Raw genomic sequence first — 144,179 nt, 5'->3', positions numbered from 1 at the left:
TCCTTGTCCACATCTCTTCATGGAAACTGATGTAGAGGAAGATGATTAGAAAGCATATGATAAAATTTTGTCAAACTTCTCTGCTACGCTGATGAAAAGAATTAATGTCTACTGGAAGTGGCTTATATTAAATAGTGGATAATTAATCAGGCATAATTTGTGTAGACTGGCCTACAAATGACCAAGACAATTCTAATATATATAAATGGTGTGCTTTTCACCCTAGGATTCAACCAGCAATAAAACAGCTTTTCTGGTTTAGAAAATTTCAGGTTCACATTAATATAATCCCGTCATAAATCATTACTGTTCTTTCTTTTCTCCAGTACATAATTCATTTTATTTAGTTTAGCTAAAGATTTCTTTAACCAATTTAGGAGAAATGGGCAAAATAAGGGTAAAAAGTTTAGCAAGAAGACTAGCAATCTGTCGTAAGAAACCAGGAGAACATGTATTTAACTACTTACTGACTAGAATTTCCTACAATGATATAGTCAAAAGAATACTGCTTTTGGTTTACCTTTTATAAATTAAGCAAGGTAATTAAATTATGTGGAGCACAGTGCCCTAATCTGCAAAATGAGGGCAATAATAGCTTGATAACATAAGAATGTCTAGATAATGTCACTCAATTTAATCCTCATTTTGTTTCTCTCAAATATGACATGTGCTAACTCTACCCTTGATGTCTCCCTCAATGTTCTACAAAATTATATTCACATTGCAGAGCAGAATTTCCAATTCTCAATGAAAGCCAGACTTTCTGTAGCCATTGAGGCTGGATAAACCCCTGAATTTATCACCCTAGTATTTAAACATTAAACCAAAACTATCCCTGGAAGACTTCTTTGAATCTATATATATATCTTAATAAATGTGTCTACCTTCAGCATTGTACTCTTTTAAAGAATTATCTATGCAGGATCAAATTGACAACAGCAACTCAAAAGGTTAGATAAGAAGCTTAGGGGGCAGTGAGTCTAAGTGGTGGAATAATACCAAGAAGCTTTCTCACCAAGAATGTTTGTACAATTTGAAGAATGTAGTCAATGTTACTGAGTTGTACATTAGAAATTGTTGAACTGGTGTGTGACCAAAGTAAAATATATATATATATATATTCACATTCATCATGCTAACCCCCACTCCAATGCTGACCATTCTTTCATTTGTATCTTTCTAGCTACTCAAAATCATTCTGCTTTTCTTTTTGCCTGGAGAGTTGGGTTCAGGAAAATAAATTCCAGTTGACATCTGTTCAAGCTTAGCCGGATAGAATGCCCTGATCCTTTGGCTATGCTCATCACTGGGCTGGCATGAGGAAGCAGTGAAACATGCACAAGACCTAATTCTAGATTAGGGTGAGGTAGATGTAGAGGGAAGGGTGGAGAGAGGTCAGGAGAGGGCTGTCAATTCAAGGAAACTTAAAAAAAAAACATTAGGAAAAGACAAAAAAAGGATATTGTGTCTCCACGGGTGAGAGAGTGGTGACCAATCGGATTAGAATCAGCTGCTGTCTTGTAAATTCTGACTCACGGCAAGCCCATGTGTGTCAGAGTAGAACTTTGCTCCAAAGGGCTTTCAATGGTTAATTTTTTTCAGAAGTAGATTGCTAGACCTTTCTTCCTAGGCACCTTTGAGTAGACTTGAACTGTCAATCTTTCAGTTAGCAGCCAAGTATGTTAACAGTTTGCACCACCCAGTGACTCCAATTTTATTATATGAGAGACTGGATGCTGGGGAGAAGTCGATTACACATTGGGAAGACTGTAGGGAGTGGATTTTGGTTTTTTTTTTTTTTTTTTTTTTATAAGCATCAGCCAAGAAGGATAATATTGGCTAAAAAGAGAGAGGTCCATTTTTAAATCCCTGTAAATGGAATAAGAAGGTGGAGAAAAGCTCATTTTTTGCTCGCAACAGTCAATAAAAGCTAGGAGATGAAAAATGGGTATTAACAGAATTAATGAGTTCTCTCTTCACCAGCCCCTTAACTCTCCCGATCGGACAGAGAGCCTCATGTGTTCTTAGGAATGAGAAGAGAGTCCTTGACCTCGTCAAAATGCATTTCTGTTTGAATCTGGGCATGGCTATTTATCTTGTGAGATAATCTTCCATTAGGGTGTCAACGTTTTCTTTGTGGATTTTGATGACTACCTCCTTTCAAAGACAACTCCCCAACGATGTCATTCTCCTATAAGAGAGTGTTTTCACACACAGGGCTGTAAGTTGTGAGACTGCCCAGAGGAGTTTAAATAAATCGTTTTGACATAGTCTCAGAATCCTCTGTCAATTAAAGTGAGGATCTGTTCTCTCAAATCCACAGGCCTATAAACAAGGGTTGGGTTTATTTTAATCTAACAAAAGATTAGCTATTAACACACAGTGTAAAAGTCACCTGGATTCTAGAATGTAATTAGGAATAATTGTTCCTTCTTGGTTCAGGCAATAATAACCAAACCAAACCAAACCCACTGCCTTCTAGTCGATTCTGACTCATATTGACCCTATAGGACACAGTAGAACTGCCCCATAGAGTTTTCAGACAATAGATTCCCCCTTTTTTTTTTCTTAGCAGTATACCACAGACGTATATTAAGACTTTTTTTATATTAAAAAAAAAAGAATGAATGAATGAAAGACACTTCATATGATATTGGAATTGTGTGTTCTCATTTTGTAGACTTAGGCCGGACATCGAGGCTGTTTTATTTTTAACTCCAGAAGTAAATAACAAAATCAATGTTACTTGATTATGTCTTATTTTCTTGCTTTATAGTTTGCAACGACCTTGTCTATTTCCTGTTCTCAGAACTGTGTTCGCATTGCCCTTCCTCCTCTCTATGACAAGCCCTCATCTGGATACCTGGAATGCTCTTCATTTCTTTCTAAATCTTACTGAGACCCCAAGGATAACCTGAGTTGCCAGCTTTCCTTCAAAAGCTGCCCTGACCTGTCCAGGGAAGTGCTCTCTCCTTCTTCTCAGGACTCTTCAAGACTCACTAGAAACTTACCATTTTCTACCCTTTAGGATTACTAACTTACATGTGTGCACAGTGGTTGTATGCTCCAGTAGTTCATAACCAACTCCTAGACAGGGGCCAGACAATATCAGCCATTAAGGTCTTGAAAATCGTACCTTGCTATGGTTTTCATATTCAGAGAAACCGAATCTTCTAATACAACCTGTGCCTCAAGGCATCTATGTGACTTTTCATCTCTCTGAACCTTAATATTATCACTTAAAAATTATACGAATAACAATGCCTACTTATTTTTCTTTACTTTGATGAGAATTCAATATGATCACACATGTAAAAAACACATTGTAAGCTGTAAAGCACCTGACAAATGTTAGCTATGACTAGTTTTGTAGACTATGAATCTCTGTCGTTGGAGGTCAATAAAGTGAAATTAAATGTGCCTAATGTAAAAATGTATTTAGATACCATCATTAATGATGACAAACACATTGATCCTGAGAGGAACCTCCACTTACTGAAGCCTATTTAATGCAAAAAATCTTATATGCTGTGTCTAAAAAAGCTTAGGGCCTTATTCAAGTTGACTGAATGTTCTCAGATTTCATACTCCAAGTGTGGCCTTCTGGCTACAGTATCCAGGTCACCAAGGTAATTGCTATAAATGCAGAACCTCAGGCGTAGTAGAGCAGTTGTTCTCAAAATTTATTCTATGTAAGAACCACCTGGGGATCTTGTTAAAACGTAGATACTGATTCAGTATATTTGGAGTGGAAAAGCAAATTCTCAGCAGTAGGTCAAACTGAAATGAACCAGCATGAATCCTGGTTCAAACCACTGACCTTTTTGGTTAACGGCCAAGTGCTTAACCACTGAACTACTAAGGCTCCTTTAAATAGATATAGTAATTAATAAACATTCTTATAACCAGCTGCATGCAATATTGAGAAAAGCCCAGGCTTTTAAGCAGGGCAGATCTCATTTTCTTTTAGATTCTTTTTGTTATTGTTGTACTTTAGATGAAGGTTTACAGAACAAACTAGTTTCTTATCAGATGGTTAGTACACATATCTTTTTATGACATTAGTTAACAACCTCACAACATGTCAACACTCTCCTTTCTCAACCTTGAGTTCCCTGTTACCAGCTTTCCTGATCCCTCTTGCCTTCTAGTCCTTGCCCTAGAGCTGGTGTTGCCCCTTTAGTCTCGTTTTGTTTTAAGGGCCTGTCCAATCTTCGGCTGAAGGGTGAACCTCAGAAGAGACTTCATTACTGAGCTGAAAGGGTGTCCAGGGGCTGTACTCTCAAGGTTTCTCAGGCCAGCTGGTTTGACCTTTCTTTTCGAGTTTGAATTTTGGTCTACATTTTTCTCCAGCTCTGTCTGGGACCCTCTATTGTGATCCTTGTTAGGGCAGTCAGTCGTGGTAGACAGGCACCATCAAAGTTGTACTGGACTCAGTCTGGTGGAGGCCATGGTAGATGTGGTCCGTTAGTCCTTTGGACTAATCTTTCTCTTGTATTTTTAGTTTTCTTCATTATTCCTTGCCCCTGAAGAGGTGAGACCAGTGGGCTATTCTAGATGGCCACTCACAGGCTTTTAAGACCCCAGACACTACTTACCCATGTAGAATGTAAAACATTTTCTTTGTAATTTATGTGATGCCAATTGAGCTAACTGTTCCCCGAGACCATGGTCCCCGGAGCTCTCAGCTCAACAATTTGGTCCCTCAGGGAGTTTGGAGGTGCCTACGGAGCTTCCATGACCTTGCCTCGTACAAGCTGTGCTGGCTTCCCTAGTATTGTGTACTGTCTTACCCTTCATCAAAGTTACCACTTGACTGTTTAATGTATATCCCATTTTCAATCTCCTTTCCAGCATATAGTCACTTCACACATTGTCTTGGCTTCGTACTGCTGCCATAATAAAAATATGGCAAAGTGAGTAGTTTTAAAGAACAGAAATTTATTTTCTCACAGTTCTGGAGGCTAAAAGTCAAAATGAGTATCTCACCATGTTGATTCCTTCTGTGGGTCTCTCTCCTAGTTTCTGGTGATCACCAGCAATCCTTGGCATTTGTTTAATTGTAGACGATGCTCACATGATGTTGGTCTTATCCCTTATGTGTCTATTTTTTTCTTTTTATAAGACACCATTTGGAAGTGATTAGGTTTAGGACCCACTCTTCTCTGGTAGGAAAACCTGGTGGTGTAGTGGTTAAGGGCTACGGCAGCTAACCAAAAGTTTGGCAGTTCAAATCCACCAGATGCTCCTTGGAAACTCTATGGGGCAGTTCTACTCTGACCTATAGTGTCGCTATGAGTCAGAATCAACTTGATGGCAACAGGCTTGGTTTATGAGTTTCTATTCTGGTATGGCATCATTAACATAACAACAAAACGACACAAAACCCATTGCCGTCTGAGTGAATTCTGATTCATAGCTACACCATAGACAGAGTAGAGTTGCCCCATAGGGTTTCCAAGGAGCTGCTGGCAGATTTGAACTATCAACCTTTTGGTTAGCAGCCGAATGCTTAACCACTGCACCACCAGGGCTCTGCATAATAAAAGAAACCCCCTGTTTTCAAGTATGGTCATATTAACAGATACAAGGATTAGGACTTCAAAACATATTTTGGGGGAGCACAATTCAATCCATAACACTATGGCATGCCCTCAAATGTGATGGCTTACCTTGAGATGTTTCAACAAAGAGATACAGTGCTGTAAATGCTCACTTGTCTATGTCAAGAAATTTGGAAGACAGCTTCCTGGCCAGCAGACTGGAAGAAATTTATACTTGTGCCCATTCCGAAGAAAGGTGACCCAACAGAATACAGAAATTATCAAACAATACCATTAATATCACACTCACGTAAAGTTTTACTGAAGGTAATTAATTAAAAAATGGCTAGAGCAGTACATGAACAGGGGACTGCCAGAAATTCAAGCAGGATTCAGAAGAGAACGTTGAACAAAGTATATCATTGCTGATGTCAGATGAGCCTCAGCTGAAAGCAGAGACTACTAGAAAGATGTTTACCCATGTTTTTTTGACTATGCAAAGGCATTTGACTGCAAAGGTCATGGTAAATTATGGACAACATTCCAAAGAATGGGAATCCAGAACATTTAATTGTGCTCATGAGGAAACTGTACATAGATCAAAAGGCAGTCATTTGAACAGAACAAGGGGATATTGCGTGGTTTAAAGTCAGGAAAAGTGAGTGTTAGTGTTGCATCTTTTTATCATACCTATTCAATCTGTATCCTGAGAAAATAATCTGAGAAGCTGGGCTATATGAAGAAGAATGTGGCATCAGGATTGGAGGAAGACTCATTAACAACCTGTATTATGCAGATGACACAACCTTGCTTACTGAAAATGAAGAAGACTTGAATCATTTACCGATGAAGATCAAAAATTGCATCCTTCAGTATGGATTACACCTCAACATAAAGAAAGCTATCAGTTCTTGTTCATACGCTACCTCCTGACCAATAAGTAACATCATGATAAATGGAGAAAAGATTGAAGTTGTCAAGGATTTCATTTTACTTGGATTCACAATCCACGCCCATGGAAGTAGTGGTCTGGAAATCAAAGGACACTTTGCATTGGGCAAATCTGCTGCCAAGGACCTCTTTAAAGTGTTAAAAATCAAAATTATCATTTTGAGGACGAAGGTACGCCTCACCCAAGTCATGGTATTTTCAATCATCTGATATTCATGTGAAAGCTCGATAATAAATAAGGAAGACAGAAGAATAAATGGTGCTTTGAATTATGGCATTGGCAAAGAATATTGAATATACTGTGAGCTGCCAGAATGAACAACTATGTCTTGGTAGAAGTACAACCAGAATGCTCATTGAAAGCAATGATGATGAAACTTTGTCTCACGTACTTTCAATATGTTATCAGGATGGACCGACCATTCCTTGGAGAAGGACATCGTGCTTAGCAGAGGATCAGCAAAAACAAGGAAGGCCCTCAGCAAGATGGATTGACACAGTGGCTGGAACAGTGGGCTCAAGTTTAACATTGATTTTGAGGATGGCACAGGGGCAGGCAACATTTCATTCTGTTGTGCATAGGGTCACTTTAAGTCAGAACTGACTTCAGGTCACCTAACAAAAACAACAAAAAAAGAAGCATAATAGTATTTAATGTGCATGGTCTCAGAGAAGGATGAGAGATAATGTATGTAGTCCAATTCTAATATAGCAGGTACTCAATATCTGACATCCTGAATTTTAAACAAATGCACATTCTACCAATTTATTTCTGATTAGTTAATCACTACACAGACAGAAATCAGGTTTTCTGTGGGGGTGGGGGTATCTTGATATCAGAAGGAGCCAAGGACATTTATTTGTGAATTTCTTCCTAGAGAAGGTAAACTAGAGGGATTTGATTCTCACCATCAGTGTGCCAATATCCTTGAGAAAGGTCTCAGAGTTTCCCTGCAGCGAAAGTCTTCCTCTGGAAAGATGTAACTGTTCCTGAGATCTGGCATATGGTTCAGCAACACCTCGTCTGTCTCAGAAGCCACGGTGGCATTCATACACAGAAAGATGACACTCACTTCGAGCTCTCCCTGGGAAACACCTCTTTGCAATGCAACCAGTTCATGCATCATTGAGAAGAAGCATTTCATTCCTGCAGAGACTGTTTGCACTTGACTTTGTTATTTTGATCTTTTGAGCATCTTTTCAATGGCAACAGAAATCAATACATTCTTCTGGGAGAAGCCATCAGAGCATCTATAATGATCTGTGCAAGAAGCCATGCCATCAGCTCACACTGGGGGAATAAAGGCGCTTTGTTCCCGGAGCTCACATGGTGTGACTTGCTTGCTGTGTGAAATGCTTGTATTCTGTTTTGTGCTAGGCTCCTGATGTCACTGCCAACAGGAAGACAGCTTTTGGGGAGTTTGCTGTACATTTTGTGAGCTCCGCATGGAACCAGGCCAGATGTCAGTGTGTGAATCAGAGCATTTCTCTAGAACTCGTGACTGTTCATTTTCGTATTTCTTAGCACCTCGGCAGAGGCTCAGACGTATATGTTTGGAGATAATGATGTTTGCTTTCTCGTCCTGAGTCGGATGATAGGATCATGTGGTGGAGGGGTGATGACAGCAGTCAAAGGTTACTTTCTCTTGCTAACTGCAGGGAAATACTCAAAATACAGGACTGTCACCTTAAAGTCTACCAATATCTTTTTCTATCAAAGTAGCTTCAGTTTTCCCAATGAATCCAGAGATATTGGTCTATTCTATTCTGCTCTTTTTAAAACTTGATGATTCTCTATTCTTTCATCCCTTTCTCTCATTTTCCTTCCCTCCCCTCCCCTTTTCTTTCCTTCTTTCCTCCCAAAGCTTTCATTTAATTAAAAGTAATCTCTGGGTTCAGTGACAATTGTATGAATACATACATACATACATATATATAGTATATAAAGTAAATTGATATTTATTGTAGAATAAAATGTAAAGCAACTGGCACAGTGCTTGACAAATACTTGATTCTCCTTTTTTACCCCACCCCTTGTACCTTCGTGTACCTAAAAGAAAAAAAAAAAGTTTCCACCAAGTCAATTCTAAGTCACGGTGACTCTACATGTCTAAGAGTAGAATTGTACTCCATAGGGTTTTCAATGGCTGATTTTTTGGGAAGTAGATTGTCAAGCCTTTCCTCTGAAGTGCCTCTGGGTGGGCTTCAACCTCCAACCTTTTGATTAGCAGCCAAGAAAGTTAACCTTTTACATTACCCAGGACTCACCTCCCTTAGGGACATTCTAATATGCTTCTCATACAGAGTAGATAATACACTCAGTATATTCAGGAAAATGGTCAGGAATGGAGAAAGTAACTGGGATAAAGATGAGGCAGACTGGATGAGGTGTTGAGACCACAAACTAAATATTGCCTCCAAAAAGGCATGGATCCAGACCAGTCCTAGAGGAGGGAGCAGCATGAACTTTATGTGCTGTTAGGCAGTGCCATTCAGTAGCAAAGCAGCACAGCCAAATAGGACCACAACTTGAAATGGGTAGTCCAGGTTACCATTCATTGTGATGGAAGTAGTGGGAGGAAGCTATTAAAATGACAATAATATTTTTAATAATGATAATTCATGCATCAGTGAAGTTCTTTTCCTATTTCAAACCTACTCCAGATATTTAGAGGAAGTATCTGTATTATCTGTAACTTTCTTTGAAATACCTCACAATATAAAATGGACTGATGAGTGGTCAGGAGGATGGACAGATGGAGAGATATGTGATAAAGGAAGTATAGTAACCTGCTAATGGTAGACTCTAAATATACAGCTGTGTGGATATTCACTGTAAAATTCTTTCAGCTTTGCTGGATGTTCCAAAATTCCATAGTAAAATGTTGAGAAAAGTGATTTCACAGACTTGTCCTCATGCCATTGCCTCTGCAATCATGGGAGCTAATTATTATCTTCCTCATTTCCATTCTGAGGAAATTGAGGTGCAAATAAGTGGTGTGACAAGTCTATTATTACCGGGTGGTAGTGAGGAGAGTTGAAATTCTAAATCTAGTTTCTAACACAAGGTCCAAGTTGGCTGGATTTCTGCAATAGAATCATTTCAGGCTTTGGAAGTGGCCTAGGTTGCAATCCCATCTCTATACTTGTTATCTGTATGACTTTGAGCAACTGTCTTGTTAGGTCCTCTGAGATTCAGTTTTCTCATCTATCAAATGGGTCTAATAATGCCTGTCTTATAAGGTTGTGTGAACATCAAACAAAATAATATATGTAAACGACATTAAAAAAAAAAAGTGTTGCAGTCAAGTTGATTCTGACTCATAGTGACCCTACAGGACAGAGTAAAACTGCCCCATAGTGTTTCCAAGGAGACACTGGTAGATTCAAACTGCTGACCTTTTGATTAGGAGCCTGAGTTCTTAGCCACTGTACTTTAAAATTGTTGAAATAACATCTTTTTTTTTCAAAACATGCACACTGTGATACCCTACTTTACTCAAATCCACCCCTCCCTAACCCAGATGTATACCTGGTCCTTCTATTTTCAGAGTCAAAGTGACTCAGGAGAAGGAAAGAAGAAATGAAGATAATTTAGAAGTAAACTAAGAGGCTACTGTTCTTGGATTTTGCATTTCCAAGGTAAGTATCAACATTTCTTTATTTTTCAGGTTGTTCGTTTCAGGTAGGGACCCGCTTTTTTTTTACTGTTTGATGACATATATACATATATGTTATATATGAATATATATGTATATTCTCAGTTTAACCTCTTCCCGTCACATTTACATTATTTCTGCTCTCCTAATTTGTGTCTTTAGCACTTCACAATTAAGTATCCACAGCAGGTTTCTCTTCCTGTGTTTTCGTTCCTGTTTAATCCCTTTTCCATGATTTTTAATAAAGAAACGTTAAGATCTAATCCAAAACCGACCTCATGTTCTCTTTTTACTTAATGCTCTAAGTTTCCTTCTAAGCACCCCTGCCTGTAACTAAACATGATGGGATTTCCAGTTATTAACAAAGACTGGGTTTAACTTCTTAGTCAAGTTTGTTCCAATGACTTGAATGTCAAATGTGGTATGTGGAAAAGAGCCAAAATCAAACCAAACCCACTGCCATTGAGTCGATTCCGACTCATTGCGACCCTATAGGACGGAGTAGAACTGCCCCATAAGGTTTCCAAGGAGCACCTGGTGGATTTGAACTGCTGGCCTTTTGGTTAGCAGCTGTAGCTCTTAACCACTATGCTACCAGGTTTCCACGTGGAAAAGAAAGTTGCCCTAAACTTGCAACATTGGCTCAACCTGCTTATATAAAGAATCTTAAAATGCCTTCATCTACTAAACCTGCATCTTATTCCTCTATGCTTAGAATGGATCCATTCCACCTTTACTTCTCAGCTCTCATTCTCCCTGCCTTTACAATTCAACTGTCCTGCTCCGCACTGACCTGCAGGTTACTATCTGTGATTTTCAGCCTGGGTCAGGGGTTCTCCATTGTGGCTGCGCATTAGCAGTCTCTGGGGGAGATATTTAAACTGGTACCCCCACTTCCCCACACTCTGATTGAGTTTATCTGAATGAAAGTTGTGCTTAGGAGTCTGAAAATCTTCCCAGGCGATACTAATGAGCAGACAAGATTGACAACCCTGAAGTGGTGAATCACATTTCTTGGTAGTGGAATCAGTCCATCAATGAGCTTTTTTTAATAAGCCTCTCAAGTATTTCATACATCTAAAAAAAATGTGACCCACTGGCATTATTTCTAAGTTGGAGAATATAGTAGAATTTATAACATAGAATTGTTTTGAGCATGTAAAGATTAAATAATACATGTCTATAACTTAGAACATGCTTACACATAATAACCTCTGAATAAATATAGACTACTATTATTTCATTCTCCCTTATGATTACAAGTTTTAATTGTCTGAGGAAAAAAATCTCAAAGGAGCTAACTGATCCAAGGTTACAGCTACTGAACTAGCATAATTAGCACTCAAACCCAGAACTCCTGCCATACTCCTCTGTATAACCCAGTTTTCATTTCCATTTCTTATTTTCACCTCTGTATTAATTACTTAATGCTGCTATAACAGAAACCTGGTAGCATAGTGGTTAAGAGCTACAGCTGCTAACCAAAAGGCCAGCAGTTCAAATCCACCAGGTGCTCCTTGGAAACCTTATGGGGCAGTTCTACTCCGTCCTATAGGGTCGCAATGAGTCGGAATCGACTCAATGGCAGTGGGTTTGGTTTGATTTTGGCTCTTTTCCACATACCACATTTGACATTCAAGTCATTGGAACAAACTTGACTAAGAAGTTAAACCCAGTCTTTGTTAATAACTGGAAATCCCATCATGTTTAGTTACAGGCAGGGGTGCTTAGAAGGAAACTTAGAGCATTAAGTAAAAAGAGAACATGAGGTCGGTTTTGGATTAGATCTAGTTGCTAAATAAAAGTTTGCAGTTCAAATCCACCAGCTGCTTCTTGGAAACCCTGTGGGGGCAGTCAGAACTCTGCCATATAAAAAGCTTGCTATAAGTCAGAATTGACCCAATGGGAATGGGGTATTAACAGGTATAACAGAAATACCACAAGTGGATGGCTTTAACAAAGATCAGTTTATTTTCTTGTAGTTTAGAAGGCCAAATTCAGGGTGCCAGCTCCAGAAGAAGGCTTTCTCTCTCTGTCGACTCTGGGGGAAAGTTTTTGTCTTCAGTCTTCCTCTGGTCTAGGAGCTTGTCAGCACAGGGACCCCAGGTCCAAAGTACACGCTCCAATCCTGGCTATTCTTGCTTGGTGGTAATGAGATCCCTCTCCTCTCTGCTCGCTTCTCTCTTTTATGTCTCAAAAGAAATTGAATCAGGATACAACCTAATCCTGCAGATTGAGTAGATTGAGTCATGTCTCGTTAAAATAACTTCCTCTACTCCTGTCTAATTAAGTCATAGAAGTTAGGATTCACAACACGTAGGATAATCACATCAGATCACACAATGGTGGACAACCACACGGTACTGGAAATTACAGCCTATCCAAGTTGATACATATTTTGGGGGGTCACAATGCAATCCGTAACAACCTTTCTATGCCATTTATTTGCTTTATCGACTCGATGGCACTGGGTTTTGGGTATAGTAAGTTACCGTATAAAGCAAACAAATGGCAGTGGTTATTATTATAAACTCCAGGTAAGGAGATTTCAATACAAAATATCATATTGCTTTGTGTCCTTTGATGGATCTTGGCTAAAAGCAAAGAATATCAGAAAGATGTTTAACGGTGTTTTATTGAATAGTCAAAGGCATTCAACTGTGTTTATCATAACAGACTGTGGATAATATTGCAAAGAATGGAAATTCCAGAACTCTTAATTGTGTTCATACAGAATCTGTACATAGAATAAGAACCAGTCATTAAAACAGAATAAGGGGACAGTGCATGGTTTAAAATCAGAGGTATGTGTCAGGGCTGTATCCTTTTGTCATATTTATTCAATCTCTATGCTGAGCAAATAATCTGAGAAGCTGAACGATATGAAGAAGAATAAGGCATCAGGATTGGAGGAAGACGAATTGTGATATGCAGATAACACAACCTTACTTGCTGAAAGGAAAGAGGATTTGAAGCACTTACTGATGAAGATCAAAGACTACAGCCTTCAGTGTAGATTACACCTTAACATAAAGAAAACAAAAATCCTTGCAAATGGACCAATAAGCAACATGATGTTGTTGTTGTTGTTAGGTGTTCTCAAGGTAATTCTGATCCACAGCAACCCTATATACAACAGAACGAAACACTGCCTGGTCCTGCACAATCCTCACAATCATTGTTATGCTTAAGCCCATTGTTGCAGCCACTGTGTCAATCCATCTCATTGAAGGTCTTCCTCTTTTTCGCTGACCCTCTACTTTACCAAACTTGACGTCCTTCTCCAGGGACTGGTCCCTCCTGATCTAACACGTCAAAAGCACGTGAAAAGAAGTCTCACCATCCTCGCTTCTAAGGAACGTTCTGGCTGTACTTCTTCCAAGACAGATGTGTTCTTCCTTCTGGAAGCCCATGGTATATTCACTCTTTTTTTTTTTGTCAACAACATAATTCAAAGGCATCAATTCTTCTTCGGTTTTCTTTATTCGTTGATCAGCTTTCAGATGCATATGACTTGATCAAAAAGACCATGCCTTGGGTCAGGTGCACCTTAGTCATCAGCTTAGACATCTTTCTTTTTTTTTTTTTTTTTAACACTTTTAAGAGGTGTTTTGGAGGTATTGTGAATACACTTACGAAAAATTCCATCTCTGGCCTTAGGGGCATATGCATTGGTGGAAGGGAGGCAAATAAGCACAATACCTCTAAAGCATGCTGTATGCAAATAATAAGTAAATGTTTCGAGTAATGCGGAAACCGTGGTGGTGTAGTGGTTAAGTGCTATGGCTATTAACCAAAAGGTCGACAGTTCAAGTCCACCAAGCGCTCCTTGGAAACTCTATGGGGCAGTTCTACTCTGTCCTGTAGGGTTGTTATGAATTGGAGTTGACTTGACAGCAGTGGGTTTGTTTTTTTTTTTTTGGTTTGAGTAATGCAGTTATAGAAAAAAGGCATTTAAGACAATTGGAGGAAGTCACTGAGTTTTCTCAGATAAAGTGCTGCCCGTGTACATCTCACATGATAGGTATGCAAGATTAGGCAATGCAGAAGTATTTCTCATCAAGAAAAAAACACGCGAGCAAAGGCAAAGTGATAGATACACGAAAAGTGTGTCTTAGGAACCGTTGGTGGTGTTGGAATGGGGAAGACAGCAATAAAGGAGAGGTAGCCTGGGGTGGGTCAGGAACCTTTGCATTCCCAAATATATATTGTGATCCTATTCTGTGTCAGGCACTATTTAAGCAATTGAGGATCCAGCAGTGGACATGGTAAATGAGCTCCTTCCCAGAACTTGCAAAGCATAAGAGGAGACAGATGGAGAGGCGTAAGCCTAAATTAATGAGGGCATTTGAAATTGTGACTCAAATTATGAAGGAAATAAATAGGGCAATGCAAAGAAAGTGATGGGTGCTGGAGAAAGAGTCCTTCAGAAAGTACATGGGAGTCCAGCTTTTCTGAAGTGATGTGAAATTTGAAGGAAGAAAAGGAGAGGGTCATGTGAAGAATCAAGGGAAGCGTGTGCTGGAAAAAGAAAACAGACGTTTAAAGGCCATGAGGAGGGTTGGAAAGGCTTGAAGTACTTGAGAAGCAGGATGCAGACAAGCAAGGGTGGAACACGGAGGTGAGAAGGAGAGCGGTTGAAGGTGAGGTCAGAAAGGCGGGTGCCAGTTAGATTTTTCACAGTTTCATGAACACATCAAAGGCCTCCAATTGTGGCCTCATTGTGGATGGAAAGGCTTAACACTTTTCAAAGGGTTGCTTTGGTGGCTCCGTGGAGAATGCACTGTAAGACGGCAAGTGCGAACAAAAGGAGACTGGGTGTGAGGCTGCTGTTGTTCAGGTGGGAGCTGATGATGGTTTGGACATTTTCACTGTGAGCCAGAATCAACTGCACTGCAACGGGTTTTGCTCTGTGAAAGGTGAAGGAGGACTGTCACATGATACCGCCACAACCCCGTAGGCTGCCACAAGAGTAAGGTTGACATGAAAAGAAGCACATTGCTAGAAAGAACCAAGAAAGCATTCCCTCATTTCTGGTTTTTATTTCCCTTATTCTGCTGCTGACAGTCTGCAATCACCTTGCTCCAGTAGACAGACAATGGAGCAGAGGAAGCACATTTTCAATAGATAACCTGGAACACCGAGTATTTAGGTAACTTCTGACAGGATAACTCATCTAACGTGTGGATTAACACAAACCTGAAGACTGCCTGACTTCACGTTTGGTGTTCTCCGCACTACTGCACAGTTACCATCTATAATACGCGATAGTACAGGTTACTGTTTAGAGGCTGAGTCAAGCTGCCAAAATGGGGATGGTAGGGTAGTTATTGATAAACCCTTAAACTTTAATTCCACTCAAGGATCCACCCCAAGGCCAATGTTGTTGTAGTTGGGTGCTCTGGAGTCTATTTTTGACTCATAGTGACCACATGTTACAGAGTAGAACTGCCCCATAGGGTGTGTGTGTGTGTGTGCGTGCTTTAAGTGAAAGTTTACATATCAAGTCAGTCTCTCACACAGAAACTTATACACACCTGGCTATGTACTCCTAGCTGCTCTCCCTATAATGTGACAGGACACTCCTCCTCTCCACCCTGTATTCTCCATGTCCATTCAAGCAGCTCCTGTCCCTCTCTGCCTTCTCATCTCACTGCCAGACAGGCCTGCCCATATAGTCTCATGTGTGTACTTGAGCCAAGAAGCTCACTACTCAAAAGTATCATTTTCTGTCTTACATTCCAATCCGATCTCTGTCCTAAGAGTTGGCTTCAGGAATGGTCCCAGTCTTGGGCTAACAGAAGGTCTGGGGACCACAGCCTCCAGAGACCTTCTAGTCTCAGCCAGACCATTAAGTCTGGGCTTTTTACGAGAATTGGAGGTCTGCATCCCACTGCTCTCCTGCTCCATCAGGCATTCTCTGTTATGTTCCCTGTCAGGGCAGTCATCAGTGGTAGCCAGGCATCATCTAGTTCTTCCAGTCTCAGGCTGATAAAGTCTCTGGTTTATATGGCCCTTTCTGTATCTTGGGCTCATATTTACCTTGAGTCTGGTGTTCTTCATTCTCCTACGCTCCAGGTGGGTTAAAGCCAATTGATGCATCTTAGAAGGCTGCTTGCTAGCATTTAAGACCCAGATACCATTCACCAAAGTGGGATGCAGAACGTTTTTTTAATATATTTTATTATACTAATTGGCCTAGATCTCCCCTGAAACCATGACCTCAGACCCCTGTCCCAGCTACTCTGGCCTTTGAACCCTGTGGTTGGGTGCATAAATATTTAAAATGGTTATATCCTCCTTGTGTATTGTCCCTTTAATCATTGTATAGTGTCCTTCCTTATCCTTTGTGGTGGATTTAACTTTAAAGTCTGTTTTGTCAGAAATTAATATTGCCAGTCCTGCTATTTTTTTTTTTTTTTATTGTTGTTTGGTTGATACATTTTTCTCCAGCCTTTGAGTTTTAGTTTGTCTGTGTCTTTAAGTCTAAGGTGTATCTCTCGTAGGCGGGATAGAGATGGATCTTGTTTTTTAATCCATTCTGTCATTCTCTTTTTCTTGGTGCATTTAATCCATTTACATTCAGCATAATTAAGGATAGGTATGAATTTAGTGCTGTCATTTTGATGTCTTTTTTGTGTTGTTGACAGTTTCTTTTTCCCACTTAATTTTTTGTGCTGAGTAGTTTATATATTGTCTTTTCTTCTTATTTGTTGTTGTTGATTTAGTTTTTGCTGTGTCTTTATTTTTCTCTTGTACTTTGTTTTGATGAGTAGAATTGTTAGTCTCCTTTGTAACTAATATTTACCCTTATTTTTCTAATTTTAAACCTAAATTTTATTTATTTATATCGCCTTGACTTCCTCTCCATATGAGAGATCTATGACCACATTTCTTAGTCTCTCTTTATTGTTTTAATGTTGTCATCTTTTACATAATGACATTGTTCTTTCCCTGTTTTGAGTGTTTTTCTACCTTGATTTATTTTTGTGATTTCCCTACCTGGGTTGACATCTGGTTGCTCTGTCCTGTGTTCTAGTCTTGAGCTGATATTTGATATTATTGATTTTCCAACCAGAGAACTCTTTTTAGTATTTCTTGTAGTGTTGGTTTGGTTTTTACAAATTCCCTAAACTTCTGTTTATCTGGAAATTTCCTAATTTTGCCTTCATATTTGAGAAACAGTTTTGCTGGGTATATGATTCTTGGCTGGCAACTTTTTTTTTCCTTCAATGTTTTGTATAAGTTATCCCATTGCCTTCTTGCCTGCTTGGTTTCTGGCCAAGTAGTCTGAACTTATTCTTATTGACTCTCCTTTGTAGGTGACTTTTTTTTTTATCCCTCGCTGCCCTTAAAACTCTCTCTTTATCTTTGGTTTTGGCGACTTTGATTATAATATGTCTTGGTGACTTCCTTTTGATATCTACCTTATGTCGCATTTGATGAGCATCTCGGATAGATATTTTCTCATCTTTCATGGTATCAGGGAAGTTTTCTGCCAACAAATCTTCCATAATTCTCTATTTTCTGTTATCCCTCCCTGTTCTGGTACTGCAATCACTCGTAGGTTATTTCTCTTGATAGAGTCCCACATGATTCTTAGGGTTTCTTTGTTTTTTTAATTCTTTTATCAGATTTTTCTTCAAATATATTGGTACCAAGTGTTTTATCTTCAATCTCACTAATTCTGCCTTCTATTTCCTCAATTCTGCTCTGACTTTCTACTGAGTTGTCCAATTCTGTAATTTTATTAATAACCTTCTGAATTACTGATTGTTGTCTCACTATGGATTCTTGAAGCCTATTAAATTTTTCATTATGTTCTTGAATAACCTTTTTAATTTCTTTAACTGCCTTATCTGTGTGTTTCTTGGCTTTTTCTGTGTTTTACTTGATCTCGTTCCTGTTGTCTCGAAAAGTTCTGTATATTAATCTTTTGTATTCTACATCTGGTAATTCCAGGAAGACATCTTCATCTGGAAGATACACTGATTATTGTTTCAAGAGCTTGTTGAGTGATCATGGTCTGCTTCTTTATGTCGTTTGATATTGACTGTTGTCTCTGAGCCATCTATAAATTACTGTATTTATTTTGTGTTTGCTTACTGTATCCTAGCTTCTTGCTTTGTTTTGTTTTCATATGCCCAAATAGGCTGCTTGAGTGAGCTGGCTTGATTATTTTCACCTTTGACGCTCTAGTGTTCTGTCACCAGTGGGCTAGAGCTGTTACCAGGTATATGACCTTAGGAGTCCATTCACTCTTCTTGAATGGATTCAGCTCAGGTGTCCAGGTAGTTGGTCATCAAGTGTGTGGTACAGTCTCTATCCTACAGTCTTAGAGGGGCAGGGGTGATTGGTGTAGGCACAGTTATCTGGTTTCAGCAGGGGGTCATGCTCGGAACAAGTCAGGGGTCTGACAAATGTCCCCCGAGTGTCTGTGAGGAAAGTGTGCCCCTGTTCCCTATAGCACACCAGTGGGTGGGTTCTACAGCTGGACCATGGGCACCCAATGCTTTTGGTTGTAAGGACTGGGAAGTACCACTTATCCTTGAACCCCTGTTGCAGATGGCTAGGTACATGGGTGGAGCCACCAGTCCTTAGGCCCCTGATGTGGGTCAGTGAAGACCCTGTTTAATAGGCAAGTGGCGTGAGATATCAAAAACCCACCTCTCCACCGCACAGCTGAAACTGTTTGATGTCTGCCAACAAGGGCATATTCTCCTGAAATGGGCCCACACAGGTCCACACAGGGTTGAAATGTATTCAAAGTCCATGGACCATTTGTGCCTGGACAGAAGCTGGTTCTGTCCTGAGCTCCCCAGCTTAGTGGAGGTGGCATATTATCTTTTCCCCCAGTTGTGAATTTATTCCTTCTCCAAGGCCAGGAGAATGGCTTAGAGCACTCAGCAGAACCTATCTCAGGCCCAGGGAAATTGACAGCCACTGAAACCAGCTTGGGGGCTGGAGGGGTGGTGAAATAAATGCAAGTACTTAGCTTTTGCTAAGAACACTGTTCTTCTCTTGTGGGTATGTGAGTAGGCCATGTGGCTTGCTGTCTCTCCCTGAGAAAACTGTGTCCAGAACACTACTGCCAGCCCTGCCATGGATGCTTCAGGGGATTGTGCCTAAGGGTTCCTGCTGAGTCAGGTCTGGCATCTCCTCACCACTTCTGAACCATCTCTCCCTCTCCCTGCTGCTCAGTCCATTTTCTAACTTTGCCTTTGGTGGTCAAGACTCCTACCTTGTCATACATATTATACTTTCACTTGTTTTTTTCAGGTCTTTGTTGTAAGAGGGATCACTGGAAGCACGTGACTGCTCCGCCATCTTGGCCCCACCTCCCTAAATCTTGTTCATTCTTTTGGCAGTCCATAATATAGTCAATATTCTTTGCCAACACCATAATTCAAAGGCATCAATTCTTCTTTGGGCTTCCTTAGTCATTGTCCAGATTTTGCATGCATATGAAGTGATTGAAAACACCATGGCTTGGGCATTTAAGGACAACTTAGTCCTTAAAATGATACATTGCTTTTTAACATGTTAAAGAGATCTTTTGCAGATTTGTCCAACGCAATGTTTCCTTTCATTTCTTGACTACTCCTTCCATGTGTGTAGATTGTGAATCCAAGTAAAATGCAATCCTTGACAACTCCTATCTTTTCTCCTTTTATCATGATGTTACTTCTTGGTCCAGTTGTGAGAATTTTTTTTTCTTTATCTTGAGGTGCAATCCATACTGAAGGCTGTGGTCTTTGATCTTCATCAGCAAGTGCTTCAAGTTTTTTCACTTTCAGCAAGCAAGGTTATGCCATCTATATATCGTAGCTTGTTAATGAGTCTTCCTCCAATCTTGATGCCCTGTTCTTACACAGTCCAGTTTCACTGATTATTTACTCAGCATAAAGATCGAATAGGTATAGTGAAAGGATAAAACCCTGATACACACCTTTCCTGACTTTCAACCATGCAGTATTCCCTCGTTCTGTTCCAATGACTGTCTCTTGGTCTACATACAAATTCCTCTTGAGGACAATTAAGTGTTCTGGAACTCTCATCCTTCACAATATTATCCATAATTTGTTATGATCCACACAGTCGAAAGCCTTAGCATAGTCAATAAAACATAGGTAAACATCTTTCTGGTATTCTCTGCTTTCAGCCAGGATCCATCTGATATCAGTAATGATGCCCGTGGTTCCATGTCCTCTTCCAAATCCTGCTTGAATTTCTGGCAGTTCCCTGTCGATATATGGTTGTAGACACTTTTGAATGATGTTCAGCAAAATTTTGCTTGGATGTGATATTAATAATTTTGTTCAATAATTTCTGCATTTGGATGGGTCACCTTTCTTGGGAATAGGCATAAATATGGATCTCTTCTAGTTAGTTGGCCAGGTATCTGTCCTCAAGTTTTTAGGCATAGACCAGTGAGCACTTCCAGTGCTGCATCCATTTGTTGAAACATCTCAATTGGTATTCTGTAATTTTCAGAGCCTTATTTTTCACCAATGCTTTCAGTGCAACTTGGACTTCTTCCTTTAGTACCATCAGTCCCTGATCACATTACCTCCTGAAATGGTTGAACGTCTACAAATTCTTTTTGATATAGTGATTCTGTGTATTCCTTCCATCTTCTTTTGATGTTTCCTGCATTGTTTAATATTTTCCCCCTAAAATCCTTTAGTATTGCAACTCAATGCTTACATTTTCTCTTCAGTTCTTTCAGCTTGAGAAATGCTGAGTGTGTTCTTCCTTTTTGGTTTTCTGTCTCCATGTCATCATAATACACTGCACATCTCATCATAATACTTTATTTTTCTTCTTGAGCCACCCTTTGAAATCTTCTGTTCAGCTCTTTTACTTCATCATTTTTTCCTTTTGCTTTAGTTACTCAACTTTCGAGAGCAAGTTTCAGAGTCTCCTCTGACATCCATTTTGGTGTTCTCTTTCTCTCCACTCTTTTTAATGACCTCTTCATGCATGATATCCTTGAGGTAATTTCACAACTTGTGTGGTCTTCAGCCATTAGTGTTTGATGCATCAAATCTATTCTTGAGACGGTCTCTAAATTCAGGTGGGATATACTCAAGGTCATGCTTTGACTCTCGTGGACTTGCTCTAATTTTCTTCAGTATCAACTTGAACTTGCATATGAGTCATTGATGGTCTGATCTGCAGTCAGCCCCTGGCCTTCTTCTGACTAATGATATTAAGCTTTCTGTTGTCTCTTTCCACAGATGTAGTCATTTTGACTCCTGTATATTCCATCTGGTGAGGTCTATGTGCATATTTGCTGTTTATGTTGGTAAAAAAGGTATTTGTAATGAAGAAGTTGCTGGTCTTGCAAAATTCTATCATGTGATATATCATGATATTTAGCGGGTGTAATGGTTTCAATTTATCAGATGATAAACCTAAGTCATTGAGAAGTTATCTAACCACTGAATGATAAATAGCTAGCAAGTGAAGAGACTTAATTAAAATCCCTAATGACTCTAACAGTTATGACTTTTCACCCTTAAGTCTGTAGTATGAGTCTGAAGCCTCAACAGTCTGTCTTTGTTTTCCTCAGCTCCCTTCTTTAGCATAGTGGCTTATATAGAATCAGAAACAAAGCCTGCCTGTGAGCATTAATGTAGTTGGAAAATCTGTCTAACATGCCACACATATGAGATTAGTTGCAATTACAAAGAGCCAGTCCCCATCCCCTGTAAACCCTGTGACATGGTTTATTCCCCGCTGCACCCCAGAAGTTCCAAAACAAAAGAAGGACCAGTGATCCTAGCTCCACTCTAGAACACGTCCAAGGAGCTCTGTAAGAATGGCTACAATCAGCCATGTTGATCATGATGGTTTCTAAATAGAAGGCTAGGTTCATTAATATATAGCTTAAATGCATAGGTAAGTGCTTGATTGCTAACTGAAAGTCAGTGATTGAAATCCACCAAGCAGCTCCTTGGGATAAAAAAAAAACCTGGTGATATGCTCTCGTAAATATTATAGTCTAAATATATATATATATTTTTAAGAAAGCCTATGGGGCAGTTCTAATCTGTCACATAGGATCACCATGTGTTGGAATTGAATTTGAAGGCATCTGACAACATCTATATATGTATATGTATACACTACAATAGAAATCAGTATTAGCCCCTGACTCCGTTCATAGATATTTTTGTGAACAAAACCAAAACCGAACTTGTTGCCATCAAGTCAATTCCAATTCATAGTGACCCTATAGGACTGAGTAGAACTGCTCCATAGGGTTTTCAATGAACGGTAGATTCAAACTGCCAACTTTTGGTTAGCAGCCGAGCTCTTAACAACTGTGCCACCAGGGCTCCTTGTTGTGTACAGTGGACCCTAAGTACCAGCATGAGAAAAATGATGGTAGATATATAGTTTTCACCCCTGGAGATTTTGATTCAGTATACTGGTATGTGACTCGAGAGTCTATTTCTAAAGACTCCCAAGAGATCGTTACCACAGCCACATTTGAGCGTTACTATTTTAATGACTCTTTTTTCATACCTTCTACGAACACATTTTTCTCTTTTGGGTTTATCCACTTAGGTGTTCTCTTGCTTTGGCTACTCCAAGTCTATGTTGCTGTTTTTGCTGTTAGGTGTCATCAAGTCATCCCAACTCATGGCAACCCTATGCACAGCTGAATGAAACACTGTCTGGTCTTGCACCATCCTCACAATTGTTGTTGTGTTTGAGCCCATTGTTGCAGCCACTGTGTCAATCCATTTCGTTGAAGGTCTTCCTCTTTTTTGCTGACTCTGTACTTTATCAAGCTTGATGTCCTCCAGGGACTGATCCCTCCTGATAACATGTCCAAATTATGTGAGACATAGTCTCACCATCCTTGCTTCTAAGGAACATTCTGGGTGTACTTCTTACAAGACAGATTTGTTAGTTCTTTTGGCAGTTCATTCAACATTCTTCACCAACACCACAATTCAAAGGCATCAATTCTTCTTGGGTCTTCCTTATTAACTGCCCAGCTTTTGCATGCATACGAGGCAATTGAAAACACTATGGCTTGTGTCAGGGGCACCTTAGTCTTCAAGGTGACATCTTTGCTTTTCAACACTTTAAAGAGGTCTTTTGCAGCCAATTTACCCAGTGCAATATATCTTCTGATTTCTTGACTCATAGACTTGAGAAACATGGTTTTTCTCTCATTTCTACAATCAATACGCCTTGGTGTTGAGCCTGTAGTCAATCATTTTCTGGTTCTGTCTGCTCATATATTGAACTAACCACTGAACCTGAACCTGGCTAGCCTTAAGCCAAGTTGTTGGGGTTCCTTGCTAATCTGCCAACAACCCATCTGAGGAGGGAATTCTATCTTCCTCGGAGAAGTCTTCTCGGAAGGTAAACATCCTATACTTATGATCTCTTCATATAAGAAAAACTGCAACGGGCTATTTCAAAGGGGAGGAGCAATATGTACTAAGTAAGTACTGAACACAAGGAAGAATATGGGAATTTTTCCAGCTATTTCATAGTATATCTGAGACTTGAACTCAGTCCTACCTACTTCCAAAGCTGGGTTTCTTGGTCTGGGTTCTTAGAGAAGCAAAACCAATGAAGCGTATATAAATATAAATATTCAAAGAAATGGCTCTTATATTTGTGAGAAAATGGTTCTTCTGATTGAGTGGGTTGGCAAGTTCCAAATCCATGGGTCAGGCAACAGGCTAGAGACCTCTGCTGGTTCATGTGGTTGCAGGGGGCTGACAAACCCAAAATCCGCAGGTCAGGTGGCAGGCCAGAACTTCCTGTAGGTTTACACCCACGAACAGGATGTCCAGCAGTGAGAAGACTGCAGGGTGGGAAAAAGAGTGAGTTTGCCAGACCAACCATTTATATATTGGAGGTAGGCCATACTCTCAAGGAAACTCCCCTTTCATCTGATTGGCTGCTTACATCAGATCACAAAATGGAAGGTGATTACATAGTGTCTGCCAAACCATTAAGAATAATAGCCCAGCCAAGGTGACCCCAAAAAAACTTATAACATTAATGATGAGATGACTGCTTTCATAATGATTGACAGATAAAGGATACAATATTTATTTCCAATTGCTCAAGTTAAAAAGTAGGTAAAAAAAAAAAAATTCCTAAAAATTCTTCAATAGAGACAAGCAAGGGTCATATTAAAAACATTTAACAGTTGGAACTGACATACATGACACAACTTGTGACTAATCAGAAGAAACATTGTGATCAATCAGAATAGACTCTGGCTGTTAATGACCAACATGGACATAATGGTGTGGAGACGCTGGGCACCATCTAAATAGGAAATTTATAAAGTGTGGAACCATTTATGCAAGTTAAAAAAAAAATCATTATTCCAAAAATTGGTATTGGTTTGCCTTTCTTTTGCTCCTTACTTTTATTTTATGTTATAATGCTACATAAATCATTTTTCTGTGCAGTTTTTGGAGTTACAGTGTTGGTTGATCATGTACCTGGGGATTAGAGATGAAAATTCTCAGAAGTTATTTATTCTAATGAAATATAACTAGCCCGGTCTTATTTTGAAATGAATTTTATGTGTTCATAGCCAAAACCAAACCAAACCCTTTGCCGCTGAGACAATTCTGACTCATAGGGACCCTGTAGGACAGAGTGGAACTGCCCCATAGGGTTTCCGAGGAGTAGCTGGTGGATTCAAACTGCTAACCTTTTGGTTAATAGCAGAGCTTTTAACCACTGTGCCACCAGGGCTCCTATGGATTCATAGATCTCTCAATTGCCAGCACTGAAAAGGCCTTGTTTGAAAAACTGAAGGGATGGAGTAAAAAAAGTACAGACATAAGTTCTAAGTTTACCCACTAAATAGCAACGTGGTCAGTGTTACCTGCTGACTTGCCACATTTCTTTGTGCTGCCTAGTTCAACAGAGATAATTTTTTTCTTTTCTTCTCTCTCCCTCTTTTTTTTTTTTTCACTCAGTCTAGCCATTAATTTTCAAACTAATCCAGAGCATTTTACCATCACATTTTCTAGACAATGCTAATTTATTTTTATTACTCAGATTTTTTCTCCATCTGAAATGTGTGTATGCTGAAAAAAATAACATAATTAGCTGTCTCTCTGCATTATTCAGGTATTCAACTGATGGAAAATTCTGCTCACCAAGGAAAATAATCAAACAATTCATTAATAAGAAATAAATAATGAATAATGTGTAGAACAAATTCACAGGCATTAGAGAAATACTATGAAAAATTACTTTTTAAGTTCTGAATACTGTTCTTCCTTGGGTGGATAGACAAACAGGGCTTCTAGGGCCATCCTTTCCCAGTAAGAACAGGACACTGACCACAAAGACTTACCAGACTTGAATAAAACCCACTACCATAAGATTACCATAATGATTGGGTCAAATTCTAAAGTTCCTTTATCTAGGTGACTATGACATGTCTTTCAGCTTTTCCTTACCTCCTGAGACTCACTTGGATGCCGTGCCTTCATGGGTCTGTCGTACTGTGGATAATAGATTAGATAGGTAGATGGCAGATAGATAGATAGACAGATAATACATAGGTAGGTAGGTAGATAGATGATAGATAGATAGATGATAGATAGACAGATGATAGATAGATAGATAGATGACAGATAGACAGATGATAGATAGATAGATAGATGATAGATAGATAGATAGATAGATAGATAGATAGATAGATAGATAGATAGATAGATAGATAGATAGATAGATAGATAGGTAGGTAGGTAGAGAGAGAGAGAGAGAGAGAGAGAGATAGATAGATAGATAGATGATATGTAGATAGGTAGATAGATAGATGATAGATAGGTAGGTAGATAGAGAGATAGATGATAGGTAGATAGGTAGATAGATGATAGGTAGATAGACAGATGATAGATGGATAGACAGATGGATAGATGATAGATAGATACATAGATAGATGATAGATAGATAGATAGATAGATAGATAGATAGATAGATAGATAGATAGATAGATAGATAGATGATAGATGATAGATAGATAGATAGATAGATAGATAGATAGATGATAGGTAGATAGATGATAGGTAGATAGATTGATAGATGATAGGTAGATAGACAGATGATAGATGGATAGATAGATGGATAGATGATAGATACATAGATAGATGATAGATAGATAGATAGATAGACAGATAGATGATAGATAGATGATAGATAGATAGATAGATAGATAGATAGAGATAGATAGATAGATAGATAGATAGATAGATAGATAGATAGATAGATAGATAGATAGATAGATAGATAGACAGATAGATGAGATGCCTTTGAGTGATCTCCGACTCATGGAAACATTATGCACAAGAAAACAAATGCTCTTGGGTCCTACATCATCCTCACAATCACTGGAATGTTAGAGTCCATTGTTGCAGCTAGCATAACAATCCATCTCACCAAGGGCCTCATCTTCACCCTTGTGGGCCCTCCATTTTACCAAACTTGATATCTTCCTCCAGCTTCTGATTGCTGCTAATAACGTGTCCAAACCAAATGAGTTGGACAATTTTTTTTTTGGTGATCCATAAGGTTTCATTGGCCAATTTTAGGAAATAGGTGACCAGGACATTCTTCCTGTCTGTTTTTGTCTAGAAACTCCCCTGAAAACTGTCTACTATGGATGACCCTGCAGGTATTTGAAATACTAGTGGCAGAGGTTCTAGCATTACGTAAGCCACCACAGTACAACAAAGCTGACAAAGAGGTAGTCAAAATACATAAGCAGTGAAATATAAATGGTGTCCATCCATATGTCACCTAAAATCTCATCACCTATAACAAGTGATTCAAAACTTATGGCAAGGCCAATATCAAAGATGCACATACCATGTTGTACACTACCACAAAGAGAAAGAGACTGACACCCATTGTAAGCAGAGGGGTGTCAGGAGCACGTTTGTGTTTTAGAACAATTGCTCATCAGCAGAGTGACAAACATATTGCAGGAGTGAGTTCGCAATTCCGCTTAAAAGCCTACTGAAAATGTCTCTCAAAGTGCTAAATGGTGGCTTCTCTACAGCAGCATTAGTGAGGATGGTCCCAAAATAGGCAGATACGAGAGTTGTTCGGGTGATAGAATCATCAGAGTTGGGTATCCGCTTAGCCTGGAGTCAATGCATGATGATAGTGTGCTTCTGGATTTGTTGGGCTGGGTGATGTGTGTATCCTTAAGACGGAGTCAGACAATCAGAAAGAGGAGTGGACCAGGGGTAAGGAGCGGGCCAGTGAAGATCAAGAATTTTTTTTCTGGAGAGGTGGAATACCAGTAGTGCAATGGTTAAGCACTCGGCTATTAATCAAACGGTTGGCGGTTTGAACCCACTGAGCAGCTCTGTGGGAGAAAGTGGGATAAAGGCCTGGTGATCTGCTTCCATAAAAATTACAGCCTAGAAAACCCTATGGGGCAGTTCTACTCAGGTTGCTATGAGTTGGAGTTGATTTGATGGCCTCTAACAGCAAAGGCATTCGACTGTGTGGATCATAACAAATTATGCATAACATTGCGATGAATGGGAATTCCAGAACACTTAATAGTGCTCATGAGGAACCTTTACATAGATCAAGAGGCAGTTGTTCGGACAGAACAAGGGGATAAAGTCAGGAAAGGTGTGCACCAGGGTTGTATTCTTTCACCATACCTGTTCAATCTGTATGCTGAGCGGATAATCTGAGAAGCTGGACTATATGAAGAAGAACGGGGCATCAGGATTGGAGGAAGACTCATTAACAACCTGCCTTATGCAGATGACACAACCTTGCTTGCTGAATGAAGAGGACTTGAAGCACTTACTAATGAAGATCAAAGACCACAGCCTTCAGTATGGATTGTACCTCAACATAAAGAAAATAAAAATCCTCACAACTGGACCAATGAGCAACATCATGATAAATGGAGAAAAGATTGAAGTCGTCAAGGATTTCATTTTACTCGGATCCACAATCAACAGCCATGGAAGCAGCAGTTGAGAAATCAAAAGATACATTGCATTGGGTAAATCTGCTGCAAGGGGCCTCTTTAAAGTGTTGAAGAGCAAAGATGTCACCTTGAAGACTAAGGTGTGCCTGACCCAAGCCATGGTATTTTCAATCGCATCATATGCATGGGAAAGCTGGACAATGAATAAGGAAGACCGAAGAAGAGGTGATGCCTTTGAATTGTGGTGTCGGTGAAGAATATTGAATATATCATGGACTGCCAAAAGAATGAACAAATCTGTCCTGGAAGAAGTACAACAAGAATGCTCCTTAGAGGCAAGGATGCTGAGACTGCGTCTTACATACTTTGGACATGTTGTCAGAAGGGATCAGGCCCTGGAGAAGGACATCATGATTGACAGAGCACAGGGTCAATGGAAAAGAGGAAAGACTCTCAACAAGGTGGACTGACACAGTGGCTGAAACAATGAGCTCAAGCATAACAACGATTGTAAGGATGGCTCAAGACTGGGCAGTGTTTTGTTCTGTTGTGCATAGGTTTGCTACGAGTAGGAACTGACTCGACGGCACCTAACAACAACACAACAACAACAGCAACGAACAGGGCTTGATTAGCTTAGGTTGCAGCTAGATGGGCAGCCCCTTAAACATTAGGAAATAGCTCTTTGAATTCCTGAATACAAAAAATTTTATACAATAAGGGAATAATCTTAAAAATCTCAATCTCAAATAATAATTAAAAAAAAACAATCTCACTATTAATAGAAAAATGCAAATTAAAGAGATCACTTTTTACTAATATTTTACTAATCTCTGGGATATCTATCTTCAAATGTTCCAGTTTAATTTTTGACAACTTCTAATTTTTGACAACTTCCAATTTTCCTAGATTCATACTTTGTACATTCCACGTTCTGATTATTGATAGATGTCTGCAGCTGTTTATTCTCATTTTGAGTAGTGTTACATCAGCAAATGACAGTTCTGGAAGCTTTACTCCATACACATCACTAATGTCAACTCTACTTTGAGGAGGTAGCTCTTCCCCAGTTATATTCTGAGTGTCTTTCAACCTGAGGGGCTCATCTCCTGGTGCTTTATCAGGCAATGTTTCACTGTTATTTATAAACTTTTCACTGGCCAATTTGTTTTTAGCAGTAGATTTCCAGGACTTTTTTCCTAGTTGGTCTTAATCTAGAAGCTCCACTGAAAACTGTCTACCATGGGTGACCCTGCTGATATTTGAAATATCAGCGGCACAGCTTTCAGCACCAAAACAACACTCAAGCCCCACAGTATGACCAGATGAGTGGTGGACTGAATGGTTAAAAGCAATATAAACTCCTCCAGACATTTGTGAGAATACTTGTTTTCTCTCACTTTTGCTGAATTTGGGAATAATAATTAAAAAAAAAAAGTTCTGACTCAAATAAAAAGACATTTTGTTTTAATTTGCATTTTTCTATTAGGAGTGTGATTAAACTGGAAGTGCTCACTCATCTACGTCAAGAAATTTAGACATCAGCTACCTGGCCAACTGACTGGAAGACATCCGTATTTATGCCCATTCCAAAGAAAGGTGACCCAACAGAATGCAGAAATTATCGAACAATACCATTAATATCACACTAAATAAAATTTTGCTGAAGATAATTTAAAAATGTTTGCAGTGGCACATTGACAGGGAACTGCCAGAAATGTAAGCCAGATTCATAAGAAGATGTAGAACAAAGGATACCATTGTTGATATCAGATAGATCTTGGCTAAAAGCAGAGAATAACAGAAAGATGTTGTCCTGTGTTTTATTGCCTATGCAAAGGCATTCAACTATGTGGATCATAACAAATTATGGATAACACCTCAACATAAAGAAAACAAAAATCCTCACAACTGGACCAATAAGCAACATCACGATAAATAGAGAAAAGCTTGAAGTTGTAAAGGATTTCAATTTACTTGGATCCACAATCAATGCCCACGGAAGCAGCAGTAGAGAAATCAAATAAGTATTGCATTTGGGCAAATCTGTTGCAAAAGACCTCTGCAAAGTGTTAAAAAGCAAAGATGTCACTTTGAGGACTAAGGTATGCCTGACTGAAGCCATGGTATTTTCAATCCTATGCATGGGAAAGCTGGACAATAAATAAGAAAGACCGAAGAAGAATTGATACATTTGAATTATGGTGTTTGTGAAGGATAATGAATATGCCATGGACTGCCAAAAGAATGAACAAATACGTCTTCCAAGAAGTATAGCCAAAATGCTCCTTAGAAGGTAGGATAGCAAGACTTCATCTGGCTTACTTTGGACCAGTCCCTGGAGAAGGACATCATGCTTGATAAAGTAGTGGATCAGTGAAAAAGAAGGAAACCCTAAACGAGCTGGACTGACACAGTGGCTGCAACAAGGGGCTCAAGCACAACAAGGATTGTGAGGGTGGCGCAGGAGCGGGCAGTGTTTCGTTCTGTTGTACATGGGGTGGCTATGAGTCGGGGTACCTAACAACAACAACCACCTTTCAGTGAAACATTTTGTGAATGGATATCCAAGGCTGTAAAGGTGAGCAAGCATGCTTTTTGACCCAGCAAATACACACCTAGGAATTTATTCTAAAGAAATTATAAGCAATATAGGCAAAGATGTATTATTAAGGATATATTTCACAATTTATAATTATCAGAGATTGAAAACAATTTCAAGATGGAAAAATCATTAAGCCAACTGTGGTATATTCTTCTGATGGAATAATATATGAATACAATAACACTAAATGATGCAAGAAAATATAAGCAGGACTTTACTAGATTAGAAACAAAATCCATGCTGTAGAAAAGCATATAAAACCTGTTCTCTCTTTTACTTTAAGAGGTAAATTTTTTTGTGAGTAAATAATAAATAATAACAAAGCTTGTCTATAACCCACAAAACCAAAAAAATTTGGTTTTGTGGGTTTTGTCTATAGAGAGTAATAAAAAAAAAGGTAATAGAGAGTAATAAATGTATTAGTTTTATAAACAGAAAAAAAAATGTGAGAATATCATATACAACATGTATCTAAGTCAACAAAATGTTCCTACGGTGGAGCTGGGCAGAAATAGGTCCTGGTCTGATCTTCCTCTGGCCTGAGTCCAACTCCATTTCTTGGGTGGATCTCGTTAATATCATGAATGGCGTTGGGATGGAAGATCAGCACTTTTCTCCCTCCTGGCCTAGAGGACAAGCCCCAGGCAGGAGGTTGGAGTTCCTGGCATGGATCAAGCACTGAAACTGGATTCAAAAAGCACTTATTTGTTCCCTACCCTCATCCCTTGGAGCCCTGGTGGTGCAATGGTTAAGAGTTCGGCTGCTCACCAAAATATCAGCATTTGGAATCCACCAGCTGCTCCTTGGAAACCCTGTGGGGCAGTTCTACTCTGTCCTACAGGGTCGCTCTGAGTCAGAATTGACTTGGTGCCGACAAGTTTGGTTTGTTTTTTGTTTCTCATCTCTTAGCCTAGTTCCGCTTACCCAATCTTCCTCACCCAAGATAGTCTATAACCAGAATAATAGAATAACTATAAATGATAATAATTTTCTAAATATTTTACTATTAAAGCAGCTGTAAAAATTGCTTACCATTATTATCATTTTGATTTTCAAGTACTGTGCAGTTTGTGGAGCCCTGCTGGCACAGTGGTTAAGAGTTCGGCTGCTCACCAAAATATCAGCACTTGGAATCCACCAGCTACTCCTTGGAAACCCTATAGGGCAGTTCTACTCTGTCCTCTAGAGTTGCTATGAGTCAGAATCAACTAGAAGGAAATGGGTTTCATCTTGGTTCAGTGTATAACTACCGCCCATCTGTAAGTTTGTCATGCTATGGTGGCTTGCGTGGTGTGTTGCTGGAAGCAATGCCACCAGTATTTCAAATACCAGCAGGGTCGCTCATGGTGGACAGGTTTCATCCAGTGGAGCTTCTGGCCTAAGACAGACTAGGAATAAATGCCTGGTGATCTACATCTGAAAATTAGCCGGTGAAAACCTTCTGGATACAATAGAATATTGTCGGATAAGATGCTGGAAGACAAGCCCCCTAGGTTGGAAGGCAACACTAGAGTCATCCGTGAGGGTGATATAAGAGTGGGCAGTATCTTGTTATGTTGTCCATGAGGTCACCATGAATTGGAGTGGATTCAACAGCAACTAACAACATAGTTAATAAAATATTCTTATTGAACCATCTTATTCAATCCTCACAGAAATAATTGAATGCATGTTTAGTAGGCCTGTTTTTAGATGAGCAAACTGAGAAGTTAATAACTTGCTCAAAGCCATCTGCTAATAATTGACTTATGTCACTTCTGGCTCCAGAGTGTCCCTGATGTTTGGGCATGGAGGAGCTACTGTACTTACCATCTGTGAAATCCCAGAAAAATTCCTTAACCTCTCTGCCTCAGTTTGCTTCTTTGTAAAATGGGTATAATAATACTTTCAATGAATTAGTGTTGTTGTGAGGATATGGAGATAGATAGAGCAGCATCACAGTGTGTTGTTGTCAAGTTCCTTCAAGTAGACTCTGACTCATAGAGACCCAAGGTACAATAGAATGAAACACTGTCCGGTCCTGTGTCTTTCTCAAAATCATTGTTATGCTTGAGCCCATTGTTGCAGTCACTGTGCCAATCCATCTCCTTGAGGGTTTTTCTCTTTTTGTGACACTCTACTTTACCAAGCATGATGTCCCTCTCCAGGGGGTGATTTCTCCTGATAACTTGCCCAAAGTATATGACACAAAATCACGTCGTCCTCGTTTCTAAGGAGCGTTCTGATTGTACTTCTTCCAAGACAGATTTGTTCACTCTTTTGGCAGTTCATGGTATATTAAATATTCTTCACCAACACCACAATTCAAAGGCATCAATTCTTCTTCCATATTTCTTATTCATCATCCAGTTTTCACATGCATATAAGGTGAGTGAAAACACCATGGCTTGAGTCAGGCACACTTTAGTCTTCAAGGTGACATCTTTGTTTTTTAACACTTGGAAGAGGTCTTTTGCCGATGATTTGTCCAATGCAATTTGATTTATTGACTACTGCTTCCATGGGTGTTAATTGTGGATTCAAGTAAAATGAAATCCTCGACAACTTCAATCTTTCCTCCGTTTATTATGGTGTTGACTATTAGTCCAATTGTGAGGATTTTTGTTTTCTTTATGTTGAAGTGTAATCCATACTGAAGGCTGTGGTCTTTGATCTTCATCAGCAAGTCCTCTTCACTTTCAGCAAGCAATGTTGTATCATCTGCTTAATGCAGGTTGTTAATGAGTCTTCCTCCCATCCTGATGCCGAGTTGTTCTTCACAGAGTTTGGCTTCTCGGATTATTTGCTCAGCATCCAGATTGAAAAAGTATGGTGAAAGGGTACAACCCTGACACACACCTTTCCTGACTTTAAAGTATGCAGTATGCCCTTGCTCTGTTTAACAAGTGTAGAGACCCACTTTTAGCGCAGACGGTTGACCCAATAGAATCCTACAGGTATTTGAGAATAAGAGGGCAGGTATCCTTCAGGACACTCTGCCTGAACTAGCCTTTCAAGTGTCCTCATAAATACAATGTTCCCATTATGAGCCAAGATTGTCCTGGCACATGGAACATATAGTCACCCGAGGTTTGGCGGCCATCCTATCTGTCCCTGTGGCATTTCCTCTATCATAGAACACAGCATACTCTGTTGTACTGGTTGATTGATCTCCATTCTTCTGCAGCTTCATGTCAGCTTCTTGGTAGCTGGACTTAAGCTTTCACATCTGCCCTTCTGCCCTCTTCTGTTAGCAGTGCCCTGTTACATTCCAGGCTCCAGATGAACAGTCATTGAATAAAACTGTTCTGTTGAGCACAGGCGCGTCTGCTCTAGCTTGTAAGGTGACAGTAAAATCAAGGGATCCAGCCAACTCAGGTGCTTTTCCTCAAAAGACCCCAAAGGAGTTAGGTGTAGAAAATAAAAGTAAAAAATTATATTTAAATAATGGAAACTTGGCAAATGAGGAAAAATATAAGGAAAAAAATTCCAACCACCCATATTTAGGGAAAATTGTTCTCATCTCCATCTTCTTCACCACCCTAACTAAAATTTATTGAGTTCTGTCTATGTATTGGAGCCCTGGTGGCGAAAGTTGTTGAGAGCTCAGGCTGCTAACCAAAAGGCTGGCAGTTCAAACTCAACAGTTGCTCCTTGGAAATCCTATGGGGCAGTTTTACTCAGTCCTACAGGGTTTTTATGAGTCAAAATTGACTTGATGGCACATAGAAATAACAACAATATCTATCTATCTATCTATCTATCTATCTATCTATCTATCTATCTATCTATCTATCTATCTATCTATCTATCTATCTATCATCTATCTATCTATCTATCATCTATCATCTATCTATCATCTATCATCTATCTATCATCTATCTATTGTTGTTGTGTGACAAAAAAGTCAATTCCAATTCATAGTGACCCTATAGGACAGAGTAGAATTGGTCATGAGTTTCCTAGGCCGAAATCTTTATAAGAGAAAATTGCCAGGTCTTTTCTCTTTCAGAGCAGCTGGTGGGTTCAAGCCACTGATTTTTTGGTTAGCAGTCAAGAGCTTAACCATTGCACCAACACAGACACATAAACATATGCATATCCTGTACATAAATACATAAAGGCCCTGTTCTGAATTTTTTCTGTACATTAAATTATTTAACCCTTACAATCCTATGACCTAAGTTTTATCATTATTCCCATTTTATATGTGAATAAATTAAAGCACAGAAGTGAAATAAGTTGTTCAGGGTTACGCAGCAACTGAGGGAGCAATTGGCAGCTAACAGAAAGGTCAGTGGTTTGAACCCATCAGCTGCTCTGAGGGAGAAAGATGTGGCAGTCTGCTTCTATAAATATTACAGCCTCAGAAGCCCTATGGAGCTATTCTGTCCTTCAGGGTCACTATGAGTCAGAATTTGACTCGTCGGAAATGGGCTTGGTTTGGTTTTTTGGATACAATAACTGTTTTTAATTAGAAACCCCAGGGGAGATGATGAGTGAGCAAATGAATACACACTGTTGGAATTCCAGTGGGACACCAGGCAGGAAAGGTAGATTTGGAACTCACTGTAATACAAGTGGTATTTAAGACACTGCGGTAGAATAAGTTATCTATGCAGGTACACAGATAGATGACTGAGCCATGCTTTTGTCAGTTGTATGTAGGGTCACTATGTATGGAATAGACTTGATGACACCTAACAAAACATAGATGAGTAGAGACAGAGCACAGGACCAAATCTGTGTATTTAAAGGACATAGAAAACATTTTCTTCGCCTGCTATCCCAAAACCCCGTCTCTCCCCGCTTCTCCAGATATAAGGATGGCTGTGATTTTGGTAAAACTGCTGCATGCCTTTTAAATCTATTTTTTTTTTTTTTTAAATTTTTATTAAGCTTCAAGTGAACATTTACCATTCCAATCAGTCTGTCACATGTAGGTTTACATACATCTTACTCCCTTCTCCCACTTGCTCTCCCCCTATTGAGTCAGCCCTTACAGTCTCTCGTTTCGTGCCAATTTTACCTTCTTCCATCTCTCTCTATCTTCCCATCCCCCCTACAGTCAAGAGTTGCCAACACACTCTCCCGTGTCCACCTGATTTAATTAGCTCGCTCTTCATCAGTATCTCTCTCCCCCCCACTGACCAGTCCTTTTCATGCCTGATGATTTGTCTTCGGGGTTGGTTCCTGTCCTGTGCCATCAGAAGTTCTGGGGAGCATTGTCTCTGGGATTCCTCTAGTCGCAATCATACCATTAGGTGTGGTCTTTTAATGAGAATTTGGGGTCTGTATCCCATTGGTCTCCTGCTCCCTCAGGAGTTGTCTCTTGTGCTCCCTGACAGGGCAGACATCGATTGTGGCCGGGCACCAACTTGTTCTTCTGGTCTCAGGATATTGTAGGTCTCTGGTTCAAGTGGCCCTTTCTGTCTCTTGGGTTCTTAGTTGTCGTGTGACCTTGGTGTTCTTCCTTTGCCTTTGCTCCCGGTGGGTTGAGACCAATTAATGTATTTTAGATGGCTGCTTGTTGGCATTTAGGACCCCAGGTGCCACAATTCAAAGTGGGATGCAGAGTGTTTTCATAATAGAATTATTTTGCCCATTGATTTAGAAGTCCTCTCAAACCAAGTTCCCCAGACCCCAGCCCCTGCTTCGCTATCCTTTGAAGCTTTCATTTTATCTCGGAAACCTCTTTACTTTTAATCCTGTCCAATTAGGCTGACCTTCCTTGTTTTGAGTGTTGTCTTTCCCTTCACCCAAAGCAGTTCCCATCTACAGATTGATCAATAAAAAGCCCTCTCCCTCCCTCCCTCCCTCCCTCCCCCCTTTGTAACCACAAAAGTATGTGTTCTTTTCCATTTTTTCTATTCCTCAAGATCTTATAATAGTGGTCTTATACAATATTTGTCCTTTTGCAACTGACTCATTTCGCTCAGCATAATGCCTTCCAGATTCCTCCATGTTATGAAATGTTTCAGAGATTCGTCACTGTTCTTTATCGATGCGTAGTATTCCATTGTGTGAATATACCACAATTTATTTACCCATTCGTCCGTTGATGGACATCTTGGTTGCTTCCAGCTTTTTGCTATTGTAAACAGAGCTGCAATAAACATGGGTGTGCATATATCTGTTTGTGTGAAGGGTCTTGTATTTTTAGGGTATATTCCGAGGAGTGGGATTTCTGGTTTGTATGGTAGTTCTATTTCTAACTGTTTAAGATAACGCCAGATGGATTTCCACAGTGGTTGTACCATTTTACAATCCCACCAGCAGTGTATGAGAGTTCCAGTCTCTCCGCAGCCTCTCCAACATTTATTATTTTGTGATTTTTGAATTAATGCCAGTCTAGTTGGTGTCAGATGGAATCTCATCGTAGTTTTAATTTGCATTTCTCTAATGACTAATGATCGAGAGCATTTTCTCATGTATCTGTTGGCTGCCTGAATATCTTCTTTAGTGAAATGTGTGTTCATATCCTTTGCCCACTTCTTGATTGGGTTGTTTGTCTTTTTGTGGTTGAGTTTTGACAGAATCATGTAGATTTTAGAGATCAGGCGCTGGTCTGAGATGTCATAGCTGAATATTCTTTCCCAGTCTGTAGGTGGTCTTTTTACTCTTTTGGTGAAGTCTTTAGATGAGCATAGGTGTTTGATTTTTAGGAGCTCCCAGTTATCGGGTTTCTCTTCATCATTTTTGGTAATGTTTTGTATTCTGTTTATGCCCTGTATTAGGGCTCCTAGGGTAGATCCTATTTTTTCTTCCAAGATTTTTATCGTTTTAGTCTTTATGTTTAGGTCTTTGATCCACTTGGAGTTAGTTTTTGTGCATGGTGTGAGGTATGGGTCCTGTTTCATTCTTTTGCAAATGGATATCCAGGTATGCCAGCACCATTTGTTAAAAAGACTATTATTTCCCCAATTGACTGACACTGGTCCTTTGTCAAATATCAGCTGCTCATACGTGGATGGATTTATATCTGGATTCTCAATTCTGTTCCATTGGTCTATGTGCCTGTTGTTGTACCAGTACCAGGCTGTTTTGACTACTGTAGCTATATAATAGGTTCTGAAATCAGGTAGGGTGAGGCCTCCCACTTTCTTCTTCTTTTTCAGTAATGTTTTGCTTATCCGGGGATTCTTTCCTTTCCATATGAAATTAGTGATTTGTTTCTCTATTCCCTTAAAGTATGACATTGGTATTTGGATTGGAAGTGCGTTGTATGTATAAATGGCTTTTGGTAGAACAGACATTTTTACTATGTTGAGTCTTCCTATCCATGAGCAGGGTATGTTTTTCCATTTAAGCGTGTCCTTTTGAATTTCTTGTAGCAGAGTTTTATAGTTTTCTTTGTATAGGTCTTTTACTTCCTTGGTAAGATTTATTCCTAAGTATTTTATCTTCTTGGGGGCTACTGTGAATGGTATTGATTTGGTTATTTCCTCTTCGGTGTTCTTTTTGTTGATGTAGAGGAATCCAAGTGATTTTTGTATGTTTATTTTATATCCTGAGACTCTTCCAAACTCTTCTATTAGTTTCAGTAGTTTTCTGGAGGATTTCTTAGGGTTTTCCATGTATACGATCATGTCATCTGCAAATAGTGATAGCTTTACTTCCTCCTTACCAATCTGAATACCCTTTATTTCTTTGTCTAGCCTAATTGCCCTGGCTAGGACTTCAAGTACGATGTTGAATAAGAGCGGTGATAAAGGGCATCCTTGTCTGGTTCCCGTTCTCAAGGGAAATGCTTTCAGGTTCTCTCCATTTAGAGTGATATTGGCCGTTGGCTTTGCATATATGCCCTTTATTATGTTGAGGAATTTTCCTTCAATTCCTATTTTGGTGAGAGTTTTTATCATAAATGGGTGTTGGACTTTGTCAAATGCCTTTTCTGCATCAATTGATAAGATCATGTGGTTTTTGTCTTTTGTTTTATTTATGTGATGGATTACATTAATGGTTTTTCTGATATTAAACCAGCCTTGCATACCTGGTATAAATCCCACTTGATCAGGGTGAATTATTTTTTTCATGTGTTGTTGGATTCTATTGGCTAGAATTTTATTAAGGATTTTTGCATCTATGTTCATGAGGGATATAGGTCTAAAATTTTCTTTTTTTGTAATGTCTTTACCTGGTTTTGGTATCAGGGAGATGGTGGCTTCATAGAATGAGTTGGGTAGTATTCCGTCTTTTTCTATACTTTGAAATACCTTCAATAGTAATGGTGTTAAGTCTTCTCTGAAGGTTTGGTAGAACTCTGCAGTGAAGCCATCTGGGCCAGGACTTTTTTTTGTTGGGAGTTTTTTGATTACCATTTCAATCTCTTTTTTTGTAATGGGTCTATTTAGTTGTTCTACTTCTGTATGTGTTAGTTTAGGTAAGTAGTGTTGTTCCAAGAATTTATCCATTTCTTCTAGGTTTTCAAATTTGTTAGAGTACAATTTTATGTAGTAATCTGATATGATTCTTTTGATTTCATTTGGTTCTGTTGTGATGTGGTCCTTCTCGTTTCTTATTCGGGTTATTTGTTTCCTTTCCTGTTTTTCTTTAGTCAGTCTAGCCAATGGTTTATCAATTTTGTTAATTTTTTCAAAGAACCAGCTTTTGGCTTTGTTAATTCTTTCAATTGTTTTTCTGTTCTCTAATTCATTTAGTTCAGCTCTAATTTTTATTATTTGTTTTCTTCGGGTGCCTGATGGATTCTTTTGTTGCTCACTTTCTATTTGCTCAAGTTGTCGGGACAGTTCTCTGATTTTGTCTCTTTCTTCTTTTTGTATGTGTGCATTTATCGATATAAATTGGCCTCTGAGCACTGCTTTTGCTGTGTCCCAGAGGTTTTGATAGGAAGTATTTTCATTCTCGTTGCTTTCTAAGAATTTCCTTATTCCCTCCTTGATGTCTTCTATAACCCAGTCTTTTTTCAGGAGGGTATTGTTCATTTTCCAAGTATTTGATTTCTTTTCCCTAGTTTTTCTGTTATTGATTTCTAGCTTCATTGCCTTGTGGTCTGAGAAGATGCTTTGTAATATTTCGATGTTTTGGATTCTGCAAAGATTTGTTTTATGCCCTAATATGTGGTCTATTCTAGAGAATGTTCCATGTGCGCTAGAAAAAAAAGTATATTTTGCAGCAGTTGGGTGGAGAGTTCTGTATAAGTCAATGAGGTCAAGTTGGTTGATTGTTGTAAGTAGGTCTTCCGTGTCTCTATTGAGCTTCTTACTGGATGTCCTGTCCTTCTCCGAAAGTGGTGTGTTGAAGTCTCCTACTATATATGTGGAGGTGTCTATCTCACTTTTCAATTCTGTTAAAATTTGATTTATGTATCTTGCAGCCCTGTCATTAGGTGCGTAAATATTTAGTATGGTTATGTCTTCCTGATCAATTGTCCCTTTTATCATTATATAGTGTCCTTCTTTATCCTTTGTGGCGGATTTAAGTCTAAAGTCTATTTTGTCAGAAATTAATATTGCTACTCCTCTTCTTTTTTGCTTATTGTTTGCTTGATATACTTTTTTCCATCCTTTGAGTTTTAGTTTGTTTGTGTCTCTAAGTCTAAGGTGTGTCTCTTGTAGGCAGCATATAGATGGATCGTGTTTTTTTATCCAGCCCGTGACTCTCTGTCTCTTTATTGGTGCATTTAGTCCATTTACATTCAGCGTAATTATAGATAAGTAAGTTTTTAGTGCTGTCATTTTGATGCCTTTTTATGTGTGTTGTTGGCCATTTCATTTTTCCACATGCTTTTTTGTGCTGAGACGTTTTTCTTAGTAGCTTGTGAGATCCTCATTTTCATAATGTTTAACTTTGTGTTTATTGAGTCGTTACGTTTTTCTTGGCTTTTTTCTTGAGTTATGGAATTGATATTCCTTTTTGTGGTTACCTTTTTATTTACCCCTATTTTTCTAAGTAAAACCCTAACTTGTATCCTTCTATTTCGCCTTGTATCACTCTCCATCTGGCAGTTCAATGCCTCCTATATTTAGTCCCTCTTTTTGATTATTTTGATCGTTTAGCTATTGATTTCCATGATTTCCTGTTGTATGTATTATTTTGTTTATTTATTTATTTTTTAGAATTAGTCTTAATTTGTTTGTTTTTGTGCTTTCCCTGTTTGAGTTGCGTTGATATCAGGACGTTCTGTTTTGTGTCCTTGTATTGTGCTGGTACCTGATATTATTGGTCATCAGGCCAAACAATCTCCTTTAGCATTTCTTGCAGTCTTGGTTTAGTTTTTGCAAATTCTCTAAACTTGTGTTTATCTGTAAATATCTTAATTTCTCCTTCATATTTCAGAGAGAGTTTTGCTGGATATATGATCCTTGGTTGGCAGTTTTTCTCGTTTAGTGCTCTGTATATGTCGTCCCATTCCCTTCTTGCCTGCATGGTTTCTGCTGAGTAGTCTGAACTTATTCTTATTGATTCTCCCTTGAAGGAAACCTTTCTTTTCTCCCTGGCTGCTTTTAAAATTTTCTGTTTGTCTTTGGTTTTGGCAAGTTTGATGATGATATGTCTTGGTGTTTTTCTTTTTGGATCAATCTTAAATGGGGTTCGATGAGCATCTTGGATAGATATCCTTTCTTCTTTCATGATGTCAGGGAAGTTTTGTGTCAGGAGTTCTTCAACTATTTTCTCTGTGTTTTCTGTCCCCCCTCCCTGTTCTGGGACTCCAATCACTCGCAAGTTATCCTTCTTGATAGAGTCCCACATGATTCTTAGGGTTTCTTCATTTTTTTTAATTCTTTTATCTGATTTTTTTCCAGCTATGTTGGTGTTGTTTCCCTGGTCCTCCAGAAGTCCCAGTCTACATTCTAATTGCTCGAGTCTGCTCCTCTGACTTTCTATTGCGTTGTCAAATTCTGTAATTTTATTGTTAATCTTTTGGATTTCTACATGCTGTCTCTCTATGGATTCTTGCAACTTGTTAATTTTTCCACTATGTTCTTGAATAATCTTTTTGAGTTCTTCAACAGTTTTATCAGTGTGTTCCTTGGCTTTTTCTGCAGTTATCCTAATTTCATTCGTGATATCTTTAAGCATTTTGTAAATTAGTTTTTTATATTCTGTATCTGATAATTCCAGGATTGTATCTTCATTTGGGAAAGATTTTGATTCTTTTGTTTGGGGGGTTGGAGAAGCTGTCATGGTCTGTTTCTTTATGTGGTTTGATATGGACTGCTGTCTCCGAGCCATCACTGGGAAACTAGATTTTCCCAGTAGTCAGCTAAAAAAAAATGCAGTCAGATCCCTATCTGAATTCTCTCTCTGGCTCCGGGTATTCGGATGTTAATGGGGTCGCCTGGGGAGGGTGGGGGAGGGATCTGAGAGCTAGGAGTGTAGCACCACAGAATATAGAGCTGAACACCACGTTCACGCTCCGCCCCCGTTTGCCAAAATCCGGGCTGGACGGGTCCCTGGCTAGGACACTGCTTTCCTTGCTCGAAAACCAGTCCCTTCCTCCTGGGGACTTCCTCCGGTGCGCGGCACCGCTCGTGGGCACTGGGTGGGCGTTTCCCGCACGAACGGGTGGGCCCGCCCCCAGGGTCTATTCAGGCGATTATAATTAGATCCCGCGGTCACGCCCCGCCTGTGCGCGCGCCCAAATCCCAGCGGGATGACTTCCGGGTTGAGACGCTGCTTTCCCTGTTCGGGAACCAGTCACTTCCTCCCCGGGACTTCTCCTTCCGGAGCGCCACACCTCTCGCGCGAACTGGGTTGCGTCACCTGCACGGCCAGGTGGGCCCGCCCCCTGGGTCAATTCAGGGCAATAAAAATGGACTCCGTGCTCACGCCCCGCTCGTGCGCGCGCCCAAGCCCCAGCAGGACGGAACCCCGTCTGGGACGCTAGTTTCTGCGCTTCGGGACCAATCAGTTCCTCCGCACGGCCAGGTGGGCCCGCCCCCTGGGTCAATTCAGGGCAATAAAAATGGACTCCGCGCTCACGGCCCGCTCGTGCGCGCGCCCAAGCCCCAGCAGGGCGGCACTTTGTCTGGGATGCTACTTTCTGCGCTTTGGGACCAATCAGTTCCTCCCGGGGACTTCTCCTTCCAGTGTGCCGCACCTCTCGCGCAAACTGGGAGGGCGTCACTCGCACGACCAGGTGTTCCCGCCCTCTGGGTCAATTCAGGGTAATAAAAATGGACCCCGCGCTCATGCCCCGCCCGCGCTCGCGCGCGCGTGCCCAGATCGCAGCGGAATGGCTCCCCGTCTGGGATGCTGCTTTCCCTGTTTTGAGACCAGACACCTCCGGGGATTTCTCCCTCTGGTGTGCCGTGCCACACGCGCGGACTGGGTGCGCGTCCTCCCGCACGAACGCGTGGGCCCCGCCCTGGGGTCACTCCAGGGAAACACAGCTGACCCCCCCCCCCGCGTGCGCCCCGTCGGCTTCTCGCCTAACTCCCGGCGGACAGCAGGGCACCCCAGCTGGGACGCTGTTCTCCCCCCTCTCAGATCAGTCACTGCCTCCCGGGTGTTTCTCCCTCCGGCTGCGCCCCTACGCCGCCCGCGCCAACCTGCTAGGCTTCCTCCCGGGATGGGTTCGGGGGGGAAGGGGTGGGCCCCCTTTCTGTGCCGTCTGCCCCCCTGGGCTCTGCCCCAGATCGAGCTCCGAAGGTCACCTGCCTGGTGCGCTGGCTCCTAGTTCTGAAAACAGTCGCTGTCTGCCCGTATTTGTTCGTCCTCCGTCTCTAAGTCTGTGCTTGTTGTTCAGAGTTCATAGATTCTTATGTATGTGATCGATTCCCTTGTTTTTCCGAGTCTTTGTTGCAAGAGGGATCCGCGGGAGCGTCCACCTAGTCCGCCATCTTGGCCCCCTCTCCTAAATCTATTTTTAAAAAATGAATCTTACAATATTTCATAAATGTGAAATCTTTATGAAGGATAATGTCATAAACATATGTGTGTATTATCCTTGCTGAAGGAATAAAGCATCGCCAACATAGTTGAAGGTCCCTCTGTTCTCTGCCCTAAAATCTCACCCCTTCCTCCTCACAAAGGCATAAACTCTAAAGTTAACATAAGCATTCTGTCAGTGTCTAAAACAGTATACTGTTTAGGTTTACATAGCTTTGAACTTTATATAAAGCTCAGTGCTTTATATAAAATCAGTATAGACAGGAAGTACTTATGCGGATTCTGCTCCAAATGACTAAGTTTATGTCTTGGTCGTCTGGTACTGCTATAACAGAAATACCACAAGTGGATGGCTTCAACAAAGAGAAATTTGTTTTCTCAAAGTCTCGTAGGCTAGAAGTCCAAATTCAGGGCACCAGCTCCAGAGGAAGGCTTTCTTTCTCTGTTGGCTCTGGAGAAATGTCCTTGTCATCAATCTCCCCCTGGTCTAGGAGCTTTTCAGAACAAGAACCTCAGGTCCAAAGAACACACTCTTCTCCCGGTGTTGCTTTCTTGGCAGTATGAGGTCCCCCCTCTCTGCTCACTTCCCTTTCCTTTTTATCTCTTGAGTGATAAAAGGTAGTGTGGGTCACACTCCAGGTAAACTCCCTTTACATTGGATCAGGAATGTGACCTGGGTAAGGGTGTTACAATCCCACCCTAATCATTTTTAACATAATATTAGTCACAAAATGAAGGACAACCACCCAGTACTGGGAATCATGGCTTAACCAAGTTGACATATTTTTTGGAGGGACACATTTCAATCCATGACAGTTTAGGAACTTGTTTTCAAGTTCCTCCCTTTTTACCTTCTGAGTATTAAATCTCTACCTTTCACCCTGACCCTGACACAGCAACCTTGTTATTTATGGACAGATTTCTCAGAAACCCACTGCCAACCTGGACTTACGTGTATCACTAATGGCTATCCAGTCTAAGATGGCAGCTGACTAGCAATGACTGATAGGCTCCCTCCAAACCTCCTGTAAATATTCCTGTGAAGGGACTCACAAACAGAATAACTGTTGAACATAAGTAACTGTGAATAAAAGAATACTCGGGCCAAACTCCAATCAAAAAGCCAAACCAAACCCATTGCCATCAAGTCGATTCTGATTCATGACGACCGTGTGGGTTTCAGAGTAGAGCTGAGCTCCACAGGATTTTCTTGGCTGTAACCTTACAGAAGCAGATTGCCAGGAGTTTCTTCTGTGGTGTTGCTGGGTGGAATCGAATTGTAAACCTTTCAGTTAGTAAGTGAGAGCAAACTTTTTGCACCACCCTGGGACCTTAGGCCAAACTCTCATCCTGTTGCTGTCAAGTGGATTCCAATTCATAGCGACCCTATAGGAGAGTAGAACTGCCTCTTAGGTTTTCCAAGGTTGTAATTTTTACAGAAGCAGATTGTCACATCTTTCTTCCTTGGAGCAGCTGGTAAGTTTGAACCACCGACTTTTCAGTTAGCACCTGAGCACTTAGCCACCATGCCACCAGGGCTTCTTACGCCAAACTCTAAAACCCCAACCAAACCCGCTGCTGTTGAGTCAATTCTGACTCACAGCAGGCCTATAGGACAGAGTAGGATTTCCAAGGCTGTAAATCTTAATGGAAGCAGATTGCCACATCTTTCTCCCATGGTGGCTGGTGGGTTCTAACTGCCAGACTTTCAGTGAGCAGCCGAGCACATTAACCACTCTGCCACCAAAACTCCTGGTCAAATTCCAGGAGGTGTGAATTTCTGATGACTGCATCACCTATAAAGTTTTATCGTGAAGCCTCGGTCTCTGCCCTTTAAACATAGTGTAGAGAGAGCACTGTGGTGAATCCAGCTACCTTGTTACTCCCAAGAGCTCTATGGAGGTGGACCTATACTGTCAACTCAGTCTGACTGCTCAGAGCCTGGATCCCCCAGGTGGCACGATTACCCCTTAACTCTTTAATCCCCAACCTTAGCACTGCCTCAAACAATTTTTAGCTTCTTGTTTCCTTTGATACAAATGAGGCAAGCTTTAACCTTGTAAAAAATATACTACTAATAAGGGAAACATATGAGAAATGAAAGCATGGGACAGCCTGAGAAGCTCACCTCTGAAGACAGAGATACCTGTATTTTCAAAGATTATTCACAACCTCTTGGATTCTTCTCCTGTGTTCATTATTTTCAAGGTAAAAGGTACATCTGAAACAGTTTGAAAGTAGTAGTTGAGTCACAGAGTTAATCTGGGGCATTTGGGAGAGATCCCAGGAAGCACTAGTAGCGGTTGGGGATGTTAGGCAAGTAGGGAAGGAAGCAAATAAAAGGTGTGCTTCAAGCAGATTACCACCTGTGGACAACCTGAGCTAAACCTTGCCAGGGAATACACCACAGGGCGATCCTACCTGGGGGCAGAGGAAGCTGGGCTATTTGTCTCTCAATTTCTATTTGTCATTGGCAGAAGGGTGCTCCCAGTACTTCTGGCCTCTAATGAATGCTGAGACAAAGCCCTCAGGTATAATCTTAGGGCCTTGGAAGGTACAAGGAAGGCGAATACCAGGGAAGGTGAGCAGGGCACTGTCAAAATATGATACAAAGTGCCCTTTTACAAACTCAAACTAAAATCTCTATTCTGGACATCCTGCTACCTTTGGGAGGCAGTGTGGAGTGACAGAGAGAGCAAGCTCTTGAAACCAGAGAGAACAGATTTGAGTTTGAATCCTACCTCTAACCACAACTCCGTAACGTATAAGTACCAGTCACCGTTAAACCAATTCTGAATCATGGTGACCCCATGTGTATCTGAGTAAAGCTGTGCTTCAAAGGGTTTTCAATGGCTGAGTATCACTGTCTTAGTTATCTAGTGCTGCTATAACAGAAATACTACAAGTGGATGGCTTTAACAAAGAGAAGTTTATTCTCTCACAGTCCAGTAGGCTGGAAGTCCGAATTCAGGGCTCTAGCTCCAGGGGAAGGTTTTCACTCTCTGTTGGCTCTGAAGGAAGGTCCTTGTCATCAGTCTTCCTTTGGCCTGGGAGCATCTCAGTGCAGGAGCCTCAGGTCCAAAAGACCATGCCCTGCTCCCAGCACTGCTTTTTTGGTGGTATGTTCCCTTGTCTCTCCACTGGCTTCTCTCTTTTATATCTCAAAAGAGATTGGCTTAAGACACTATCTAATCTAGTAGATCTCATGAATATAATTGCCACTAATCCATCCCATTACATCATAGTGATGGGATTTACAACACACAGAGAAATCACATTGGATGACAAAATGAATGGTAGACAACAATTATACAATACTGTGAATCAGGACCTAGCCAAGGTGACAGATACTTTTGGGGGACACAATTCAATCCATAACAATCACCAAGCCTTTCTTTGGAGCACATCTGGGTAGACTCAAACCACCAACCTTTCCGTTAGCAGTTGAGGGCTTAACGGTTTGTGTCATCCAGAGAGTCCCAACTATGTTAAAAAAAAAAAAAAAAAAAAAAAAACTTATTACTGTCAAGTCAATTCCTTCTCAACTCTGGGGAAATTACGTAATGTCGGTGAGCCCCAGTAAGGGATAGCCACAGTGATATCTTCATGGGATCGTGAGAATTCAGGGAAATGATGCGAGGGCCATGCCTGGCCAATAGTAGGCTACTGCCTTGATGATGTTAACACCCTCCCTCTCTGTGTGATGATCCAGGCTGTGAAGCTCCTGCTCCAAATTCTGCCTAGGATTCTCCTGCAGTTTCCATTTCCAGCTGGAAGCATTTTTTCTCCAGGTGATGAGTACACAGAATGGTGCCACCTTCCCAAATAGCTTCTTCCCATTCCCTGCCTCAAAAGGGAGTTTCTTTAACCTTTAGACCAGCAGAAAAGTCATAGATGAATGCATAGTGGTGCTCATACAATATGAATGTCATAGATACACCCTGAAACCCCACTTCTGGCAAGAACACGGGAGTTTCGATGTTTAGAATTTCAAAGTGCTGAGAATAGAAAAGGACATTTCTGACATTCCTGAATCAAAAAAAAAAAGAACAGTAGAGCGATTGAGGTGTGAACAGGGATGACATGTTTAAAGAAATGTTTAAGCCAATAGACACGAGGTGTAAATCTGAATTTTTCATTGAAATAAATACTTTGACAAGAGCATGTAGAGAGCTACAGTGTGGAGTCAGAATGCAATCCAAGGTGGGTGTGTGAGAATGGGAGCAGGATATGATTCAGGGGGTGGGCTTACACTGCCTTCTTCATACTTACATCCCTCAGCACTTAGAACAGTACCAAAAAACCCAAACCAGTCACGGTTAATTTTGACTCATGGCAACCCCGTGGGTGTCAGAGTAGAATTGTGCTTCACAGGGTTTTCAATGGCTGATTTTTGGAAGTGCATCACCAGGCCTTTCTTCTGAGGTGCCTCTGGATGGGTTTGAATCACCAGACCGTTCACTTAGTAGCACAGCACTTAACTGTTTGCATTACTCAGAGACCTGGCCTTGGTTATGACCCAGAGAAAGTGTTATTGGATGAATTCTCTGAGGGTGCTCTTTCTTGAGAGTATTTGGGACGGTTGGTGAGGGGGGGGTGGAAAACAGGAATAGAGTTATTAGCAGCAAAAACAGCAGAGCATTCTCTCATACTTTGTCTAACCAGTTGTTGCCTTCCTATGTATCAGCAGTGCTCATCTTCTCGTCATTCCTTAAAGGAGCCCTGGTGGTGCAATGGCTAAGCTTTAGGCTATTAACCAACAAGTTGGCAGTTTGAACCCACCTGACAGCTCTCCAGGAGAAAGACCTATCGATCTGCTTCTATAAAGATTACAGCCAAGAAAATCCTATGGGGCAGTTTGACTTTGTCACATGGGGTGGCTATGAGTTAGAATTGGCTCGAGGGCACCCAACAACAGCATCATTCCTTAAACAGGTCTATCACTGCATCAACTTTCCACCTGTGCACCTTGTGTTCCCATTGCTGGAGACTTTCATTCTTTTCAATTCTCCAAACACTTTTGGTAAAAGTGATATCTCTGACCTACAAACCACTCTGTCTCCATAATGTTTTCGAACACACTTGCAACCTCCCATCACCACCCCCCTCAACACCTGATCCCGCAAAGATCCTCCAGCGCTTCTCTAATTGGTGAGCTTCTCATCCATCATCACCATGGCGAAGCTGACACTAGTACTCCTTCCATCAAGCCAAATCAATCATGTCGGCCATTGTACTTATGTGGCTCTGTGTGCGCAGCTCCATTATTAGCACTCTCTGTGTTTTTCGTTCTGCTTTTTAAATAATGCAACAAGGATCAAGGTACTGGAAATATCCAAGGTAATCTTCAGATCCAACATTTATATTTAAGTATAAAAAATACACTACATAGCCATGTAAAGCTGATCCAATCGAATGTGGAAATTATAGAACAATTTTTTTTTATGGTTTTATCATTAATATCACAAGCAAGCAAAATTTTGCTGAAGATCATTCAAAAACGGCTGCAGCAGTATATCAACAGGGAACTGCCAGAAATTCGGGCTGGTTTCAGAAGAGGATGTGGAAACAGGGATATCATTGCTGAAGTCAGATGGATCCTGGCTGAAAGCAGAGAATACCAGAAGGGTGTTCACCTGTGTTTTATTGACTATGCAAAGGTAATGGACCGTGTGGATCATAACAAATTATGGATAACATTGAGAAGAATGGGAATTCCAGAACACTTAATTGTGCTCATGAGGAACCTTTACATAGATCAAGAGGCAGTTGTTTGGACAGAACAAGGGGATACTGATTGGTTTAAATTCAGGAAATGTGTGAGTCAGGGTTGTATTCTTTCACCATACCTATTCAATCTGTATGCTGAACAGATAATCTGAGAAGCTGGACTATATGAAGAAGAACGGGGCATCAGGATTGGAGGAAGACTCATTAACAACCTGCCTTATGCAGTTGACACAACCTTGCTTGCTGAAAGTGAAGAGGACTTGAAGCACTTAAAAATGAAGATCAAAGACCACAGCCTTCAGTATGGACTGCACCTCAACGTAAAGAAAACAAAAATCCTCACAACTGGATCAATGAGCAACATCACGGTAGACGGAGAAAAGATTGAAGTTGTCAAGGATTTCATTTTACTTGGATCCACAATCAACAGCCATGGAAGCAGCAGTCAAGAAATATAAAGACACATTGCATTGTGTAAATCTTCTGCAAAGGACTTCTTTAAAGTGTTGAAGAGCAAAGATGTCACCTTGAAGACTAAGGTGTGCCTGACCCAAGCCATGGTATTTTCAATCACATCCTATGCATGTGACACCTGGACAATGAATAAGGAAGACCGAAGAAGAATTAATGCCTTTGAATTGTGGTGTTGGCGGAGAATATTGAATATACCATGGACTGCCAAAAGAACGAACAAATCTGTCTTAGACGAAGTGCACCCAGAATGCTCCTTAGAAGCAAGGATGGCGAGACTGTGTCTTATATAATTTGGACATGTCAGGAGGGATCAGTCCCTGGAGAAGGACATCATGCTTGGCGGAGTACAGGGTCAGGGGAAAAGAGGAAGACCCTCAACAAGGTGGATTGACACAGTGGCTGCAACAATGAGCTCAAGCATAACTACCATTGTAAGGATGGCGCAGGACCGGGCAGTGTTTCGTTCTGTTGTGCATAGGGTCCCTATGAGTCAGAACTGACTTGACCGCATCTAACAACAACAACAACAACAACAACGCCATGCCTTTATGATCGGAGGTTGACGATATTATACTCGTGTTTGGGTAAATAGTCTTTGGGGTATTATATTGTATATTTCATAACATTTATAAAATTAATTCATGTTCAGAAAAACAAAAAAGAAAAAGAAACACAAAAATAAAATTCTCATGAATTACCACCACCCAGAGATGAGTACCACTAATTTGGTGAATGTCTAGGAAATGAATATTATATATTTCTTTGGGCACTATTCGTTTCTGACATTTAATTAGATACGACCTTGTCTTGGAGTCCCTGGGTGGCACAAACAATTAAGCAATCAGCTACTAACCAAAAGGTTGGCAGTTTCAGTCTACCCACAGGCACCTCGTAAGAAAAGCCTGGTAATCTACTTCCAAAAGATCAGCCATTGAAAATCCTACAGAACACAGTTTTACTCTGAAACTTATGAGGTCACCAGGAGTTGGAATCCATTCAAAAGCAACTCATAACTGGATCTTGTTTTACTATAGTCTGTTGTTGTTGGTGGGTGCCCTTGAGTTAATTCCAACTCATAATGACCACATGTGACAGAGTAGAATTGCCCACTAGGGTTTTCTTGGCTATAATCATTACTGAAGCAGATAGCCAGATCTTTCTTTTGCAGAGCTGCTGGGTGGATTCAAACTGCCAATCAGTTTGTAGCTGAGCGCTTGACAGTTGCTCCACCAGGGCTCCTTTCCTGGAGCCGTTGTTGTTGTTTCATGACTTCAAGTCAATTCTGACTCCTAGTGACCCTATAGGACAGAGTAGAACTTACCCAAAAGGCTTCCTAGGCTGTAAACTTTACGGGAGTAGATGGCCAGGTCTTTTATCCTTTCAAGCAGCTGATGCCTTCAAACTGTCGACCTTTCAGTTAATATCTGAGTGTTTAAACTTTGCACCACCAAGGCTCCTTTCAGGAGTCCTAAAGCGAAGGACTGTGTTTCTCCTGAAGTTTATTGCACTGTACTCTGGATGATGTTGTTAGGTACTGTTGAGTCAGTTCTGGCTCATAGCGACACCATGTACAACAGAACGAAACACTGTGCAGTCCTGTGCCACCCTCACAATCATTGTTATGCTTGAGTCCATTGTTGCAGCCACTGTGTCAATCCATCTCATCGAAAGGCTTCCTCTTCTTCACTGATCCTCTGATTTACCACACATGTTGCTCTTCTCCAGGGACAGATCCCTCCTGGGGATCTGGCTGTAGTATCTGCTAAACATATTATTTTAATTAATTAATCAAGAAATCAATGGGGTCTCTCTATCTAGGCATGCATTAGTGCTCACTGTTCTTCCTTATTCTCAGTCTTGCTTCGCACTTAGGATCAACTGAGTAAAAAATGATTTGGAAACACACAAAGTTCTGTACTCATCTCAGAACGGCTATGAGAAGTAGGGCTGATGGAATGGAACAGATACTCAAGGTGATTCTAATTCCAGCCACTCTGCTTCTATCTGTGACTACAGAACAGTAATCTCATTCCTCAAAGGCAGGGGTGCAGTGGGTACAGCTCCCATTGGGTGACTCCATCAGAGGGAGTGACACAAAAAAACCATCTGTAAAATTTTTGTGCAGTGTTTCAGCAGAAATTTATTATTTTTATAAAAATAGTTACAGCAACAAAAAACATTTTTCATAAGCCCGTCTTACGTGTATCAATATACTTACAAGGCTAAAACTCTATGCTAAGTCACTTTTTGAACCTTCTAAAGTGCTCTGGCAGGAGCTGCCATTATTACTCATTTACCATGATGCTTCGAATCACTTGGTTTCGTCCGCACACGCTACAAGCCTGTGCTATTGTTTTTGCTATGACTGGTGCTTTTATAGTCACTGATTTTGTAAAAAATTCTGGTGTTTTTGCTACAATATTGTGGTAAGTAGTATTTGTGAACCTATATCAATAACTTTTTTGAAAATGAAGTAATTAAAGGAAAAGAAGGAGAGATACAGGAATTACAATTTATGAGTAAAATTAGTACAAAAAATATTAATAAGGATTCTGTGTGGTCTACTATGAGAGGAAGTCTGTGGGGGGTGGAGGTGTGGTGACACCATGAGTTACCGCACTGAGTGACACCAACCACAGTGACGCCACTGGTTTCCTCTCCTATAAAATGTGTAATTATCAAAGAAAATACATCTTCCTGTTGACAGTGTATTCAGGAATCCTTTAATTCTTTACTTCCATGCTATTTTTTTCACAGTCTCAAGAGCACTACATCTCACCAGCTGGACTCCTGCCAAAGTAGCTAAATAGGTTTGTTTTGATGCTGCAGTTCAGCTTAAGCTGTTCCTTTTGACCGACCAACCCCGAGGTGAAGGCTTGCTGTTCAGAAACGTTGCATCTCTCCTTTTTTTCCAAAGAGCCTCTATTTTTAGCCTTAGCAGAATCAGTAAGATTTTGTGTCCATTAAAATATATTCATGCAGCAGAGAGCCTTTGATTAGAATGTTGGAAGCCAAAATTATTTCCTGAAGAATAAAACTTTGCATCTTTTATTTTATTTTTTCCTCTATAAGTAGTTTAAAGAAATAAAGATACCTAACTTATCTAGTAGAAAGAGCGGAGAGAGATGTAAGAAATTATCTAGTCTACCTCCTCTATTAAAAAATGTGGAAATTGAGGCCCAGAAGCTAGCGTTCTTCAAGGTCACGTAGATACCTAATTTCAAAACTGAGATTAACACCAATTCTTATTAAGTCTAATTATATCTCACCAAATTTAATTAACACCAAATTAGTCCACAGGACCAAAAAAGGGTAAAAATTTTACATGAGACCAGAAGAACAAGTTGTTGCCTGGCTACCACTAGTGACTGTTCATATCAGGGACACAGTAGATGGATCCTGATAGAAAAGGAGAAAAATGTGGAACAGAACTTCAAATTCATACAGAATTCAGACTTACTTGACCTAGTGAGGCTAGAGGAGTACCTGAGACTCTCTTCAATCGAATTCATTCACTGGAATCACCTTTAAACTAAGTAAGAGTTTATCTCAAAAAGTAAAGCTTGTCACCGTTGAGTCTTTCGTTCTTTAAAAATATATACCTATATAAGACCAAATGGACAATAGCTGTTTTAAAACGTAGATGAGAAGCTTGTGAGACAGGGAGTTTTAAGTCAATGGGAGTGTCATGTATTGAATTGTGTCTCCCAAAAATATGTGTATCAATTTTGCTAGGCCATGATTCCCAGTACTTTGTGATTGTTCACCATTTTGTCATCTGATGTGATTTTCCTAATTGTAGTAAATCCTATCTCTATGATGTTAATGAGATGGTATTAGTGGAAGTTATATTAATTAGGTAGGATTCAATCTACAAAATTAGGTTTTGTTTTAAATCAATATATTTTGAGATATAAAAGAGAGAAGTGAGCAGGGAGACATAGGGGCTTCATACAACCAAGAAACAAGAGCCAAGAGAATAGTGCATCCTATGGACTCGGGGTCCCTGCGCTAAGAAGCCCCTTGTATGGGGAAGATTGATGACAATGACCTTCCCGAACAACAGATGGAGAAAGAAAACATTCCCCTGGATCTGGTGCCCTGAATTTGGACTTCTAGCCCACTAGACTGTGAGAGAATAAATTTCTCTTTGCTGAAGCCATCCACTTGTGGTATTTCTGTTACAGCAGCACTAGATGGCTAAGACAGGGAGTGAAACAACTAGAAGAAAAATAACGAGAATGTTAATACAATGTAAGAACATAATCAATATCATTGATTATTATATCTACAGATTGTTAAATGGGAGTAGATTTTGCTGTGTATATTTTCACCAAAAATAAAACATTAATAAAAAAATAATACATGTGAAATGTATAGGAAAAATGATGTAAATTAGCTGAACGTAACTGCTCATGATATGAAGTAATTGATAACTGTTAGGTAAATGCATAGATTCTGCTCCCCTCTCTCCTGGCCCCACTGAGGGGAGGTTTCCTAAATTTCAAGACCTCTGATTGGGCCTTTTTTTCCTAAAGGTGTTGCTTTAGAGTTCGTACAAATTGGAATGCATATAAGTGTGGGTTTTCTTTCAACTTTTGTTACCATGTGAACAGAGAAGTAATAGTACAAGGGCTCCAGCCACCTTAGATAATTATTTTCTTTTTAAACATTCTCTATTCTTGTATGTAAAAGTTGAACCCTGGTTTCTGCTTGGAGATGGGAAGGTCTGGATCAGTCTGGAAGGGGACAACAGTGGTGGTTCCATGGTAAAGTTCTCGGTTTCCACGTGGGAGACTTGGATTCCATTCCTGGCTAGTGTACCTCAAGCGCAGCCATCACTGTTAGTGGAGGCTTGCGTGTTACCGTGAGGTTGGATAGTTTCAGCAGAGCTTCTAGACTAAGACAGACTAGGACAGGCTTAGTGACCTAGTTCAGAAAATCAGCAAGTGAAAACCCTATGGATCTCAACAGTCTGATTCCCAGCAGCTAATAAGGATAACAGCCACAAGACCAATCTGGAGATATACATAGGCACAAATTCACTCTCTCATGCTTTCTCCCTCTCTGTATTCATTTTTCCCATCACTGCTCAGTGAACCTTTGTACTTGTGTGGTAACTTCCAAGATGTAAGTTTGAGGTTAGGGAGAAAGAAGCCATTCTTTTCTTGCCTATGCAAGACATCTTCACATGGTTTATGAGAGATTGCTCCAATATGCCTTACTACTTGAGACAAAGACTCAGCTATTAGTGAAGTGTCACTTTGCTTTTTATCTGTCTCTTCCCCCCCTCCCCCATCAATGGTGTGGAGGAGAGGAGAAGGGGCTGATTATTAGTATTCCTGGATCCTCTGCACTAACCCGTTTCACCATCTTCCATTCTCCCAAGTTTACATTGGATTACCAGTAAGAAGCATCTATAATGTATCAGGCACTACCTGAGCTGTGCTATATAAATTTATTCTAGTCATCACCAACCCTACAAGAGAATTAACATCTGGGATTGAAGAGTGAGATCCTAGGTCACTGGACTGTCAAGGTGGGGTTCCTCATGCTTACTAGCACTAACAGAGGGAAACAAATGCTTACATTAAACAAATGATGGCTTTTATTTTTGTCTTCATCACCACTATACACAATAATGTAGGATAACATCATCTATTTTACGGTTGTGAAAAATGAGGCCCATGGACATTATATGAGTTGCTCAAAGACCAAAATTTTAGTTGTGACATAATAGAGTCTAAAACTGAGGGATTGCAATTTCACGTATAGCTCTTCCCATAACAGCAGGACTCTATATTTGCCTTGAGAAATGATCGATGTTCCTTTTGAGAAAATGCTTTTTAAAGACACACATATTTATGCGTGGGTGGGTCTGAAGTTCTGGGAATTCAATACAAATAGATTAGTCAAATGGAGCCATGAAGACCCAGCTCTGGGGGAACCAGGAAGTCATTAAGAGTCTCCATTCTGACCTCACCATGACTAGGAAGAATAGAATATTTCCTTAGAAACTTCTGGAAAGAGCCAGAAGGAAGTGCTGTGAGTAAAATGCCATGAATTCCAAGGGCTTAATGACTAGATGGGAAGTTCACACACAGAGTAAATAGAGAAAGCCAAGTGTTGTTGTGTGCTGTTGAGTTCGTAGTGGGCCTTATAGGACAGAATAGAACTGCCCTGTAGGGTTTCCCAAGCTGTAATCTTTATGGAAGAAAATGATCAGGTCTCTTTTCCCGAGGAGCAGCTGGGGGTTCTAACTGCCAGCGCTTTGGTTAGTGGTGGAATGTTTAGCCATTTCTTCAGGAGGAGTCCTTAGAGAAAGCCTAAACCTGTTGCCATCAAGTCAATATCGACTCATAGTGACAATATAGGACAGAGTAGAACTGACCCATAAGATTTCCAAGGCTGTAACCTTTAAGGAAGCAGACTGCCACATCTTTCTCCTATGGAGCAGCTGATGGGTTTGAACTACTAACCTTTCAGTTAGCAGCCAGGGGCTTTAGCCATTCATTACACCACCAAGGCTCCTAAGAGAAACTAGTGGGCACTAAAACACATAAGAAAATACCAGCTACAGTCTGTAGGGAGTGATTTACTAAAACAACTGTTATGGAAAGAATTGTGTCCCCCAAAATATGTGTCAGGATCCTAACCCCTATACTTGTGGGTCTATTTGGAAATAGTGTTTTCATTGTTATGTTAACTGGATCACACCCAAGTGAGTAGCATGTAGCATGGGTTCTAAATCTAATCACTTCTGAGTGTAAAAAGAATAGATTAGACTCAGAAGCAAGCACAAACTGGGGGAAGATAGATGTCACATGAAGATCGCCAAGGAACTGAGAAACACCAGGGCTACAGAACCTAAAAGAGACAAGGATCTTCCCCCAGAGCCCACAAAGAAAGAGCCTACCCCTAGATCCAATGCCCTGAATTTGGACTTCTGGCCTCCTGAACTATGAGAAAATAAAGTTCTGTCCTTTAAAGCCATCCACTTGTGATATTTGTATTACAGCAGCACTAGGAGGCTAAGACGGCAGGGTTACCTCAGATTCAGCAGAAATGATGCTATTTGTTCTGCCTCAAGTGCCATTCTCCTTTTTTCCTGCATTGTGAAAAAAAATATCTACTGGTTAACGGAATCCAGCTAAAGTGTTACTTTGGTGAAAGCTTTCCTCATTCCCTTTACATATCTTTACATGATAATGCATATTATTCTGTATTATAAGCATAATAATCAACTCATAACACACTCCCTAGATTAGTTATGGTTCTATCAGGGAAGGTGACCCACTAAGAGTGATATGAAATAAGGGGTTAAGCCATACCCAATTGTGACTGGTGATGAAGAAGTCTAAGGAAGGCTGTTGCCTCATCATCTGGTGGTAGGTCTGAAGTTGCTGAAAGTCAACAAGACCAGCAGTTGGGAATACAAACTGGAAGTGAAATTGGAGAAAGAGGGGCAACTTGGAACCTGTACAGGAAAGCAGAATCCACGAGGACAAATTAGAACTCGTATCTGTCACTGTCTCTAACCTCAATAATACAGGTGCCCTACAGAAGGAGCAGACTTTTTTTTGCCACAAAGCCGAAGACTCACCTGATCTAAGACTTGGAGAAGATGAAAGAGGCAATCTAGCAGAAGCCGGAGGAGCTGCAAGCCCAGCTTCTGTCTGATGCCAGTACTTAGCAGATTAGCAAAAATATGCACACATTGCAGTGGTTTTTGTCACCTTAAGCCAACATTTGGAAAATAATAACTGCAGTTTCACTTCCATATTCCAAGTCATGCTCAACTTTTCTTATGTCCAACCTTAATCTGAATTCCTAAAGGAAAAGGAATTCTGGAAAGTTCTGGCTTATGTAAGTTGAAAGAAACAGTGTAAAGTGACCCTAGACTGTAAAGTGGCCCTAGACTCAAGGAAATGCTACATACCTTGTTCACTTTTACAATGTCTAAACATGTATAAAGGAGTTCTGATGAGGCAGTGGGTAAGTACGCAGATGCTAACCAAAAGGTTGGAGGTTTGAACCCACCCGCCACTCCACAGGAGAAGGCTGCGGCAGTCTGCTTTCATTGAAGGCACAGCCTTGGAAACTGTATGGGGCAGTTCTACTTTGTTCTATAGGGTATCCTTGCGTCAGAATAAATTTGATGGGGATGGGATTGGCTCGGTTTTGAAATATGTGTAACATGGTGTCTGGAACACAGTAGGAATTTATGAAAGTTTAAAAAAAATCCGCCCCCAAGTACTTTGACATTCGGTGAGGTCTATCCTTCCAGTTGAATCTCAAATCTGTTATTGCTGGAATAATACATTATGGCAGAAGTACCACTGTGCCAGTTACTGGCCTCAGAGGCTAAGAAAAACGTAGCTTTCACTTTCTGCTTCTTGGGATGCTTGCTCTCAGAATTCAGCCATGCTGTGAGGAAGCCCATGCTATATGACAAGGTCATGTATGTATGATCCAGTTGAAGTCCCAGCTGACAGCTAGAATCAGCTGCTAGGCATATGAGTGTGGAGGCTTTTCCAATGACTCGAACCTTAGTTTCTCTCTCACTGCCAACCTCTGAGAGATTCCAATTAAAAACTGCCTAGCTGAGTCCAGTTAATATACAGAATGCTAAGAATACTAATAAAATGATATTTGTTTAAGCCATTAATTTTTGGCTATTTTGACGTAAAGAAATAGATGAGTTGCTGCCATAATAAAGCAAACATATGGATTGGGTTTGGAATCAAACAGTAGATGGCAGCTGGAAAGACCTTGAGGAGAATGCTTGTAAAAGCCTGAATGACCTTAAGAAGGTTGTGAATGAGGGCTTAAAGTAAAATAAGTGTTATGGATTGAATTGTATCCCCCCAATACAGATGTTGAAGTCCTAATCCATGGGATTTTCTTTTATTATGTTAATGATCCCATACCAGAATTGGGTGGATTTTAAACCTGATTCCTTCTGAATGGTGTCTTATAAGGGGGAAAACAGACATGAAGAGACAGGCATTCACAAAGAACGAAGACAGACGGCATGTGAAGATACATCTACAAGCAGCCAAGGAATGCCAAGACACACCTGGAGCTACAGAAGTTGAAAGAGTCAAAGATCTTCTCCTAAAGCCTGCAGAGACAGAGAGAGAACCTAGCCCTATTGACACCTGGAATTAAGATTTCTAACTTCCAGAAATGTAACCAAATACATTTACTGCATTTTTACCCAAATAACCACAGCTTCTATATTTGTTTGCCAACATTCCCGCCTGCTGTGAGGTATTTTTGAAAGCGCGCTTTGCTAACTTTTTTTGCTGGGAAATTAGAAGAGTGAGCTAAAAAAAATTAGCAAAGCATCCTTACAAAAATGCTTTGTGGTGGGAGGGAGCAGTTGTCAAATAAACGTAGAAAGCATGCGTTATTTGCATAAAATATGGTATGTTCTTTAAAGCCACTCACTTATTATTTTGTTATGGCAGCACTAGATAACTAAGACATTAAGAATATGTTTTTGGAAGCTGAGGGAAAGGGCATACTTGCTGTATAGTGACAGAAAGCCTGACAATATTGCCACCTGTGGTACTGTGTTAATTAGAAACTGTAACTGATGATCTCAGGGGTCTAGCTAAGAATATTTTCAGCCAGTGTTGATAAAAAGTGACAGGAAGGAGATGAGCTAAAGAACAAACTGCTAAATATAAAGGAGTCAGGACTTGCTGCATTCCAAATTAAAGCTGTTTCTCATTCCCAGTCTCTTCTGCCAGCAAATGATCCTAAAATTAATAATGGCTTCTGGACTAAGGTCATATACAGGGTGGGTGTTCTATGGCCTGAGAAAGATTTAAGCAATGTTTCACAGAGACCTTCAAATAAATAAAAGACCCTGTGAAAATCTTACAGATCTGCTCCATTAGACATTAAAAACAAACAAACAAAAGCCATTGTCATCTATTTGATTCTGACTCATAGCAACCTTATAGAACAGAGTAGAACTGCCCCATAGAGTTTCCAAAGAGCAACTGGTGGATTCGAGCTGCTGACCTTTTGGTTAACAGCTGAGCTCTTAACCATTGTGCAGCCAGGGCTCCCCGTTAAACATTAGGACTTCTAAAAATCTTTAGGTAATGTTCCGAAAGCAGCTTAACAGGGAACACAATGTAAAGAAGAGCTCATCTCAAAGACATTTGTGATCTGGCTTAATCTAATGGAGCCACATAAGACTCAAGAAAAAAAAAAAAGATTTAAAGATAAATTTTTGGTGGAAGCATACCAGCTTGTACAAAAAGAAACAGAGACAGTATAGAATGAAGAGGGTATTTTGAAACCAGGCGGAGAAATCTAATTAGTTGCAAATTCAGTTTTCTTATGAAAGAGGATGCACAGCTCAGAAGAAGAAACTAAGTTCAGGGGACAGAGTCAAAGCTGGATAACATCACTCCCAGGGAAGAGTAAAGGACCCTACTCAAGGAATTGGCATCACGTATCTGTCTGGATTTCAGAATTGCTATGGACCAGTGACTCTCATGTGCCTCTCGTTTGTTTTTCTTTTTGTGTAAGGAAGTGTCAATAGACATTATTCTGTGACTGTCTCATCATTTTATGTTGAGCCAGGTTTGTGTGGGGGATCAGATAAGATGTCTCTTTAGTTCACAGGTCTTTAGGCTGAGCAGAATCAGAAACTAAGGATCTGCACTTGTGGTACCACACCCAAGGAGCTGATTTTTATAAAACAACATTGGACCTTGAGGCAGAGCATAATGCCATAAGAGGACAAAATGCTTGAGAGATCTTGGGAGAGAGTAAGTGTATATTGCACCTTGGAGTAATGTTCATAATCTGAGGTTGGAAGCCAGACTGTGAAGGTTTTTAAAAAAATATTCTGACGTTTTTTGATACTCTTCTTGTTGCGATATGAAGTCTATGTTCTTTTCCCTTGAAACTGGGCTCCGTGACTGCTCTTTTACCAAAATATAGCAAAAGTGACACTCTACTAGTTTTAAAGCCCAGGCTGCGAGAGGCTGGTCACTTCTACTTCCTCTTTGTATGGTTGCACTTGTAATCCAAGGGCCATGCTGTGAGGAAGCCCAGGCTATATGGTGAGGCTATGGTAGATGTTCCAGAAGACAGCTGCAGCTATAATCCCAGAGAGCCAGCATCAACAACCAGACAGCTGAGTGAGAAAAACTTCACCGTAATTCCAGTCCTACCCAATGTCTAGCTGTGATTACATGAGAAACAAGAATCGCCAAGATGAGCCTTAGTCAAATCCCAGAATTCTGAGAGATAGTAATAAAATGATTACTGTTGTTTTAAGCCTTTAAATTTTGCAGTGCTTTGTTATACAATAGATAACTACAGTAGCCTTTGATAATGCTTGAATGAATAAAATAATGATGAATTTAGGAAAGTTTTTATTATTAATCGTACCATGTGGAGTGTTTATATATTTGAAGTCAATTCCTAGTGATGAACCTGAGTCCTCAAAAGGTCAAGTAATTTTTTTAGGACACTAAGTCATGTTATCTTTCTTAATTTTCCATTTCCCCCCTTTTTCCACTGTGTCATTGAGAAGTAGTACTCACCATGAAATCAAGCACTAATTAAGAATTTTACCTATGATTAGCATCATACAAATATAGACTGATCTTCCTTTTTGAGTGTTAAAATTTTAATTGGGATTACTAGGAAACAATCAGAATATGAATAAATAGCTGCATTTGATGGAATAAATAATTGGTTAAACATATATAAATAATTTATATGGTTCATTCCTCATTTTCTTAGTTCAAATTGTACCAAGATAATACATATTTATGGTATGCTTTCCCTTTCCCCAACATGCAACACTTAAGATAGGGTCCCTCCGTCAAGGACTCAACCTTCTAGTTAGAGATCAAAATTAACAAACATGAAATATGTTCATACAGTGTGATGCAGGGGCTGAATTAGACTCAGGATTAGGAAACCACTGCTCTAGATCAAGGATCAGCAAACTTCATCTGTAAAGAGTCAGATAATAAATACTTTAGGCTTTGTAGGCCAAACAGACTCTGTTACAACTACTCGACTCTGCTGTTGTGGCAGGAAAGCAGCCACAGATTATACATAAATGAATGAATGGGGCTACGTTCCAATAAAACTTTATGTGCAAAAGCAGATGGCAGACCAAATTTAGCCTGGAAGTCATAGTTTGCTGAAACCCGTTCTAGACCTTGCCTTGCTATTGGTTACTTGTGTGATTCAAGAATAAGTCATGTGACATCTCTGAGTTTCATTCTCCTTATCTAGAAAATGAGGATAATAGTAGCAACCTACCTGGCATTACCAGTGTGAGAATAAGCCCAAGAAAACATTTGTTGTCTTGGTTTCACAATGCTGCTATAACCGAAATACCACCAGTAGGTAGCTTTGAAAAACAGAAATTCATTATCTTACAGTCTAAAAGTCCAAATCAGCACCTTGACTATGTTAATTCGTTTCTTGTCAGTGTTCCTTGATTCCTTGGCATTCCATAGCTTGTAAAGGATCCTCACTTGGTATCTGTCTTTCCCAGTCTGTGATTGCCTCTGTGTCTAATCTGCCGTTGTTAATGTCTCAAAAGCAATTAGGTTTAGAGCACACCCTACACTAATGTAGTCTCATTAACATAACAAAGAAAGCCTTATTTCTCAAAAGGACTGCTTCCACAGGTGTAAGGGTTAGGATTCCAACACATATTTTGGGGGGATTCAATTAAATCCATATACCTGTGGGCTTTCTTTGAAAGTTCCATTGTGCTATCGAGATGTTAACTTAGTTGCCATTATTATATCTTTTCTACATCTTCTGGCTCAGCTATCTTAGTTATCTTTTGTACTGTTCTTGGGAACTGAGAAATCACAGTTCTTCCTTTATGTTTTGGTTAAAGAGAAGTTTGATGGGGCCATCTCGGGCCCTTTTGGACTTGATATCACAAGCCACCATCCTCACTCCATGGTTTATATAAAGCACCTCCTCAGTTGTCCTTCCTTAGCTCTTCATCTATATTGGTTGCCGCTACCTTCTTTGATACCCCTTGCTTCAATTTCTTGATAGCACTTGCCATGTCTGTAAATTATCTTGTTCTTCTATACCTTTGCCATTAGGGCATCACTTTATTTATTTTGTGATATGTTTCATAGTATATTCTTAGCATTTAGGGGTCGGTTTACCATATATTATGAGTCCAACGTATATTTGTTAAGTGAATTAGATGAATGAAATTCAAGTATTCATTTCACCTTATATATGAAGGTGAAAATACTGCTGTGTACCTGGAAACCAGAGTGTGGACCAGAAATTTTACTGTTAGATTACTCAGTAAAGGCAGATGTTTATTACAATAATTAAGATTTTATGAAGACATAGAAAAGGATTAGTTGAGAATGCCATAACTGTTGAGTAAAGTTATATGTTGTGCATTTAACAGGGACGTAATAATCTAAAACACATTTTATGTACTACATTGTGGGACTCTAATATTAACTCACATTTTATTCTTAAAGTCAATGTGGCTTTAGGAATTGTATTTATTCTGATATGACCAAACATGTCTTCTTTCATCATTTCAGCTGTTTATTTTCACGTGCTCTGGGATTCTCTATACTTGAGATGGTCACCTGTTTATACTAGGGACCTTAATGATCTTATTTATTGGAAATTTCCCATTTCTGCTTGGTACAAAATGATTAACATGCTTGGATGTTAACCAAAAGGTTAGTGCTTGAGTCTACCCAGAGGTGCCTCAAAAGAAAAGCCTGACAACCTATTTCTGAAAAATTAGCCATTGAAAACCTTATGGGGCACAGTTCTACTCTGACACACATGAGGTCGCCATCAGTGGAAATCTACTCATGGCTACTGTTTGTTTGTTTGTTTTTGGTATACTTCTCTTTAACAAAGGTGTGCTTTGTCAGGTGCATATGTGCTGAGAGTTAGTTCACCAATATGGCCTTTGCCAAATGCTTGTATTCCCTAGTTGTCAATCCTCTGGGAGTGAATTTCTCATTTTCTTTGTTTTGATTTTCTGGGAATGGGAGTGAGTTTCAAGGGCCAGTCTTTTTTTTTTTTTTTTTGGACTTAAACCTGCCAAATTGAGTTTAAATTAAAAAGAGATAGCCTTTAGCAGAGTAACGTGGAAACCATTACACAGAGTAAGGCCCTTGAACACTCATTTCAGTACCAGTAATATGTAAGCACAAGAGACCACCATTCATTACGTGCTTGCCAGACCTAACAAAGGTTTTCTGGACACAGATGAATGGCTATAAGATGAGGTTCCAGGACCACTGTTAAATGAGATTTTTCTAAAAGCCGGATTTCTAAAGGTTCAGTATGTTCAGAGCTTCACGAAAGATGGATAAAATTATTTCCAGTTGCTCTTTCTGTACTTAAACGTTGACGATCTGGTGCAAAAGTCAAATGATTATAATTTTCTTATGTAGTGATGTAACTGAACACAGGTTCTTGTCCCGTTGTGCTAGCTGCTCAAAATAAGACGGGGGCCGCATCACCAGTTTCAAAAGAAACAGAAAGTGGAAATTTATTATTTGAGCAAAAAAGGAACAATGTAGGGCCTGGCCACTCAAAGACAAAGTGCTCCCCATTCCAAGAGGGCAGGGATTGGTGCCTGAAATCTGAAACCTTGATCCCTCCCATGCCCATGCCCATATTTGGAGATTCAGGTGTTAAAAAGGAAAGGAACTTGAGCTTTGTAAATGGGCTCAGGCAGGGTAGTGTGCTGGAAAATATCTTCCTCTCCAGCAATGCTCAGGTCCAGGGTTAGGTTGAGGACACAGCATTTCAGGTCCTGCTCATGTGCCAAAATCCTGGCTCATGCACGTGCGGGATTCTGGTGCTAAATTCAAACCATGGTTAGGGCCGCATGGTGTTCAGGCCAAACTGCAGTTGAAGACTTGCTTGGCAAGCTGCAAGGTGGGGGGCAGCGATTGCAGTGGAGTGGGGGATGCCTCCACGGAGGCTTCAATGACACTATAAGGAGCCCAGAGCTCTGGTGGCACAGTGGTTAAGAGCATCGGCTGCTAACTAAACGGTTGGCATTTTGAATCCACCAGACACTTTTGGAAACCCTGTGGGATAGTCCTCTGTCCTGTAGGGTCACTATGAGTTGGATTCGATTCAGTGGCAATGGGTTTGGTTTTTTCTTTTGTTTTGGGGGTATAAGGAACCTTGGTGGTGCAGTGGTTAAAGCGCTCAGCTACTTAGCGAAAGGTTGGCAGATAGAAACTACTAGCAACTCAGCAACAGAAAGATGTGGTAGTCTGCTTCCCTAAAGATTTATAGCCTTGGAAACCCTATGGGGTCGCTATGAGTCAGAATTGACCTAATGGCAGTAGGTCTGGGTTTCGGTGGGTAATAAGACTATGATGGAAGGGTAATAAATCTTACCACTAACCTAGTGTATACTTGAGTTCTATATAGTCAGGGAACGTAAAACCAGTTGCTTTGTTTATTTTCTAGGTGCCCTCCTCTCTGTCCCCGATTCATTCTGGCCATACTCTGTGAAGGGTGTGGTAAAAGAGAAAGTGCAAGAGCTTGTTTGGGGCTGGCTTGCCAAGTGCTTTTTCAAGGATTTTGAAGGTAGTCTTGAAGGTAACTGGTAGACACTGACAGGTATTCGACCGTACATTCCTTTGTCAAATTTATAATTTAAAAGCTACCTTTGGCTGCAGCATGGGGGATGAATTGGAGTATGTTGAGACTGAAAGCAGGGAGAGCAGCAGAAGCCTGTGCCAACATCCAGGAGGACAGTAGCAACTCTGAAAGAGTTGATAGGGATCCTGTGGAAGGGTCAAGGAAGGGGGAGGTCAGTTTAGATTCAAGAGGTTTTTGGCAAACTTCTTAGTGGTGGCTTTTGAGCAGGGGCTGATGCTTCTCTTGGCTTCAACTCTGATTAGTATCTTCCCCACTCCCAACCCATGCCCACTACAATATTATTCCGAGGTAGGGAGGAGTACAGAAAGTCAACCTGATCATAATCTGATTCTGCTATAACAAGATGGGAAATCACCTTGAGTCTTAGCTTGGCCTCAGGGAGCTCAGTCCAGATGTTCCTGATGTTGCTAGATACCCTCAAATCACCCCTGATTTATGGCAGTTGTATCCTTTTGATATACTTATTCCATCTGTATGCTGAGCAAATAACCCAAGAAGCTGGACTATATGAAGGAATGGGGCATCAAGATTGGAGGAAGACTCATTAACAACCTTGCTGGCTAAATGTGAAGAGGACTTGAAGCACTTATTGATGAAGACCAAAGATTACAGTCTTCAGTATGGATTACACTTCAACATAAAGAAAACAAAAATCCTCACAACTTGACCAATAAACAACATCAAGATAAATGGAGAAAAGATTGAAGTTGTCAAGGATTTCATTTTACTTGGATCCACGATCAATGCCCATGGAAGCAACAGTCAAGAAATAAAAGGACGTATCCCATTGGGCAAATCTGCTGCAAAAGACCTCTTTAAAGTGTTAAAAGCAAAAATGTCACTTTGAGGGCTAAGGTGTGCCTGACCCAAGCCATGTTATTTTCAATCTCCTCATATGCATGTGAGAACTGTACAATGAACAATGAAGACAGAAGAAAAAATGATGAATTTGAATTATGGTCTTGGCCAAGAATATTGAATATAACATGGACTGCCAGAAGAACGAACAAATCTGTCTTCAAGGAGGCACAGCCATAATGGTGTTTAGAAGCAAGAATGGTGAAACTTGATCTCACTTATTTTGGACATGTTATCAGTCCCTGGAGAAGGACATCATGCTTGGTAAAGTAGAGGGTCAGAGAAAAAAAGGAAGACCCTTAACAAGATGAATCGACACAGTGCTGCAAAAATGGGCTTGAACATAGCAACGATCTTGAGGGTGGGGCAGGACCAAGGGCAGTGTTTCATTCTGTTGTACACAGGGTCACTATGGGTTGGGACAGACTTGATGACATATCACAACATGATTAAACCGTTTCGATCCACAGAACTTCCATTGGCGAATTTTTTGGAAGTAGACTACTAGGCCTTTCTTCCTACTCTGACATAGTCTGGAAATTCAGCTGAAACCTGTTCAATACCATGATGTTGTTGTTAGTTGCCATTGAGTTTCATGGCGACCTCACATGTGTCAGAGTAGAACTGTGCTCCACGGGTTTTTTAAGGCTGTGACCTCCCAGAAGCTGATCACCAGGCCTGTCTTCCAAGGCATTTTTTGGATGGGTTTGAATCACCACCTTTTTGGCTTGTGGTAGATTATTTAACCCTTTGCAGCACCTAGGGTCCCCATGCTCAGCATCGTATTAACCACAGAAGCCTCCACGGACAGATGGGTGATGGATGCCTCTGTATGAGATGTATTGGCTGGCAACTGAACCTCTGTCTCCTTCACGAAAGGAAAGAGCTCTACTACTGAACCGCACCACTCAGTTCAGACTTAGCTGCCTCTTTACCTTCGGATCACTGAGAAGACTCACTGTGTTTACAGGAAACACACACAACACACATCCTCTCCAGGCGTAAATCCCTGTACATTGTAAGTTAATTAGGGATCCTGCCAATCCTAGAGCTGGCCTGGCTCTTCTAGGATCCCGCACATCCTCTTCCCTGACAGTCGTTGGAAGGCGCAATAGAATGGGATGTGGGGAGGGCAGGAAGCTGAGTCAAACATCTCAGGGAAGCCGAAAAGTGCACGGAATTTATAGATCTGAAGACTCAGCTCAAAGAAAGGGTTGGGCTGTGTAATCCAAAGGTGGAAAGTGCTGAGTCACTTGCTTTTGAATAATGACGGGAAGACTCTTCACTCAGTGTGTTTCTTCAATTGCAGCTAAGGGCTTTTGAATCTCAAACTTCTAAATACCATGATCTTGCATAATATGCATATTTGATTTATATGATTCAACTATGCATGCTGGCAAACAGGGGCATTATACTAATGATGATGCTGGTAATAATGAGAATAAATGAGAACTGGAATACGACAATAAGAAGAACACAGGTAAGTTTGCCTTCCATTTTCCCACTCCTCTGAATATGCTCTTGAATGAGAATGACCAGAGAGAGAGGAATGTTCTATTGCCTCAGCTGAGTCTGATTCGTACATTAAATACTCGTATTTTTTCTATGACATGTTCCCTAGAAGCGAGTCAACAATGTCCTTTGTGCTTAAGTAAAGGAAGAGCAATGTGTCTGTACCCTGGATGCAAGCTGGATGTGTTAGACATAGAACTATGATATGAGTCTTTAACTTCGTACCTTCCCAGGAGATTGAAGGATGATTTTGATTTACACAATTTTAATCTTAAGTGTCTACTTTAGAACCTGCTGTTATTAACACCAGGCTAATTGATTTTATGTGTGTGCAACACGCTTCTGGGGTATCTTCACTTTTTAGAATTAAACTTGATTTTCATGAACTCTGAGATAAAAGTGGGTAATAATCCCATTTCACAGATAAGAACACTGAGACTCAGGGAGGTAAAGGGATTACTCAGTATCAACTAATGAATAATTAATACCACTAGGATCATGACCATTTCTGTCTAGTTGACTCCAACCCATGGTAACCCCATGTGTGTCAGAGTAAATCTGTGCTCCATAGGGTTTTCAGTGGCTGGCTTTTTAAAGGTAGATTAGTAGGCCTTTCTTCCAGGAATCTCTGAGTTAACTCAAACTTCCAGGTGGGGTTATTGATTGTACTACCCAGGGATGGCTCCTAACCAAAAATTTGGTGGTTTGATTCTACTCAGAAGAGCTTCAGAAGAAAGCCTTGGCAATCTACTTCCAAAATCTCAGCTACTGAAAACGCTTCAGAGCACAGTTTTACTCTGAGACACATGGTGTCGCCTTGAGTCAGAATCAATTTGACGGCAACTGGTTACTGATCTAGGAGCCCTGGTAGCAAATTATTAAAGTGCTTGGCTGTTAACCAAGAGGTTAGTGGTTCGAACCCACCAGCCACTCGGGGAGAAAGATGTGGCAGTCTGCTTGCATAAAGAAGACAGCCTTGGAAACCCTTTAGGACAGTTCTACTCCGTCCTACAGAGGCTACCAGTCGGAATCACCTTGATGGCAATGGGTTTTTTTTTGTTTTTTACTGACTAGTATCTCAGGAAAGTATCTTTCACTTCCTATCTGCCTCTCTATTCTAGAATCTTGTTTCTCAGCCTTGGAAGTTTCGTCTCTCTTCTTTATAGGTTATGTTTAGGTTCATATCTTTCAGTGGTGCGACGTCACGGAACATCAGGTCACAGAGCCCAGGCTGAGCAAATGCTGACTTTTACCAAAAAATCTATTGAATGGTTTTCAGGGAGAAGTCTAGCACTTACTTCAGAAGCCAACTCCATGAAGTCAGGGTCAGCAAGGTTTTTTTAGTAAGAAGGGCCAAATACGAGACCGTCTAAAAATACTATGATCGTATAGTGGCTCAGGTATTGATTAGCTTATGTGATCCAGGGATATTATTCTGCCTCAGTTTCCTCAACGGTACGTGGGAAAATAATAATCTTCTTGGCCTAGTTCACAAATTTTTGTGAAGGTTAAATGAGATAGCAAGCATGAGATGGTTTCCTCAGTGGTAAAGTGGTATAAAGTAAAAGAGCTCTGCACATGTAATCGGCAAAGCATCCAGGGTGTACCCTTGCTCCCCTAGCCAGGGCCTTCTCTACCCCTCAAGGGCAACTCTTTCCACACTTCCCTTCCTTCAGGCTTCCATCCCCCTGCTCCAAGATAGCCACAGGTATGCCCTGCTGCCTCTAGAGAGGGAAGACAGCCTGTCTCCTGGAACTTAGCCTTGTCTCAGAAGCTTGTCATTCATTCATTCATCATATGTTTAATGAAAACCTAGTCTTTGAGGAACTAAGGGTACTGAAATGAAATACAAGGTTTCTGCCTCCAAGGGCATGGTCTAAAAAGGAGGGTACACACATGGATGGAGTCTTTGCGTGGTGCAAATGGTTAACATGCTCAACTGATAACTGAAACTTTGGAGGTTTGAGTCCACCCAGAGTTGGCCTCAGAAGAAAGGTCTGGTCATCTAATTACAAAAAAAAAACAAAAAAACAGCCATTGACAACCCTATGGAACATAGTTTTACTCTGACACACATGGAGCCTTAACGACAACTTTTTTTTTTTTAATGCATGTAGACAAGCTATTTCAAAACAATTTAATATGTGTGTAGGTGTGGGGCGTGCACTTATTGAGAACGGGTTTTATGAGAAAATAGGAGAGCAATAGCTAACCAGACTGGTAAGGCTTTCCTGCAAAGGCCACCTTTCTGAGGAAACTGCAGGAGGAATAGATTTGGCCAGATGAGTAAGACGGGAAATACCATATTTTTTACCCAAATAGGGCTCAACTTGTACGTTTGTTTGCCAACCACACCCTCTCCTCACAAAATATTTTCAAAAGCGCAGCTATGCCAACTTTTTTTTTTTACTTGTTATTGTAAAAAAAAATAATAATTAATTAATATAGTGTGCTTACAAAAACACCTTGCAGGGGGAGGGTGCCGGTGGCAAACAAAGGCAGAAGGTGCGTGCTTTTTTGCATAAAAACACAGTAATTCCCAGGAGAACATAAATCCTGCTACTTCCTTGCATGTGGTGACCATGCTTAGGTGCCAGGCTGGAGTTTTTGTGCTGTTGAATCTTCACAAACTCCCCAGGAAATAGGTATCGTTATCTACTGTTAAAAAGAAACAGAACAGAGGTGCTCTGAGGTAAAATAACTTTACCTGATCACTCAACTGGTGGATGGCTGAGATTTGAAGTCCAAAGTCATGTGCTTAACCACTGAAATTTAATGCTTCCAAGTGGAGTCTTCAGTAGGTTGAATGTCTTGCTAAGAATCGCAGTTAGTTAGCAAGTGGTCAAGCTGGAAAATTCTTCTGCTGCTCTGGGAACACACAAGCATATGCTAGAATTTGAGAACAATCGTCTTGGAGACAAAGGCCATCCTGCATTGTTGAAGCATCCAAGGAGAAGTTGCAGGGGATTCAGTCAGAGAGATTGATAGCGCCAGACCATGAGGGACTTGTTTTGAGTCAGCACCCCACTCACGATGACCCCAGTGCACAACAAACAGAACGAAACACTGCTCTGTTCTGCACCATCCCCATAACCCGTTGCGGATTGGATTATTGTGATTCATAGTGTTTTCACTTCCTGATTTTCAAAAGTAGATCGCCAGGCCTTTCTTCCTAGTTCTTCTTGACCTGGAAGCTCTGTCGAAATCTGTTGAGCATCATAGCAACAAGCAAGCCTCTGCTGATGGACAGGTGGTTGCTGTGCATGCGATGCTTTTGTTGGGAATCGAACCCAGGTCTCCAGAATGGAAGGTGAGGATTCTACCACTGAAGCACCAATGCCCTCACGAGGAATTACTGTGGCCTTACTAAGGAATCTGTCCTCGACCTGACATAAACAGCCTTTTCTCTCTGTGAAGAGAAGGAGCAGGGAACATGTTGTGGACTACTGCCGCTGTTTCCTCTGAAGTCAGAACTCTCCCCCTTAAGCAATAGAACAGCCGTGTTTCTTCTCCAATGGGATCCATAAGGACATGAGCAGGAGAACTTGACTGACAGCAATTATGCATAATTGACTAGGCACGAATCTGGCTGCCAGCTTGCTCTCCCTCTGCATGTCAGATCCTCGCGGGGGCGCCGTTCCAGGATTCCGCCTGGCAGGCCCAGCCCTGGGCCACCTGTGTATCTTGAATCATTCATTAGTAGGTGTCCTCACTTCAACTTGCCAAACAGAGCATCTTAAGCAAGTAAGAACCCTCCCTCTTGAGAAGTGGTATGTTCCTCCAGTGAACCTGCTGTGAGACAGGCAACGATCAGGTTCAGGGTTTGGGGCAAAGGGAATTAATGAGCTTCAGTTGGAGTGACACCCCAGGTTTCTGTTGTCAGCACAGCACCCCATATCCCCCGTCAGCTTCTGTCTCCCACAGAAGGCTTCACGTCTTAGTTGGATTTGACTCATGATCATTACTCTCTGAACAGGCTGGCTCATAGTCCTCTTTGCAGACGCTGTTACTGGGCCTAATTTTAGATATCCCCAACTTGAAGTTTATTTTGGGTTCCAGAAGTTTACATTTAGAGCTGCTAAAATGCACAACTTGCATTTTTTTGTGTGTGTGAAACTCATCAACCATCTTTAATAACCCTGGATCTGAGTTATTTCAGAATATTTTCAATGAGCCAGAGTTAAAATGGAATTTTAAACCAAAAGAACTGAGGAATAATATGACTCTTTAGCTTCTCATTCCATTCCTTCTGCTGTTAACTTTTCAATTTTTTTTTTTTTACCCTATGTTTTGCTGTTACTGTTTTTACTGTTGTAATTTTTACAACTCGTGATGACCCCATTCTATTACAGAATAGAATAGAACTGCTGCATTGTGTTTTCTTGGCTATAATCTTCACAGAAGTGCATCACCAGGCTTATTCTCCCATGGTGCTATTGGGTGGGTTTGAACCTCCAGGCTTTCTGTTACGAGCGGAGTGCAAACCATCTGAACCCCCCAGGGACTGTCCTATTTGTTTTTCTTTTTTTTTAACCACATTTTCATTCCTGTAGCTTAGTTTTAATAATCATAAGAGAAAGCAATACTTGAGCACTCTATGTTCTAATCTGCACAGCAATTCTGTAGGTTAGCTCAAGTCCTTATAAATAGAAACCAAGACTCAAAGAGAAGTGGCTTAACTGCCAAAGGCCCTTTAACAAAAAAGTAGGGGATCCATGTCTCTTTGTTTCCAGGCTTGCACTGTCTCCCTTACCAGCTGTTTCCTGGGGAGCTCTATGGTTATGCAATGTTTGCATAGGGTACTCCCTGATGGAGGTTCCTGAAAGACCCTGGTATGTCTTATTGCACAGTAGTGTCTTCAAAGAAGCCAAGGAGTTGATTGTTAGAATACAGACTACTGGGCTCTGCTCAAAAAAATCAGAATCTTATATGCATTTTCTGCACACACCGCATACGATTCCGAAGCACTGACAAGGATTTGATGCACAGGTATAGCCAAACAATCATTGGACTTGAAGTCACAAAGCCAGGATTTCTGCCCTGGCTCAGTCATCATTGTTGCCGTTTGTTAGTTACAACTGAGTCAGCTCCGACTCAGGGAGACCTTATGTATAACAGAACAAAACATTGCCAGTCCTGGTGCCATTTTCACGATTACTGATCTGTTTGAGTTCATGCTTGTGGCCATTGTGTCAATCCATCCCAATGAGTATTTCTTTCATTTTTGCTAACTCTCATGGGTCAACATGAGTCAGGAGCAACTAGAGGGCAACTGGTTTGCTTTGGGCTAGTTTGCCTACCATGATGTCTTTTTCTAGGGATTGTTTTTTCCTGATAATGTGTCCCAAGTAAGTTAGTCGAAGCCATGTTACTCTCACTTCTAAAGAGCATTCTGGTCGCATTTTTTCTAAGACTGACTTGTTTGTTCTCTGGCAATCCATGATAAATTCAATATTTTTTGCTAACACTACAATTCAAAGGCCTCAATTCTTCTTCTGTCTTTCATTTTCATTTTTCAACTTTTGCTTGCCTATTGAAAAGACAGTGACTTGGGTCAGACACATAGCTGGGTGCTTTTAAGGAACACAGTTAATCTCTCTGAATCCTGTATATGCACTTGGAAAATGAGGACAAAATTCAGTTCATTGGGAGAATAAAACGAGATCAAATTTTTGAAAGCCCTTTAAAACCTATAATCAAGTACAAATGATAGCTATTAGTATTCTTGAAAAGTTAGACTTAGAATGAACTTTGCTTATTAAATCACATTTTTCCCATAAGTTCTACAATTTGAATGAAGTGTTCAAAAAAAGAAAAAGAAAAAAAAAAACTTGACCTTAACATAGAAGAAGAATAAAATTTAAGAAGGGCTTAATACTGGATTCGAAAAGGATTTACTCGTTATGGTTCTATATTTTATGAGCTTGCCATTCTCCCTCAACACTCCAGCAAAAATCACATTCAAAACCAATCCACTTGCATTTTGCACATATTTTAAATATCCATCAAAACAAACAGAACCAAATTAACAAATATTTTTCTTGATACTGGCTGACTACCACAGCATCATCCACCGTAGTCACTTTTGACCTTCAGACCCCAGGCAGCAGAGTGACCTAATTCTTGAGTCAATCTTGGCCAGGCCTTGGCTAGATGGAGTCTGGAATTAACTGTCCCAAATCCAGAGATCCAGGGTTCATGTTCATGGTATGACTCCAAAAGGATAGGGATTAGTCCACCTGCCTCCCTTATGAGTTACCAACCCCTTACCCTTCCAAATGTACTCTCCTAGTCTCTTGGGTTTCTGGGTTTACCTTCCATGTTCTGCCTATGGCTAGAGTTCTACCTCTAAAGATAAATGCCTGGCTCTGCCTCAGAACCTCAATTGATGTGTCACTGCCCCCACTTCTTTGGGTTCCATACATTCTCTTGGGGTATCCCCTTAGGTGGAATAATATTCCAAATTATGCAGTTCGCCTTGTACCAGGAAACAGTCTTATCTTGATAACCGGACTCCCATCTGGATCTTGTTCAAATTATTTTTGAGGGTACTGTGCACTGGATCCCATCTCCTCACACATATTCGAGGATGTATCTTCCGCATATCTTCCCTCTCCTGGATCCTCACTGTTTTTCCTCTGTAACAGATTATTCGCATCAAACATGTAATAACTTCATAAAGTAGCAAAAAAACAAAGCACAACAAAAACAAAACAACAATTTTCTTTGGCTTCATAATGACTTGTGGCTACTGTCTGATTTCACTTTGTTTACATCAAAACTTTTTAAAGTGCTGTCGTTGTTGTTGTTTTTAGGTGCTACCAAGTTGGTTTCGACACATATCCACCCTATGTACAGCAGAATGCAACACTGCCTGGTCCTACACCCTCCTCTCAATCGTTGCTTTGTTTGAGCTATTGTTGCAGCCACTGCATCAGTCCATCTTGTTGAGGGTCTTCCTGTTTTTCACTCACCCTTTACCTTACCAAACATGATGTCCTTCCCCAAAGACTGATCCCTTCTGTTAATACGTCCAAAGTATGTGAGGTGACGTTTTGCCATCCTCGCTTCTGAGGAGCACTCTGTCTGTACTTCTCCAAGACAGAGGTGTTCGTTCTTATGGGAGTCCGTGGATATTCAGTATTCGTCATAAACACCATAATTCGAAGGGATCAATTCTTCTTCAGTCTTCCTTATTCAGCGTCCAGCTTTTGCATGCATATGAGGTGTTTGAAAACACCAATGGCTTTGGTCAGGTGCACTTTAGTCCTCAAAGTGACATCTTTGCTTTTTAACACTTTAAAGAGGTCTTTTGCAACAGATTTGCCCAATGCAATACATTGTTTGATTGCTTGACTGCTGATTCCCTAGGCATTGATTGTGGATCCAAGTAAAATGAAATCCTTGACACTTCAACATTTTTTCCTTTTATCATGATGTTGCTCAGTGGTCCAGTTGTGAGAATTTTTGTTTTCTTTATGTTGCAATGTAATCCATACTGAATGCTGTAGTCTTTGATCTTCCTCAGTAAATCCTCAAGTCCTCTTCCAGTTCAGCAAACAAAGTTGGGGTAAAAAAAAAAAAAAAAAAAGTTGGGGTATCTGCATATAAAACCCAGCACCCGCATATAGGAGGTTCTTAATGTGTCTTCCACCAATCCTGATGCCTCCTTCTTCTTCATATATTCCAAGTTCTCAGGTTATTTGTACAACGTATAGATTTATAAAGTATGGAGAAAGGATACAACCCTGATATTCACCTTTCCTGATTTTAAACCACTCAGTGTGTTCCCTTGTTCTGTTCAAATGACTGCCTCATGATCTATGTACAGTTTCCTCATGAGCACAATTAAGTGTTCTGGAATTTCTATTCTTCACAATGTTATCCATAATTTGTTATGATCCACACAGTCGAATATTTTTGCATAGTCAATAATACCGAGGTAAATATCTTTTTGGTTTTGTATGCCATCGAGTCAATTCCAACTCATAGTGACCCTACAGGACAGAGTAGAACTTCCCCATAGGGTTTCCAAGGAGTGGCTGGTGGATTGGAACTTCCAGCCTTTTGGTTGGTAGCCTGAGCTTTTAACCACTTTGCCACCAGGGCTCCAGTTCCATCTAACATCAGCAGTGATATTTGCCTTGCCATGTTCTCTTTTGAATCCAACTTGAATTTCTGGCAACATAGCCACATTCATTTGCTTGCATACTGTTTATGGAGGAAATCCTGGTGGTGTAGTGGTTAAGTGCTACAGCTGCTAACCAAAAGGCTGGCAGTTCGAATCCACCAGGCACTCCTTGGAAACTCTATGAGGCAGCCCTACTCTGTCCCATAGGGCCACTATGAGTCAGGATCAATGGCAGTAGGTTTTGTTTTTGGTGTTGTTGTTGTTGTTGTTTATGCTACAATGATAGAAGTGAGTAATTGTGACAAAAACCCTATGCCCTGCAAAGCCTAAAATATTTACTATTTGGCACTTTAAAGAAAAAGTTTGTTGACCCATGCTTTAGCCAAAATCAAATTCTCTTGATTATTCTAGCTTCCAAAATAAGTCTTGAATTTAGGTGGTGTGAGCTCTCCAACTTTGTCCTTCTTTTCAATTTTTTTTTTCTTTTTCCATTAACTTTTCTTTTTGGAATATATTTTAGAATTAGTTTATTGACTTAAAAAAAATGCCTGAGGGAATTTTGATTGGTATTGTGTTGAACCTGTAGATCATTTGGGGGAAAACTGACATCTTAACCACGTTGAGTCTTCTGACCCATAATTATAATGTATTGCTCCAGTTACTTAGATCTACTTTGATTTCTTTCCTCAATATTTTTATAGTTCTCAGAAAACAAATATTGTACCTATTTTAGTAAAGGTATAGTTAATATTTCCTTGTTTTCATACTATTATAAATACTGTTTTGTAAATTTCAACTTCCATTTGTTCAATGTTAGTAGACAGTAATACAGTTGATTTTTGTATATTGATCTTGTATCGTGCAACCTTGCTAAAATATGGTATTAGTTCTAGTAGCTTTTAGTAGTTTTTGTGTGTGTGTGTGTGTGTGTGTGTGATTTTCAGTGAAGAGAATCATCTTGTCTACAAAGAGAGAGAAGTTTATTCCTTTCCAATTACTATGGCTTTTTTTTTTTTTTTTAATTTGATAGAAACTCCAATAAAATGTTGAGTAGGAATTCAGATAGTGGAGATCTATGGCTTGTTTCAGTCTTAGGTGGGAAACGTTCATTCTTTCACTATTAAGAATGATGTTAGTTAACTGAATACTATGTGACAATTAAGAACAATGATGAATCTCTGAAGCATCTCATAACATGGAGGAATCTGGAAGGCATTATGCTGAGTGAAATTAGTCAGCTGCAAAAGGACAAATATTGTATGAGACCACTATTATAAGCACTCCAGAAAAAGATTAAACACAGAAGAAAATATTACTTGATGGTTACAAGGGTAGGGAGGAAGGGAAAGGGTATTCATTAATTAGATAGTAGACTAGAACTATTTTAGGTGAAGGGAAAGACAACACACAATACAGGAGAGGTCAGCACAACTCGAGTAAACCAAAAGCAAAGAAGTTTCTGGAATACAACCAAATGCTTTGTAGGCCAGAGTCGCAGGGATGGGGGTTGGAGACCATGGCTTCAGGGAACACCTAGATCAAATGGCATAACAAAATGTATTAAGAAAAAAACATTCTGTATCCCACTTTGGTGAGAGGCATCTGGGGTCTTAAACGCTGGCAAGTGGCCATCTAAGATGCATCAATTGGCCTCAACCCATCTGGATCAAAGGAAAATGAAGAACACCAAGGACATATGGTAAAGATGTGCCCAAAAGACAGAAAGGGTCACATAAACCAGAGGCCCCATCAGCCTGAGACCAGAAGAACGAGAGGGTGCCTGGCTACCATCGATCACTGCCCTGGCAGGGAACACAACAGAGAATCCCTGATGGAGTAGGAACAGTGGGACACAGATTTTAAATTCTCTATAAAGGCCAGGCTTAATGGTCTGACTGAGACTAGAGGAACCCTGGAGCTCATGGTCCCTGGACCCTTTGTTAGCCCAAGATTGGAACCATTCCTGAAGCCAACTCTTCAGACACAGATTGGACTGGACTGTAAGGTAGATAATGATACTAGTGAGGAATGAGCTTCTTGGCTCAAGTAGACGCATTAGACTATGTGGGCAACTCATGTTTGGAGGTGAGATGAGAAGGCAGAGGGGGATAGGAGCTGATTGAATGGAAACTTGGAATACAGGGAGAAGAGAATGAATGTGCTGTCTCATTAGGGGGAGGCCAGCTAGGAGTACATGGCAAGGTTTGTATAACTTTTTGTATGAGAGTCTGACTTGATTTGTAAACCTTCACTTAAAACACAATAAATAAATAAATAAATAAATAATAACAAAGAAAAAGAAAACCAAAGACTCAAGGGAACAATTAGTCCAAAGGACTCATGGAGCATATGAACCACAGCCTCCACTAGTCTGAACCCAGAAGAACTAGATGGTGCCTGGCTTCCACTACCCACTGCTCCAACTGGGATCACAACAGAGGGCCCTGGACACAGTGGGAAAAAAATGTAGAACAAAAAATCAAATTCATAAAAAAGACCAGACTCACTGGTCTGATAAAGACTGGAGGAAGCCCCAAAACTATTGCCCTATGACACCTATCTGACCTGGAACTGAAGGCATTCCCGGACACCAGCTTTCAGCCAAACCATAGAGAGGCCCATAAAATAAAAAATAACACTAGAAAGGAATGCTCTTCTTGGAACAATCAATCATACAAGATCAAAAGGACAACATTTGCTCAAAAGCAAAGGTGAGAAGTCAGGAAGGGACAGAAAACCGGAAAGAAAGGAAACGGGTAGCACAGGGAGGAAATGAGGGCAGGCTGACACATTGTGGGGAATGCAATCAATGTCATGGAACACTTTATGTACAAACTATCAAATGGGAAACAAATACGCTATGTAAGCTTTCACCTAATGCACGATACAAAATTTAAAAAAAAAAAAAAAAAGAATGATATGTTAGCTATATGTTTTGTTTGTAGGTGCCCTTTATCAGATTGATAAAATAAAAAATTGATAAAGCTGACTTTAATTTCTAGTTTGCTGGAAGTTTTTAACATAAATTCATGTTGAATTTTATCAAAATCTTTTTCTGCTTCTCTTGAGATAACTGTAGTTTTCCTTGCTTAGTATGTTAATACAATTGATTGCATCCATTAATTGCCAAGTGTTGAAACAAACTTGCATTTCTGGGTTAAAATCCACTTGGTCATAATATATTATTAACTTTATATAATGATGAATTTGATTTTATAGCAATGTGTAGAGGACTTCTGCATCTATGTTAGGAGTCATAGTGGTCTGTAGTTTTCTTTCCTGAAAATGTTTTTGCTTATTTTTGTTTTTCATAGAATAATGCTGCCCTTATCAATTGAGGAAACCCTGGTGGTGTAGTGGTTAAATGCTACAGCTGTTAACCAAAGGGTCAGCAGTTCGAATCCACCAGTTGCTCCTTGGAAACCCTATGGGGCAGTTCTACTCTGTCCTATAGGGTCACTGTGAGTCAGAATCAACTAGACGGCAATGGGTTTGGTTTTGGTTTTATCAATTGAGTTGCAAATTGTTGTCTCATATTTCAAGGAAGAATTTGTATAGAATTGGTAATATTTCTTCATTAGATGTTTGGTAGACTTGCTAGTGAAGTCATCCAAGAAAAACAAATAAAAAATAAAAGTGAGTCTGTTTCCCTTAGAGGGCAAAAAAAATAATTTGGAGATGAGAATTCTGACCTCTGATTGGTGACCTAGGCTCCTTACCCAATCCTAAAATTACTGCGATAGGCAAATGAATATACTAGTTGGATTAGGCACATGAATCGTGTACCTCCCTAAAATTGAGATAACCGCACTTGAAGATTGAAATTGGGAAAATACATTTCTCTTGAGGGAAACCAAGGAATGGTTTCCAGAGGAAGGGTGAGTGGGTGCTGAGTGGCCCAAACATGCATTTTTATAAGTTACCAACATAGCTGTCTGTCACATATCCAGAACCCAGGGTCAATTTGTGAAAGTTTCAGGAAGGTAGGGAGGGCTCTTTTTTAAAACAGAGCAAGCACTTGATAGCAATCAGAGTAACCCAAGGATGGAACAGACTTCTTTAAATGCCATGAGTTCCCCATCTTAAGTAAAAGATTGACAATTTTCTTTGACGATATCATGGGTTAAGTTATAGGAAAAGCACATTTTCATGTCTACCAGATTCCATCACAAATCATAATTTCTATGATTCAAAGATACCTCAAATCAATATATGGTTACTCAATAAATAAATATTCTGGTTAAGAATTTTTGTGACATTCAGAGACAAAGGCATTTTGCACGAGGATGGACAGGGAAAGCCTTTGAAAATGCGAATCAACGTGGGTTTGGGAGTAGACGCAGAGGTTGGAAATGCAGTATGACTTTATCGTATTTTCAAAATCTACACATATCCTGACCTGATATTGGCTTTGATCATTAGTTCTACTCTTCTATTCTCAAAACCTCCTTTGATATATGTTTATTGTTCTGTTTATTTTCTCTTCTCTGGTAAGTAAATTATGGAGGAAAAATGCTATCAGGGTGTGGATTCTTACCCTTGAATTTCCTTGAGAATATGAAACTATTATTTTATGGGCTAGCAGATATGAAATGTAAGAATTCATTAAGTCACCTGTTTTCTTCTATGTCACAGATATTGCTTTTTTTGTTTCTAATACACACACATGCATGTGGTAAATTATATGACAAAGAACCTCAGTTCTTATCATTTCTTGTAAGTTATTTATGCTTTTCCATAATCTCTCTGTGGATTTCCAATCAGTTTTACACAGTGGGCCTACAAAATTCAAGTGGAATATTTACCAAAAATACATATAGGTGTCTTTGTTGGAAGAAAAGTAATTAGACACATTGGATTCTTGAACTCTGCCACATAACTATCTGCATGATGTTAGGTAAATCTCACTCGATCCCTTCCTGGGGCTCAGTTGCCTCTTCTGCAACATGAAAATATGGGTTAAAATCAAAAAATATATATACTTAATATTGTGCACAGTGCTTTTCAAGATATTCACTCTAAAAAAAAATACAACAAAACTAATGAGATAAAAAAGTTTTGAGTTAAGACATTGAATTTACTTTTGGACATATTGAGTTTGAGATGCCTGCTAGAATTTTAGAAATTCCTAACTGAAAAATAAAAGGAATGTATAGGCAAAAGAAAACAGAAAAATAATGTTGTTGTTGTTGCTCTTAGGTGTCGTCTGGTCAGCCCCAACTCATACAACCTTATATACAACAGGACAAAATGTTGCCCGATCCTGCACCATCTTCATAATCATTGCTGTGTTTCAGCCCATTGTGTGGCTGTTGCATCAATACATCTCATTGAAGATCTTATTTTTTATTGCTGACCCTCCACAAAGTATGACATCCTCCTCCAGTGACTGGTCCCTCCTGATGATGTGTCCTAAGTAAATGAAACAAAGTCTTGGCATACTTACTTCTAAGGAGCATTCTGGCTTTACTGCCTCCATGACAGATTTGTTCATTCTTCTAGTAGTCCATGGTATGTTCAGTTCGGTATTCTTCACTTCCACAATTTGAAAGTGTCAACTCTTCTTCAGTCTTCTTTTTACATTGTACAACTTTCACATGTAGATGAGGTGACTGAAAATACCATGGCTTGGGTCATACCCACCTGAGTCATTAAAGTGACATCTTTGCTTCTTAAGACTTTATAGAGGTCTTTTTGCAGAAGATTTGCCCAATTCAGTACATCATTTCATTTATTGACTTCTGCTACCACGGATGTTGATTATTCATCCAAGTAGAATGAAATCCTTGACAACTTCAATTTCTTCACTGTTAAACATGCTGCTGTTTATGGACCCAATTATGAGGGTTTTTTATTTTCTTCATGTGTGGGTGTAATCTATACTGAAAATTAAAAGGAATGTGTGGGAAAAAGACAAAAATAATGTTGTTGTTACTTCTGTTAGGTACATCCAGCTGATTCTGACTCATAGCTACACTATGTACAACAGAACAACACATTGCCCTGTCCTGTACCATCCTGACAATCATTGTTATGCTTAAGCCCATTGTTGCAGCTACTGTGTCAATCCATCTCACTGAGGGTCTTCCTCTTTTTCATGCTCCCTCTACTTAACCAAGCATGATGTCCTTCATGGTGACTGCTCCCAACTGATAACATGTTCAAAGTATGTGATTCTAAGTCTCACCATCTTTGCTTCTAAGGAGCATTCCGGCTGTACTTCTTCCCAGATATATTAGGTCATTCTTCTGGCAGTTCAAGATATATTCAATATTTGTCTCCAACACCATAATTCAAAGGTATCAATTCTTCTTTGATCTTCCTTATTCATTGAACATCTTCAGAATGCATACAAAGCAATTGAAAACACCATTGCTTGGATCAGGCACACCTTAGTTCTTAAACTGAAGTCTTTGCTTTTTAGCATTTTAAAGAGGTCTTTTGCAGCAGATTTGCTCAATGCAATGTGTCATTTGATTTCTTGACTGCTCCTTCCATGGGTGTTGATTGTGGATACAAGTAAAATGAAATCCTTGACAATTTCAGTCTTTCTCTCTTTATGACGATGTTGTTTATGGGTCCAGTTGTGAGGATTTTTGTTTTCCTTAGTTGAGGTATGATCCATACTGAAGGCTTTATGTGCTTCATCATTAAGTGCTTCAAATCCTCTTCGCTTTCAGCAAGCAAGACTGTGTCATCTGCATATTGCAGGTTGTTAATGAGTCTTCCTCCAATCCTGATGCCCTGTTCTTCTTCATATAGGCCCGTTTCTCAGATGATTTCCTTACCACACAGTTTGAATAAGTATAGTGAAAGGATACAACCTTATTGCACACCATCCTGATTTTAAACCACTCAGAATGCCCTAATTCTCTTCAAATAACTGCCTGTTGGTCTATGTACAGTTTTCTCATGAGTGCAATTAAGTGTTCTGGAATTCCCGTTCTTTGCAATGTTACCCATAATTTGTTATGGTCCACACAGTCAAGTGACTTTACGTAGTCAATAAAACAGAGGTGAACATCGTTCTGGTATTCTCTGCTTTTAGCCAAAACCCACCCGACATCAACAATGATATCCCTCATTCCAAGTCCTCTTCTGAATGTAGCTTGAATTTCTGACATTTCCCTGTTGATGTACTGCTGCAACCACTTTTGAGTGATCTTCAGCAAATTTTTACTTGTGTGTGATATTAATGGCAATGTTTGATAATTTCCATATTCTTTTGGTTTACCTTCCTTTGGAAAGTGCATAAATATGAATTTCGTCCAGTTGGTTGGCCAGATAAACTGACTTTCAAATTTCTTGGCATAGACGAGTGAGTGCTTCCAGAACTGAATCTGTTTGTTGAAACATCTCCATTGATATTCCATCGATTCCTGGATCCTACATTTTCACCAATGACTTCAGTGTTGCTTGGATTTCTTCCTTCATGACCTTTAGTTCTTGATCATATGCAAAGTCCTGAAATGATTGGATGTCGACCAATTATTTTTGGTACAACAACTATGTGTATTCCTTCCATCTTCTTTGATGCCTCCTGCTTAGTTCAATATTTTCCCCATAGAATTTTTCAGTGTTGCAACTCGAGGCTTGAATTTTTTCTTCAGTTCTTTCAGCTTGAGAAATGCTGAGCATGTTCCTCCTTTTGGTCTTCCAACTCCAGGCCTTTGCACATTTCATTATAATACTTTACTTTGTCTTCCTGATTCACCCTTTGAAATCTTCTGTTCAGGTCCCTTACTTCATCATTTCTTCCTTTCTCTCTAGCTAGTCTATATTCAAGAGCAAGTTTCAGAGTCTTTTCTGACATTCATTTTGATCTTTCCGTTCTTTCTTATCCTTTCAATGCTTTCTTCACGTATGATGTCCTTGATGTCATCCCACACCTTGTCTGGTCTTTGGTCATTAGTGTTCAAAGTGTCAAATCTGTTTTTGAGGTTGTCTCTAATTTTAGATAGAATATACTCAAGGGTGTACTTTGGGTCTTGTGGACTTGTCTTAATTTTCTTCAGCTCCAACTTCAACTTGAACATATGAGCATTTGATGGTCTGTGTGATGGATATGATTGTGTGTCAACTTGGCTGGGCCGAGGTTCTCAGTGTTTATATGTTATCATTTCCATGGTGGGATCTGCTTTGAGTAGCAAATCAGTTCAAAGAGAGTTTCCTTGGGGCTGTGACCTGCATCTGAATATAAGCAAACGTTCTGTCTTTTTGCTGCCTCTGAATCCTGAGGCTGTCTCCTGTTTGTCTGACCTCTAGTTCTTGGGACTTGAACTATCAGCTTATCTGCCAACCTTGGGATTCATCAATCTTCACAGTCTGTGAGAAAGAGCCTTGCTTTCCAATCTGCCAATCTTGGGTACGCCAGCCCTTGCAGCTACTTAAATCAAGAGAAGCCTCTATACTAATCCAAGGACTTGGAACATTCTACCCTCTACATTCACATGAGCCGTTTCTTTGATATGAATCTCTCTCTATATATTTAAATGCTTTACTAGTTTTGCTTCTCTAGAGAACCCAGCCTAAGATAATTGGTACCAAGAGTGGTTCTAGAGAAACAAAATTATAAGGATGAGTTTTCTAAATTTGTTCTCAAGTCTGGCTAGTCTTAAAGATCTTAATGACTCTGCTTCTAGCAGTAAAGGTGGCACTGCTAATTCATGGTATAAGGTGGCAATGGTAATATGCAAAACACCACCACGAATAAATCAAGTATTTGTGAAAGGCAAGGCTCTAGGTGAACACGTGTGATGTCTTTCTACAGTTTTGTCAGAATAAGGAGTATAGGGAAGTTGGTTGGTTGGCCCTACATTCACTAGACAAACTGATGAAAGAGATGCCCTCAGGGCTACATCAACTCTCTAGCCCTATGTCATAATTTAGTCACATGGACCTCGATTGTCTTTCCCTTCCACAAGACATCACATTGGTCCATTACGTTTGATGAAATATGCTGATTGCACCTAGTAAGGAAGAACTGTCAATGATTCTGAACTTACTGGTAAAACATTTGTGCTCTTGTTATTGTTGTTGTTAGGTGCCTTCGAGTCGGTTCCGACTCGTAGCGACCCTATGCACAACAGAACAAAACACTGCCCCGTCCTGAGCCATCCTTACAATCGTTGTTATGCTTGAGCTCATTGTTGCAGCCACTGTGTCAATGCACCTCATTGAGGGTCTTCCTCTTTTCCCTGACACTGTACTCTGCCAAGCATGATGTCCTTGTCCAGGGACTGATCCCTCCTGACAACATGTCCAAAGTATGTAAGACTCAGTCTCGCCATCCTTGCTTGTAGGGAGCATTCTGGTTGTACTTCTAAGACACATTTGTTCGTTCTTTTGGCAATCCATGGTATATTCAATATTCTTCATCAACACCACAATTCAAAGGCATCAATTCTTCTTCGGTCTTCCTTATTCATTGTCCAGATTTCACATCCATATGATGTGATTGAAAATACCATGGCTTGGGTCAGGTGCACCTTAGTCTTCAAGGTTACATCTTTGCTTTTCAACACTTTAAAGAGGTCCTTTGCAGCAGATTTACCCAATGCAATGCACCTTTTGATTTCTTGACTGCTGTTTCCATGGCTGTTGATTGTGGATCCAAGTAAAATGAAATCCTTGAGAACTTCAATCTTTTCTCCATTTATCCTGATGTTGCTCATTGGTCCAGTTGTGAGGATTTTTGTTTTCCTTATGTTGAGGTGCAATCCATACTGAAGGCTGTGGTCTTTGGTCTTCATTAGTAAGTGCTTCAAGTCCTCTTCACTTTCAGCAAGCAAAGTTGTGTCATCTACATAGCACAGGTCATTAATGAATCTTCCTCCAATCCTGATCTCCCACTGTTCTTCATATAGTCCAGCTTCTCGGATCATTTGCTCACATACAGATTGAATAGGTTTGGTGAAAGAATACAACCCAGACACACACCTTTCCTGACTTTAAACCAATCAGTATCCCCTTGTTCTGTCCGAACAACTGCCTCTTGATCTATGTAAAGGTTCCTCATGAGCACTATTAAGTGTTCTGGAATTTACGTTCTTCACAATGTTATGCATATTTTGTTATGATCCACACAGTCGAATGCCTTTGGATAGTCAGTAAAACACAGGTAAGCTTCCTTCTGGTATACTTTGCCTTCAGCCAGGATCCACCTGACATCAGCAATGATATCCCTGGTTCCATGTCCTCTTCTGAAACCAGCCTGAATTTCTGGCAGTTCCCTGTTGATATACTGCTGCAGCTGCTTTTGAATGATCTTCAGCAAAATTTTGCTTGCGTGTGATATTAATGACATTGTCCTATAATTTCCACATTCTGTTGGATCAGCTTTCTTGGGAATAGGCATAAATATGGATCTCTTCCGGTCAGTTGACCAAGAAGCTGTCTTCCATATTTCTTGGCATAGAAGAGTGAACATCTCCAGCTCTGCATCTGTTTGTCGAAACATCTCAATTGATATTCCATCAATTCCTGGAGCCTTGCTTTTCGCCAATGACTTCAGAGCAGCTTGGACTTCTTCCTTCAGTACAATCGGTTCCTGATCATATGCTACTTCTTGAAATGGTTGAACATCGACTCATTCTTTTTCGTACAATGACTCTGTGTATTCCTTCCATCTGTGTTCTAGAGGGTGGGAAGTTAATTCCACAAAAATTCAGGCACCTTCCACTTCAATGAAATTTCTTGGGTCCAGGCGATAAATACTCTCAAGTTTTTGGAGATCCTCTTTTCCTTGTCCTTATTTTGCCTGCCCTGCTCAATTTGGAGTCTACTTCCAATAGTCCACAATTTGGGTTTTGTCCTAGAACAGAGCTTTGGATCGTTTGTTTAGAAAGTTCATAGGGCTTAGACCACTTCAGCACTTTACTTCAGTTCCCTTGAATTCACTCGTAAACTAGAGTCTATGAACAAACTCACAGTTTTTGTTACTACTTTCACACTTTCTTTTGATTTCCTTTGGTTGACTCAGTGAAGTGCTGTCCAAATTCTCCTTCAGAAATAAATGACTTATTCTCCAAGCTTGTGGAATTATTGCCAGATGATGTCTGTCAACTGAAAAAGCTGCTTCAAATAAGTTGTACACTCTTTGCAAAATTAGTTGATAGGAAGAACCGATCAACGTGCAAGTACGATGTCCAGGCAAGCTTGCCCGAACTTGGGACAACTCTGAAGTGCCGTTCCAGTTCCAGAGCTCCCCTTGAGATTGGCTGAAGCCATCTTTAAAACTGACCACACACTAAAAGACCACACCTAATGGTATGATTGTGACTAGAGAAATCCCAGAGACAATGCTCCCCAGAACTTCTGATGGCACAGGACAGGAACCATCCCTGAAGACAAATCATCAGGCATGAAAAGGACTGGTCAGTGGAGGGGAGAGAGATGCTGATGAAGAGTGAGCTAATTAAATCAGGTGGACATGGGAGAGTGTGTAGGCAACTCTTGACTGGAGGGGGGATGGGAAGATAGAGAGAGAGGGAAGATGGCAAAATTGGCACGAAACGAGAGACTGTAAGGGCTAACTCAATAGGGGGAGAGCAAGTGGGAGAAGGGAGTAAGATGTATGTAAACCTACATGTGACAGACTGATTGGAATGGTAAATGTTCACTTGAAGCTTAATAAAAATTAAAAAAAAAAAAAAAAAAAAAACTGACCACAGCTCATCTTCTCCCTCAGCCCAATCCTGTTTTCTTCTTCTCCTCACAGGCATTGTTGCTGACTCATAATGACTGTGTATGTACAACAGAATGAAACAGTGCCAGGTCCTGCACCCTCTTGACAATCGTTGTTATGTTTGAGCCCATTGTTGCAGCCACTGGTCAATCCATCTCGTTGAGGGTCTTCCTCTCTTTTGCTGACCCTCTACTTTACCAAGGATGATGTCCCTCCCAGGCACTGGTCCCTCCTGATAACATGTCCTAATAGCATCTAATAGCACCCCTGATCCTAAAAGCGCACTTTAAAATGTCTTTTGCAAATCCCCCCTCATTATTTTTTTGTTGTTGTTGTTGGGAGTCCAAATTACAGTAGCACCTATGTCAATTTTGCAGTACTCCTCCCCTTGGGGCTTCTAGATGCCCTATTTTCTTCTTTGTGTTTCTCCACACACAGATACTGGTGTCATATGACTCTGACAGATGTCATTGGTTTGACCCACCTGCTTATATTTTAGGGGGGAGTGATTTGTGGAGACAATCACCTAGATTTACTATAGAACTTATCCCTTTGATTTTGTTTCAATATCTTAATTGATCTGTCTGTTTTATTTGGGAATGTGGAAAGTTGGATTCTAGGCAATTTAAAACTATGTTGCCACCACAATTTTTTTTCCAGAATCCTTTCCCACTGCACAACACTACTGATATTTTTTTCATGAAAAGAAGTATGCAAATAAGGTGCTCACTGGAGGAAAAATCAGGATGAGAAAAGAAAACTTATTATTTAGAGCTGTAATTATTTTATTTATTTACTTATATATTAATTAGACAATAATAGGTTATTGGAGGAAATTATACAATAAAAATAAGCTAAAAGAAGAAAATTGAAATCACTTTTAAACCAGCTGTCATGTATTGAACTGTGTTCCCCAGAAATATGTGTCAACTTGCCTAGGCCATGATTCCCAGTATTGTGTGGTTACCCTCCATTTTGTGATTGTTATTTTCCTATGTGTTGTAAGTCCTAATCTCTGCCTGTTGTTAATGAGGTAATATTAGATTATGTTAAAGAGGATTAGGGTGGGATATAACAGCCTTACTCAGGTCACATCCCTGATCCAATATAAAGGGAGTTTCCCTAGGGTATGGCTTGTACCACCTTTTGTCTTAGAAGAAATAAAAGGAAAGGGAAGCGAGCAGAGAGTAGGGAACCTCATACCACCAAAAACGCAGTGCTTCAAGCAGAGCACACCCTTTGGACCCGAGTTCCTATGCAGAAATCTCCTAGTCCAGGGGAAGATTGATGACAAGCATCTTCTACCAGAGCCAACAGAGAAAGCCTCCCCTGGAACTGAATTTGGACTTCTAACCTGATAGACTGTGAGGCAATAAACTTCTGTTTGTTAAAGTCATCCACTTGTGGTATTTCTGTTATAGGAGCACTGGATAACCAAGACAACAACAGTTGTGATTTATTTCTGTGAAATTTGGTTTAAATAATTTCCAGAATTTTTTTTTTCTCATGCGTATCTGTATACACTTTTTTTAGAAATTTTAATTTAAAAAAAAAAGAAGAAGGCATAATTCCCTTTAAAAATCCATCTTTTTTACTTTGGTAGAAGTTACTCATTTCTCAAAAATTCTTAAAATGATCATATTTTCATATATTTTTTAAAATTTTTTTTTGTTTTACTTTAGAAGAAGGTTTACAGAGCAAACTAATTTCTTATTAAACAATACAAATACTGTTTTGTGACACTGGTTGCCAACCACATGGTAGGTTAACACTCACCCCTTCTTGACCGTGGGTTCCCCATTATCAGTTTTCCTGTCCCCTCCTGCCTTCTCATCCTTGCCCCTGAGCTGGTGTGCCCATTTAGTTTTGTTTGCATTATGGGCCTGTCTAATTTTCAGCTGAAGGGTAAACCTCAGGACTAACTCCGTTACTGAGGTATAAGGGTATCCAAAGGCCATCTTCTCTGGTTTTCTGCAGTCCCTGTCAGATCAGCAAGTCCGGTCCTTTTTTTTTTTTTGTCTTTTTTGTGAGATAGAATTTTTTTGCTCATTTTTCTCCAGCTCTGTCCGGGAACCTCAGTTGTGATCCCTGTCAGAGCAGTCAGTGGTGGTAGCTGGGGACCATCTAGTTGTGCTGGACTCAGTCTAGTGGAGGCTTTGCTACTTGTGGTCCTTTAGTTCTTTGGACTAATCTTTCCCATTTGTCTTTAGTTTTCTTCATTCTCCCTTGCCACAGATGGGGTGAGACCAGTGCAGTATTTTCAATGGCTGCTCACAATTTTTTAAGAACCCAGACACCACCAGACACCACTCACCAAAGTAGAATGTGGAACACTTGCTTTATAAACTATGTTATGCCAGTTGAGCTAGATGTTCCCTGAGACCATGGTCCTCACAGCCCTCAGGCCAGTAATTTTGTCCCTCAGGGAGTTTGGATGTGTCTATAGAGCTTCCATGACCTTGCCTTGGACAAGATGTGCTGGCTTCTCCAGCATTGTGTGCTGTCGTATCCTTCACCAAAGTTACCATTTGTCTATTGTCTACTTAGTGCTCTTCCCTCCTGTCCTCTTCATTGTAACAATTGTTTCTTTTTGTGTGGAAAGCTTTCATGAGTTTTTATACTAGTGGTCTCATACAATATTTGTCCTTTTGTGATTGACTTATTTTGTTCAGCGTAATACCCTCCAGATTCATCCATGTTGTGAGATACTTCCAAGATTTATAATGTTCTTTATTGTTGTGTAATACTCCATTGTGTGCATGTTTGTTTATCCATTCGTTTATTAATGGGCACCTAGGTTGTTTCCATCTGTTTACAATTATGAACAATGTTGCAATGAACATTGATGTGAATATGTCTATTCTTGTTACAGCTCTTATTTCTCTAAGATATATTCCTAGGAGTACAATTGCTGGATCATATAGTATTTCTATGTCTAGCTTTTTAAGGAAGTGCCATGTCGTTTTCCATAATGGTTGTATTATTTCGCATTCCCACCAGCAGTGCATAAAAGTTCCAATCTCCCCTCAGTCTCCCCAGCATTTGTTATTTTTTGTTTTGTTGATTTGTGCCAGTAATGTTTGGGTGAGATGGTATCTCTTTGTGGTTTTGATTTGCATTTCTCTAATGGCTAGTGATTGCCAGCATTTCCTCATCTGTCTGTTAGCCTCTTGAATGTCTTCTTTAGTGAAGTGTCTGTTCATATCCTTTGCCAATTTAAAAATTAGATTATTTGTCTTTTCGTTGTAGAGGTGTTGAATTTTCCTGCAGATTTTAGAGAATAGGCCTATGTTGGATTTCTCACAGCCCAAAATTTTTTCCCAGTTTGTAGGTTCTCTTTTTACTCATTTGGTGAAATCTTTTGATGGGCATAAGTGTTTAATTTTTAGAAGATCCCAGTTATCTAGCTTATCTGCTGGTGTTCCTGTATTTTTAGATATGGTTTGTATCCTGTTGATGTCATGTATTGGGGCCTCTAGTGTTAATCCTATTTTTTCTTCTATGATCTTTATAGCTTTTGGCTTTATTTTTAGGTCTTTGACCTGTTTTGAGTTAGTTTTTGTATATTGTATGGGCTGTGTTTCTTTTTTTTTTGCAGATGGACATCCAATTTTGTCAGTACCGTTTGTTAAAAAGACTGTCTTTTCGCCATTTGTTGGACTTTGGGCCTTTGTTGAAGATTAAGTGACTGTAGGTGGATGGATTTACATTTGGGTTCTTAATTCTGTTCCATCGGTTAATGTGTCTGTCATTGTACCAGTCCCAGGCTGTTCTGACTACGGTAACTGTATAGTAGGTTCTGAGGTCAGGTAGTGCAAGTCTTCCTACTTTATTCTTTTTCAATAGTGGTGGGTTACTTATCCAGGCCCTCTTCGCTTTCCGCACAGTTAATGAGTAGTTTTTCCATCTCTTTAAAAAATGTTCTTATTTGGATTGGCATTGCATTGCATTTGTAGATTGCTGTGGGTTCAGTTGATATCTTCACAATGTTGAGTTTACCTATCCATGAGCATGGTATATTTTTCCATTTGTGTATGTACTTTTTGGTTTCTTACAGTAGAGTTTTGTAGTTTTCTTTGTGTAAGTCTTTTAAATTCCTGGTTAGATTTATTCCTATTTTATATTTTTAGGGGCTATTATAAATGGTATTGTTTTCTTGATTTCCTTTTTGTTCTCTTTATTGGTGTATAGGAATCCAACTGCTTTTTGTATGTTTATCTTGGATTGTGCTACTCTGCTGAATCTTTCTATTAGTTCCAGTGGCCTTCTCATTGAGTTGTTTGGGTTTTCTATGTATAGTATCATATCTGCAAATAGGGACAGTTTTACGTCTTCTTTACCAATTCGAATGCCCTTTATTTCTTTTTCTTGTCTTATTGCTCTAGCAAGGACTCCCAGCACAATGTTAAATAGGAGTGGTGATAAAGGGCATCCTTGTCTTGTTCCTGTACTCAGGAGGAATGTTTTCAGTCTCTCTACATTAAGAATGATGTTGGCTTTTAGTTTTGAATAGATGCCCTTTATTATGTTGAGGAATTCCCTTCTATACATTTTTTATTCAAAGTTTTTATCAGGAATGAGTGTTGGACTTTGTTGAATGTCTTTTCTGTATTGATTGAGATGACCATGTGATTCTTTTCTTTACTTTTATTTATGTGGTGAATTATGCTGATTGATTTTCTAATGTTGAACATCCTTGCATACCTGGTATGCATCTCACTTGATCATGGCATGTTATTTTTTTGATATGATGCTGAATTCTGTTGGGTAGAATTTTGTTGAGAATTTTTGCATCTATATTCATGACAGATATTGGTCTGTAATTTTCTTTTTTTGTGGTGTCTTTGCCTCGTTTTGGTATCTGGGTTATACTGGCTTCAAAGAATGAATTCGGAAGCATCCCTTCCATTTTTCTGTTCTTAAATAGTTTGAGTAGTATTGGTATAAGCTCTTTTCTGAATATTTTGTAGAATTCTCCAGTGATGACATCTGGGCCAGGCCATTTTTTTTTGGTTGGGAGGTTTCTTTCTTTCTTTCTTTCTTTTTTATTCTTTTTAATCTCTTCTCTTGTTATGGGCCTATTCAGATTTTCAACATCACTTTATGTTAGTTTGGATAGACAGTGTGTTTCTAGGAATTTGTCCATTTCCTCTAGGTTTTCAAATTTGCTGGAGTACAGTTTTTCATAGTACTCTGCTATGATCCTTTTTATTTTAGTTGGGTCCATTGTAACATCCCCCATTTTGCTTCTTATGTGGGTTATTTGCATCCTCTCCTGGTTTTCTTTTGTCAATTAAGCCAATGGTTTGTCGATATTTTTAATCCTTTCAAAGAATCAACTTTTGATTTTGTTCATTCTTTCTATTAGTTTTCTATTCTCTGTTTCATTTATTTCTGCTCTGATCTGTATTATTTGCTTTCTTCTGGTGGCTGTGAGCTTCTTTTGCTATTCTTTTTTCTGTTTGTTTGAGTTGTGTTGCTAATGGTTTGATTTTGTCCCTTTTTTTTTGATGTGTGCATAATTTGATCTCTGAGTGCTACCTACCTTTGCTGTGTTTCAGAGGTTTTGGTCTGATGTATTTTCATTCTCATTTAATTCTAGGAATTTTTTTATTCCATCTTTGATTTCTTCTATTACCCACTGGTTTTTAAGCAGGTATTTTCAATTTCCATGTATTTGATTTTTTTTGGAGGGGGTTGCTTTTCCTGTTATTAATTTCTACTTTGATGGTGTTGTGACCAGAGAAGGTACTTTGTATTATCTCAACATTTTAGATTTTGTTGAGGGTTGCTTTGTGGCCTATGATGTGGTCTATTCTGGAGAATGTTTCCTCTGCATTGGAAAAGAAAGTGTACTTTACTGCTGTTGGATGGAGTGTTCTATATATGTCTATGAGGTCAAGATGGTTGATTGTCTCCTTTAGATCTTCTCTATTTTTATTGAGCTTTTTCTAAACATTGTGTCCTTTACGGAGAGTGGTGCATTGAAGACTCCTACTATTATTGTGGAACTATCAATTTCTCTTTTCAGTGCTGTTAGAGTTTGCACTATGTATTTTTGAGCCCTGTCATTCAGTGCATAGATATTTATTATGGTTACGTCTTCGTGGTGTATTGTCCCTTTGATCATTATACAACGCCCTTCTTTGTCTTTTATGATGGATTTTGTTCTAAAGACTATATTATCTGAGATTAATATTGCTATTTCTGCTTTTTATTTGGTAGCTGTATGCTTGATTATATGTATATTTTCCATCCTTTGATTTTTAACAAATTTATGTCTTTATTTTTAAGGTGTGTCTCTTGTGGACAGCATATTGATGTGTCCTTTTTTTTTTTTTTAATCCATTCTGTCACTGTCTGTCTCTTTATGGATGCATTTAAGCCATTTACGTTCAGTATGATTATTGATAGATGTGAGTTTATTGCTGTCATTTTTTAGTGCTTTTTTTCATAATGCTGATGTTTTCCCTGTTCCTTTTACTCTTCTGAATTCCTTATGTGTATTTTTTCTTCTGTTTTTGTAGATTGTGTGTTTACTGAGACTTTATGTTTCCTTTTTTATTTTGATGAGTAAGTTTGTTAACTTCCTTTGCAATTACCTTGAATTTGCCCCTATATTCCTAAATTTAATCCAGTCTTTTATTACTTGCTAACCCCTTGACTTCCTCTCCATTTGAAAGCTCTATGCCTGCATCATTTATACCCCCTTTTATTGTTCTGATATTGTTCATTTACAGATTGATGTCTCTGGTTTCCTGTTGTAAATTTTTTGGTTTTGATTTATCATTGGGAATTCATTATCTAGGTTGGTATCTGGCTGGGGTGACGCTGTCTTATGTGCTATATTCAGGTAGTTGTCTGAGATTGTTGGTTCATAAACAAAGGACTCCCTTTAACAATTCTTTTAAGTTTGATTTGCTTTTTACGTATTCCCTTTAGTTCTATTTTTTCTGTAAATGTCCTAATTTCTCTATCATATCTATCATATTCAAGTGACAGTTCTGAAGGATATATTATTCTTGGTTGACAGCTTTTTTTTCTTTCAAGATTTTATGTATGTCATCCTATTGCCTTTTTGCCTGCATGGTTTCTGCTGAGTAATCACATCTTAGTCTTATTATTTCCCTTTTGTGTGTCACTTTTTGTTCTTCTCAAGCTGCCCTCAGGATTATTTTTCTTTGGTTTTGGCAACTGTGATTATGACATGTCTTGGTGTTTTTCTTTTGGGGTCTATTCTGTATGAGGTTCATTGAAGTTCTTGGATAGTCGGCTTTTCATTTTTCATGATATTAGGGAAGCTTTCTGTCAGCAAATCTTCAGTGATCCTGTCTGTTTTCTCTGTTTCTTCCTCCACTTCTGGAACTCTGATCACATGTAAATTTTTGCTTTTGATTGTATCCCACATCATCCTCAGAACTTCTTCATTTTTCTTTGTTCTTTTCTGATTTTTCCTCAAAGTGATATCCAAGGATTTGTCTTCAATTTCACCCGTTTTAAATTTGCATCTAAAACCTTTTATTGCAGCCTTCATTTCTGAAATCTTTTTGTTTATCTTTTTTATTTCTAATTGCTGTTTTTCTATGATTTCTAGTTTATTTTGAAATTTTGTTCCTGTATTATTTTCCTGATTCTTCCATTGTTTTGTCTGTCTTTTCCATGATTTTTTCTGTGGTTTCCATGATTTTCCCTTTTTGTCTGCATTTTCCTTTATCTGTGGAGGAACCCTGAATATTAGAATTCTGAATTCCCTATCAGGTAGTTCCAGTACTTTTTCTTCCATCCAAAGCTTATCTGAGTGTTTTATTTTGGTCGCTTTCTGCAACCATCCTCTCCTTTTTTTAAAAAAAATATGTTTTGATATTGTCTGCTATCTCCAGAACATTCAAGAATTATTTTCTTTTTTTTATTGATTGTAGATTTTATTGTTTCATGCTGCTTTTTTTTTTTTTAACTTGGTTATGTCTGAGCAGGCTGGATAGGTGTGTTTTGTTACTTGCTCACCAATGGGCACACTACTCTCACCACCTTGACCAAGTTGGCAGGGCTTGTCACTCAGCTATGGTGCAGAAGGATGGGTCTAGTGGGGATGGATGGGTGGGGATGGGTAGTTTGTGGCACAAACTAAGAGTGATGAGGTGAGGCTGTGGGGCAGTGCAGCATGAGGTCTGTTGAATTGCATCAGTCCTGCTTGGGGCATGGCATTTGGTGAATGGTGCAGATAGGCAGGAGGGAAATTGGAAGATGTGATGTGCAGAGCTAAGTGAGTGGGTAAAACATAAGAAAGAAGAGACAGAAAGGCAAAAAAGTAGAAAAATAAATAAATAAAAAGAAAAAAGTAAATAAAATGGTGATGTGGTAGGATTTAGTGGGTGGGGGTGGGGCAGACCTAAGTAGGCTGTGTGCTGGCGGCTCTCAAGTTGAGTGGTGTGGCTCAGCCTGTAGAGAAACAGTGTCAGTGGTGCATGGGCCTAGGTGGGTAAAAGAAGAAAAGGAGAAGGGGAAAGATAAATAAAAATATAAAATATGACACTGAAGGAGCTGGTCTGTAGAGGTGGTGCAAACCTACTGATGCTGTGTGTCAGAGAATCTCTAGCCAAGGGCTACAGCACAGTCCACCAAGGAGTTGGGGGCAGCACACGGGGCTGGCTGGATGGGAGAAAGGAAAGGAAGGGAGAGAGGGAGAAGAAATAATAACAAAAAAGCAAAACAGAAAAAAAAAAAGACCAAAATAAACAAATTATAAATAAATAAAATAGTACTGAAAGAGCTGGTCGGTGATGGTGGCATAGACCTGGGGAGGCCATATGCAGTAACTCTTCAATCAAGCTCTGCAGCATGAGCCCTCCAGAAGGGGCAGGGTTGGTGCAGAAAGCTAGGGGGGTGGGAGAAAGGAAAGAAAGGAATGGAGAGAGGGAGAAAACAGAAAAAAAGAAGAAAATTTAAAAAAGAACAAAGCAAACAATCCTAAAAATCACAACCCATAAAGAAGGGGAGGGGATGGCACATGGGGCTAGCTAGGCAAGATAAAGGAAGGAAGATAGGGAGGGAGGGAGGGAGGGAGGGAGGAAGGAAGGAAGGAAGGAAGGAAGGAAGGAAGGAAGGAAGGAAGGAAGGAAGGAAGGAAGGAAGGAAGGAAGGAAGGAAGGAAGGAAGGAGGGAGGGAGGGAAGGAGGGAAGGAAGGGAGGGAGGGAGGGAGGGAGGGAGGAAGGAAGGAAGGAAGGAAGGAAGGAAGGAAGGAAGGAAGGAGGGAGGGAAGGAGGGAAGGAAGGGAGGGAGGGAGGGAGGGAGGGAGGGAGGGAGGAAGGAAGGAAGGAAGGAAGGAAGGAAGGAAGGAAGGAAGGAAGGAAGGAAGGAAGGAAGGAAGGAAAGCAACAGAAAAAGCCCCCAAAACAATATCAAGAAACAAACAAAAAAGAACAAAGCAAACAAACTAAAAAATCACAGCCTATCAAGAAGAGGAGGGGATGGCACATGGGGCTAGCTGGGAGGGAGAAAGAACAGGGAGAAAGGGAGAGAGAGAAAAGCAACAAAAAAGTAAAAACAAAAAACACATCGAAAAACAAATAAAACACATACACACACACACACAAAAGAAGAAGAACAAAGCAAACAAACCAGAAAATCATAGCCCATTAAGAAGGGGTGGGGATGCCACACAGGGTTAGCTGGACAGGAGAAAGGAAAGGAAGGGAGAGAGAGAGAAGCAACGGCAACAACAAAAAAGCCAAAAAAGAAAATAAAAAAAACAAACAAAAATACAAACCAAACCAAACAACAACAACAAAAAAATATGGTGCTGTTGGGGCCAGCCCATGGGAGTGGGACAGATCCTGGAGGCAGTGAGCTACTCTCTGGCTGAGCAACCATGGCCCGTTGGCAAGCAGCATAGGCTGCATAGACGGAAGAAGAATGGGGGTGGGAAAGTGTGTATCCCTGGTCACTGTGTGCTCTATCTCCTGCTGGGAGCTCTGTGAAGTTCCCTTCCTGTACTCCCTGTTCCCAGTTCTTTGGCAGCTATAGCCCAAGACGGTGAATTCAGTTACATTAGCTGGTATCAGACCTCTACTCCATAGCTCTTCTCGTTCTCTATTCTCTGTCAGTTTCTTATTCCATTTTGTGATTGACTGAGTTCTTTATTCCTTTACTTGGTACTTAGGGTTTTAGGACTGACATTTGTTTCTGTTTTACTTGGTTTTTCAGTCTTTGCTGCAGAGGGATGGCATGGTGCTTCTGTCTATAGTGCCATGTTATCTCCCTATCTGAGAAAAGACAATTTAGGATGAGGGATGACCATGAACAGCATTCTTTTATTTGATTTTAGATTTGGTGCTAAGAAAATAATGTAGAAAGACCACTGAATATGTTATCAAAGACCTGAGTTCAAGTGTTTTGGTTTTGCAAGGTGCTTTGTGACCCTGAGTAAATTACTTACCCTAGTTAAATTTTTATTTCATCATCTAAAAATTGAAAATAAGAATGTTTTCTCTGCTTATATTGCAAGAGTACTTCGAGGTTACGAATATATTTTAAGTAGAAGAGATATGTGTGCTCTAAATAAACATGAAGCAAGTTAAGAGAAACTTTCCATCTGAAAATCATATAGAATGTGCACAGTTTGACAAATTCCACCACTGGTGAGGCAAACATGAAGTCAGTAAGCCAAAAGAGACTAACTGGCACCCATGAACTCTAGCAACACAATTTCTAAACCAACTCTGAGTGGACTTTTCAGTAACCATCAAAGCCTCCAAAAGTTTCAAAGCAATTTAGTTGTTTTTTTTTTTTTAACAGAGATTATGGAAAGCACAGTTGGCCGTACTGTTAATATCAAGATGCGAATGTGTTTGTTTTGGCAAAGGGAAAGAAGATGAATGAGGAACAAAAACAAAAGAGTCCATTTCTTCTGTAAATCTGTCAGTGATCTTGCAAGAATGAGGACTTTCTCTCCTGGGGAGACAAGGGTTCAAGGAGGAGACATGAAAAGAAAAATTAAAGGAAAGGAGAAAGTAACACAAAACAAAATGACCTTAGGATTCTGAGATATGCTCTCCTTCTTGGCCCTGTTTTTATTTCTTAATCGTTGTATATTTGTTTTTTCCAAAGTTCTCTGGGAAAAGACATGGCTTTTTGCAACGTAGACGCTCAATCAATATTCGCTGAAGAGTACGTGGCTCCTTGCATTCTCGCATTTTGATTTTGCAAATGATTTTTTTTTTTTAAGAAAGTGTCATATAACCAAAGAAGGAATTAGGAGCAAAACAGATAAACTAACTAAGGACTATGAGCAGAAATCATATGAAAAAATGCTAACTCATGGGGGTTAGCTTTACAGAATTATATATGCTCTCTGGTCTTTAGTTCTATTTAAGATCCACTAACCCATTGATTTAGGAGAATCATATACATAATCTCACCTATAAGTATTTTTATGATGCTATTATTAGTATTAGCTTCTACTCTAGCAGGACCACAAATGTGTAACACAGTAAATATGAAGTAAAGATGACACAGGTAGCTAAAACTACTATAACTTGTGCTACAGAGAGAAGAATATCTATGGCTTGTTGGAAACATTGTGCCCGTATGGTATAAACAGGTCCACAGGTGGAACAATGATTTGCACTCAACTATGAACCTAAAGATTGGCAGTTCTAATCCACCCAATAGCAATATGGAAGAAAGGCCTGGCCGTCTGCTTCCTTAAAGATCACAGCTAAAAATTCCTATGGAACAATTCTACTTTGTAATATCCAGGGTTGCCATGAGTTGGAATTGACTAATGTTATAAAAAGTAAAAGGGTTATTCTCATGAGAAGCAACTAAGAGGGGCACGTCATTGACTGAGAGAAAGATAAAAATATATCAGTGCCAACGAACTAAGACTTTCTTCTGGTTTTCTATCTCCGGTAATAGCAAATGTGGGGCATGGGTTTCGGAGTAAAAGAAACAACCTAAAGCACAGATTTGAGGCATTGCTATAGAATGATTCTAGATAGATACCTGGAGGAGTCAAAAAAACTGGTGGGTGATCGTTAATGGAGAAAGTGCAGGGAAAATAAGGTCTCAAGAAAGGGAAACTCAACAGGAACAAATTAAACAAAGAGCTTTGCTTTAGGTGAGCTTAAATTCAGGCATCTAGTCTGTGATGGACAAGTTATATACCTGGATTCTGACAAAAAATAGATTTTTAAGTTGTTACCACGGAAACATTGTTAGTGATTTTTGGGAAATCCTGGAGGAACAAACTGGGTTCCTGAAAGCTGGTGTTGGTCAAATATTGTTACATTTTGAAGAGGAGTCTGAATGCAGGTGTACAATATTAAAGGCTAGTGGTTTGACACTGGTATTTAGCACACTGCTTAACACAGAGAATTAATTAGAAACAAGTATTTGTGGAATCATTACGTGGATGGCTACTTAGATAAAAGACAGGAATCAGTAAAAGCCTGTACTAGTTCTTGGCGAACGAGACAGGGCAAACTAAACCCGTTACCACTTTTGGCAGTGTTGTTAGACTTAGAAACAGGTGCATATTTTTACTTCAGTTTTAGAAGGCATTTGGCCCAGAATCTCATGGTCCCATCATGTTCAAGACAGAGAAATGTGGGTTATATTGACAGCATAATTGAATTCCTAGGTGATTGCATAAATCATAAGAAAAGAATTAATAGATCAATGTCAAACTAAACAGAGGTCCCTAGTGGTGTATCTGAGGGTCTTGTCTTTAGCCCTACACTATTCAACATTTTAATTAAAACACTGATCTGATCCCAGACAGCATGTGGATAGTTGTAGATGACATGCAACAGGGAGCATTATCTATCCTGTATCCTGGGCAATAGAATCAAAATTCTCCAAGATCCTGACAAGTATCTTGTACTTAGACAAATAAATAAATAAAAAGCTCACATCTAGTGGTCTTCACGTAAATGAGATTTTATGAGGTGGAATCAAGGCTTCTCACTCTCTGCCTCTTATCTACCTTTTTCAGGTGTCTGAGAAACACAGCATATGGCCCAATGCTAATTTTTTTTTACTGCAACATATTTAAAAAAATTGGCATAGTTTCACTTACTAAAATACCTTGCGGGGGAAGGGTGTGGTTGGCAAACATATATAGAAGGTACACATTATTTGCATAAAAATATGGTATGTAAGCAATAACTACACATCCTTCTGATTATTATGTGGAATAATCTGTTTGAGTCACTGTTTTCTGGCTCATGTTGATGCTGCTATTTGAAGGATTGTGGGGTACTGCCTTTCTCTTCCTTAGGATTCAAAGACGGAGATATTTAAGAAATCTAGAACTTGCTCTGTGAGTTTTTTTTTTTTTTTTTGACTACACTTTTTAAAAAAAATTTTTTTAAACCCAATTTGAATACCCCAATCAATTGCATTCCCAGGCTTCCATCCTAAAATCTGGGTTTCCCCTTGCGTCATATCACATCGTTCATCTCATCTCAACATTTCATTCATTTAGTCCTCCATTCTTTCACCCATGCCTTCAACATTCACCAAGTTCTAATTTTGTGCTGGAAAGAGTAAAATTTAAAAAGATAGTTTTTTTCTTTCAGAAGATCCCAGCTCATTGTGGAGGAGAAGGCAGAAATATTAACAGATATTTCTAGTACAATATGATGGTTAAATGATAGAGGTAAACATGGGGAGTTATGGGGAAAAGGAAAAAAAAATTAGGAGAGTCTGGGGAAAAAGCCACAGGTGGGGCAGCAGACATTTCTCATAGATGTTAAAATTAAATCAAGAACAGCAACAACAAAAATAGTAAAAATTAGAGGCAGAATTGGGGGGGATCTTTACAGGTATGTTAAAACATCTCATCCTCTTGGAGAATCCGGGAGCAACTCCCCTCCTTCACAAAACACTGAGATGTAGGCTGTAAACCCAAAATCTTGGCCAGCACTCTCTCTAGTGTTGGTCCTATGAACTACCCCTCTTCGGTTTCCCAAGTTGCATGAAAATTAGTAAAATGATAAACAAGTGTTCAATAGTTGTTCACTGAACCTAAGTAGCAATTTATATATATAAATTCTGGCAAATAAAAAACGATGTATATATGAGCCTCCATCTAGTAAGGAAAAGAAGGCCAAAAAGTGGCACCAACCAGGGATGCGTGGGGATATTCAGGGATATAAAAACCCAAACCAACCCCAGTGCCATCTAGTCGATTGCGACTCATAGTGACCCTATAGAACAGAGTAGAGCTGCCCCATAGAGTTTCCAAGGAGCGCTTGGTGGATTCGAACTGCTGACCCTTTGGTTATCTGCCGTAGCACTTAACCACTACGCCACCAGGGTTTCCATTGAGGGATATAGGAATCTACAAAATAATCAAAGGGTCTGGAATAAGAGAGGTCTGATTTTGATTTCCAATTAATTTACTAGCTTTGGAGGCTGACAAGTCACTTCTGCTCTTTGCGTCTTGTTTACTCCACTGATATGTTTTGTGCCAGTTCACCTGGAACATTTTTGGTTTATGCCTGCTGTCCCAGGTAATTATTAAAAACATCTCCTTTCACTTTCTAAAATACTCCCATTTGGGTGATGCACTATGTGGTTACCCCAGTTGGGTGACCTACAGGCAGCCCTCTTTCTCTCCTCTGTGGAGAAATAAATGAGCCCAATACAATGGAAGTGCAACAATGACTCTGGTTCTTGGTACTTGTTCAGTTAGTGCCATTTTGAACTAAGTCCTTCCTTCTGGTGTTAATCTCATCAATTACTCTAACTCATGTCTTTCTGTTTCTTCCATGTGCCATGTTAAGGGGAAAGAATGGAGAGAGAGTCAACAGTGGTTATTCCCATAAAATTAGTAAGTTTAACTTTAGCCAGGATATGGGGAAGCCCTACTAAGCAAGTCACATATGCCTCTGCATCCTCCAGACTCTTGAAATCCTTAAAAAAGATTAAATTTTTTCACAAGTAAGTGTGAGACATTGACATTTCCACAAAAATTGAAAAAGGTATGTAGAAAAGGAAATAAAACAAGGATAACGAAGACATTGTGCTTTGGTTTTGGGGTTTATATCCTCACATCTGGTTCCTTTTTGGAAAAAAAAAAGAACAACCTTAACATTTAATAATAAGTGACTGGTGGAGTAAATTACAGAGCATCCATACCATGGGACACACTGCAGTCACTACAAATGATGGCGTAGAGCTGTATTTATTGACATGGAAATTGCTCATAGCATGCTATCAGTGAAAACTGCAGTTAGCGAGAAGCAGGTGCAATATTTGTGTAAAATTATGTAAAATTATATAATATATAGTTGTACATTTTATGGGGATATAAGAATGGCTGAAATGTTCATCAAAACAGTAATAGTGGTTAACTACGGGCAAAGTGATTTCAGATGACGTTTACTTCCTTCTTTGTATCATTTATTTGCAACAAATATATTTATTTAAAAAATATAAAAGGCACGGTGTACGAGAAAGTACACAAGCAATCTCTTCAACTGTAGTCTTGGCGGTTGGAATAATCTGTGTGCAGATGATGAGAATGGATGTTGACATAAAACAGCTAAATGTCTAGAATCAGGGCAAAGCTAGAGCTCTTTCTTCCACCAGCATCTGAACCTTCCTGCAGTTGCAGTTATTCATACATGCCCTCTTCCCCCAAGGTAAATGGTAGGCCTTGAATACTAACAGTACAGTTCCTGTGGGTGCCACCTTCCAAGATGGCCCCCAGTGGTCCTGGAATTTGTGTCTTTGTGTCAATCCATTCTATTGAGTGTGAACTGGACTTGTTGACTCACTTCTAATGAATAGAGTAAGGCAGAAGTGATGATGTGCAATTTAAAGACTAGGTCGTAAGATCCAGTGTGGCGTCATCCTCTCTGTATATGTATCATCCAGTTTGGGGGGGGCTCAAGGCGACATGGGACCCCATGTGGGCTCCGTAGAGCTGTGCTCCATAGGGTTTTCATGGCTGTAAACTTTTGAAAGGAAATCACCAGATCTTTCTTCTAAGATGCCTCTGGGTGGGTTCAAACTGCCAACCTTTCAGTTAGTAGCTGTGTGCTTAACTGTTTGTGCCACCCGTGGGATCACCACGAGTCAGAATTGACTCAACAGCAACTTGTATTTGGTTTGGGGGGAAGCCAGTTAGCATGTTACAAGGACATGCAGGCAGCCTATGGGAGGCTCACGGAGTGAGGAACTGAGGTCTCCAGCCAACAATGAGGAACTGAGGACTGCCAACAACTCAGATGATTGCAGTCCCAGCCAACAGCTTGATGCAATCTCATAGGAGATACTTTAGCCAGAACTATCCAATTAAGCCACTCCCAGATTCCTGACCCACAGGAACTTCATGAAACCATGAAGATTTATCGCCTTAAGCTGGCACATTTTGGAGTAATTTGTTATGAAGCAATAGATAACTATTAGAGTTTCAAATTCACCTGACAAGATTCTTGCCTTGGGAACATACTGTTAAAGAACTCTGATCTCCCCCAACCTTTGCTTCTATGCCTGGTTCACACCCACATGCACTGATAAAAAGATTCCTTAGTTTGGCCATTCTGAGTTTTTCAGTACCAAACATAGTTCTTGTTCCTGGTCCTGGGTATCTAGGTCAGGTATTTCCAATCTACGTGACAGCTGATTTCAGGTTGAAACCTTGCCTGAAATCTGGATTCCACATGCATTGCTTGTTCAGATCTCTGAGTTCCATCTGTTTTCAGAGCTTTAATTGGTACTTCCTAAACTTCCTGTGCAGAGGCCCACGTCCTACATGGCTGCCTTACTCTCTACTCTAGCACTGCCAGTGATACTGCGGTAACATATGAATAAAACAATGTCTGCAAAACAATGACTGTTTTGGAAGCAGTTATTGGCTATTAGTGCTTTATACACAATTTAATTGTTAAAAACACCCTATCATGGGCATTGTTTTTAATTTATAGATGAAAATGGAAGGCTCAGAAAGCTTAAGAAATATGCTCTGAATCATGGCATTACTAAATGCCAAACCCATATTTGTAACACATGTTGGACTCAGATACCTGCTCCTGACCCACCATTGTACTGTCTCCCTACAAACAGTTCTTCATCATAAGCCAGGAAAATAAACTGTTTCTTTCTTTCTTTTTTTAATTCTGATTTTTACTACACTTATTTATAATAATATTCTATTGTGTTTTTGGTGAAAGTTTACATAGCAAATTAAGTTCCCAGTTGACAATTTCTACACAAATTGTTCAGTGACATTAGTTACATTTTTCACATTGGGTCAACATTCTCTTTAATCGTATTCTGGTTGTTCCATTTCCAGTACTCTAGTTTCCCTGACCCCTTATCTTTTCATCTTGCTTTAGAGTGATGGTCGACCTTATGGAAATAAACTGTTTCTGACGGCCCACTCAGCTTCTTCACTGAGATCCTTCCACCTGTGTATTCATCCCTACTCAGGATCAAGGCAAACATAACCAGAGCAAGGAGGACATCACTATTATGCATGCCACCTGTGGGGTGGGGGGTGTGGCCTGGGGTTGTCTTGCGCGGACTTATTACCTGCTTTGAGTCCTGCCTGGGTTGAGTCTAGTCTAACGTATGCTAGCTGTCTGCCAAAGTTTTCCCATGTGAAACTTCTTCCCCAATTCCATGATGGGCTTTTTGGTTCCTTGCTAGGATGGGAATCTTCCATGTCCCCCTTTAGCTGACCTGGGGCTCTGACAAGCTATCTAGCCAAATCCTTTTCCTAGTGTGGGTGCTGAACTCCCCAATGTTTTACGACTGATTTGTTTCCAAGAATGAGCTAAAAAGAGCAGATCATTTGCCAATAGACATAAATTTGATATCGTCATTCCCTGTTGCTTTATTCAATTTATTGGATTCATCACCCCCTATTCAACTTGGGGTCACCTCCATCATATGGAATCACTAAATCAGTTGCTTTAAATTTAGTGTGCATAAATAAGATTTACCTTTTCCATTATTTGGTTGTATGAACTGGAGGAGACAAATTCCTTGTGCAAGCTTCAGTTTCTTCATCTGTAAAATGTGGCGATTTTGCTATAAAAATTAAATGAGATCATTCACATGATTCACTTGGTACATTCTGTGACAAATGGTAAATGAAAGTGCTCTTTGTTATCATTGAGCCTAGGTGGAGCCGTGGAATGTGCATTACTAATGTTTAACTCAGATGACAAGTGACTTCAGGTCGTATTATGAAAATACCACCTAACCACTCCTGATCTTTGTTTGCTCATTTGGATATTACTGACCTTCCGTGTTCTCTAGTTTCTCTCCTACTTAGCTTTTACATCCTGACTCACTTATTGAAGTTCTTTTCTCTGGATTTCCAGCTTTCTGTTTTATTTCTGAGATGCTTAATAGCGCCTCTCTCTACTCATAGATGTTCTTCAGCTTGACAATCTGGTAATAGGACCATGTGAGTCAAGGCTCTTGGACCTTACGGTTCTGACCTACTTCTCCGAGGAACCACTTTCTTTAGAACTGTTCCCTAATCTAGATTTCTTTTCCACATTAACACATATAACTTATCACTCAACATTTAAACACACCTCCTCCTGAGATAAAAGCGCAATGATTACAGGATACTTGTTGGCCACTAGAAATTTATGTGGTTTGGTATTAATTAACAAAACAAATAGGAAAGCACTTTTATTTTGATTATGATGGATAATGAGAAAAGCAACACCAATAAAAACTGGACAAAATAAAACACTACTGCAAAAAAGAGAAGTGACCTTCACAAATGAAAAAAAAAAGTTCCACGCTCATGGGTTGCAAGACTTAACATCATGAAAATGTCAATATTACCCAAAGCAATCTATAGATACAAGGCAATCCCAATCCAAATTCCAACAACATTCTTTACTGAAATTGAGAAACATATCACCAATTTCACATGGAAAGCAAAGAGAACCTGAATAGCCAAAGCAATGTTGAAGAAGAGCAAACGAGGAGGCCTCACACTCCCTTATCTCAAAACATACTACACAGTCACAGTAATCCAGACAGCATAATATTGGTTCAATGACAGACATATAGACCAATGGAATACAGTTGAAGACCTAGAAATAAATCCATTCATCTATGGGTGGCTGATTTCCAACAAGGAGTCAAAGCCCGTTCAATGAGGAAGAAGCAGTCTGACGAATGGTGCTGGCAAAGCTGAATATTTTTTTTTTGCAGAAAAATGAAACAGAATTCATATCTAAAACCATACACAAAAAAACTAAATCAAAATGGATCAAAGACCTAAATGCTAAAGCCAAAACTATAAAATTCCTGGAAGATGATACACAGGCAAAACTATGAAACCTAATTTTTTTCAGTAAAAGATTACCGAACACAGCTATAATTGCATGAGCAACAGAATACAAGTTAGATAACTGGGACCTCCTAAAAATTAAATACTTATGCCAATAATAATAATAAACTGTATTAAAAGAGTAAAATAAACCAGCAGATTGGGAAAAAATCTTTGGGAATGATCTATCCGATAAAGGTCTAATTTCTAAATTATACAGAAAACTTCAATAACTCAACAGCAAAAAAGACAAAGAATTCAATTAAAAAATGACAAAGGATACGAACAAACACTTCACCAAGAAGGCTGCATCAAAAAGAATTGGCTGACATTCCACCGTTTCAGTAGGTAGCATGTGATCAAGAACCGATGGTACTGAAGGAAGAAGTTCAAACTTCACAGAAAGCATTGGTGAGAAACAAGGCTACAGTTCATACCAACTGAAATGCTTCAACAAAGGGACGCAGCACTGTAAGTGGTCAATCGTCTGTGCCAAGAATTTCGGAACACAGCTACCTGGCCAAAAGACTGGAAGAAATCTGTATTTGTGCCCATTCCAAAGAAAGGTGATCCAACAGAATGCAGAACTTATCAAACAATATCATTAATATCATACACCTGTAAAATTTTGCTGAAGATCATTCAAAAGTGGTTGTAGCAGGAATTCCAGGAAACTTCCAGGAATTCAAGCCAGATTCAGAAGAGGACTTAGAACTAGGGATATCATTGCTGATATCAGATGGATCCTGACTGAAAGCAGAGAATAGATGTTTAGAATAGAATAGCAGAGAATAAAGATGCTTACCTGTGTTGTATTGACTATGCAAAGCCATTTGACTCTGTGGATCGTAACAAATTATGGACAGCATTGTGAAGAATAAGAATTCCAGAACACTTAATTGTATTCTTAAGAAATACATACTTAGACAAAGAGGTAGCCTTTGGAATAGAACAAGGGACTTCTGTGTGGTTTAGTCAAGAAATGTGAGCATCAGGATTGTATCCTTTGTATACAGGTTGTATCCTGTATACTGAGCAAATAATTCAAGAAGATGGACTATATGAAGAAGAATGGGGCATCAGGATTGGAGAAAGTCTCATTAACAACCTGTGATATGCAGATGACACAACCTTGCTTGCTGAAAATGAAGAGGACTTGAAGCACTTAATGAGAAAGATCAACGACTACAGACTTCAGTATAGATTACACCTCAACATAAAGAAAACAAAAATCCTCACAACTGGACTAATAAGCAACATCACGATAAATGGAGAAAATTTTGAAATTATCAAGGATTTAATTTTACTTGTATTCAGAATCAACACTCATGGAGGCAACAGTTAAGAAATTAAATGACACCACGCATTGCGCAAATCTGCCGCAAAAAACAAAACAAAACAAAAAAATCTCTTTAAAGTGTTAAAAAGCAAACAAGTCACTTTAAGGACATCTGCTCCTCACCCAAACCATGGTGATTTCAGTCACCTCATATTTACTGAAAGCTAAACAATGAATAAAGAAGACCAAAGAAGAACTGATACCTTTGAATTATGGTGTTGGCAAAGAATATTGAATATACCATGGACTTCTAGAAGAACGAACAAATCTGTCTTGGAAGAAGTACATCCGAAGTGCTCGTTAGAAGTGAGGATGGGAGACTCACATACCTTGGACCTGTTATAGGGATGGATCAGTCCCTGCAGAAAGGCATCATACTTGGTAGAGTAGTGTTTGTTGTTAGGTGCCCTCGAGTCAGTTCCAACTCAAAGCGACTCTACAACAGAACAAAACACTGCCTGGTCCTGCATCATCTTCACAATCATTGTTATGCTTGAGCCCATTGTTGCAGTCACTGTGTCAATCCACCTCATTGAGTGTCTTCCTCTTTTACACTGATCCTCTACTTTACCAAGCATGATGTCTTTCTCCAAGGACTGATTCCTCCGATAACATGTCCAATTTATGTGAGATGTAGTCTCACCATCCTTGCTTCTAAGGGGTATTCTGGCTGCACTTCATCCAAGACAGATTGGTTCATCCTTTTGGCAGTCTGTGTTATATTCAATATTCTTCACCAACACCACAATTCAAAAACATCAATTCTTCTTTGGTCTTTCTTACTCATTTCCCAGCTTTCACATGCATATGAGGTCATTGAAAACACCATGGCTTGCGTCAGGTGCACCTTAGTCTTCAAGGCGACATCTTTGTGTTTTAACGTGTGTATACTTATAGACTAAAACGTATCTAAAAAAAAGATTGGAAAGATATATTTATATTTTTGGCAAGTTTTTTTTTCCTAGTAATATGCAGACTTTATAATACTCAGCCTCACATTTTTATAAATGAACATAATAAGAAAAATGTTTTGAAGGATTACTCAAAGGAAGCAGATGTAATGACTTGAAATTCAACACAATTGAGATATTTTGACTCTACCCGCCTTATTGGCAATAATACTTGGGTTAAGGAAGGAGTCAGGTATGAGGTAGTTTTGCCACATCTGCTACTATACATTATCATTCTTACTAATCCATTTGTCCTTCTGACATGTGAGAATGATTTTTCAAGATTCCAGATCAATCACCCACCTCCAAATATTACACATGTGATGAATTACTATTTGATAAAATCCAATTCAATTCCATAGAGTCAATGTTGCCCGGGAAGTAAGCTCTTGAGGGCTGAGCAAATTCGAGAAGCTCAGAGTATTAGTACTTTTTTTTTTTCTTCTTTGTCACCAAGGGAAATGCCTTTCCAGCCTCCCCACCATCAGCATTTTCTATGCTATGATCTGAACCAGCAAGGTTCGTTCTTTTATTTTTGCACTAAACGTGTGTTGAGCTTGACCACTGTTGCCAAGCTTTGTGGCGGTGCTGGAGACAAAAGCTGGATATCTGTTCTCTGCCATTAAGGGGCTCACACGTAAGGAGACCATTCCATGTGATGTGGCAAATGACATTTCAAACAAGGTTGTGCAACTCTGCCTGGGCTCAAGTGGAAAGTGGATTGTGAGCTTCGACTTGTTGAGTGAACTGATGTTTCCTGGGTGGGGTCGGGGAATTTCAGCCACATGGAAGAGTATGAAATACTGCAAGGATTTGAAAGATCATGATGGACGTTTTAGTATCTACTGCCAATATTCCTTTGTGGCAGACAAGACAGGAAAGGTAGGGAGAAGACAGAATACATTAAAGTTACTGAATATCATGCTAAGCAGTTGATTCCTTATTGATACCATACAGTACTGACATGATTCATCTATATTGTTATATATTATGTCCTTCATTTATTTTTAGGGCTATAGTATAATTGTCTAAATATATCTCGGTTTATTCATGTGTTACTCTGTCTACAGGCATTGGGTTGTTTCCAGGTTTTTGCTAATGTCAAGGATGCTCTTAAGGAAAACATCATGCATGTGTCTGGTGAACACGTCTAAGAAATTTCTTTGGTTGCTCACGTAGGAATAAAATTGCCACTTTGCATGGTATCTGAATGAACAGCTTGATAATATAACGTAAAACTATTTTTTCATCTATTGAATTAAAGTACACACCCACCAGTAATAAAAAACAAAAAAACAAACAAAAACAAGTTGCTTTCCAGGCAGCCCCATGTCTGTCAGATTGGAACTGTGCTCTATAGGGTTTTCAATGGCTGATTTTTGGAAGTGGATCACCAGGCCTTTTTCTGAAGTGCCTCTGGTTGGACACAAAATGTCACTTAGCAGTGAAACATGTTAACCATTTACACCACACGGGGACAGTAATATATGAGATTCTGTGAATCTCTATCTTCTCTGACACTTGATATTTTCAGGCTTTTTAACTTTTGCCAACCAAATGAGCATAAAATAGTATCATATTGTGGTCTTGACTTGCGTTTCCCTTATCACTAATAGGGTTGAATATTTCCTTGTATTCTATTAGTCATATGTGTTTTCTGTTACGTAACAAATCTCTTTGTATTTGCCCATATTTTTGTTGGATCGTTTGTGCTTTTCTTAGTAATAGTTACTGCTGTTAGCTGCTGTTTGAGTTGGCCCTAACTCATGCTGGCCCCATGGGTTATAGAGTAGAACTTCTCCATAGGGCTTTTTTGGCTGAAATCTTTAAGGAAGCAGATTGCCAGGTCTTTTCTTCCCACAGAGCTCCTGGGTGAGTTTGAACCATTAACCTTTCAGTTAGCAGTGGATCACAAACTGCTTGTGCCACACAGGATCCTTTCAGTAACTGGAGAAGTTCTTTATATATTCTTTCTTGCATATGTTAAATATGTTTTCTCTCACTTTGTAGCTGGTCTTTGGGAGTCATCCATGTTGTAGTGTAACAAGTATTAGTATGAAGACAGATGGGCCTGGTAAATTCTAGTGTTGCCACTCATTCAGTGTGTGACCTCATACTTACTCAACACCTCTTGGTTTCGGTTATATGATAAAGCGGTCATGAGTAATAACCAGGAATCAGTTAATGAATATATTATGGAGCTCTTATTTCTTATCGTATGCCAGGTATTGTGCCAGGGCCTAGGAATGACATGTTCCCGAACGTGAAGTTACACACAGTGTGAAAAGCAGTAGATAAGTGAACAGTTACTGTTGAACGTAATAGTGTAACAGAATTGATAAGCCCAGGTGCTGTAGGAGTTCTTACGTGGGTATCCAACTTAAAATGGACTGCTCCAGGGAAGGCATTCTTGGAGAAGCTTGCTCCCCAGTCATTCATTTATTTAATCATGAATTAATTCATTTGTCAACTATATAATGAATACCTAGTATGTGCCAGGTACTTTGCTAAACACTATAATGAAAGTTTTATAGATGGAATTACCGACTTAATAAATGATTCTACTACCTGTCAGTTTGTTGTCCTGTGGTGGTTTGTGGGTCACTACGGTGCTGGAAGCTATGCCACAGGTATTTCAAATACCAGCAGGGTCACCCTCGATGGACAGATTGCAGTTGAGCTTCCAGTCTAAGACAGACTAAAAGAAAGGTCTGGCAATCTACTGCTGAAAATTAGCCAGTGAAACGTATGGATCACAGAATACTGTCTGACTGATCAGTAGAAGAGCACATCGTGTTTGCTAAGATGGAGGGCCGGTCAAGGTGAGAGGAGCCCGTCATTGAGATGGATTGACACAATGGCCACAACAGTGGACTCAAACATGCCAACAATCATGACGATGGCAGAGGACCAGGCAATGCTTCATTCTGTTACACATAAGTTGCCATGAATCAGAGCTGACATACACCATTAGTAAATGATTAGCTTTGGGAGAAGAGAGGAAAGAAAGAGTTGAAGAGCTCTAAGTTTTTCAGCTATGTCACCTGGGGTTATTCATGAGAAATTGTCCCTGCTTAGGCTTTAGTCTCATCTCCTTTGTTCCCTGTTCCTCAATCCTACTAAATCATCTGATCTTTAATAAAGTCACTGGTAGATTAGGTTTTTCCTCTCAACTCTTTACTCTCTCCCTCCAGTGAGATTATACATCAGCTGATTGTCACATGGCTCTCTCTGAGGGAAGATCACGCACCTATACCTCTTTGACATTGGGCTTGGCCATATGACAAGCTTTGTCCATTGGGATGTGAGCAGACTTGATGTTTGTCATGTCAGAGTAGGTGGTTTAAGCGCTATGGCCTGCTGTGGCTCTGGCTCCCTTGGGTTTCTGACTGACCCAGGTAGAGAATGCTCCTGCAGTTTGAGTGCCAGAATGAGGAGACACACGGAGCAGAGTTGAGCAAATCCTCTGCCAACCTGCAGCTAACAGGCAGCTGACCCTGAGTCCCTGACATGCTCCTGCTTGTGCTTTAAATCAGTTCAAACATCTCTGCTTATTGAAATCCTTCTTCACCACATCTGCTTGCGTATCCTTCCCGTTCCTCCACCAGAATATAGCTTTCTTAAAGTCAGGGACCTATCAGTTTTGTTTTTCCATCTCTGTAAACCAGCACAATGTTAGCAACAGAGTAAACATTCAGTAAATCGTTGTTGAATGAATGATGAATGAGGGATGAATGAATGAGAGTCCTGAGAAGCCCAGTAGGAAAGACTTGAATTCTCAGGACAAAATTTCTAGTGTTATTTTGTTTGCACAATCAGATCCTGAGTGTTGAGTTTTATAAATGACCCAGTGATCTATGGGGAAAGATAAATGTGAACTGAGCTAACCAAGGGATGGTAAATCAATCCATAACAGAGTTTGTTCCAAAAAAAAGAAATGCACATTCAACTAGCATTTTGTCATCACCAGCACAGCTTGGCATTGATGGTTTCTTATCATTTTCTTTTTTGATCATTCATTCTTTCATTCAACAGGTATTTATAGTGTCACTTATGTATCACAGGGCACTCCCTCATTTTACAGATGAGATATCTGAGTAGCCAAAAGGGGAAATGACTTGTGCAAGATTAATGATCCCGAACTTTGTGCAGCTTAGTGCTCTCTAGAGCACAGGGGATTTTCTGGAAGCAAAATGAGAGGTAGATAGTCTGGAAGACCCAGGTTTTTTTTTTTTTTTTTTCCCCTTCAAGGCTGTACATTGAGAAAAGAAAGTGAACTCTGCACTGAGAATGATCAACACTCCAGTGGATTTGGACGTGTGCATGTGTATCTACAACACCAGGAATTCCACGCTACAGAGCAAAATTGGTCTTCACCAATATCTATTCGTACACATCAGTGATGTTAAACTAACTTTGAATTATAATTCAAACATAATAATTATGTTTGAAGTTAGGGAATAACTTTAAAATTCATTATTTTATTTTATTTTATAGGCAGAGGTATCTTAATCCTTTTCATTCTAGAAACAGTAACTGAAATAAAGATAATGGCTAATACGTATTGAGTTTTAACTCAGCTAATCCTCTCGTCAGAAACCCTGGTGGTGTAGTGGTTAAAAGCTACAGCTGCTAACCAAAAGGTTGGTGGTTCAAATCTACCAGGCACTTCTTGGAAACCGTATGGCACAGTGCCACTCTGTCCTATAGGGTCATTATGAGTCGGAATTGACTCAATGGCAACGGGTTTGGTGTTTTAATCCTCATATTAGCTACACAGTATAAACTCTATCAATATCTAGCAATATCAATAATAATAATAAACAATTAATTAATGTCTATTATATTACTACTACTGTCATCCATTGCCATTGGGTCAATTCTGGCTTATAGCAACCCTATAGGACAGAGTAGAACTGCCCCGTATGGTTTCCAATGCGGTAATCCTTACAGAAGCAGACTGCCACATCTTTCTCCCACAGATCAGCTGGTGGTTTTGAGGTGCCAAACATCAGCTACCAACCAAACATTTAACCACTGCACCACCTCTGATTATGTTAATAATATGATCGATTAATATTGTTCCCCTTTATCAGGTGAGGGAACTGAAGCACTGAGTAGTCGAACAACCCACACAAAGCAAGACACAAAGCCGATCGTTCGTAGTACCAGAATTTGAACCTAGACTCCCTGGCTCCAGAGCCAGACTCTTGTAACTCCTCCAAAATAATGATGCCGACCCTTCCATTATTCATACATTGTTATTCAGTGCGTGGGTGGCAGATCAATCTTTAACTTCTGATTCAAAATCTCACACTCTCCTCATTGCTTCCTTAAGCCTGGTGGCAATTGTAGTTTACAAAGCACCATTTACCACATGTTCCTGATATGCAGCCTAACAACTGGAACAAACAAATTTACCCTCCTCTACTTCACAGATGGAAAACCGGGGCTCAGGGTGAGAGCATTCAAAGGACTCTCTCAGGGTTACATCAGCAAGTAGCAGAAGATCTGAGGTGGAAACTAAGACACAAGGCTCCTGCCCAAACCTGTTGTTGTTGAGTCGATTCCAACTCATAGCAACCCTATAAAAAAAAACCCTATAAAAACCCTATAAGCTGGTATTAAATCTGTGGTCCATGTGTTGAAGTTCATACTCTTCTGGGTGAGCTCTATCTACAGATATAAGGTAATGTCTAACCTAATTCTAATAAAATGGTAAATCAGATAAGCCAAAATGACCTCTAGTTTCTCCACGAATGAGCCATATTCATAGCTCTCCTTACAGTGCTGGAGGCAGCCATTTTGGAAATAGTGATTGCAACTTTTGGAGAAACACAGGAGAGAATGGCACCGATAGCCATTCTACAATGAGCCAGCTAGTTGATAACTGGTATTTCAAAGCAAATGGAGACGATAGAGTATTCACACTGCTGGAAGCCTAGGAGATCAAGGCCCACATAGGGACCTGTTCAGTTCCTTGCTGGAATTCAGCAAGAAAATTTCGATGGGTGCCATTTAATTAAAAATGTTATATCAGCCTCATGGGCTGTTAACTTTTCTGTAAAGTTAGCTCAACTTTAATGTCAGATAAAATATAGCTCTCTTTTGTATTGGGATCACAGGCTGATCCATTTCACATGCAAATTTTAGACAGTTAAGATTAGCTGTGCCAAGCTGTCCTATTGCTTCCGAGTTATCGCAAATTTAGAGGCCTATTAGTTATGGCAAATTTAGAGGCCTATTATATGGACTTGCCAAAGGTGCACAGCCACTTTTGGGGCAACTTCAATCACTAATCAGTTCAGTTCCTTCTCTTTTCAGTCAGTTTTTTCATACCCCATTAGCCATCCAATTATTCCAACTACAAATTCCAAACCTAGTTGTGCTCTTTGCCTGACATGTGTTACAGCCTGCCCACCAGCATTTACCCACTGGTTCCTTACAAAAACCATAGCTTGACATCGTGCTTTCCATTTTAGAGAGGAAGATATCAAGGCATGAAGAATTTGAGATACTTACCTAAGGTCCACAGCAAACATGCAGCAGACTCTGATGAGGGTGGAGGACTGTTTAATTCCAACTTAAGACTTTCTCTTTGCCACTATACCAGGTTCTGGTTAAAAAAAAGAAAAAGATGCAGAAAAATCCACCAAATTATAATGAAATGGCTGCATATACAAGGGCGTGAAGTGAGTTGGATTCCTCACTATCTGCCCATGTTATTTCAGAGCCAAAGCTGCTACTGCCTTCCTGTTAATCACCTTGTATTGCCACTTTCAGAGCAGAGGATGAAATAAAATCCAGCCCTCTCAGCATGACTTGCTTCTATCTAGCCTTTGCCTATCACTGCAATCTTGTCTTCTGCTCTTCCTTTACGCACACTTATCACACAGAATGACTTCTGATTCTTGTAATTCCAGCCACCACCGTGCTCCCTGGGGGTTCTGCACACATTGTTCTTTCGACTGCCACCATCTCTGCTCTCGGTGCCTGGTGAAAACCTATTGCTGTTTGTTACTCAGTTTGTAGTTCAATTAATTCAGGATATACTTTTTGATTTGGGCTCTGTGCCGGGTATAATTGTAGCCACTTGAGGCCCAGATAAGGTAGCCAACTGGCACAATTTCCCTGAGATCAACGGGTTTCCCAAGTCACAGAACTTTGTGAAAATTGAGATAAAGCCAAAAAGAAAAAAAAAGTTGCCATTGAGTTGATTCTGATTCATGGAGACCCCATGTGTCAGAGCAGAACTGTGCCCCATAGGGTTTTCATGGCTGTGTCCTTTTGGAAGAAGATTGCCGTGACTTTCTTTCAAGGCAACTCTGGGTGGGTTTGAACTGCTAACCTTTCAGTTAGTAGCACAATGCTTAACTATTTGTACCACCCAAGTGTGACCCCGAATACTCCCCAGCATGTTTTCTCCTTTTTCAAAATGGGCAGCTGAGAGCTTAACATAACTAAGGTCATGATAAACCTACAATTTGCTCTTCCTCTGCCTGCCTCCTTCACATACCTGTGTTAATGACTTTGTTTTGACCAAATGTTGATGACTTTGTTCTTCGTTTTAAACTGATGCAAATAACCTTTTGTTCTGTCCGGACTACCTGTGGCATACAAGCCCCACAGGAAAGTTGGAGCCCAGGTATTAGATATGTCTATCTTTAGCCTAATAAAGAAATGTCTGGCAGGGGACTACAAAGACACTTGTAACCCTTGTACGATTCTATATAAGCTCTAATGTAAAACTGCTCTTTGGGACTCCAGGGAGACGGCCTGTGTTGCTGCTGGATCCCCAGTGATATATACCTGTTAAAAACCTACATCCCCTTAATAAACTTTCTTACTCTTTCTGACTTGAAGTATGTTTCATTGGCTTGACTGCTCCAGGGCACGGACCCTAACCAGGTAACACAAGGACTCCAAAACTGGGATTGATCTGCACAAGTAGTTGGGCATCCGAGATCTAGAAGAATGATTAACTTCTCTTTTTGATACCTCTAGGCTTTGAGCTTTGGTGGTACGATGGTTAAGCACTCAGTTGCTCACTGAAAGTCAGGGTTTCAAACCCCCCAGTGGCTCTGTGGGAGAAATAACTGGCCATCTTTAGGCTTTGAGCTTTGGTGGTACAATGGTTAAGCACTCAGTTGCTAACTGAAAGTCAGGGTTTCAAAACCCCCAGTGGCTCTGTGGGAGAAATAACTGGCCATCTGCTCCAATAAAGGTTATCGTTGTTGCCAGGTGCTGTAGAGTAGATTCCGACTCATAGGCACCCTATGTACGATAGAAGAAAACACTGCTTGGTCCTGTGCCATCCTCACAATCATTGCTATGTTTGAGCCCATTATTGCAGCCACTGTGTCAGTCCATCTCGTTGAGGGTCTTTATCTTTTTCAACCACCTAGTGCTTTACCAGACTTGATGTCTTCCTCCAGGGACTGGTCCTTTCTGATAATATGTCCAAAGTACATGAGACCAAGTCTTGCCATCCTTGCTTCCGAGGATCACCCTGGCTGTACTTCTTCCAAGACAGACTTGTTCCTTCTTTTGGCAGTCCATTGTATATTCAATATTCTTTGTCAACACTATAATTGAAAGGCATCAATTCTTCTTCTGTCTTCCCTCTTCATTGTCCAGCTTTCACATGCTAATGAGGAGGCTATTGAAAATACCATGGCTGGGTCAGGAGCACCTTAGTCCTCAAAGTGACATATTTGCTTTTCAACACTTTACAGTTATAGCCTAGGAAATCCTATGGTGCAGTTCTCTGTCACAAGGGGTTGCCATGAGTCAGAATCAACTTGAAGGCACCTAATAACAACAACAACAGCAGCAGCAGTCTTTGGCCATTTAAATACTTCCTCCTCTGGGCTCCCTGGTTTTTATCTCATTATTTATCTCATTGCTCTAATTGTTTGCTTATAAATTGGCCATCTCCCAAACAGACTGCAAAACCTTCAGGAGCAGGGACCTTTTTATCCTCTCCCAGCTCCTGGCTCTGAGCCTGGCACAGAGTGGGTACTCTTTGAGTGCTTGGTAAATGACTGCAGGAGAAACAATTAAATTTCCTGAGGGGCACTCAGGGATCAGATAATGGGTATTTTAATAAGAAGGGAGCAGTCAGTGCCCTGCAACTATTAAAGGGCCATTTCCTGAACAGTGATAGACTCGGCTCTCTGGGGTCCTTGAGACTTCTCTAAGAAAGCAAGTCAAGGCAGGATCAATTAGCACAGTTATATGAAATGGATATCTCTGAAAGGCTTGCAAAGGGGAAGGGCTTTAAAAAGAATTAAAGAATAGGGATAATGAGAAGGCATTTGTAGAATAAGGAATGGTATATTTTATGTTTTTTCTTTATTCAAAATGCATAGCTTGTATAGCACAGATATAATGATTCTGAAGAAACAAATGGCTGAATTCACCCTCCGCCAAAAAAAAAAAAAAAAAGACTCACCAGGCTCCGAAGATTTTACAGGCAAGTTTAAGCAAATATTCAAGAATAGAGTTAATTCCAAACTTACACGAATACCCCAGAGAACTGATTTTATGAGGCTGGGATAGTTTTAGTATCAAACCAGGCAAGGATGCTAAATAAATTTTACATGGAAATCTCACTTATAAACATAGATGCAAAAATTCTAAGGAAACTATTAGCAAAGTGATATTTTTTTTTTTTAAATTAAGACTAATGTGGCTATGCAACAGGAATAGCTTAATATTAGGAAATCTTTTAAAGTAATTCTTCCTCATAAAATCCACCATGAAATCACTTTAAAACATTTGCTAAATTAATTTAAAAAATTATGGAAAACCTAAACCTTTAGAAGAAAACAGAGGTCAGTATTTTAATGATTTTCAATTTCAAAAGAACATTTTTAACATGCTACAGAAGCACAGATTATAAGGTAATGAACTCTACATCAAAGACACCATAAAAGAGCGCAAATAAGGGGCATAAACTGGAAGAATACGTTTGCAATACATATAGACTCGATGGCACTGGGTTATAGCCAACAAAGAATTAAGAGTCACAATTTAACAGAAAGGCTATAATTCATTAAGATTGAGAGATACAGGGAGACCTGTAAAGGCAATGAACAGGCCATTCACAGAAGAGAGAGCTAGATGATCAGCTCACAGAGAAAACACCCACAACTAGCCAACAATTGGGGAAATGAAAACTAAAACCGCAATGAGCTGTCCTTTAGATCTCCCATGTTTCGTGTTCAGCAGTGGCATTTTATGGATTTTGCTTGATCTGTTCTCATATGGTTTTAAGATTGTCTTTACCTTTCTCCAAGCAACCTCCTTGCTCTTGTGTGCCTGGTAAACTGTCATTATCCAAGGCCCAGTCCGTATGCCATCTTTTCTGTGGAGAACTTTTCAGCCTCCCCTGACTTTCATTACCCTTGTGCGTGGACCATACCTCTGTTTTAGCTGTAGCCCGTGGATGTAAGCATGTGCTTGTCTTTCCCGCTTTAGGACACATTGAGCTCTTTGATAGGAACTGCGTCTGGACCATTTTTGCAGCCCCAGCACCTGGCATGGTACTTGGCACACACTGGTGCACAGCCAACATTTATGGAATGATTACACAATTAACTCGAAAAAGTCCACTAAAGTACAGCATGTGTGGTCTTCCTGTACAGGATAATCCTCTGTGCAGTGGTTCACAAATGGTTAGCCCTCTGCATGATTCAGGGCTTTGCGCTGAAACAATACAAACCAACCATAGCTACTTTCAGCAGAAACGGTATTTCCTGAAATGATAGTGGGTGGTCCATAGATTTTCCAAGAAGGTTGGACAAGGAGAGTCAGAAAATGGAAGAAACAAGGGGAGCCTCATTGGCCAGAAGCACAGTACAAATAAAACTATAGAACTATTCTGGCAAGGGCCAGACTGCTGCAGCCCTTCTCCAAGCTGCTTACAAGATCCCCCATACTGCTGCCCACCCAAAAAAATTCTCCACTTCCTGGCTCCTTTGTTATCACTAACCCAGATGCACATTCCTGGAGCAGTGGCTGAGTTTGCCTGCGTTCATCTGTATTCTCCCGGGAGCAGGGAAGGTTAGATCTGGACCTCTATGAAGCCTATAGTGAGAGGCAAGTGTTCACTAAATATAGGGCAGCCAGTGAAATGTGAGATGCCAGCTACATCGCCCTTCATCTTTTGGCCACTGAAACCTTCCCAGCCCCCAGGTCTAGGAGCATAGTAGTTTGACCTAAGAGAAAAGAAAGAAATTCTCAACTCCTCTAAGAACCCAACCTCAGCGATTCTCAACTCAAGTATTAAGTCCCCTTCAAGAGCATTTGGAAATTTATGAAAGCATGTTTTTCTCAGTTCCTTTATTTTTATTTATTTATATTTGAGAGATGACTGGAATTTGAAGTGAAGCAATCTGGAATATACAGAATGCTCCAGGCAGCAAAAGATTGCCCTCCTATGCTCATAGCTCACCAGCAGACGTGCTGACCTAGCATTCTAGTGGGGAAGGGGAAGGAAGCTGCCCCTGCACGGCTAGTGCTGTGGTCCAACCAGGGCCCAGAGCCAAGCTCACGGAAACTTTGGGGAATTTCAGAAACAAAGTTTGTGCTCTACACTGGGGCAAGAAGAAGGCAGAATGGCTTCATCAGGATCTGTTCCCAGCACAGAGTTATGCGTGGCCCTGGAATTTGGTCTGTTGCACTTAAATTTCTCCGGAATTAAGGGGACCCCCTGATACCGGTAGTCCCTGGGTGTTGAGAAGGGTTAAGTACTAAGCTGCTAACAGAAAGATTGACTGTTCAAACTCACCCACAGGCACCTTGGAAGAAAAGCTTGGAGCTCTGCTTCTGAGAGGTCACAGCCACGAAAACCGTGTGGACACAAATGGGGTTGCCATGAGTCGGAATTGACTCAAAGGTAACTTTTATTTTTTTTTCCTGATAATAGGCCAGGCCTCAGGGCTATGGTCTCAAGAAGAACCCTTGATCCCTAGTCTTTAACTGATGCCTGTGGGTTGGGAAAATTTTTACCCTCATCTGAGCCTATTAACATCCTCCTTTCCTTTTAGTTTTAATGCTCTTTCCTTTTCGTTTATGTATTTTAGCAGAATACTTTCTAAATAGTATTTAGCTAGGAAGGTTTTTAGGCAACAGTTCTTGTGTATGCAGGGTTGATGTATACTTTACAATGTTAACTGTCACTGTGTTTACAAATTCTGCCAATTTTAGTGACCATATTATTCTGAATAAACAAGTATATATATAGACATACATATAAAGCCTACTGAATATGTATGATCCTTGATGCTGACATTTAAAGTTTTTCAGAATATTGTTTATGGAATTGTAAAGTAACTAGAATTCTTAGTTATAACTTGCAGCATTCTTTTCCTTACAGAAGTAATATAAAAAAAAGTCATAACAATAACAACTAATATTTGCATTGTGCTTGATGGTTTATGGAACATTTTCCACATTTATGTACCAGTGAAGTAGGTATTACTAATAATGAAAGTATGGTGCAGAGAGTTCAAATCATTCAAATCATCTGAGTGGAGCAACATGGTTTACACAAGTCAGAGCCAGAATTTAACACCAGGTTTTGTTCCTCCCAAACTCATGCTAAACCCTACATTGCAACCTCTTCCATGTGATTCTGAATACCCAGTGTCTTAGGCTGGGTTTTCTAGAGAAGCAAAACCTGTATAAATATATAAAAACAAAACAAACCCAGTGCCGTTGAGTCAATTCTGACTCATAGCAACCCTATAGGACAGAGTAGAACTGCCCCATAGAGTTTCCAAGGAGTGCCTGGTGGATTTGAACTGCCAACCTTTTGGTTAGCAGCAGTAGCACTTAACCACTACTCCACCAGGGTTTATATAAGCATATAAATATATACATAGAGAGATTTATATCAAGAAAACAGCTGGAATGTCCCAAGTCCGAGGATCAGGATACGACTTCTCCTGATTCATGTTGCCTCAGGAGCTGGTGGGCCCAAGATCAGCAGGTCAGAGAGCAGGGCTGTTGCTCACAGGCTGTGAAGATCAACGAATCCCAAGATCGATAGCTGCAGGGGCTGGCAAATCCAAGATTGGCAGGTCAGACAAACAAGAGTCAGCCCACAGGATCCAGAACAAGCCAAAAACCTTGGCAAGGTAAGCAGGAAGTAAGTAGGTGGTGGAGGGTGAAGAGATGAAGGCTGAGGTGGCTGTGAGTCGCCACAGACCCCACCTCTGCTGGTGCGACTCAGCAGATTCCATCACATATCAGATTTCAACAGGAAAGGGATCACAACATTACACAACTGCCAAAACACTGAGACTTATGTCTCATCCAAGTTGACACACAATCTTAGCCATCACAGCCAGTATCTTCTTCCAGTGGACATTGAGAGTCTTTAAACTTGGGGGAGGGGACAGAAAAGCACCATATAACTAGATGAGCAAAATCATTATTTCCCTCCTCCCTGTTTATATAAAAACACTTGTTGGAGGACACACATCCAATGTGACATGAGGACATGTAACTTTGAAACAGCAAAGGCATAACAGATTCAAAAGAATCAAAAGGAAGCAATGGACACAGTATGTGTAAGTGGTCTCAGTTGTCTGATAAGGCTTCTTCAACAGAACATAGGACAGTGCTGGAAGATGATAACTTTCAAATATAAGGATTTTCAGACTTCTTAAAGAAAAGACTTTAGCATATGTTCTTTTTAGGTACCATGGAGTTGGTTCCGACTCATAGGAACTCTATTTACAACAGAACAAAACACTACCTGATCCCATGGCATCCTCACAATCTTTGATATGTTTGAACCCATTGTTGCAGCCACTGCGTCAATACATCTTGTTGAGGGTCTTCCTCTTTTTCGCTATCCTTCTACCTTGCCAAGCATGATGTCTTTCTCCAGGGACTGGTCCTCCCTGATAACATGTCCAAAGTAATGAGATCAAGTCTTGCCATCCTCACTTCCAAGGAGTATATTAACAAAACAAAACACTGCTGTCGAGTTGATTCCGGCTTTTAGGAACTCTAAAGGACAGAGTAGAACTGCCCCACAGGGTTTCCAAGGAGCATCTGGTGAATTCAAACTGCCAATCTTTTGGTTTGCAGACGTAACTCTTAGCCACTACACCACCAGGGTTTCTGAGGAGTATATAATGAACACAAACTAAGATGTTCTGATAAAAGCAATTGTCATGCTGGTGGTTTTTCTATATGCAAGAAGGCATATACAGTGTCTTTGAGAGCTTTGATCTGGTCTAGGCTTTTATATCTCCAAGTGACTGATCTCCTTAATGGGTTTGTTGTTGTCTTCATTAGTTGCCATTTAGTTGGCTCCAACTTGTGGGGATCTTATGTATAACATAATAAAACTTTGCCAAGTCCTGTGCCATCCTCAAAATTGTGGGGATGCTTGAACCCATTGTTAAGGGTATGTGTCAGTCCATCTCTTTGAAGATTTCCCTCATTTTTGCTGACCCTCTACTTTACCAAACATGATGTCTTTTCCTAGCAATTGGTCTTTCCTGATGACATGTCCAAAATATGAAAGCTGAAGTCCCATCATTCTCACTTCTAAGGAAGATTCTGGTTGTATTTCTTCTAAGAGGGGTTTGTTTATTCTTCTAGCAGTTCAATGAGTTTACTACATGTTTAAGTGTTCACTTCCTTTACAGAATCTCTGTGTAAAATATTAGCATAAAAAATAAATCAGATCAACCATCTGATACAACTCATCACTCTACAGTTCTCTGTGTTTATTGATGTGAACATTTCAGTAGGTAGCAGCAATTTTTGAGTACAAAGCAATTTTTATATATTTGATCCTAAAATATCCAGTAAGATGGCTATACACATATGCATTATACATCATATAAGCATTATTTTTTATCATTTGTCTCACTTAAGAAAATATAACACTGACATAGTAGTAACTGACTTGCCTAATGTAACTCAGCTTGAAAGTGGCAGAGCTGGAATTCGACCCCATCCCTCTGACTCCACATCTCAAGTTCTTCAGAATTCTTTGCACTGCCTGTTTTTCAGCATATCAAGGTTTCGCCACAATACAAAGTAACCCATCCATGACCTTTCTCATCAGTTTCCCTCTTCACACTAAATATACTTCCAGAAATTCAGAGCCCCTCCCTGACATATCCTCCAGAAACCTTACTCGTACTGTCTTGTGCCAAAGACTTAACTCGGTCTCGTTCTCATCTATTCATCTATGTGGCTGGTTAATATGTATGTGGGTCTGTTAATATACATATGGCTTATTTGTTTTCCCAATGTCATTAAGTGTCATCTCTGGCACTCTCAAATTCGGAGAAAATAAAATAAAACAAACAAGCAAAGCAAAAGTTTGTTTTAAGTGTTACCTAGGATACAATGTTCACTACCTTAGCATATGGCAATCATAAAATAAGAGCGATTTATTTTATTTTTACTTACTCGTCTTTTAAAATAAAGATTTTGGACCACTATTTCTTAAGCGATGTGGCTGGGGAATATAGAAGCAATGTGTTCAGTCATGTAGAATATTTTACAAATATATGTGAAAAACTAAGTTAATTTTTAGAATTTTCTTAGGGATGAAGTATTCTCTCCTAATATCTTTCTAATAAGGTCATTGGTCTTTATTGTTCATCTCCTGTCAAATACCAACAAAACCCAAATAAAGACGTGTTGAATATGCAGATACAGCAACAAAAACTAACAGAAAAAAACTTGATTAAAAGACTGCCTCCCAACCACCTTCTCCCCCAGATCTCATTACAGCAGGTAGATATGCATTTCATGTTGAATTCATGTATCATAATCATATTATCTGATACTAAATGCTTTCTCATTCTACATGATTAAATTAAATATTTGATAAAAATCATTATATCACAGAATTCTAAAAAGAGACCATGATGTTCAACAGCTTTATTGAAAAATGAGTTTGTGATCTGCTCAACTAGATATGAAAGATCTCTTACAGCAGTAGTGATTTATTGAAATCAGAATATCACAGAAAATCAGTTATGATCTTTCCAATACATATAAAATGACAAGGTGAGAGATTAAAGACACGTGGAAAACTCATGGCAAGACAAAACTTCCAGGAAGGGGAAGAAAATCTTCAAAAAATGTTTTTGCTTTTTTGCAGTCTGTGTAACTCCAAAGCATTAAAATGTATCACCAGTACCAGTACCAGTTGCCATGGAATCGATGACAACTTATGGTGACCTCATGCGTGCCAGAGTAGAACTGTGTTCCAATGGCTGATTTTTTGGAAGCAGATGGCCAGGCCTTTTTCTAATGTGTACCTGGGTGGACTGGAAGCTCCAAAATTTCAGTTAGCAATCAAGTGCACTAACCATTTGCTCCACCCAGGTACTCAGGCATATTGTTGTTGTGGTTACTAAGTGCTGTTGAGTTAATTCTGACCCAAAGGAACCCTAGGTACAACAGAACGAAATGTTGCCTCAGCCTGTGCCATCCTCACAATCATTATTCTTGAGCCCATGGCTGCGGCCACTGTGTCAATCCATCTAGTTGAGGGCCTTCCTCTTTTTCACTGACCCTCTACTTTACTAAGCATGATGTCTTTCTCCAGGGACTGGTCCCTCCTGATGACAGTCCAAAGTACATGAGATGAGACTCGCCATCCGCACTTCTGAGGAGCGTTCTGACTGTACTTCCTCCCAGACAGATTTGTTCATTCTTCTGGCAGTCCACGATACAGTCAATATTCTTCACCAGCACCATAATTCAAAGACATCTATTCTTCTTCAGTGTTCCTTATTCATTGTCCAGCTTTCCCACGCATATGAGGTGATTGAAAATACTATGGCTAGGGTCAAGAATACCTTAGTTCTCAAAATGGCATCTTCACTTTTTAATACTTTACAGACATCTTTTGCAGCAGATTTGCCCAATGCAATGCACTATTTGATTTCTTGACTCCTGCCTCCATGGGCATTGATTGTGGATCCAAGTACAATAAAGCCATGGGCAATTTCAATCTTTACTCCATTTATCCTGATGTTGCTTATTGATCCAGTTGCGAGGATTCATGTTTTCTTTATGTTGAGGTGCAATCCATACTGAAGGCTGTAGTCTTTGCTCTTCATCAGTAAGTACCTCAAGTCCTCTTCACTTTTAGCAAGCAAGGTTGTGCCATCTGCATATGGTAGGTTGTTAATAAGTGTTCCTCCAATCCTGGTGCCACACTCTTCTTCATATAACCCAGCTTCTTGGATTTTTTGATCAGCATACAGTCAGAATAAGTATGGTAAAAGAATACAACCTTAACTCACACCTTTCCTGACTTAAACCACGCAGTATCCCCTTATTCTGTTCCAACAATAGCTTCTTGGTTTATGTACTGGTTCCTCATGAGCACAATTAAGTGTTCTGGAATTCTCATTCTTCTCAATGTCGTCCATAATTTGTTATGATTTGTACATTCAAATGCCTTGGCATAGTCAATAAAATACAGGTAAACAATTTTCTGGTATGCTCTGCTTTCAGCCATGATCTATCTCACATCAGCAATAATATTCCTCATTCCACCTGCTCTTCTGAATCTAGCTTGAGTTTCTGGCAGTTCCCTGTCAATGTACTGCTACAACCACTTTTGAATGATTTTCATCATAACTTTACTTGTGTGTGATATTAATCATATTGTTTGATAATTTCTACATTCTGTTGGATCACTTTTCTGTAGAATGGGCACAAATATGGATCTCCTTATATTCCAATCACCAATAATTATCAATGAATTTTGATGGCATGTTGTATCAATTTCAGACTGTAGAAGTTGGTAAAAATCTTCAATTTCTTAACCATTGGCCTTAGTGGTTGGTGCATAAATTTGAATAACAGTCTTATTAACTGGTTTTCCTTGTGGGGGTATGGATATTATCATATCACTGACAGCGTAGTACTTCAGAATACATCTTGAAATGTTCTTTTTGATGATGAATGCAATGCCATTCGTCTTCAATTTTGCATTCCTGTCATAGTAGAGCATATGATTGTCTGATTAAAAATGGCCAATACCAGTCCATTTCAGATCACTAATGCTTAGGATATTGATCTTTATGCATTCCATTTCACTTTTTGACAGCTTCCAATTTTTTTAGATTCATACTTCCAAAACACTTAAGTGAGCTCATGAGGAGCCTGTACATAGATCCATAGGCAGTCTTTTGAATAGAATAAGGAAATACTGTGAGGTTTAAAGTAAAAAAAAAAAAAAAAAAAGTGTATGTCAGGGTTGTTACCTTTCACCATACTTACTCAGAATTTATGCTGAGCAAATAATACAAGCAGGGGGACTATATGAAGAAAAATGAGGACTCATGTTTGGAGGAAGACTCAGTAACAACCTGTGTTATGCAGATGACACAACCTTGCTTGCTGAAAGTGAAGAGGACTTGAAACCCTTACTTATGTACAATCTTCAGTATGGATGACACCTCAGCATAAAGAAAACAAAAATCCTCACAACTGGACCAATAAGTAACATCATGATAAATGGAGAAAAGATTGAAGTTGTCAACATTTCATTTTACCTGGATCCATAATCAACGCCCTTGGAAGTAGTAGTCAAGAAATCAAAAGACGCACTGCATTGGACAAGTCTGTTGCAAAAGTGTTGAAAAGCAAAGATGTCATATTGAAGACTAAAGTGTGCCTGACCCAAGTCATAGTGTTTCCAATTACCTCATATGCACGTGAAAGCTGGACAATGAATATGGAAGACTGAACAAGAATTGATATCTTTGAATTATGGTGTTGGTGAAGAATATTGTATATACCATGGGCTGCCAAAAGAACAAACAAATCTGTCTTGGAAGAAGTACAGCCAGAATGCTCCTTAGAAGCAAGGGTAGTGAGAATACATCTCACATATTTTAGACATGTTATCAGAAGGGACCAGTCCCTGGAGAAGGAGGTCATGCTTGGTAAAATAGAGGGTCCACGAAAAAGAGGAAGACCCTCATCAAGATGAATTGATACTGTGGCTGTAACAATGGTCTCAAGCATAACAATGATTGTGAGGATTGTGCAGAACCAGGCAGTGTTTTGTTTTGTTGTACATGAGGTCTCTAGGAGCCAGAACCAACTCAAAGGTACCTAACTATGTTATGACAACAATAACAACAACATACTTTGTACCTTCCACATTTCAATTATTAATAGATGTTTTGCAGCTGTTTCTTCTCATTTTGAGTGGTGCCACATCAGCAAATGAAGGTCCTAAAAGTTTTACTCCATCCATGACATTAAGATCGACTCTACTTTGAGGAGGCAGCTCTTCCTCAGTTGTATTTGAGTGCCTTCCAACCTGAGGCACTCATCTTCCAGCACTATATCAGACAATGTTCCGCCGCTATTCATAAGGTTTCCAAAGCCTGATTTTTTTCAGAAATAGACTGCCAAATCCTTCTTCCTAGTCTGGTTTAGTCTGGAAGCTCCCCTGTAACCTGTCCACCAAGGGTGACCCTGCTGGTATTTGAAATGTTATTGGCAAAGCTTCCAGTACCAGAGCAAATGCAAGCCACCAAACAGTACAACAGACTGACAGATGGTTATAAATAGTAGATGCTTATAAAAAATGTGTAGTCACAGTCTGTTGTTCAGGACTGAGTTATTGAGTCTGTGCTCTGTGTCAAGTAATTTATAGCTTTGATCTCCAGGAGCTTACCTGTTGAGTGTAGTGTGTGAACGGACAGCAAACAGTTATGATTCACCATCTGCAAGCGCAGAGACAGAATCCCATGGTACACCATCCTATGCATATATGGAAAAGAAAATGATAGGGATTCATTAAGCAGTATGTTTCTAAGGGAAGTGTAGCAGACAGAGAAGTTAGGGAAGAAGGAAGTGTGGTGGCTCGAAGTAAAGAAGCCAAATAAAGCCTATTGTGATAGCTAACGTAAAAGATGATAAGTGTCTCTACAGAATTTGTGGTAATGACCTTGAAAAAGTAGAAGCAGATTTGAATGAGATTTAAATGTCAAAATTAACAGATTTTCTGCCAGATAAAATATGGGGCATTTAATGGAAAAGTGAAGTTGTCAAAGATTTCATTTTTCTTGGATTCACAATCACCTCCTATGAAAGCAGTTGTCAAGTAATCAAGTGATGTATCGCATTGGGCAAATCTGCTGCAAAAGGTCTCTTTTAAACTGTTGAAAAACCAAGATGTCATTTTGAGGACTAAGGCGTGCCTGACACAAGCCGTGGTATTTCCAGTCACTTCATAAGCATGGAAAAGCTGGACAATGAATAAGGAAGACCGAAGAACTGATGCCTTTGAATTATGGCATTGGCAAAGAATATTGAATATACCATTGACTGCCCAAAGAATGAACAAATCTATCTTGGAAGAAGTTCAGCCAGAATGCTCCTTGGAATCGAAGATAGCAAGACGTTGTCTCACATGTTATCAGGAGGGACCATTACCTAGAGAAGGACTTCATGCTTGGTAAAGCAGAGAGTCTGGGAAAAAGAGGAAGACCCTTAGTGAGATGTATTGACACAGTGGTAGCAACAATGGGCTCAAGCATAACAACAATTGTGAGGATTGCACAGGACCTGTCAGTTTTTCTTTCTGTTGTGCATAGGGTCAGTATGAGTTGGAACCAGCTTGGTGGTACCTAACAACAACAACAATGGAAAAGTAATCTTTTGTATAACTTCATAAACAAGGAGAACTTTTGGGGGTAGGAAAGCTGGGTTTGAGATTGTTGATGTTTAGGTGGTTGAGGGACATAGAGGTCCTGGGTGGGTTAAGTGCAGGTTAAGATCTCAAATACTAACGGAAAGGTTGTTCAAGCTCACCCAGAGGGGCCTTGGAAAAAGACCTGGTGATCTGTTTCCAAAAGATCACAGCCTTGAAAACTCGATGAATTGTAGTTCTCCTATGCACAAATGAGGTCACCATGAGTCAGAATCCACTTGATGACAACTTTTTTTGTTGTTTGTTTTTTGAGAGGCATACAAGTAGAGCTGTCCAGTCAAGAATAACTTATAAGAGGCTTTATGACCTATCCCCCCACTTGAACTACTCTTCCATCTTTTTTTTTTTTTTTTCTAGTAAGGACTTTCTTATATTAGGCATATTGTTGGAAAGAGATTAAAAAAAAAAAATCCCTCTACAGTCCCAGAACAAGGTGAAAGGCTTTGGTATTGAACAGGCTGTGAAGTTAGATGCTTAGTAGGGTGACTATGACTGTGTCCCCAGGTTGTTAGGGCCATCCTGGTCTATGGCTGTTGCCCCAGTGTCATTATTAACAGCACTATTTTGCTTTGGTCATTATCACTACCATTATGATGATGATGATGATGATCATCATCTTAATGATACAAATAATACGTACTTAGTATAGTTTCTATACTAAACTTGTGAATAACAGTGGAACATTGTCTGATATAGTGCTGGAAGATGAGGCCCCTAGGTTGGAAGGCACCTAAAAGATGACTAGGGAAGAGCTGTCTCCTCAAAGTAGAGTCGACCTTAATGATGTGGATGGAATAAAGCTTTTGGGACCTTCATTTGCTGATGTGGCACGACTCAAAATGAGAAGAAACAGCTGCAAACATCCATTAATAATCGGAACCTGGAATGTACAAAGTATGAATCTAGGAAAATTGGAAATCATCAAAAATGAAATGGAATGTACAAACATTGATATCCTAGGCATTAATGAGCTGAAGTGGACTGGTACTGGCCATTTTGAATCAGACAATCATATAGTCTACTATGCTGGGAATGACAACTTGAAGAGGAATGGTGTTGCATTCATCTTCAAAAAGAACGTTTCAAGATGTCTCCTGAAGTACAACACAGTCAGTGATATGATAATATCCATACACCTACAAGGAAGACCAGCTAATGTGACCATTATTCAAATTTACGCACCAATCACTAAGGCCAGAGATGAAGAAATAGAAGATTTTTATCAGCTGCTGCAGTCTGAAATTGATCGAACATGCAATCAAGATGCATTGATAATTACTGGTGATTGGAATACGAAACTTGGAAACAAAGAAGAAGGATCAGTAGTTGGAAAATATGGCCATGGTGATAGAAACAATGCTGGAGATCGAATGATAGAATTTTGCAGGGCAAACGACTTCTTCATTGCAGATACCTTCTTTCACCAACATAAATGGTGACTATATACACATGGACCTCGCTAGATGGAACACACAGAAATCAAATTGACTACATCTGTGGAAAGAGATGATGGAAAAGCTCAATATCATCAGTCAGAACAAGGCCAGGGGCCAACGGTGGAGCAGACCATCAACTGCTCATACACAAGTTCAAGCTGAAACTGAAGAAATTCCGAGCAAGTCCACGAGAGCCAAAATATGACCTTGAGTATATCCCACCTGAATTTAGAGACCATCTAAAGAATAGATTTGACACATTGAACACTAGTGACCAAAGACCAGATAAGTTGTGGAAGGATATCATCCATGAAGAAAGCAAGAGGTCACTGAAATGACAGGAAAGAAAGAAAAGACCAAGATAGATGTCAGAGGAGACTCTGAAACTTGCTCTTGAGCGTCAAGCAGATAAAGCAAAAGGAAGAATTGATGAAGTAAAAGAACTGAACAGAAGATTTCAAAGGGCCTCTCGAGAAGACAAAGTATTATACTGACATGTTCAAAGAGCTGGAGATGGAAAGCCAAAAGGGAAGAACACGCTTGGCATTTGTCAAGCTGAAAGAACTGAAGAAAAAACTTAAGCCTCGAGTTGCAATAGTGAAGGATTCCATGGGGAAAATATTAAATGACGAAGGAAGCACCAAAAGAAGGTGGAAGGAATACACGGAGTCATTATACCAAAAATAATTAATCGATATTCAACCATTTCAAGAGGTGGCATATGATCAGGAACCAATGGTACTGAAGGAAGAAGTCCAAGCTGCTCTGAAGGCATTGGCAAAAAACAAGGCTCCAGGAACTGATGGAATATCAGTTGAGATATTTCAACAAACAGATGCAGTGCTGGAGGTGCTCACTCGTCTATGCCAAGAAACATGGAAGACAGCTTCCTGGCCAACTGACTGGAAGAGATCCATATTTTTGCCTATTCCCAAGAAAGCTGATCCAACTGAATGTGAAAATTAAAGAACAATATTATTAATATCACACACAAGCAAAATTTTACTGAAGATGATTCAAAAATGGCTGCAGCAGTATATCGACAGGGAACTGCCAGAAATTCAGGCCAGTTTCAGAAGAGGACGTGGAACAAGGGATATCACTGCTGATGTCAGATGGATCCTGGCTGAAAGCAGAGAATACCAGAAGGATGTTTACCTGTGTTTTATTGACTATGCAAAGGCATTCGACTGTGTGGATCATAACAACTATGGATAACACTGTGAAGAATGGGAATTCCAGAACACTTAATTGTGCTCATGAGGAATCTTTACATAGATCAAGAGGCAGTTGTTCAGAAAGAACAAGGGGATACTGATTGGTTTAAAGTCAGGAAAGGTGTGTGGCAGGGTTGTATTCTTTCACCATACCTATTTAATCTGTATGCTGAACAAATAATCTGAGAAGCTGGACTATATGAAAAAGAACAGGGCATCAGGATGGGAGGAAGACTCATTAACAACCTGCGTTATGCAGATGACACAACCTTGCTTGCTGAAAGTGAAGAGGACTTGAAGCACTTACTAATGAAGATCAAACACCACAGCCTTCAGTATGGATTGCACCTCAACATAAGGAAAACAAAAATCCTCACAACTGTGCCAATGAGCAACATCAGGGTAAACAGAGAAAAGATTGAAGTTGTCGAGGACTTCATTTTATTTGGATCTACAATCAACAGCCATGGAAGCAGCAGTCAAGAAATCAAAAGACGCATTGCATTGGGCAAATCTGCTGCAAAGGACCTCTTCAAAGTGTTGAAGAGCAAAGATATCACCCTGAAGACTAAGGCACGCCTGGCCCAGGCCATTGTATTTTCAATCACATCATATGCATGTGAAAGGTGGACAATGAATAAAGAAGACCAAAGAAGAGTTGATGCCTTTGAATTGTGGTGTTGGCAAAGAATATTGAATATACCATGGACTGCCAAAAGAACAAACAAATCTGTTTTGGAAGAAGTGCGGCCAAAACGCTCCCTAGAGGCAAAGATGGCAAGACTGCATCTTACACACTTTAGACACATCGTCAGGAGGGATCAGTCTCTGGAGAAGGACATCATCCTTGGCAGAGTACAGGGTCAGCGGAAAAGAGGAAGACCCTCAACGAGGTGGATTGACACAGTGGGTAGCAACGATTGTAAGGATGGCGCAGGACTGGGCAGTGTTTCGTTCTGTTTTGCATAGGTTTGCTATGAGTCGGAACCAACTCGATGGCACCTAACAACAACATAGTCTCTAAGAGCTTAAAAAAGGTCCTGAATGATGCAAGCAGTTTCCTTTCAGCTACTAACTGAGAAGTTGTAGTTAGAATTTACCCAGTAGCACTACGGAAGAAAGGCCTGGCAATCTGTTCCTGTAAGATTATCCCAAAGAAAATCCTGTGGTGTGCAGTACTTTGAAGCACGTGGGGCCATCATGAGTTCGAATCTACAGGTTAAGAGCTGAAAAAGCACATTTACAAGCATTACCTATTTTGATTCCCACAACTCTGTGGGGGCTAGTGGTGCAGAAGTTGTTGCCTCTACTTTAAAATAAAAACACTGAGGTTTAGGGAGGTTCTGTAAGATTGCAAAGCCCCACAACTTTTTGTTATGGAGCAGGGCATGAATGCATGTGTGTGTAGTGCTAAGTACCTTCTCCCACTATATTGTGTTGCTTCCTTAACTCTTTAGCTTCATGAATTTGTGCCTTTATGATTTGATAGGGTTAAAATCTGAAAAACTTCAAACCAACAGGAAGTTGGGAGGCGTTTCAAGGCAAACATAAACAGGAATTTTTTTTTTCCTCATCTTTGAGGCTTTATTTATTTATTCATTCTTTCATTGTTTGGAACAGTCTACATACATTTTTCCCCAACATGAAAGTTTTCAAACATATAGAGAAGTTGAAAGAATTGTAGAGAGAATACTCCTATATGCACCACCTAGGTTTTATAATTAACACTTGCTATTTTTTTTTATAGTTTTGCTTTGTGGAAACCCTAGTGGTGTAGTGGTTAAGTGCTACAGCTGTTAACCAAGAATTTGGCAGTTCAAATCCACTAGGCGTTCCTTGGAAACCCTATGGGGCAGTTCTACTCTGTCCTACAGGGTCACTAGGAGTCGGAATCGACTCGACGGCAGTGAGTTTGGTTTTGTTTGATAGTTGCTTTATCATGCATCCAAATCTATCCATCCATCAATCCACTTTATTATTCTTTTTTAATGATATTTAATTATTTTCGGTGAAGGTATACACAGCAGTTTAGGGTCCCATTCAACAATTTGTATACAAATTGTTCAATGACATTGGTTACATTCTTCAGGATGTGTGAATATTATCATTATTTCCCTTCTGGTTGTTCTGTTTAACAGGAAAGTTTTAAGAAACCCACCCTTAGTTGACAGATTCATGTCTCTATGTCCAGATGTTTCCTATTGCCTACCGTGCTCTCTTTCTCATCGTCGGCCTTAGGCTGAGGTCCGCAACTTTTCTTCATTCCTTCTGCCTGGATGAGGCAATAGGAAAATTTTTAAAAATCCTCCAAAAGGCTGCATACTAAGAAGGAAATCCTATGAAAGGGAAAGAATATCCTAGCAGAGATACAAAATTTTGACATGGCCTGGAAAGATAATGCCACCATATATCTATATTTACTTTATAGCTCACACACACACACACACACAAAACTCGTTGCCATCAAGTTGATTCCAACTCATAGTGACCCTGTAGGACAGAGTAGAAATGCCCCATAGGGCTTCCAAGGAGCATCTGGTGAACTCGAACTGCCGACCTTTTGGTTAGCAGCTGTAGCTCTTAACCACTACGCCACCAGGGTTTCATAACCATGATATTCCTTCATTTAATGCTTACTCTGCAAGATAGTTGGTAGCAATATTAACTCTGAGGGAACCTGCTACACTCCTCCAGTTCTTCAGATTCTGAATTGTGAACTTTGCTAATTGTAGCATCTGGATTCTTTAGGAGAAACTGATGTTCACAAGTGGGTACTGAATAATCCCTCTTGCTGCTGTTGTTGTTAGGTGTCACCGAATTGGTTCTGACTCATAGTGACCCCATGTACAACAGAACGAAACACTGCCTGGTCCTGCACCATTCTCACAATTGCTGCTATCCTTTAGCCCAGAGTTTCAGCCACTGTGTTCCATCTTGTTGAGAGTCTTGCTCTTTTTCGCTGACCCTCTACTTTACCAAGCATGATGTCCTTCTCCAGAGACCAGACCCTTCCTGATAACATGTCCAAAATATGTGAGATGAAGTCTCACCATCCTGGATTCTAAGGAAAATTCTGGCTGTACTTCCTCCAAGATGGACGTGATCGTTCTTTGGCAGTTTATGGTATATTCAATACTCTTCACCAATACCCTAATTCAAAGGCATCAGTCCTTCTTTGGTCTTTCTTATTCATTGTCCAGCTTTTGCATGCATTTGAGGTGATTGAAAATACCATGGCTTAGGTCAGGAGCACCTTAGTTCTCAAAGTGTCATGTTTGCTTTTTAACTGTTTAAAGAGGTCTTTTGCAGCAGATTTGCCCAGTGCAATACTGTTTGATTTCTGCAATGCTGGCTCCGTGAGCTTTGATTGTAGAACCAAGTAAAATGAAATCCTTGACAATTTCAATATATGCTCTGCTTATTGTGATGTTGATAATTGGCCCAGTTGTGAGGATTTTTGTTTTCTTTTGTTGAGGTGTAATCCATGCTGAAGGTTGTAGTCTTTGTTCTTCATCAGTAAGTACTTCAAGTCCTCTTCACTTTCAGCAACCAAGGCTGTGTCGGTTGCATATGACAGGTTGTTACAGAGTCTTCCTTCAATCCTGAAGCCCTGTTCTTCTTCTTATAGTCAAGCTTCTCTTATTATTTGCTCAGGATACAGATTTAATAAGTATGGTGAAAGGATACAACCCTAATGCACACCTTTCCTGATCTTAAGCCTTGCTGTGTCACCTTGTTCTGTTCAAATGACTGCCTCTTGGCAAGTCTTTTTTTGTTTTTTGTTCCTGTTTATTATTATTTTTACATTTTAGAAAAGGAGATATTAAATTATGGAGCTCATAAATTTATAAGAAAATTTGAGTTCTATTCAATGTCATACTTTTTTTCCACATGTATTCTGTTACAAATGTTGTTTACAAATATTCCATTTAGTGAAATTCACAACAGATATAGAAAGAAGCAAAGGGTTTAGGCCAAAGGTCCAGGTAACCGTTGTGGGTCTTTGAATAACAATAGTCAAGAAGTATCAGACACACAGGCCTGCATTACTTTAAGCTTGACCGCTTTTGCTTGAGTCTCATGTCCTTCTTTCCCCATCCCCAGGAATGAGTTAGGAGACCTGCCTATTTATTCCTGCATATCGCTGTATTATTCGTCAGAGCTTGCCTGCTTGGCCTCAGTTTTTCAGTTATGTTTTCACTGCTTTACACAACACATTTGTATCCCTCCGCCAAGTACATTTAAGACATTAATGTTAAACAGAAACTACTTTAATACATGAAAATACAGTGTGGTTCAGTAAAAACTCACTGTTTCCAGTCAAATGACCCAGGTTAAGGTCGGCTGGATAGCTGACGATAACCTCTATGACCTTGAACAATGCCTTACCCTAGGATAAATCTCAGGCTCCTCATCTGTGAAATTGGGATAAGAGTTGCTGTTCCTTCTACATTCCTAGATTTTCTCTGTGAGCAAAATGAACAATAGCTGTGAACTCAAAAGCACCATGCAATTGCTGGTAATGTTTCTCTTGATTATAATGATTACTGAAATCACAATGGTAGCTACAATTTAAAGAAAATTTACTGTGGGCCAGGGATTATACTAACCACTGCATGTAAATGAGCATATCTGAGCCTCACAACAAATGTATGCAGTAATTATACTTCCTTTCTTTCTTTCCATTCAGCAGATGAGAAAACTAAGAAGCCCAGGGATGAGGTAATATGTCCAAATCTCATAAAAAAGTGGTTAAGTTGGGGTTGAAACTCTGGAATGTTTGACTCAAATTAGTCTTCCTAACCAAAATAGGACTTGAAATAATTTCAAAAGTTTATATGTCTTTTATCAAACCACAGAAGAACTAGCCATTCGGCTTTTGCCTCACACAATATTCTAATGCCTAAATTTAAAAATATTGTCGTATTTACAAAGGTTAGGATTTCAATATATATTTTGGGGGGATACAATTCAACCCATAATACCACATTAAATAGATTAAAGAAGAAATTTTTGCATAGGTGAAGAAAAAGGATTAAATAAAATTCAATACACATTGGTGATTTTAAAAATTAGACAGCAAATTAAAAGTGAGAAGATAACTTCTTTAACTTAATAATGATTGCTTTTTCAGAAATCAAAGGCAAGTTTATACTAAAGGTTGATACTTAGAATTTTTATATTTTATTTCAAAATCAAACTCAAGAACAAAAATAAGAAAGCCAGTATCACAACTTTAGCTAACAGTGTGTTCGAAGTGCTATCTAGTGAAATAAGATAAAAGAAAAGATAATAAATAAATAAAGGCATAGGTAACAAAGAGGAAACAACAAAACTATCCTGATTTGTAGAACATCAGTTGATTTTGAGCAGAGCTTCGAATTGGTTCTTCGCAGCTCAGTCATGGCTGAGGAAGCAAAACAGGAACAAAAGTTACAATTTGGGCGCTCCAGAATGGGAAAAATTACAGGTCCAAGCTGTGCTAGAAACCTAATTTCCCTCCTAGAAAACAAAAGCAGCATATGTGTTGGATGGCAACCAAATCTCTTGCCAGCTGAATTTTGAGAAGAGTAGGAAGCAATGATGCCCAGCTCAAAGATGGCAGCTAACCACACCACTTCAAGTGTGTGTCACTCTCCACGCTCCTGCCAATAATCCAATCTCACGCATCAGACTCCTAAAAAGGCTCACCTTGCCTCTTCGGAGTCTCCCATTCCAGGACTTCAACCTGTAATGTTTCTCTTTCTGGTGATTGTTTCAGAGCACTCATATTGTAAACATTTGGGTCTGTTCCGGTTTCACTTCATTGACTATGAATGAACTGGTTTGAACTGCTTTGAAGCCCTTATTTTGAGTTCATCAAAAGGAAGGTAATTGTGAACGGGCCTGACTTAATTAGGTGAAAATCATTATAAGAAGGACTTAGCACCCCCTGAGGAGAGAAACTCCTCTCTGTTGTTGCTGGCTTTGAAGAATAAGCTGATCTCGTGACAAGAAACCGCAGCCAGTCTCTAAGAGTTGAGAGTGGCTTATGGCAGACAGCCGGCAGAACGCTAAATCCCTGTCTTTCAGCCTCAAGTGTAACAGGTCTGCCGCTTGTACTCTCACTAAGAGTAACTAAGGGTCAAGTGGCTTTAAAGCAGACATAGTTTAATACTTGTAGCAAGTAGGAGACAGGGAGATCACTCTCAAAGCATTGTCTCACAGAACAAAGGGCTGGGAGAAGTTTTATACTATGCAGTAAAAGGAAGTTATACATATACATTGGATTTCTGCGAAATAGTATGCATATTCAAAAAAGGGATTGGTTCAGGCTTTTTGCAGGCAGTGGCTGGTAGACCTCTAGCTTCTGAAATGGGTCAGAGTACTACAGATGACATAAATCAGGTGATTTTAGTTTCTTGGCATGAAACTTTTGGTTTCTAGGCAGGGCTATTTATGGGATGGGGACATCCAGCAGTCAACCAAATCGTTTCTGTGCCTGCACGAGATTCTGGTTTTAGTTGGTTTGCCTGAAAAACAATCCTAAAAGGAAGCGTTAAGGGAAATCTGGTTGCTTAACTTTAAAATTTAGCCTCAGCTTGAGATACTGGTTTCTTCATGTCCAGCCTATGCCATATCTTGTCTGTTTTGGAATTTTCTTTATAGCGTCTGTTCATGAGAGAGTTAATTTTACCTCAGAACTCAGACCTGTCTCACTAGGACATTAATTCTTCCAACAATCTGAATGAGCTTGGAAGTGAATTCTTCCCCAGTCAAGCATCCCAATGAAAACACGGGACCACTGACAACTTGATTACAGGCTGGTGACACCTTGGAGCAAAGGACTCAGCTAAGTCATGCCTGGGCTCATGGGAAATGTGAACTAATAAATATATGTGTGGTTTTAAGCTGCTTCTTTTGGGACAATTTGTCATGCAGTGATAGAAAACTGATACAGTAAAAGAGCCATTCCATGGTGTTGAAGAGAAAAACTATGAACACACACTTTGATTTTAGGATTTTTCTTACCCATGAAACCAAGTGTTAACTATAAAAACTCCTGACCAAATCCTGCCAGTGGCTTTTTTAACCCCAAGTTCCTTCCCTGTTCAAAGTCAGGCTGTCTTAACTTAAATTTCAAGAGATATTATGGCTACAGATGGGTGGAGGCCTGAGACCACCTTGTAACTGGCTATCAGGTGATCTCAGTAAAAGGGGGAAGGCAGAGTTCAATCGATCGTGTTAAGATTAGCCAATAGTTATTCTTCTAGTCTTTATCCTCTTCTCTTTATAAGCTTCATTGTAAATAGCCAGCTCCAAGCCATTTGCTTTTTTTTGGAATCAGAATTGTCTCCCCACGTGCATTTAGAATAACTGCTCAGAATAAACCTTATGTTTTGGTTCCCTTGAGTTTTGGTTATTTTTAACAATGGTCACAGGGAAAATTAAGGAATTATGCAAGACATGGGGTCACATTTTATGTTTGGTGGTTGGAAGCTGAGAGAGATTTCTAGTATTCCAAGGAGTGACAGGCCTTGTTTCTGGGGAAACTATTGACAGTGTGAGGGAGGCTTGGCAGAGTGTCCAGGGGTTAAAGAAAAACACTCTGATATTCAGAGGGTTAACCGACTTGCTCAAAAGCATACAGGTCTTCTCAGTGTTAGTGTTTAAACAGAGATCTTCTGACCCTCCCATCCAATGGGTTTTCACATATTTTAATGTTTCTCTCAAAAAGCATAATTTTTAATTGAGTAAATATATAAATTGAAATATTTTGATAATACATCAATTAAAAAAAATTATACAAAAGTATCTTGTATATCCAGAAAATCAAGCCAAGGGTTTTCTATTCTCTTTGTCTTAAAGAATATGGATAATTTTCTGTATTCTTCTTTTGACTTTTTGTTCACAGAGACACCATCGAGGGTAACAGACCAGCATATAGATGTCACAAAGTACACTGAGTATCCAGTGAACTGAGATTGGGTAGTTACTAGCTTGAGTCTTAAGACTTCCCAAAGTTCTTACTTAGTTCAGCCATAAGTAAACCAGAACATATTCAGAAGGGACGAAAAAGACTATTAAGTATAGTCCTGGTGGGATCACAGGCTTTGATATACTTCCATCACTCTACTAACATTTCGGGGAGTCCTTAGGCATGCCCTCTCTTAGAGCCTGGAGGCTTCCCTATGCCTATTGGTAAATTGTAAGGGTGTGGGATTGGATTTGAGCAGAAACAGAATGGGGTCTGCTGAGAAAGAAACTAGGTATTACCCTGAAAGGCAAGTTTGAACTCCTATTTTACAGAAGATGATGCCCAGGGGGGCAAGATCAAGTAAACCAGTGAAGGTCACCAGCTGGATTTTAGAAAAGAAGAGGTGTTTTCTAAATGGGATTACTTGGATATGCCCTAATCCCAGACTCTCTCCAGATGAAAAAAGCCTTAATTATCTACAGGGTCACTATAAGTCAGAATCCACTTGATGGAAATGGGTTTGGTTTTAATTTGGTTATCCATAGTCTCAGGAGCCTTGGTAATTCAGTGGTTAAGTGCTTGCCTGCTAACCGAAAGGTCGGCAGTTCAAACTCATCAGCTACCCTGAAGGAGAAAGATGTGACAGTCAGCTTCTGTAGAGGTTTACAGCCTTAGAAACACCATGGCACAGTATTACTGTGTCCTACAGGGTTGCTATGAGTCGGAATCGACTCGACGTCAATTTTTTTTTTTTTATTATTCATATTCTGGAGTCCCAGGGTGTTGCAAACAGTTAATGCTCTAGGCTGCTAATCAAAAGGTTGAAGGTTCGAGTCCACCCAGAGTTCCCTTGGAAGACAGGCCTGGTGATCTCGCTTCCAAAAAAATCAGACCCTGAAAGCCCCATGGAGCATAGTTCTACTGTAACACACATGGGGTCCCCGTGGGTCAGAGTCAACTCCACAGCAAGTGGATTGATTTGGTTTGGTAACCATATTTTAAAAGTAGACGTATATATTTATTCCAAATTAAGGCACATCCTTTAACTTGAAAAAGAATTCCTAGTTGGTTCTGCTATCTTAAGATTCAGATTCTGATCTTAGCTGCTATGGCAGCTCATTTATTTATGGGCTGTTGGGCATGGTACGGAGAAACTCACTGGGCCTGGGAAACAATGTCCACATAGTGAATTTGTCTGGTAATAAAAATACAATCAGTATTTGTTCAGCGTTTCTTTGAGATGGCCCACATATATACATTCTCTTAACGTGTATTTAACATATATGCAAGTTGTAAGTACCTATGCATGTGGCTACTGTACTGTATGCATAAAAAATAAGATGTTTCAAGCACGTTCATTATCTTGACAGCAGTGATGACACCATATTCACTGTATTGCCAAGAGGCTAGAATTCTGTTTGATATTTAGGGCTGCACAGCACTGCGTTTTTGGGAGTGGTGAAGAACTTGGCTGCTAACTAAATGGTTGGCAGTCGAAATCTAACAGCTGCTCCTTGGAGACCCTCTGGGGCAGTTTGTCCTGTCTTGTAGGGTAGCTATGAATCAGAATCCACTCAGCAATGGGAGTCGCTCAAAAATGTTATCCCCCTTCTTCACTTCCATCTCCCCCAATGCTGTATAACTGATTTGCAAATGAGTGCTACAGATTCAAATGGGGCCACATCGGTTCTGTAACATAAAAGTAATCCTACCACAGCACTTGGCACAATAGGGTGTCAGAGCTAATTCTTTTGTATGCCACCCTAGCCCCATCCCTTGCTGCCATCTTGTCTGAGAATCTTTGGAATTTTAAATTTGAATTTCTGGGACTTCTGAAGTGTTTCAACAATCCTCATTTCCATTTTCGATGACTGGTAAAAATCCTTTTCTGATTTCTGGACCTGTCTAGAATACTTTTTGTTATGATGGTCTCCTATGAAATTTGCATTGTGTTTAACACTTCCATCCTTTCCAGCCTACACCTCTGGACAGAAATTACTAATCTTTAAGCAAGTCATTGCGCTGCTCGACTTATGTTGCACAACGTTGGTTCTCAGTCTCTTAGACACGTTTCTACCTTACACGTTAAATTTCAAATAACCTCCCACCCTCTTAGAAGATGAATAATAATCAGATATATATATATGAGTAGGTCCCCAAGGTGAAGAGTTACAAAACTTTCCATTTGACAGCAGAGGTCCCGTTTGTGCAGTTGGTTTAGATTTTCGCAAATGAACACAGATTGCAAAAGGAGTGCCGCAGTTTTCATCGACAATGCCCTTGTGAAAATTTGGCATCTGTATATTTTTCTAGTTAAAAGAATAATCCTAGGACACTAATTTAGTCTAATGATTTAGACATCATTTGGCTTCACCACAACAGAAAACTGAGCTACGTGAAGTGAGGTTCATTTCCTATTTATGGGATGTACTATTTTTTAATATACAGTGCTGGGTGGCGATGTTCACTGAAGTTTAAAAAAAGAGTTCATACAAATGTAAAGTGCAGGGGCGCTGGCAGGGTGGCTCTTCACCCTGAATGCCAATTTGGATTTAATTTCAAATGAGACCCTTATGCATTTTCGATCAGGATTCAGAAAACACCCAGCCTTGTCCTTCTCTCCTGTAGCACTTCTATACCTTATTTGTATTCTGTTACTAAGCCCAACCCTCTTGTGATCCTTTGTTTGCAAACCTTTCTCTCCCACTAGAGAGATGTTAAGGAGCCCCAGTGGCTCAATTGTTAAGTGCTCAGCTCCTAACCAAAAGGTCTGCTTTTAGAACCCACCAGCTCAGCTGCTCTGCGGGAGAAAAGACCTGGTGATCTGCTCCTGTAAAGGCTACACATTTCCCACCCCCACCCTGTTGTCATCCAGCAGATTCCAACTCATAGCAACCCTATAGGATAGAGCAGACCTGCCCCACAGGGTTTCTTGGCTGTAATCTTTAGGGAAGCAGACTGCCACATCTTTCTCCTGCAGAGTGGCTGCTGGGTTCGAACCGCCAGAGCTTTCAGTTAGTAGCCAAGTGCTTAAGCACAACAGCCTAGGAAACCCTGTGGGGCAATTCTACTCTGCCTTATAAGATTGCTATGAGTCAGAATCCACTCTAGGGCAAAAAACAACAGAGGGATGTTGAGGGCAGAGAACTTACCATATTCATTTGTATATCGCTAGGATTTAGTCCAGTAGTAGTTACTTCACTTCCCTCAAATACCAGTCCTAGTCTGTATTCCTTTCTCCGTAAACTTTAAAGTACTTAAATTCAGTAACCACAAAGATAGCATTTGATCTTATAGCACGTGTTGTTCTTTGGTTCTTTCATTAAGCACTCGATTGATTTATTGATTCATCCATTTATTTGTCCATTCAATAATCAGGTATTTCAGGGGTTTTACTTATTTATTTATTCTAAGGACAGATCATGCTTCTGACATAGAATTTTTGAATCCTGACAATTCCTAGTCCAATGCTAGGTATGTATGCTGACTACATACAAAAAAAAATACCAAACCTGTTGCTGTTGCGACGATTCCTACTCACAGCGACCCTATCTTACAAAAAAAAAACCCCATGGAGCAGTTTGATAGAATCTTTACA

This window comes from Loxodonta africana, chromosome 5 (genome assembly GCF_030014295.1).
Source record: "Loxodonta africana isolate mLoxAfr1 chromosome 5, mLoxAfr1.hap2, whole genome shotgun sequence".
Taxonomy (NCBI): Eukaryota; Metazoa; Chordata; class Mammalia; order Proboscidea; family Elephantidae; genus Loxodonta; species Loxodonta africana.
Note: the sequence above shows the minus strand (reverse complement) of the source record.